We start from the raw sequence: 144,179 nt of genomic DNA, 5'->3' as shown, positions 1-144,179 counted from the left end.
ACATCAAGTAAAAGAAAAGATTTATCAGTGCCAAAGAGCCCCATATTTCCTTTATTTTTTTCCTTTAACAATTTATTGCCTACTATGTATGAGGTTCTTAAAATACTTCAATCATAAACATATAAAGTACCCTGCCCTCGTGGAACTTACATGGAAGTAGCCATTCCCACAAACACTGAATTTTCAATCTAAATGTAGCAGCAGTGATAAAGAGTAATAAATATAGCTATGTTGCTAATGCATTTTGTATTTCCATCTATCATGCATCAGAAATCATTAGACACCTATTCTGCAAAGGCTCTCTGCCAAATGCTGAGAGGGATAAAATGAGACACGGTTTGCACACAAATTGCTCATTATCCTGGAAGCCAGAGATGTTTCATGGTTTTTGGCTATCAGAGCCACTGCTGTCTTGGATACCTGGTTTTTGAAGACATACTGCTCATAAAGAAATAAGGCAAAGGTTGTTTCTCTCCCAGAGATTAAAAAACATGGATCTATAATACAACTCTTCCACATCTGTTCCCAATTGGGCAGGCTTATGTAGATCATTTCACATATGTGAAAACGTGTGTAGGATAAAATCCAGGAATTTTAATTGCTGGGTCAAAAGGCCCTTTGACTTTATAAATTTAAGAAATGTATTCAAATTTATATTCCAAATGGCAATACTTTTTCTTATAGCCTTAGCTACATAGTGTTATCAAATTTGTGATTTGATCATGTAGATTAAAAGAAAAAAAGATATTCATTAGAGCATATATTTCCTTACTTGAGGTTGAACATGTAATATTTTAAAAGTATATTTCCATTCCTTTGAATTCTTTATTCATTCTTTGTTTATTTTTCTACCGATTCATTAATCCTTTCTTTTTTAAATTTTTAAAATTAAAAAAAATTTTTTTTGTCTTTTTGCCTTTTCTAGGGCCACTCCCACAGCATATGGAGGTTCCCAGGCTAGGGGTTGAATCAGCGCTATAGCCACCGGCCTACACCAGAGCCACATCAACGCAGGATCCAAGCTGCGTCTGTGACCTACACCACAGCTCACAGCAACGCCGGATCCTTTACCCACTGATCAAGGCCAGGGATCAAACCTGCAATCTCATGGTTCCTCGTTGGATTCGTTAACCCCTGAGCCATGATGGGAACTCCCTGACTTTTTTAAAAATCATTTGTAATATATGTTTTTGTCACTTTTTTGGTATTTAGGTTATAAAAATATTGCAAATTTATCCTTTAATAGTCTTATAGCTTCCATATTTTAAATCATATTTTAAAAGATTTCAGGACCTAAGAAGTTATGAAATAATGTTTATGGAAATAAAGCTTTCATGCTTTCTTTCCTAATGTATTTCTGTGAATTATTTTTTTCATTTGAATATGTGATGCACTTGGAATTCATTGTAATATTCAGTATGAAGGAGAATAGATCTGCCTTCAGATTATTCCAAATGGCCCAGTGCTCCCAGTACCATTGACTGAGTGACCCACTCAATTAGCCACTGACTTGAGATGACTCATATCTATAAAAAATACAGTTGATACTTGAATAATGCAGGGCTTAAAGGCACTGACCCTCTCTGTGGTTGAAAACTTTTGCATAACTTACAGTCATCTGTCCTTAAGTGCAATTTGTATCCACGGTTCCACATCAACTGAACTAGAATTCAACCAGGTTTGGATTGTGTAATATAGTCAAGTTTACTATTGAAAAAAATATCTGCGTATACATTGAGTAATTAAAAAAAAAAAAAGGAATCTGTGTGTAAGTGGGCCCGTACACATTTTAAACCCATGTTTTTCAAGGGTCAACTGTATACTAAATTTCTGTATACATTTGGGTTTACCTTTGAACTTCTGTTGTACTTAGTGATCTGTTTAGCTAAGTAAAATTTTATTGCATTTTTATGTTGATAAAGCATAGTTATATTATTGGGCTTAAAGGTTTAATATCTATTAAGGCTGACTATTGCTTTTCTTTTTCTGAAAGGCATTATGTATTTGTATTCATTTGTAAGTTTTTCCAAGTGAATTAACAAATCACTTCATCAAGTCCTGCCCTAATTACAAAGATGTGAGGAAAACTATCGGCATTGTTATTTGGATCATACTGAATTTAGAACAAGTTAGAGTCAACAATTTTATGTTATTCAGTCTTTCTCTCTAAGAACTCCTATTCAAAGTCTTTGTGTCCTTTAAAAGTATTTTAAAGTATTCTTTATATAGACATTGCATATTTCTAGTTAGGTTTATTCTTAGCTATTTTATCTCTATAAAGTAATGTTATTTTTGGTAAGGTCCATTTAACAAAACTTCCTGGGTTTCGTCTTTTTTTCTGTCTGTGAAATACATTTCAGGTATGTCTCATACCTTCTTTGTCCCTTGCTATCCCAAGTACTTTTAAATTTCAAAGATTAATGTGTTTGCCCATTGTAATAATCAATTCTCTAAGCTTCAATTAATGTTTAACATTTATTATCTCCCATAGCTTAGATCTGTTCAGTCTTGGAATACTAAATTTTGGGATGGATGTGGTTATATGTGGTGACAATTATAATGTGACAGGGTTCTCTGCCCCCCCCACCAGCCCCACACAGGGTGGAAGCACACAGTTTCTGTTCTTTCTCTTCTGTGCTTTTATGTTGTTTTTTTTGTTTTTATTTGTTTGTGTGTTTTCAGAGAACATCTTGATTCTTTACCTTCTCTTCTCCGGCAAAGTGTTTAAGATTCTCCTCCCTCAGCCAGCCTCTGGGCTTACAACAATTAATCCTCCTTGTCTACTATTCTCTCTCAGTCTATATATTTTTTTCCTGACCATCTTCTTTGGTGGAATGATTTAGAAAGCCCAGATTGACCCTACCCCAATGATAATGCTGATCTTTGTGGTACTCCACTCTTTCCACACCTCCACCTGAGGACAGTTTCCTCTCAGTGCAATGGTTTTTCTTGATCGTGTCATTTATAGGCAGCTCCAGATAGATTTTCATCAGTAGATAGTCCTTGGTGAGAGTCAGACACTTATTATCACAACTATAGGAGGTGGTCAAGTCTCCAAGTTTTCTTAAATGGCAGTGAAATCTTCCCCCACCATTCTCCCAGGGAGAGCATGAGGAATTGAGGAGCTGAAGGAATGCATAGACATCCAATAACACAACTAAAGTGTTTCTGCGTATGGACTCTGACCCCTCACTGCTCCACAGGTGAGGTGAGTGATGCCTAAAACTGGCAAAAGCAGCTCCCATGGCCTCAGCTTTCCTACACATGTTGTCTGTCAGCTTTCTTCAGGATGTAGGTGTATCTCTTTTTCCCTCGAGTCTCAGCTAAACTGAGAAAGAATGAGTCCCATTTTAATCTCCAAAACACACACACACACAAATCCTGCACTGCAAAAATCTGAAGATGAAAACACATTGAGGTCGCTGATAAAGTACTTTGATTTCTGACTATGGTTCCCTTGTTTTCTAGAATGCACTGACATTTCTCAGAGGAATAAATTCCCTGGAAATCTTCATTCACTTAAGTTCATTCAAACTTGATCTAAAAATTAAAAATGTAGGTGAAGCAGATTTAACATGCTTATCTACAGGATAAAGTTCTGCCATCTTTTCTATGGCCAGATTTTTTTTTTTTCATAGTTTACCTTTTTTTTTTCTTTTTGTCTTTTAGACTTCTTGCCATTTCTTGGGCCCTTTCCATGGCATATGGATGTTCCCAGGCTAGGGGTCTAATTGGAGCTGTAGCCATGGCCTACATCAGAGCCACAGCAACGTGGGATATGAGCCACGTCTGCAACCTATAACACAGCTCACAGCAATGCCGGATCTTTAACCCACTGAGCAAGGCCAAGGACCAAACCCTCAACCTCGTGGTTCCTAGTCAGATTCGTTAACCACTGTACCATGACGGGAACTCCTGTAGAAACTTTTTATTGCCTTCCATCACCCATCTGTTTATGCTTACAAACAGAGCAAAGCTGAGAATGGCATTGTCAAAGGATAAAAAAAAATACCAAATTTGATTTTTACTTTTTTTTTAACTTTTTTTAAAAATTATTTCCCCAATACAACTTTTTTTTTTTTTTTTTTTTCCTGCTATACAGCATGATGACCCAGTTACACATACAGGTACACATTCTATCTTGTTACATTATCATGCTCCATCATAAGTGACTAGATAGTTCCTGGTGCTACACTGCAGGATCTCATTGGTAATCCATTCCAAAGGTAATAGTTTGCATCTATCAACCCCAAGCTCCCAATACACAGCACTCCCTCCCCCTCCCCCTTGACAACCACAAGTCTATTTTCCAAGTCCATGATTTTCTTTTCTGTGGAAAGGTTCATTTGTGCTGTATATTAGATTCCAGTTATAAGTGATATCATATAGTATTTGTCTTTTTCTTTCTGACTTACTTCACTCAGGATGAGAGTCTCTAGTTTCATCCATGTTGCTGCAAAAGGCATTATTTCATTCTTTTTTATGGCTGAGTAGTATTCCATTGTGTGTATATACCACATCTCCCTAATCCAATCATTTGTCGATGGACATTTGGGTTGTTTCCATGTCCTGGCTATTGTGAATAGTGCTGCAATGAACATATGGGTACGTGCATCTTTTTCAAGGAAAGTTTTGTCCGGATATATGCCTGAGTAGGATTACTGAGTCATACGGTAGTTCTATATATACATTTCTAAGGTATCTCCATACTGATCTCCATAGTTGTTGTATCAGCTTATATTCCCACCAACAGTGCAGGAGGGTTCCCTTTTCTCCACACCCCCTCCAGCATTTGTTATTTGTGGACTTTTTAATGATGGCCATTCTGACTGGTGTGAGGTGGTACTTCATGCTAGTTTTGATTTGCATTTCTCTAATAATTAGTGATGTTGAGCATTTTTTCATGTGCTGGTTGGCCATCTCTACACCTTCCTTGGAAAAATGTCTATTCAGGTCTTTTGCCCATTTTTCCATTGGTTGATTGGCTTTTTTTCCATTGAGTTGTGTAAGTTGCTTGTATGTTCTAGAGATTAGGCCCTTGTCCACTGCATCATTTGAAACTATTTTCTCCCATTCTGTAAGATATCTTTTTGTTTTCTTTTTGGTTTTCTTTGATGTGCAAAAGCTTGTCAGTTTGATGAGGTACCATTGGTTTATTTTTGCTTTTATTTCTGTTGCTTTAGGAGACTTACTGACCTGAGAAAATATACACAAAGTTGATATCAGAGAATGTTTTGCCTATGTTCTCTTCCAGGAGCTGGATGGCATCTTGTCTTATATTTAAGACTTTACACCACTTTGAATTTATTTTCATGCATGGTGTGGGGGTGTGTTCTAGTTTCATTGATTTGCATGCAGCTGTCCAGGTTTCCCAGTGATACTTGCTGAAAAGACTGTCTTTTTCCCCATTTTATGCTCTTGCCTACTTTGTCAAAGCTTAATTGTCCGTAGGTGTCTGGGATTATTTCTGGATTCTCTCTTCTATTCCATTGGTCTGTCTGTCTGTTTTGGTACCAGTACCATACTGTCTTGATAATGGTGGCTTTGTAATATTGCCTGAAGTCTGGACGAGTTATGCCTCCTGCTTGGTTTTTCTTTCTCAGGATTGCTTTGGCAATTCTGGGTCTTTTGTGGTTCCATATAATTTTTTGGATTTTTTGTTCTAGTTCTGTGAAAAATGTCATGGGTAATTTGATAGGGATTGCATTAAATCTGTAGATTGCTTTGGCTAGTATGGCCGTTTTTACAATACTAATTTTTCCAAGCCAGGAGCATGTATATCTTTCCATTTCTTTACATCTTCTTTAATTTCCTTGATTAATGTTTTATAGTTCCTTTACCTCCTTGGTCAGGTGTATTCTCAGGTATTTGATTTTTGGGGGTATAATTTTAAAAGGTATTGTATTTCTGTATTCCTTTTCTAATATTTCATTGTTAGTATACAGAAATGCAACTGATTTTTGAGTGTTAATCTTATATCCTGCTACTTTGCTGAATTTGTTGATCAGTTCAAGTAGTTTTTGGGTTGAATCCTTAGGTTTTTTCTATGTATAGCATGATGTCATCTGCATACAATGACAGTTTCATCTCTTCTCCTCCTATTTGGATGTCTTTTATTTCTTTTGTTTGTCTGATTGCTGTGGCTAGGACTTCCAGTACTATGTTGAATAACAGTGATGAGAGTGGGCATCCCTGTCTTGTTCCAGATTTTAGTGGGAAGGCTTTCAGCTTTTCTCCATTGAGTATTATATTTGCTGTGGGTTTGTCATAAATGGCTTTGATTATGTTAAGGAAAGTTCCCTCTATACCCACTTTCATAAGAGTTTTTATCATGAGTGATGTTGGACTTTGTCAAATGCTTTTTCTGCATCTATTGAGATGATCATATTGTTTTTGACTTTTCTTTTGTTAATGTGGTGTATGACGTCATTTGATTTGTGGATGTTGAACCACCCCTGTGCACCTAGGATGAATCCAACCAGGTCGTTTTGTACGATCTTTTTTTTATACGTTGTTGGATTTAAATGGCTAAAATTGTGTTGAGAATTTTTGCATCTCTATTCATCAAAGATATTGGCCTATAGTTTTCCTTTTTGGTGGTATCTTTGTCTGCTTTTGGAATTAGGGTGCTGGTGGCATCATAGAATGTCTTTGGGAATGTTCCTTCTTCTTCAACCTTTTGAAAGAGTTTAAGGAGGATGGGTATAAATTCCTCTTTGTATGTTTGGCAGAATTCACTTGTGAGGCCCTCTGGTCCTGGACTTTTATTTATAGGGTATGTTTTTACGACCTATTCAATTTCTTTTTAGTGATCAGTCTGTTCAGTTGATCTATTTTTTCTTGATTCAGTTTTGGCAGGCTGTAAGTCTCTAAAAAGTTGTCCATTACTTCTATGTTGTCAAATTTGTTGGCATGCAATTGTTCATGGTATTCTCTCATGGTTTTTGTATTTCTGTAGTATCCATTGTGACTTTTCCTTTTTCATTTTCTTTTTTGTTTATTTGGGTTTTTTCTTTCCTCTTCTTGGTGAGTGTAGCCAGAGATTTGTTGATTTTGTTTAACTTTTCAAAAAACTGGCTCTTGGTTTTATTGATTTCTTCAATTTTTTTTAATCTCTATTTTACTGATTTCCTCTTTGAAATTTATTATTTCCTTCCTTCTGCTAACTTTAGGTTTTGTTTGTTCTTCTTTTTCTAATTCATTTAGGTGGTGGGTTCAGTTGTTGATTTGAGATTTTTCTTCTTTTTTGAGGAAGGCCTGTATCACTATGAATTTCCCTATGAGCACTGCTTTTGCAGCATCTCATAGATTTGGAGTGGTTGTGCCTTCATTATCATTTGTCTCAAGTTATTTTTTAATTTCCTTCTTGATTTCCTCATTGATCCATTGGCTTTTTAGTAGCATGTTGTTTAGTCTCCATGTAGTAAGTTTTTTTCTCATTTCTTTTCCTGTGGTTGATTTCTAGTTTCATGCAATTGTGGTCAGAGAAAATACTTGAAATAATTTCTATACTCTTAAATTTGTTGAGGTTAGCTTTGTGTCCCATGATGTTATCAATTCTTGAGAATAGTCCATGTGCACTTGAGAAGAACGTATATTCTGATTCCTTTGAATGTAATGTCCTGGAAATATCGACTAGGTCTAACTTTTCTGTTGTGTCCTTTAGGATCTCTGTTGCCTTATTGAATTTCTGTCTAGAGCATCTGTCCATTGATATGAGTGGGATGTTAAAGTCTCCTACTATGATTGTATTCCCATCAATTTCTCCTTTTTTGTCTGTTAGTATTTGTTGAGGGTATCTGGGTGTTCCTGTATTTGGGGCATATATATTGATGATTGTGATATCCTCTTCTTGAATGGATCCTTTAACCATTAAATAGTGTCCTTCTTTGTCTTTTTTATGGACTTTGTTTTATTTTATTTTTTTCTTTTTTTATTACTTATTGAATTTATTATATTTATAGTTGTACAATGATCATCACAACCCAATTTTATGGCATTTCCATCCTACAACCCCAGCTAATCCCCTCACACCCCAAACTGTCTCCTTTGGAAGCCATAAATTTTTCAAAGTCTGTGAGTCAGTATCTGTTCTGCAAAGATGTTCATTCTGTCCTTTTTTCAGATTCCACATGTCATAAAAGCATTTGGTGTTGGTTTCTCATTTTATGGCTGACTTCACTTAGCATGATAATTTCTAGGTCCATCCTTGTTGCTAAAATGCCAGTATTTCTTTCCTTTTAATCACTGGGTAATATTTCATTGTGTATATGTACCACATCTTGATCCACTCGCTGTCAGTGGACATTTAGGTTGTCTCCATGTCTTGGCTATTGCAAATAGTGCTGCAATGAACATTGGAGGACATGTGTCTTTTTGAGTCATGGTTTTCTCTGGGTAGATGCCCAGGAGTGGGAATGCTGGGTCAAATGGTAGTTCTATGTTTAGCTTTCTGAGGAATCTCCATACTGTTTTCCACAGTTGTTTCACCAATTTACAATCCCACCAACAGTGTATTAGGGTTCCTTTTTCTCCACCCCCTCTCAAACATTTATTGTTTGTAGATTTTTGATGATGGCCCTTCTGGCTGGTGTAGGGTGGTACCTCAGAGTGGTTTTGATTTGCATTTCTCTAATAATGAGTGATGTTGAACATCTTTTTATGTGTTTTTTGGCCATCTGTGTGTCTTCTTTGGAGAATTGTCTGTTTAGATCTTCTGCCAATCTTGTAATTTTTTTTTTTTTTTTTTTTTTTTTTTTTGGTATTGAGCAGTAGCAGGTGTTTATAAATTTTGGAGATTAATCCCTTGTCAGTTGATTCATTTGGAAATATTTTCTCCCACTCTGTGGGTTGTCTTTTCATTTTGTTTAGGGTTTCCTTTGCTGTGCAGAAACTTTTAAGTTTGATTAGATCCCATTCATTTATTTTTGTTTTTACTTTCATTACTCTAAGAGGTGGATCTTAGATGTTTTTAAGTCTATTTTGTCTGATGTGAGTATTGCAACTCCTGATTTGCTGTCTTGTCCATTAGTATGAAATATCTTTTCCCTTCCCCTCACTTTCAATCTATATGTGTCCTTTGCTCTAAGGTGAGTTTCTTGTAGACAGCAGATTGAAAGTTTTTGCTTTTTTGTCCAATCTTTCACTCTGTGTCTTTTGATTGGAGCAAATTTTATTTTTTATGTTAATTAATTAATTAATTTTTATTTTTGTCTTTTTGCCATTTCTAGGGCTTCTCCCACAGCATATGGAGGTTCCCAGGCTAGGGTCTAATCAGAGCTGTAGCCACCGGCCTACACAAGAGCCACAGCAATGTGGGATCCGAGTCGTGTCTGCAACCTACATCACAGCTCACAGCAATGCCAGATCCTTAACCCACTGAGCAAGGCCAGGGATCGAACCCGCGACCTCATGGTTCCTAGTTGGATTTAGTAACCACTGAGCCACGACGGGAACTCTGATTGGAGCAGATTTTAAATTTGATAGTTTTCTCCATAATATCCATCACAGAATATAGAAAGTAATATAGAATACTTTATACAAATATTATTTATTCAGATTGAGCATGACATATATTTGATGTCCCTCATTTTTTAGGTTGAAAATATCAATATGCAAATGTCCATTTGTTCTTTTTATATTTTGTCTTAGTATGATTATATAAAACAACTATGGACCCTATACTTTACATGCATCTCAGAAAATTAGTTCCATCAAAACACAGGATTGAAGAAACTCTAAAGATTATTTAGGTGAAATTTCTGCATTTCTGAATCCAAGCATTCACTCCCATACATTACTATACAGTACAAACTTCGACAGCTTGTCACAGGTAACTGCTATAATAGTTTGGGTGAAGAGAGTAACTTTTTAAAGCAGAGCTCTTTGGTGTAGTTTTGATTTTATAAAATCTTTACTTATACAGAATCAATGCCTGTTACCCATTAATATGCCCACATTTTCTGAGGGAAAGCTAAAGCCTATATGCTCTTTAGCACTTAGGGACTGGGTGCTTATTTTGCTACAAGTATATGACCAGATACTAAGGGATAAACAAAAATAAATAAGATTGTGTTCATAACCTGTAGGAGGTTACACTCTTGTGACAGCTTCTTAGAACTCTGAGGATAATTATTAAGGTCAATAGCAGAATGCTCTCATATTAGGTAAAAATTTTCAGTATAAAAGTCTAAATACTTATTAGATGATAATTGTTACAGAAAATCTTCTACTGAGGGAGTTTTGGTGAACCATTTTTTAGTGTGTCAATGTAACTTTTAAAAAGTATATATTTTATGTAAATATGGCAGGGTTTGAACTCAAAATTTCTAAAAGTCATTCACTTGGAAGGCATATCAAAATAAATATACCAGATGTATCTTTAATAATTACGTGAAAATTATCTGGCAAATTCAATTCTACAGAGGCCAGATGTGAATTTCTCTCTATAACGTGATGCAATGGCTTCAAAACCAGCACAATCTTTAGATGTTATGAATAAATGTTTAAGGTATGAATCACAGAAAACAAGAGTTCTGTATTCTGTGCTTTTCAAATTATACTTCTTTTTCCTCATTCACTTCTGAAATCACATTATAAGGGGCTACTGAAAAGCTTGAAAACAATGAAAAATAACCAAGATGATGAGGAGTTAGAAAACATTTTTTTCAGAAAGAACCATTAAAGCAAATGAGAGTATGTGAAGGATGCATGTAACTGTCTTCACATTGTAGAGAGGCTGTCACCTAGAAGAGGAAATAGAGCTATTTTTTTTTTTTTGTAACTCTAAAGGGCAAAACTAAAACCACTGTCTGAATGTCACTGGATAACATGCTGCAATTTTCAAGAGTCTTCTTTATTGAATCTTCTGCAAAGTAGAAAAGACTGCCTCACTGAAAATAAAAGAGTTATGGTAAAGAATGACTGAATATTTGTTTGGTGTTTTTGGAAGAAATTCCTGTGTCATGTGTATGGTTTAAAAGAAGACAGAAAGGACAAAACCAGCAGAGATAATTAGGTTATGTTTAAATTCCAAATTTAAAGATTATATGCAGTGGTAGAAATTATGTCAGTCTTCTAATATATAATGATAAATAAAACAAAAACAAAAATTTCCCTAATTGTAATATATATAACTTAATGTGTGTGTATGTGTATGTATACACATATACATATATTATTAATAGGCTATATACTAGTACATAATATGCTAAGTTATTTTTTCCTTTGTTAAGAAAGCGAGTAATGTGTGTAAGAAATACCTTATAGAGAAATGGCTATTTTTTGTCAATAAAATCTGTTGTAGTGGATATTTTTCTTTCTTGAGGCCATCATAGACCAACAGAGATGAAATATACCCTCTTATATGAAGGAAATAAAAAATTATACAACATACACAAAACAATGGTTTTTAAAATGTTGGACATCAGTATATGAATTATAATGATCCCAGAAGGGTGGGAAACAAAGGAAGTGAGCTCTGCGATTCTCCAACTTACCCGCCTCAGAGTTCTTAGACCATGACATATTGATGGAGCACCCAGGTGGAGCTCGACAGTAACTTGATTTGATGAGTTCCTGAGAGCCCAGAAAGCCCAAGATGGCAAGAGTAAGCAGAGAAGTGTAACAGATAGGAGAGAGCTGTACACAGATATAACTCTGGAGATATGCATATGATGCCCCCTCCACCACCAGTTTTAGACTGATATTTACCAATATAGGCATGTTAAGAAACAAAGCAAAGGAGAAGAAAGAGACACCTGAAAGGATTACTCATGAGGACAAAAAGCTGTGAAAAGTTCCTAGTCTCATCAGCCATAATAGGAAATCTCATAATTCGCAGGGTATTGGGTCAAGTACTCAGAGGGATTCTGCCTCAGTATTGAGGAAAAAAATAGCCTTAGGCAATACATGGATCTGGTTCTACCTAATGAAGTTCAATAGTAAGACAAAAATCAAACATCTTCCCAGTAATTATATCATAAAATAAGACTCAAAAATATTTACAGAAAATCAAAAATATCCATAACCTAAGATAAAATTCATAGAATTGAATGTCTGATATTCTATCAAAAATTTTGAGACACATAAAAATCAAGAAAATACAAGCCATACAAGAGATAAATCAATCAAAATAGACCGAGAATGACATAGATGATAGAACCAGCAGATAAGAATATCAAATCAGTAATTATAACTATAATCTGTGTGTTCAAATAGTTAAAGAGAATATTAAGGAGACGTAATCTATAAAAAGATACAAATAAAAATTCTTGAGTAAATAAATGATTGAAATGAAATATACATAAATGGGGAATAACATTAAATTAAATATTACAAGAAAAGAGTTTAGTGAACTTAAAGATATAAGAGCAGAAAATAGCCAAATTAAAACACAGAGAAAAGACTGAGAAAAGTGAACACAACTTCAGGGAGCCAAAGAATATTTCTAGCAGATTGTAAATATGTAATCCATGAGGAAAGAGGGATATAAAAATATTTTAATATCTTGTTAATGAAAGTATAATTGATTTACAGCATTGTGTCATTTTCTGCTGTACAGCATATATATGCATGTGTGTGTGTACATACATTCTTTTTCTCTTACTATCTTCCATTGTATTCTGTCCCAAGAGACTAGATATACTTCCCTGTGCTACACAGTAGGAATCTCATGGCTTATCTATTCTAAATGGAATAGTTTGAATCTTCTAACCCCAAACTCCCCATCCGTCCCATCCTTCCCTCCTCCCCCTTGTTAATGCCTGTTCTCTATGTCTGTGAGTCTATTTCTATCAGAAAAATATTTTTAAAAAGTCTTTTTTTCCCCATTTGACGAAAGCAATAAACCCACAGATACAAAATCCTAATTAATCCAAAGTACAAGAAAAATGAAGGAATAACACCTTTCCACATCATAATTCACTCTTGAAGACATACCATCTTTAAAGTGATTTTTAAATTTGTACTGAAAATTGCATTTCTCAATACGAATTAAGTTCTGAGAAATAAAGATAAAGAGAATAGCTGCTTTCACAATTCAAGGCAGAAAACAATAGAGTACCATCTTTAAAGTAAAAAGGCAAATGAACTATGAACCTAAAATTCTATACCCAGCAAAAATATCTCTCATAAATGAAGAAAAAAATAAAGTTGCACTGGGATGAATAAAGCTGAAATAATTTATCAACAGCAGACCTAAACTAGAAGATATTAAAGGAAATCTCTGAGACAGAAGGAAAAGAAAAGGTAGAAATATGATTGTATAAAATGGAAAGCAGAGCACTGGAATTGGTAACTATGAGGATAAATGTAAATGCATTTTTATTATTTAAAATATTTTTAAGAAAAAAGTGGCAATTAAAAATAATAACAATGTCAGCGTTTACCGTCATGGCTCAGTGGTAAAAAACTAACTAGTATTCATGAGGATGTGGGTTCGATCCCTGGACTCACTCAGTGGCTTAAGGATACGTGGCATTGCCATGACCTGTGGTGTAAGTCATAGACGTGGCTTGGGTCCTGCATTGCTGTGGCTGTGGTGTAGGCTGGCAGCTGAAGCTCCGATTGGACCCCTAGCCTGGAAACTTCCATATGCCGAGGATGCAGCCCTAGAAAGCATAATAATAATAACAACAACAACAACAACAATGTGTTGTTGTGGCTATGGAGAGAGGTGCTAAGAAATGCTCCAACTACACTTATTTATCCCAATTGTATGGAACCCGGCAAGAGATGAACTAGCTGGCTTATCAATTTTGCTTTGTGTAGTAGAAAAAGATGTACAGCTAAAAGTTATTTATTCAACTTTTTCTAGATTGTGCCACAGTAACAATTAACCCCCAAATTCTCAATAGCTTACCACAGGAAAGATTTAGTTCTCATTCATGATACTTGTAAATTGCAGAATATCTATGACTCTGTTCTAGGCCAAGTAACATCCCTAACTAAGGGCATAGCTCTTCTTACTAAAAGGGAAAGGGAAGTATTGCGAACACTCCTGGCTCCTAAAGCTTCTATGCAGAAATAGCATACTTTATTTCTACTCGCATTTAACACTGCGAGCAGGTCATATGGCCAAGACTAATGGCACTGAGGTAGGGTGTTCAATCTTTTCTAAAAGTAAGGCAATGAAAAATGGAAAAAGTGGTAAAAAATTCTTACATATTCCAGCAACAATGACCCAGCAGAATGTGATCTAATTACATGTATAAGACTGATAATTTGCCTCCACTTCTCTTTGATCTAACAATGTGACACTTTATCTTAAAAATACTGTCTAAATTTACCTCGGTGTTTTTCTCTTCATCACTAACACTTTCAGAAGGCTTTTCTTATCCTCTACACCTTCACAAAAAGTCTAAATTAATAGATCAAATACAAGTAAAAGTATACAAAATTGGAGTTCCCTGGTGGTGCAGCAGGTCAAGGATCCAGTGTTGTCACTGCTGTTGCTCCAGTTTGATCCCTGACCTGGGAATGTTTGAATGCTGTGGGGATGGCCAAAAAGAAAAAGAAAAGTTGAAGAACTTTGTGAATTTTTCTCACTTAGAAAATGTTGAGTATATGGCTAAATGAACATGAAATGCAGATTAACCCAATATCTAATGCTGTATTTACTGTCTAATATTTCTCAATCTCTGCATTATATGCTTTACTTACATTATAACTTTTTTTTTCTTTGTAATAATCTTCTATGGCAGATGCTTTATCCTATTTTACAAGATGATATATAACTTGGCTAGAGATCAAAGGGACTATATAGAAATAGGAATCAAGTTAATACCCAGCCCCATCAATCACTATTTATCAACATGCTCAGTTCTGAAACAATACATGAGGACCCTTAACCCCATCATACACAGAGCACTTGTTTAGAGAAATCCATGTATTAAATCACTTAAATAAGTGCAATATTAGTTGTGATAATTACCTCTGTTTGCTGTAAGAGTGAAACCTTAAAGTCTGAGTTACTGAACACAATAAATGTTTACTTGTCATGCAGTGTCTAACCCAGGCCATGTGACGGTTGCCTATATTTAATTACTCCATTTGTTCACTTGGCCCTCATACTTTGCAGGGCAGGGAAAGCCAGGATAAAAGGCACATTGACTCATCAATGGATTCACAGTCCATTGATCAGTATTGGCCACGTAAGCCCAGCTGGCAGCATGGAAATAGGGACAAACACATGGAATATTCTTGGGTAGTAACTTCTTCTACCACATACTGTAACCACAAATAGGAATATTTAACCATAGAGAAACATGCATATATATTTATAGAAAATAAAAATCAAGAAATATAGAGTTCATGTTGTAGATCAGCAGGTTAAGAACCTGAATAGTATCCAAGAGGATGTGGGTTCTATCCTTGCTCAGGGGGTTAAGGATCCAGTATTGTTGCAAGCTGCAGTATAAGTTGCAGATGTGGCTTGTATCCTCCATTGATGTGGCTGTGACATAGGCTGGCAGCTTCAGCTCTAATTCGATCCCTGGCCTGGGAAATTCCTATGCTGCCTGCTGGTGCTCTGGCCCTAAATAGAAAAAATAAAATAAATAAATATAATTGAACATTGTTTCAAGTCCTTAAATAAATATCCCAATTTCCTTCAGAACCCAAAAATGAGGTCTTTTTTACAATGAATAAAAGCTCTGAGCACATATTAGTCACCCACAAATTTTAAACAAAATCCAGGAAAATATATATTTGTATATTCTATTATAAACTTAGATTATGAGCCAGAGGATATTCAATAGAATGGAAGCAAATACAGTTGCATTTGATACAGAAAATTGTAAAGGAAATTTTTGACTTCAAATGTGAAAACTCTGAAGTTCTTCACTAAAGATGTGACGTGCTCCCACCCTTGAAAAATAATTAGGCTGTAGTTTCTAGGATTATTTAAATGTAGATATTTCCTGACTTTTTAAACAATTTATTCTAAAGTTAAAAATTTTTGTTTGAATTTTAGTATTGAACCGTACTAATAATACTTAATTTTGTTATTCATGTCCAGAAGAGTGCCTTAAGCCCCAGTATCATCTTCTTGGTAAGCAAGACAGAAATAAATGAACCCATTTTCATCTTTACATTTTGGCTATTCATTTATTTTCTTCCAATAAAGTGCCCCCAAATATAACAATCTCATTGAAAATAAATTCAAAAATTGAGAACAAAATAGCTCTAGTTTAGAAGTTCTCTTGTGGTACAGTGGGTAAAGGATCTGGCATTCATTGTCACTACAGTGGCTTGGGTTAGTTTCCAGGTCCAGTCCCTGGCCTGGGAACTTCCATAAGCCATGGGTGTGGCCAAAACAACAACAAAAGCTCTGGTTTAACAGGGCCAATAGCACTCTTTATATTAATGCCAAATTCGAAACTGAGCTCAGTGATCCAAAACCAGATCAAATGAAAGAGTAAGTGATATAGGAACCATGGAAAATAGTATGAGGGCTCCTCCAAAAATTAAAAATAGAGCTACAATATGATCTACCAGTTCCACTTCAGGAATATGTCACAAGGAAATAAAAACCCTATATTGAAGAGTTGTTCACACCCTTATGTTTATGGCCGCATTTGTTTTTTACATTACCCAAGAAATGGATACAACCTATCCATTGAGAAATAAATGGGTTAAAGAATTTGTGATATTTTACATATATATATGTATATATATATGTTAATTGGAGTATGATTTAGCCATTAAACAATAAGGAAATTCTACCTTTTGCAACAACATACATGGACCTTGAAGGCATTATTTTAAGTGAAATAAATCAGTCAGAGAAAGACAAATACCATATAATCTTATTTATATGTGGAATCTAAAAAACAAAACAAAACAAAAACATGAAGCCAAACTCAAAGAAAAAAAGATCAAATTTGTAGTTGCCAGAAGTGGGAGGTGGAGAGAGTGGAAATTAGATTAAAGTAATCAAAGGGTATAAACATTCAGTTATAAGATAAATAAGTTCTAAATGTAAAACATGCTGACATAGTCATGGTGCTGTATGATAAATATGAAAATTGTTAAGAGTAATTCCTGTGAGTTCTCGCTGTGAGGAAAAAAAAACATTTTTTGGTATCTCTATGAGGTAATGGATGTTAAGGGAGTGAATTCTGTGTACTAAATTTTTAAGAAGCAGGAGATAAAGAGCTTGGCATCAAAGGAATAAATTGTTTAGAATAGGTTTTAAGTAAAATAGGATTAGGAGAACTAAAATATGTCATAAATTAAATATATTGATTAACACTAAGATTAATGTTACTGATCTGATTAACACTCAGAATTTAAGGAGATCCAGGATATAACAGATATGATCATATCCATAGCCAGACCAGCTGCAAGATACAAGAAAGGGTGAAGCTGAAATGTTCATATTCAAATGAGTTTTGGGAAAAACATACCTGATCAAAATAAAATTGAGCCTGGGATAGCATCTCGGAGTCCTGCAAATGAAGGTCATTTTACTATTTGTGACATTCAGGATTATATTACTCCTAGGAAACTGCCTTTTTTATAAAAAGTGGGGTTTTATTGTATGTGTTGATAAGAGCTGGAAAGTGAAGGAGGGCTGCTCTTGGAATTAAGATCTGGTTCCCTGGGTTCAGGAGATTACCTTATCATACTAAACTTAAAAATACTAAGTGTTCAATTATATCTCATGCTTTTGAGGCATTGTCAACACAAAAGGGCTTTGCTTCAAATGAAGGAAGATATAGTATCAAATAAAATAACAAAGATAGATCTAAAGGACTCTAAATTATAAACATAGACAACTGAAGAACTACCAACCATTCTGGACAGTAGATTCAAATATACCCATCAATTTCAGCATGTTAGCAAAAAGCAATTAATATTCCAAAGCCCTCAACCTTTGCCCAAATTAAATCTTGATGTGCTTAGAATTTTATCATCATTCTGACAGTTTAATTGCACAAACATGATCAGTAAAATTTAAATTGCATCCATGTACCATGGTATCCACTTTACTTAAATTAAAATCTACGATTTTGTTTCAGTTTAGTGGCAAAATAAGCAGAGAACATCTTGTTCATTTCCTGAATTTGTCAATTTTATGAAATGCAAGTGACACCATTTTTACTTATCACCTTTTTATTGTCTCTGACTCAAAGTAAATTGGGTCCCAATGTAACAGGGTTTATATTAAGGAAAATTCAACAGTCACACTTTAGCCCTATCTAATAGGTTTAGCTACTAATGGGTCTAATAACTTTATTGTGAGGCAATGTTTCACTTGTGTTATGAACGCAGAAATTGTCCCCAATTAATTTCTCCTATCTGTGCCGCTACTTTGCCTTAATCTGTCTCTCCAACAGAGCACCTATCATAATAAAGATTGTTATTTTTACAATCTCATTTTTTTCTATTAAATTGAGATATTTTTGACAACATGGCTGACATATAGCTTATTTTTGTATCCCCTTTACTTTGCACATTGCAGGGCACCTCATAATTGCTCAGTTTTATTTTCTTGAATTGAATTGATGGAATGTTAGTGACATCCCAGAATAAACCATCTGAATGGCCTCTATGCAGGGAGAAATAAATGTTCATTGGCACTTTGACCTTCAGGCCTTTTGCATCTATTTCACATTCAGAGGGCTAATGGCAAATCTATATCTACACTGATCAATATCACACTGTTCCTGAAACACTGCCGAAGTAGAGACAGACAACCTGATCGACAAACTGTTTGAGCAATTTTTCCTCCTTTTCACTTTCCAGTGGCTGCAGAGAGATGCCAATAAATAAAAGGCAGATGGTCTTAGGAAGTTCAAACATTTGATTGTGTTGTTAATAAACAGACTAGGGCCTTTAGAACTGTAACATTCAGTTGTTGATATTGTGCATTTGAAGTTAGGAGGGCTAGAGCCCCACAATGCTGAAACAATGGGCTGAGAAGGAGAAATATTAGCCTGCTTTGTGAATGAAACACCTCAAATTTAGTAGTTAAAATATATCTCAAATTATTGATTGACTTTTGGAAATCATTTGGTGATTTTTAAAATAATTTCTTCCCTCACTAAAAATAATAGCATTTATAGCCCATCTCTCCTCTTATTTTGATAAATTTCCCATTTTATTCATCTAGAAGGCAGATGGTCCCCATTTTTTATATTGTCTTATGTAGATTATTGTCTAAATTACACAGATATTTCAAGAACTTATACACTATCTGTAATATCAGTAATAAATTTGAAAAGTAATAACATTTTCTGCATTTAGACATAGAGAACTGAGGTGCAAAGATTTTAAGGAAGTAACTCAAGAACACACACCATTATTATACATCTGGGACACAAAGCCCAGTGAAATAAACCCAATTCTTTTTTCTTCTACACAATGATATTTCATGTGAGATTAAGTATATTATGCAGTTTTAGAAGTAACAATGAAGTTGACAAAGCAATTCACTACCAGTTTGGAACATATCCTTCTTTCTTAGTACTTAACGAAAAGAAAGTTCCAATTATGTTTGTCAGTATTTACTGAACACAAAACCATACTAAAGACATTACTTTTTCCAAGAAAATATACTACAGGCTCTTGTCAAGTTTACAACATAGATTTTTATGTGCAATTTATCTTATTTCCAAATATTGAAACAATGCCTAGGCCAGATAGCCATTGCTATGTTTCTGGCTAAAAGACTGTGGGATTGGGAAAGGGGGGAGTATAAGGCATTCATTTAACTAATTACAAATAATTCAATTAACCAGACTTCACCAAAAGTATTACTCTGAGACTTTCTCTCATGGCTCAGTAGGGTAAGGGCCTTGTATTATCACTGCAGTGGCTTGGGTTGCTGCTGTGATGTGGCGGCACAGGCTTGATGCATGGCCTGGTAACTCCGTATACCACAGACATGGCCCAAATGAATAAACATGTAAACAAACAAACAATTCTTCATTTGAAATGTCACTATGAAAAATTTCCCTTCAATCCCAAATTTGGACTTTGTCTTTAGGGTGGCATGCCAAAACAGAACGAGTCTCTATAAGATAATTTTGTAATTTTTCTCTTTATTGTTGAGAATTCTGATTTCCCCTTGCACTGAAAAATGTTGGGCATCTTTCTCTACAAATAAAAGGGTTATTATTATCACTTGAAAAGTATACATAGTTCAATAATCTTAAATATAAAATCATGTATATATATGACTGAGCTAAACAAAATAGTTAGATTATAAATGTTTGCTGGCATTAGTTCTTTCTTTTTTATGGCTAATATTCCTCTGTGTGTGTGTATGTTTGCGTGTGTCCGTGTGTCTGTGTGTGTGCACGCATGCCACATCTTCTTTATCCATTCCTCTGTCGATGGGCATTTAGGTTGCTTCCCTGTCTTGGATATTGTAAACAGTGCTGCGTGAACATTGGGGTGCATGTATCTTTTTGAACCATAGTGTTTCTTTTTATCTACATCAAAATGAGTAGACATTGTGCAAACCATTCTACCAATTAGGATTCTAATATTGGAATAAATGGCCATAAGTAGCTGGATGTGTGGTGTGTAACTACAGGTACTCACATTGGGTTAGGCCCCTGATTGAGAAAGTCTAAGGAACTTATGGGCATTTCAGCCTTTGCCCAGATTCCATAAATAGATCACTGCTTCAGATGTTGAAATCATTCCAAGAAGATGAGAGGAGCATCTGTGGTACATCTGTTTGGCTCTATATCTGATTAGCTTCAGGGCCATTACAGAGCTTCTCTAGATAGAAATAGCTCTATTGGAGATCAAGCTTCAGTGGTATGTAGACAACCAAGCCAGCTCTGAAACCATTGGGAGAAATCATAGGGTTATTCCCTTATCCCCATAAAAAAATAAAGGAAATCTCATCTAATTCAACTGATGGGAAAGGAGAAGAGTATTTGAGGCAGAGTCTACAGGGAAGGGATATGAGAGATGAGGGAGACCAAATAGGTTACTGGTACTCCCTATGTTTTTGGTTTGGGAGTCAGGATAGAATTTGGCTTCATCAATCAAGATAGGAAATACAAGGAAAGAAACAAGTCTAAATTGGGCTGCTAGAAATAGGATAGGTAGGGAGAGTGGATTCTGTTTGGCACATATGGCATTTGATATATCTAGTAGAACTTTGTTGGAATTATCTATAAAGCAGAGTATTACATGTCTGAAATCTTGTAACTAGTGATAGGACTGATAAAACACCCCTGTCAAAACAATCTATTAAGGAAAATAGTGTGTAATGAGAAATTGAAGCTAGATAGATTGAATAATCTTCCCAGTTCTCTATGGAAAAAAAAAAACCATTTCTTAACTGAGAAATACTTGAGAAGCAGTATCAAGTAGAAGTTCCTTAATTTATGTTTGTACTAAAAAAATTCACTATTAATAGTATATGAGTCTTTCACAGTTGTCCATACATTTTGCTGTGTTCAAATCCTGGATGAGCCAATTATTGTGTGGCCTCATGCAAGGAACTTAGCTTTTGAATTATAACTTCATCACTCATAAAAATAGGTATGTATATTGAAACTTTAAATGTGATTTCATTGTGATATGTGAAATAGCTACAGTAATGTCAGAAAAAACCTCCAGGTCTGCACTGACCATCACATAACAATATATCATTTTGGCTTTGCACATCATCCTGCCAGAACATAGCAAATCCAAATAGTCTAATTTTTTTTTTTTCATTTTTAATCACATATCAGCCACTCAGTCAATAGATTGATTCTAAAGGGTTCTCTGAGAGTAAACTTTAACATTGAGGTAGAAAAGATATTTGTTAGTACTTGCTAGGAATTTTGCTGTTTGGGCTGCTTCAGCAGCTATTGATTTTTGTAATTTTAAAAAGAGAAACAGAATATATTACTTGAAGCACATGTCTCCCTGGTCTGGAAATAAATATTTTAAAAGGCTTTTTAGTGATTTAAATATAAAGGGAAGATTATCTTCAGGAACTCATAAATTGAAAAATCAAAAACTAAACTTACATAATTGTACGTAAGTTTATTTTCACTGAGAGTGAGTTATATTCTCAGAAATTGAAGGGGAAATGGAGCTAAGTGAGAAAGGGAACCTAGCCTCAAAGAAGGCTGGCAAGTTTATGCTCTGGATGGGGAGAGTGCAATTAAGGATACTTCTACAGTCAGGGAAATAGGCAGAGTTCTGGAGAAGAGAAGCTTTTGGTATGAGTGACAAAATGATTGTCCACAGGCTAGCAGAGCCCCTGGAAACTAGGAATGACAGTATCAACTATATGAAAGCATTAACTAAAATACGGTAAAACTGGGAAGTGAAGTGTTGTTCCAGATCAAAATGGCAGAAAACACAAATGATGGCTATGATCAATTTATAGATCATTTGAGAGATGTCTGAGGGAAGAGAACGTAGTTCAACATTGAATTTGTTCAAGTTATAAGATAGTATGTGCTATTGCTATTTAGGAGAGCATTCAGGCATGGTTATAAGACTAATACAGAAATATTTCTAAGGCACTGGTGCTTTTTAGCATCTTTAACAATTGCTTAAATGATTTGTAAAAACTTAATCACATTAGTCCTCTATATCTCTTCAACTTCCAGATCTAACAAAGATAGATTATTTTCTATTAGTCTTCTCTATTTGAAGGTGCTTACACTGTATCAGTTCTGAGTTATAAAGGATGCCAATAATTTGCCAGAAGATACATATCAATAAAAGAGTATGTTTTTATAGTTCTTTGGTGTTTGGGGAGCAACATGATAGTAAACATAGTTAAATATCTGTTTTTACTTCTTCTCAGTATGAGACAAATGAGGGGGAAAAGTATCTGTGAACATTATGCAATGAAAAATTTTAATTTTCTATTAACTTGCTGGAAGAGTCTTCCTCTGAATGTGTGAAAATGTGTACACACCCATTTCAGTCACCTTCAGGGACGGCAAGCCTGAGGATGAATAAGTTGATATTAAATTTAATCATTTGGATTATTTGGAAGTCATTTTTCCTGGATAAAATTAATTAATAGGGATAATTAGTGTTACTACTTCAGGTCATAGAAAAGGCAAACAAGATAAATAAAAATTAAAGGGTTAAGTTTTTCAGTCTGACCGTTCCAGTATCTAAAAGACACGTATTCTCCCTGTACAAATGGTGCTCAGATCCATTGGCTAAAGGCCTTGATGAGATACTAATATAATAACCCAAATCCATAATTGTCTTTCCATAGATACAGCTTGATAAGGTATCTCTTCTCAAAATGTGTGTGTGTGTGTGCGGGTGTGTGTGTGTGTTGTTTAAACGAGGGCCATCCTTGGGTAATACATGCCACACAAATCCAAATGGGTGAATTGCAAGTTGAAGCCAGGAAAATAACTCTTGGTAGGGGAAACTCTGACTGAGTATAAGAATGGCAGAAGCCATATGCATTCTTAATATTTTTAAAAATATCTATCACAGCAGGAAATCAAAAGAGAAGGAGAAAGAGAATCGGCTATAACACACAGCAAGTAAAAGCAAAAAATCTCCAAAGGCTGTGCTGTGTACATTTAGATAAGTATTCTAACTTCATGTGGCTTCAATGAACAGAGAGATCCTACAAATCTTTAGAGAATAAAAATTCTTTTTTCTATAGTTCCATACCTGAAGGAGTACAAACACAATGTTTTAATATGTCAGAATGTTAATGTTATCTTTCTATTGCAGGAGAAAAAAATTCTACGTGACTAGGTATTGATTTCCTGACTGGGTGTCACTTACTATGTTACCTGGTGTTAGTAACTGATAAGCCTTGCACAGGATTTCATCATAGAAACTCTGTTTCTCAGCTTTGTGCAGACTCTGATGCCAGGCATTTTTATTGGTACATGTAATCTGATGGACTTCAAATTAAAAGCAAGGAAAATCACATTAGTCCATCTACTAGATGAGATGTTATTAAGAGTAATGGGATAATGTTATCGGAGCTTCATTTCTTAGTGTTTGGTTCTTACATTCCATGCTTTCCGACGAATAAAGACTGTTGTGAGTTATTACTCTTTGTCATACATGAATACTGATATATTTATCACTGTTTGCTAAAAGGATGTTATCTCTGAAATAATTTTTTTTTCCGTATGGGAGTTTAGAAAAGAGAAGGGAGGTTAGTAAAATTAAGAAATCAACACAGAAGCAAAATTAGTGTGACCACATCGAAGAAAAGTGTGTCATCCAAAGTCTGATGATAGTTTCAATATTAGTAGGTTGTCTACATAAATATGTTTAATCTTTTCTGATGAAATATAGTTATAGTATATTATTACACCATAATATATGCTGTGGCACAAGTAAGTCACAACAAAATCAGGTATTATAGGCAAGACTACAAAATTGCATCATATATTCAAGAGTAACATAGATTATGTATTCCAGCTGATAAGAGAAAGTATTATGTGAAATTATTGTTCCAAGGTCACATATTAGCAAAACCTAGGAAGGATTTAGGTCTCCTGATTTCTAATTTAGTGTTCTTTCTTCTACAACATGTTGGTTTTGTTTTTTTCTTAATATAATCCTCCCTTATTTGGAACCCTAGAGTATCTTCTTATTTCTTTAGTTTTAAATGATATTAATATGATATTCAATTATGTAATTACTTCATATGTGTTATCATTAAACCATGAACTACATATAAGTAATTTTCAGGGAGCTCACCAATAACCTATCACCCCTTCCTAAGTGCCTCCCTGTCTCTCAATTATATGTGTACAAGCCAAAAAATATTAAGGCACGAGGGCCAAAGATAGCGGTGGGAGGGTATGTTTCAAACTGCTTGAATCAGATTAAACATGGATACATACATAGCTCATAGCTTCTCCTTTATTGTTTAGTTTTTTTCCAGTCACAGTTTTTTCTTTCTCATTCAAATAAACCTGATCTCTATCTAGTGTATTTCATTAGCGAGGACCTTGGGGACCATTTGTACACTAGTAAGTCTAATTGCATAGGATTTCTTTGCAGGTTAATGGACTTTGTGTGCATGTGTATCTCTACGTGTGTGTAAAGAAATAAGCAAGCAGCATACATTTTGTTTTAGCCCATGAGTTACCTGGTAAAACCATAAATGTTACTATTTCCAACTGACCTTAATTTTAAGCCAAAAAGACAAAAGAGAAAAACCCTGGGACCACTGACATAGGATTCCCTATGAAAAAGTAGTACATTCTCAAATCAAGTCACTTTCTTTACTCCTCTTAAAATGAGCATCACCAAAATCATTTGTAGCCCTCTGTACTCATCTCAGAAGGGAATGTTCTTATAATGACATGTTTGTATGTACTCACTCACTGGCATATCCTGCACAAGGGCTTAGGATACATGCTTTACCTTTTCATCATTTCTAGAGATTTAAAATAGGTAAAAAAAATAACTTGCTGAAGGAGTTAATACTGAATGAGGGGATGAGACCTAAATAAAGGGAAGAAGAACAATCAACTGGGATTTGTGAAAGACAGATGATTGATAATACAGGAACTTAGGAAAGCATAATTAAAAAAACACAACACAACAAAACCGTATTATAGCATCAGCTAAGACATTTAGAGGCACAGAGTAAGGGAGACATTAACATGCAACAGTGGTATCCAACACAGATTGTTGGGTTATGTTTCAGTAGGTCTAGGGCAGGTCCAAGGATTTCAATTTAAAAACATTCCCATGTGATTCTGATTCTTTGGTCCATAGACCACACTTTGGGTATCATAGAGGCACACTCTTTGAAACCTCTTAGTTATGAAGGCTGGTACAAAGGGACAAGACAAAATAATCCTTGAAGGATGAGACACTGAAAAACCACAAAGAATGGCTATGAGGTAATTGATGTAAATTGTGCAGATGCAAGAGGTAAAAATGTTGTCTCCAAGAATCTGGACACATGATCATTATAAAAATTTTGTGGCATTAGGCCATGATGCATGAATATACATCTCTAATCTGACACCCGTATTTTCATCTGAGCACAGCACATAGCCAATCTTTGCACTTTTTCTGGGCTTGTGCTGTATGGAAATACCAAAGCAAAAGTTCTTGCCTTCCTTGTTCTGTGCCTGTAGGAGACCCCAGTTTATAGATGAACCAAATAAATAAAGATAGAAATGCAAATGTAAATAGTTATGTCACCAATATGTCCTACTTCTTCACAGTGTGTGGTTTTAAATCTCATGTTCTGGCCGAATCTTGTTGAAAAAAAGTTTTGTCTTTAATTTCTTCTCCCTTTGTTAAGTACAAGAACTCCAATGATTTAGTCAATATAATATTGATATGCAGAGTTTATGGCTGTTTAATCAGTCCAGTAGATTGTCCCCTTTCACCCGGCACAGGGGAGGGAAAGGAGCTACCTCTATTCCAAGAGTAATTTGGGCATGTGATGTCGCTGCTCCTCTGGCTGTCATTTCTAGGGGTAGAAGAAGATCATCTCTTAAGTGCTATCATTTATTCATGTGGCCACCAGTGTCATTATATCATCAATATCATAATCATTTAAATCCTTTAGAGATGCAGCACTTTGATGTCTCAAAATTCACACATACACTCAAGTCTAATAGTTGTAGCCAATTCTTTCCCCAGGATTTCTTATCTCATAAGAATTATTTTATCTTGTACCTTTGCACCAGCCTTCAAGACTGGGAGGGTCTCTGCTGCTCATGATATGGTCCATGGACCAGCAGCATCAGCATCATCTGGGAATTTGTTAGAAATGAAATACCTGACTTGACATAGTTTAAAATCATTTTTGGTAATTTTTTAGTAACCATTTTTGGTAACACATTTTTTAGTGTTAATTTTAAAACAAGGCTTTAAACAATACAGCTTCCGTTCTGGGTCTCATCTCCATCTTCTCTGCATTCTTTTGGCTTCCCCCTCAGTGGCCTCTTGATGTTTTGCTAGCATTCTGGACACACCTCTACTTGTGTTCTCTGCATTTCCTGTTTTCTTTGCCTGGACTGTAATTTGCCTAGAGAATCAACTGCAGGGATCACTCTCTCATTTTATTTAGGTCTTCATTCAAATTTCACTTTATCTATTAATATCACATCACTATGTAAAATTGAAATCAGCTATCTGAATTTCCAGCTTTACTTTTTTCCATTGAATTTATTGTTGACTGATAGCTTGCTCTCTCCTTTCTTTCTCTCTCTCTCTTTTTTTTTTTTTTTTTTTTTTTTTAGGGATGCACCTACAGCATATGGAAATTCCCAGGCTAGGGGTCAAATGGGAGCTACAGCCACTGGCCTATGCCATAGCCATAGCAATGTGGGATCCAAGCTGTGTCTGAAACCTACACCACAGCTCTCAGCAATGCCGGATCCCCAACCCACTAGGCAAGGCCAGGGATTGAACTTGCATGCCCATGGATCCTACTCAGGTTCTTTAACCGCTGAGCCATGAAGGGAACTGCCTATCTATCTTTCTATCTATCTATACCTCTAGCTATCCTTTCTTATTTTTTCCCATCAGGATATAATTCTTTGGCAACAGAAATTCTTTTTATCTGTTTTGTTAAATACCCTTCATGCCTAGAACTTTTCTTATCATATAACAGGCCCTCAATGAATAAATGAATGAATGAATTCATGAATAAAAAAGGTTATGTGCCTGCCAGACTTCCAAAGAAGGCCTTCTCCCAGAGTTTTCCTTTAAAATTCATCGGAACTTTATTGAATGGCAGCATGTGAAGAAATCAATAATTATAGCTGTTTTTCTCTGATGATTACATATATTCATCATGATTATAATGTACAATTTTTCCCTGTACAATTGATATTCCAGTGTCTTGCTGATTTTGATAGTGTTCTTACCTGGAAAATAATTAGTGAAATAAACACATCTTTTGATGTAGTTGATAAGAAGAATAATTTATCTCTTTACAGCCTTTCCCATTAGCAGGTTAGCACTACTCTTTTTCGTTAATACATCTAATTAATATTTCACCTCATTATCTACTGTGAAAACAGTTACTGAAAATTTGCAAATAATGCACAAATATTGCTCAAAAACCCGAAAGTCTGAATCATGGTACCCTGAAAAGTAACTAGAGATTAGTGTCTCTTTAGTGCTAATTCCATATTAAAGAAGATGGGAAAATATGAGGGAGCTCATCTTTATCAACTACTAGATTCAAATGGGAAATGAAGTTATATATAGTATATTTATGTTACATAAAAGGGAGAAATTTCAATGAAAATTCCTTTAAAAAACAGAATGACTTTACTCATAAGGATAGTTTTCGGAATTTCACCCTCCAAGTACACACACACACACACACACACACACACTTCCCTTCAAAATGCTGTCATCATTGAAGAAATGCTTAAATGATTACTCCTACTGCCATCTTTTGAAAAAATTGTCACATTATCAGTTTTTCTTGTTTGTTTCCCATAGAATCATATGTGGGTACATGAAAGGCTCTGGTCTCTGGGCCAAAGAGAACCATGCTGAAGTCACTTGCTGAGGACATCAAGTGGTGCAAACTGACTTTTCTGAATAATGTCAAGATAACAAACCACTTGAGTTATAATTTTCAGTTAATTGTGTAGGGTTATAACTATTAAGTCAATTTATCAGGCACTTAATAGATGCAGTAAATGTTTGTGTTGTGAGAAAACATGATGTTCATTTAAATGATGCATAATGGGAAAGGTAGAGCATGTAAAGTAAAGAGATTTAGATGAGGCCCTGGCTTCAGCCCTGATTTAATTTGGTGTTGATGGAGAAGTCACTTCATGATGCTTAAATCTTCAGTGGAAAGCTATAATAATTTCAGGTCTACCTCACTCAGAGAGGCATTTTAAGGCTAAAACTGGGAAATCCTGTTGTGACTCAACACTAACAAACCTGATTAGTATCCATGAGGATGCAGGTATGATTTCTGGCATCACTCAGTGGGTTAAAGGATCCAGCATTGCTGTGGTATGTTGCAGACACGACCCCTATCTGGTGCTGCTGTGGCTGTGGCATAAGTTTGCAGGTATAGCTCTGATTCAAACCCTAGCCTGGGAACTTCCACACGCTACACTGCCCGCCCTAAAAAGAAAGAAAAAAAAAAAAAGGACAAATTGGTTGCTCTTAATGAACATATTGATGTAAAATGCTGAATGAATTATATATAAGGCCCCCGAATTCCATGTAGATTGAGGATGAATATATAATTAATGACAAGTCTTTTGATTCTCAATCTAGAATGCTTTTCATATTCAGCTTTTCCTGACATAAGCACCAAAAAAATAAATACTGGCTTAGCTAAATCATATAAGACTAGTTCTCAAAGTATGGTCCCTAGACCAGTAACATAGGCATCTCAGGGATCCTGTTAGAAATGCACATTCTTGGGCCTCAGCTCCCAAAATTCAAAACTCTGTATCAGACCCAGAAAACTGAATTTCTTTTTTTTTAATCATATTGAAGTATAGTTGATTTACAATGTTGTGTTAGTTTCAGATGGACTGCAAAACTAATCAGTTATACATATATGTATTTCAACAAGTTCAGCAGAATGTTCTGATTCAACTTGAAATATGAGAACTTCTGGCATTTTTTATATTATATATATATACACATATACAGATATGTGTGTGTGTATATATATATGTGTATATATATATATATATATATATTTTTTTTTTTTTTTGGCTAAGCCCATGTCATGCAGAAGCTCCAGGGCCAGGAATCGAAACTACCCCACAGCAGTGACCTGAGCCACAACAGCAACAATGCTAGATCCTTAACCCACTGAGCCACCAGGGAATCCTGATACGGTTTTTATATATCATGGTCTTTACTCTTGGGAAGAGGTGGTAAATAGTTCACTTATATTACTTTGGCTTTACCCATAACAAAAGCCAAGTATCCCTAAAGAGTTTGACTATTTCTTACTTCCCAGCCTCATATGTCAAGATACCCCAGGCTCTTGGAGTTCTGTCTCGTCTTTTCTTCAGTCCCCTGAATGCTGCATGAACTCCCTTCCCTTAAGCTCCCTTCATTTAAGCTCTCCTTTCTCTTTCCTAAACATCCTTCAGCTCTCAACTCAAGGATTGTTTCCTCATGAAAATCTTTTCTAATCCCCAGATTAGATTATATCTCACTCTTATGACTCTCATGATTCTTTGTACTTGTCATTTGTAGTACATATCACAGGTGTAAAGACATCGTGTCATGGTTATCCGATGAATGTTTTTCTCACCTACAAGAATGTGTACTGCATATACACAAAGTTCATACTTGCTTTACTTACCATTAAATTCCCACTAGCAAGTTCAATCTCTGCACATGGAAGCTGACCAAAAAAATTGTTGAAAAAAATGAATAAAATGATGCTCTGCTATGCTCTTTCAACTTACTGAAATGTGGAAAATATCCAAAAAGAGGAAGACTATAATAATAAATTAGGACAATTGTATCTGACCTCATGAGGATCAAAACTATAATCTAACTCAGCACTAACCACTCAGTTAACATCAAACTCAATTTCCACAAATGACATATTTTTGAAGCATGAGTTGCTGAGCTAGGATATTTTATTATTTACTTGGTAGAAGGAAATTACTTCATTTAGGATCAATTAGGCTGTAGGTAAAACAACAAAACTGCAAATGGTGTATAAAAGAGGAACACATTACCTTACCCAACAAATATCAAGAGGCAGGGTGGCACTGTGTTTGGCTAAATAACCAATTCAAGGATATTATCAAGGACATTTTTTTCTTTTAAATTTTAAGTTTAAAAAAAATTACATGACATTCCTATTGTGAATTTGGTTTTCTTTAATACTCTCTCCTAAATCCTGTGCAAATTGTCATGGCTGTTTTTGTACTGCAACAGCAGAATAGAACAGTAGCAACAGAGACCTCACAATTAGCAAAGACTTAAATAACTACTATCTGCCCCTCTAGAGAAAGTTTGTCAATCCTGACAAGTGACTACACACCATCTATCTTCCAGTATTGGCACATTTGTAAACAAACACAGAGCTTATTTGTGTACTTTTACAGTTAAATTTCAAGTCCTGAGGCAGATTTGACTTATGTTTTGTTTCAAGTAGGCTCCATGGTAGTTCCCTCTAACTCTCCAGGTATGATCTGGAAACATTATCAGAAGGAAAGGAAGGAAGAACCAGAAGGAAATAGAACTTTTATCCCAATATATTTTGTGGCAAAACCCTCTCTTCTCTTATAATGTAGTGACATAATTTTATGTCCATGAACACAACATTTGCAATGATTCATGTCTAAGCTTCTCTCTTTAAAGACTGAATGCAGAGAACAAAAGAGAAAAGAATAGCACCAGAGATCTCTTAAGAAGTTAGAGCGTATGGATATATCTGACTATATGTCTACATTATGTGTTTATACTTCCTCTCAAATTTATTACCAGTGATTCAGACCTTAGTGAAAAAGAAATGCCTATCAATCAAACAGTGCTTTAAGACAGAATATTATGAAAAGGATAGAAACATGAATTTGCAAAGTGAGTTCTGTTTTCAATTTTTTTCCTTAATCCCAATTAACATTTTATTAGTGCATGTATTATTTAGTGGATATTTAATCATCAATGTGATTAAAATTTTGTTTATATGCAATAAAAAGACAACTAATACAAATATGTTATAATTATCATTTCATGTTATAAAAATTAGAGATTATAGGAGTTCCCGTTGTGGCTCAGTGGTTAATGAATCCGACTAGGAACCATGAGGTTGCGAGTTTGATCCCTGGCCTTGCTCAGTGGGTTAAGGATCCAGCCTTGCCATGAGCTGTGGTGTAGGCTGCAGATGCGGCTTGGATCCCGCGTTGCTGTGGCTGTGGCGTAGTCCTGCGGCTACAGCTCTGATTAGACCCTTAGCCTGGGAACCTCCATATGCCACGGGTGCAGCCCTAGAAAAAGGCAAAAAGACAAAAAAAAAAAAAATTAGAGATTATAATTTGTTTTATACTTGTAACTTTGGTTTCTAGGATAGCCCCTAAAACATAGAATGTTTAAGAAATTAAATAATAAGCTCTTTCTCCTAAAGAATATAAAATAAATTAATCACCTATAATGAGTAAAGAAAAAGAAGGTAATAAACAGTCTTCTTGCCCATAAAAATGTCAGAATCTATTTGAGAAGAAAAAGTCCATGGATTAAAGAGTACACAATGACTATAATGCAATTAAATAATAATTTTACATGGGCTATGTAAGGAATTACAGAATTGAGTTAGTGATAAAAAGTAGTAAACATTATAAAGTATATAAAATTAAAACTATTCACCCCGGAGTTCCCGTCGTGGCGCAGTGGTTAACAAATCTGACTAGGAAGCATGAGGTTGCGGGTTCAATCCCTGCCCTTGCTCAGTGGGGTAACGATCCCAGCGTTGCCGTGAGCTGTGGTGTAGGTCGCAGATGCAGCTCGGATCCTGCGTTGCTGTGTCTCTGGCGTAGGCTGGCAGCTAGAGCTCCAATTCGACCCCTAGCCTGGGAACCTCCATATGCCAAGGGAGCGGCCCAAGAAATGGCAAAAAGACAAAAAAAAAAAAAAAAAAAAACAAACAAAAAAAAAACTATTCACCCTAATTTGGTGGCCTCCTATAAACAACTTTAGTTTTACCTATGCCATGTCAAATGCTGAGAATTCACCACATTGTATTTCAAAGATAAATTAAAATCAAGGGACAGAATTAGGTAGATGACAGATAGAAGAAAACAACTCCATAATGCATCAGTAAGTAACATAGAAACTTACTGAAGAGTTATTGGGTTGACACAGAAAAAGTACAAACAACTAACCCAAATTTACCTTAAATATATATGTTTAATCTTTTTTTTTTTGGTCTTTTTAGGGCCAGACCCTTAGCAAATAGAAGTTCCCAGGCTAGGGTTCCAATTAGAACTATACCTGCTGGCCTATGTCGCAGCCACAGCAATGCGAGATCCAAGCCATGTCTGCAACCTACACCACAGCTCATGGCAATGCTGGATCCTTAACCCACTAAGCGAGACCAGGGGTCAAACCCTCATCATCATGAATACTAGTCATGTTTGTTTCTGCTGGACCATGATGAGAACTTCAGTGTTTACTCTGTTTTTTTATTTGGCCAAAATCCCTCTACATCAGTCTGTCCCCTCATTTCTTTCCATCATCTATCCCACTGCCTCTAATATTCCCTATATTGACTATAACTACCCAGATCTCTCTTGTGCAATGTATGTCACATTCAGCATTCCAAAAATCAGTTATTACAAAGCAACAAAGTGAGTAAAAATGGAGTAAATTTACCCCTCAGGGCTTCTCCTCTCCCCAAGGGAATATCAGTTTTAATCCTTTCAATCAAGTAGATACTTAGATAATTACATATCTTGCTATTTTGGTCAAACTGTGTGAATTAAGGAAAGAGCAGACAGTGGAAAAACTTGTCACTCCAAAATGTCTCTTTGACATACAGATTATTTTCAACTGAAAATAATCAAGGCCCAAAAAACTCAGGAAGAAACTTTGACTTATACCCTTCACCACCACCAATGGACTAAAGAGTGTAATGTTCCAGGAAGGGAGCTAGGTGAGGGGACAGGGAGGGACCTAGCAAAGACTGTTAGCTAAAATTTCCCTCTGTATTCCATTGTCTCTACCTGACCCAGCAAACATTTGTTTACCAAACTTTAGCTTTTCCATCTCCATGTCAATTGCTTTCCTCTGTTTAGAAATCCCATCACTAGAAACTGAGTCCCCCAAACCTGAGTTCCTCTGCTGAGTTTATGATTAACCTCGCTATCCAAAACTTTATTCCCTTTCATTTCCTGGACTTTCCCTCAAGATTAAGAAGCATCAAAGAAAAGTGGGGTTAAAACCGTGTTCCTGTGTCCCTGTTCTTTGAAGTGAAATGTTTTTGCTTTAATCTCCCAGACTTCCCATGAGTCTCAAAATGCTGACTGGAGACTTAATGATCAGGCCTGTGAAGAGGTAGAAACAAAGAACACCTGCTGAGCTGGGAAACTAGTAATGGTTTAAATCATGTAGCAGAATTACTAAACTCACAGTTCCCTCAAAGATACAGAGAAAGGACTGACATATATTCTAAGTTGTTTTAATTGGAAGCAGACCCCCACTAGATGAAAACTGATGAATGCAAGAATATAGACCCTAGGCTGGTTGATGCTTGAAACTTCACCTTGATGCCAACAAATCTGAGAATTTTGCATGAGCTGATTATGCACTCTGCAGCTCCCGCTCTCACACTGCCTTTAAAGCACCTTCCCTAAAAGGCATCAGGGATTTGGAGCCTTTTGAGCATGATATTGTCCATTCTCCTTGTATGGTGCCCTCTAAGAAATGTACTTTCCTGCACCACAACCCATTGTCAGTAGATTGGCTTTACTATGTGTGTGCAAGTAGACCCACTTTGGTTCAGCAACATTACCCTCCAAATTCTTTATCTTCAGCTGAAGACAATACTTAATGTGAAGGTTTCAGTCATTTTTGTGAGTGACTCAATTCTCCTGGGACTCTCCCATATCATTGAATTTCTGATTTTCTTCTGTTAATCTGTCTCATATACATTTAATCTTTGGACCAGCCAGAAGAACCTAGAAGGGTAGAGGAAAATTTCCTCCTCCTTGACAAGTAGAACAAATATAATTATAATATATTCTTGGGTGAATGACATACATCAATATCACTCCATTATCAATCTATAATCTTGAATGGAAAATCCAAATGGATAGAGAAGATCAATATTCTTCTGTGGTCCTTAGCTGTAATAATGGCCACTTTATTCATCTTGTACTCTCAATTCCCAAATATCATAGCACTATACACATGTGATGTACATGCAACATTTTCCTCTTATATTATCCATTTTAATTAATATGAAAACAGAAAAAACTTATCTCACATCCAAACTTTATTAGTACATATATAATTCTATAAATGATTCAGTTAAAAATTAGTAAAATAATTCACTTGGTTCCTGGAATTATTAATTTGTTCCAAAACATACAGTGCTTGATATTTTAGATATAGTGCAAAGTAGAAGCAATAGCTGGAATAAAGAGTGATTTTTTTTTTTTAAAAAGTGTTTCCTTGGGAACCTTCTGATTGCAATTATTCCCCTGTTTATACTTATTTATCTGTCACCACAACAGTCTGAAAATAAAGTTAAAATTTTTAAATATATTGTCCGCATATTTTGCATCCTAAAGGCAATATACATAAATCTAACTGAATTTTTTTCTGATTCCACTGAGATATTTGATACATAACGGCAGAGCATTTGTGTGTGGGTATTATCTTAGATGTCTATATAAAATCTCATGAGAAAAGTTTGATAAATTTTGTTGCAGAAAAAAATTATCCCCAGATTCTTATAATCATGATTTAAAAATACAAGACATTTTATAAGTTAAACTTTAAAATAATGTCTACTCCATTGACTACAATGCATTCAGTAAGTTTTTATATTTAGTTACATGATTTTTCTTCCCAAGTTACACATATTCTGATTTATTTTTAAACCAATTCTACCTAAGGAATGTGGTTATTATAGCTTTTACAATCAACATACTTTGTCTTATTGTCTTCCAAATGGCTGTGGTTATTGTTCTTCAGCCATTGTGAAACATGTGGCTATTTTATAGGTTTGTCTTGATACCATAAAAATCAGCATAAATGTGACTGGATGCCATTTCAATAAAGTGTGTTAGAGCTCTATGGATAAAATAAAAACTACCTCAATCATTCATAGCTTAACATTTTAAAGTTTTAAGCATGCTAAATTTTAAAGCTAACTTTTTAGAGACTTTTAGCCCAAGCTCAATAAATTAATCAAGTTTTGGTTCATGATCATTCATACAACATTCTGTTTATAGATGGTAAGACGGCCCCTCCCTCCATGAATCTATCTTATTGACAGCTGAAAATCTTTTTAATGTAGTCCCTCCTCTTCTTTCTCCTAAACCAAGCACCTTTATATTATATTTTTTGTTGAGTGCCAATATAGTGGATCCTCTTTGTCCTAGTCAACATTCTAAATTTCTCCCTACATTCCTACTCACTACAATTCCATGCTATTGTGCATGCCACACTTTCTGTAATATATTTCACTCTCCTCTTCTTCAAGTAAACATCTCTTTCAATGCTTAGTTAAAAACTCATTTTCCTTAAGACTTATGACTCTGATAGAGAGAAACTCGTTGTCATATCACCCTAAGAAATAGAGAAAAACAATTTCCCATTAGTTAAATATATATACATATGTGCACCTGCTTCCATGTTTGGCTACAGTGAGGCATCTAACACTAGTTAATAATGGCAAGCAGCCTGCAGTGGCTGTTATTTATATGGTTTCTGGCAACTGAAATTTGTCATTTTACTCAATTGTATTGATTTCTTCTTGAATTGTCTTTTTATGTACAGCATTGTAGGGGCGGTTCAAACTGTTTTTTAAAATATTATTTTCACTGGCATTTTATTTAAACAATAACATAATCAATTACCTTGCTCTCTTCCAAGAAACTGAATGCAATATAATCAAGTCTAGCTAGAACTATAAATATTGAACATGTTGGCCTATTCTGCATCTTTTTAAAGAACTTTATATACCAATTTTTGCTAACTTTTACTTTTTTCAGCAAAGAATAAGAATATAGACTTAGCAAATATAAAAAAGGATGACAGTCATGGATGAATGCTAGTGTTAAACACCACTTAAATTTTAAAATATGCAGTTAAAATTAATTAAAGAAGGTAATAAGACATTAAATATTATAAATATGGATATTCTCTTTAGACACCTTTGTCAAATGATACTTCTAGTCTCATTTCTTTTTTCCTAAAATTACTAAGATGAATCCCTACCACAAAGGAGCTTCTCATGTGTTTTACTTTATTTCCATTTATTTTTACTTATTTTGTCCTTAAAGTAGTAGTTGTCAGGGAGGGGGAAATTTCTCCTTCCATTCTTCTTTAGCCTTTGTGGCTGGACTATCAATAAAATTGACACTGACAGAGTAAAAGAGAAAAAGAAACAAATGTAAGTTGTACACAGAGAGGTCTCATAGAAATAGGACCTAAGAAGTGTCTAGAAAAGGCAGCTTTTCACTTTTTAGACAAATGGTCAATCTGATTAATTGGTAGGACAAAGAAATTTAGGTTTGAGGAGTTCCTGCTGTGGCTCAGTGGTAATGAACCCAACTAGTATCCATGAGGACTACATTCAATCCCTGGCCTTGCTCAGTGGGTTAAGGATGCAGCATTTCCATGAGCTGTGGTATAAGTCACACATTAGATGATAGTGTAACTCACCCTCAGATCTGGCATTGCTGTGGCTGTGGTCTAGGCTAGCAGCTGCAGCTCCAATTCAACCCCTATCCTGGGAACTTCCATATCACCATGGGTGTGGCCCTAAAAAAAGGAAAAGAAAAAAAAAAGAAGAAATTTAGGTTTGAGTGTGTAATTAGGTAATTAGTAAGTAATTTAAGCAAAGTTTGGGCTTGGGTGGTAAATTAGTAAAGAATTAACAGATTTTTTTGTTTGTTTTGTTTTTTTCATTATTTATTTATTACTCAAAAGAATTTATCACATCTGTAGTTGTATAATGATCATAACAATCTAATTTCACAGGATTTCCATCCCACAGCCCAAGCACATCCCCCCACCCCCCAAACTGTCTCCTCAGGAGACCATAAGTTTTTCAATGTCTGTGAGTCAGCATCTGTTCTGCAAAGAAGTTCCGTCTGTCCCTTTTTCAGATCCCACATGTCAGTGAAAGCCTTTGATGTTGGTGTCTCATTGTATGGCTGACTTCACTTAGCATGATAGTTTCTAGGTCCACCCATGTTGCTAAAAATGCTGGTATTTCGTTCTTTTTAAGAATTAACAAGATTTGTTGATACAGTCTCTTTGGCCTTGAATTTCCTATCTCTGGTAATAAGGATATTTTTCTACTTCTTAGTATAAGGAGGGCATTTTTTCACCTAAGAGATTTATTTCCTGCTTTCAGGGAGTCGGAAAGGATGGTCAATGTGTCCCTCTTGCATTGGCTGTTTCTTAAGTAGCCTTATTTCAAAATAATCAATATACCATTGAAGTATATTTTAGGGCAAGTTGCACTGGGCCTTAACAGTTTCCTCCCTGAAATTCCCTGGAAATTTCACATATTAAAAGTTGAACTGGTAGATTGTTCCATCTCATTGAACCAGAGACTCTTAGTCTAGACAATAGGTCATTTCAATTAAACTCATTTCAGGAGGTTGTGATGCAGGTGGGTTCCCAATATTAGGCCTATGGTGCAAGCAATCAGGGATTTAATAAGAGGCATTACTATGGAGACCAAAAAACAAACAAACAAGAAATTGTTAATAATTGGAGCAAATTATAAACCAGTGTTTGCATTCTGAGGGTAGCCAATTGAGAAGGTTTCTAGATGTCAGGGTTGAAGCATCTGTTGTAGTTTGAATGTCTCTGATATTGTCATCAGGTATTCAGGTAAACCTTCTGAGTGGCCCATATAGCAACAAGCATGAAGAATATTGACTAAACATAATCTATTGTGGTGATTTCTGTGAATTTTAAGTCAAGTCATCTAGTTTTAGTTTGCAGGGCTTCAGGGAAAAAGGCAGTTTTAGTTGTCAATGATTCCAAGTTTAAGTGTTACTGAATGCAAGTCCCTATGCTTGACACAAAGTGAGACCAAACTATACCTAAATGGAATTTGGAGCAGAAAAAAGTTTATTGCAGGGCCATGCACAGAGATGGGTGGTTCCTGCCCAAAACGTCCTCAAACTCCTTGAAGACTTTTAGTAAAATCCTTTTTCAAAAGGGAGGTAAGTGAGGGACATGGCTAGTTGCTGCAAATTTCTTGTTGTGGATTCTTTGTTCTTTAGCTGTCCAGATAGGTCAGATCACAGGATGTTCCTGTAAACCTTCAACAAAACAAATGTTATTCTTTGTTCAACTTTTATCTAAAAAGGTAAAACCCTTAAAGGTCATAGCCTTAAGAATAGGTTATCCTGTATATTTCAGGTTATCAGCAGCATCTTTTTGCAAAGGTGCAGTGCCAGGATGACTAAGCACAAGTGACAGAGGACAAAGGTTAAAGAAAGGTTAAAATAAAAGAAACACATGTGATATGGAGTCAGACTTGCGCTCCCTATTACACAAGTGTCACATGTCAACCCCTGGCCTTCAGTAGCTCATGGAAAGAATAAGATCTAGAGAGGCCATTGTGTTCCTAGGGAGCTCCAGGGCAGAAAGTACCTAGTATCATTTTTCCTCTATTGTTTCTTTTCAGGATACAGATAGCTCCAAGAAGATACATTATTAAGAGCCAGACCACAAGACTTGAGGCTGGGCAGACAATCCAAAGACTGTCCAAAAGTTAAATTCATTTCAATGCTGAAATCTCCTCCCCATTTGAAGCTTAAGCCCCATTAGCATAACATGTTATGTATGAAGAAGCATTTTCTCAAACTGTGCTCATGTGAGAATATGCCCATCTTTACCTGTAATAACAAAGGTTTCCTACTTGAATATCCATCCCTGCTCTAATAAAAGAACTAACCTTTCCCGGCTCTGGGAACCATGTCTTTGAAAAGTGATTCTGCATGGTCTCCTTATTTGCTGCAAATAAAAATTTCATTTTGTGTGATAGTAACACCTGGTGTTGTCTCTGATTAAAAGTTCATTGAGAAGAGAAGCACTTTTTATTAATAAGCATGAAATAAAATTGGAAATATTACTTTGGAGAGTTTAGCCAAATGTTGGAGGAAACCAGAAAAATTCAGGACCCAGTCTACTTTTCAGGCAAATAAAGATCTCAAAGACAAATGTTAGAACTAGAATCTAGTATCTATTAGTGTGTATTATAGTTTCCTCTGAAACATAATTTTTCTTTGTATAATTATACAGAATTTTATCAAAGATAGTCAGATTAAGACTAATTTGTTTCTAAAATAGGTCTAGAGTCAATAACTTGGCCTGGTTATATACATAGGACAGCAAGAATAGTGATTATTCATTCAGGCTCTTTTAAATCTTCTTTGCTGGAACTTTTTAGAAGAAGCCTCCAAACTGAACTTTGCACAGGATAGTTTATTTATTCAAGCAACAATTATATTAAATAGTAGCATATGAACAGAAATTATGGTAAGAAAATCTATCGAGAAAATAAAGAGGGAAGTAGTCAATAATTGTGTGCCTTTTATTTGTTAAGAATTTAAAAGATACTAAAGGTACAGAGAATCATAATATAAAATTCTATTATTAAAAATCTAAGCTCACTTTCATTCTTTCACTAACACTCCATCCACTGAAGCTCACTATGAGAGGATAAATATCTTAAGACCTGGTCTCTCAATCTCTCAGCCTCTCTCTCTCTCTCCTCATGCACATAATTGGTTAATGGTATTTACAAATACATATTTAAATACTATATATATTTACATAGTTACATACATATACATTAAATAATGAAACACATACATATACATATATGTATATATATATGCATATGGGTTAACCATGTACTCCATTAATCACAAACTCTCTTAACCTCTATCTAGCCATAATAATTCCCTTCTTGCTTTCTTTTTTTTGGGGGGGAGTTGTTTTTATAGTACAGAGAGTGGTTATTTCCTTATCTAGGGACAATATGACCACATCTCCATTTGATTGTGTTACTGTCTCCTCTCACCTCTTAGAATCAAAAGGTTTTAATGCCAATTATGATTTCTTTCTTCTTTATATTTAACATATTCTTCTTTTTAAAAAATCCTTACCAAAAACTTATATAAGCTTTATGACATTAAACATACAAACATTTTGAAAACCTTCAAACTTCCCTTGACCTCTTGATCTCCTATCCTAGAGTTCTCTCTCCCACACTTCACAGCCAAACTAATCGCAAAAATTATTTTCACCACTATCTCCACCTCCTCATTTCTAAGCTCCCTTTCCTCCCCTCCAGTTTGGCTTCTGCCCCATTCTAAACATCTCTCATTCAGAACTTTATTGTCATTGAAGTCAGTGATTATTTTTACCCCTAAAGTCTCTCTAGCCTGAATCTCTTTTCTCTTGAGATTCAGAAGCATAATCTCATTGCCGTATTTGACATTTGCTTTTGAATATCTTAAAGGCATCTCGTGTTCAGTATGTCCAAAAAAAACAAAAAACAAACAACCCCCCTCAAAAAAATCCTCATAATCTTCCAGCTGTAAATCTAATCCTCTGCTCCTGATCTTATCTTCAATAAAGGGACAATTCCCAAGGTTGTTTGGAGTCATTCTTGATAGCTTCCCTTATCTCACCCACAATATTCTAAGTTATCTTTATTATTTTCATTACTTTTCCTTGAATACTTGTACTCTTCATCACCACCATCTAAACCTATGATAGTTTTCTAGATTCTAGAGCCCACTTGCATCCCTTGGCGCATGACCCCATTCTTCATCTGAAAGCCACCAACATGATATCTTTTCATTTCCCTCCCTCTGATTCTAAGCTTTTGATTTTCCTCTTACAAAAACTCATATGATTACATTGGACCCACCCAAACTACACAGGATAATTTTCCCATTTCAAGATTATTATTAATCACATTTACAAAATTATTTTTCGCACATACAGTCACATATTTACAGGTTCTGGGGATTCAGATATGGATATCTTTGGGGCAGTGGGTCTTATTTAGTTTACCCAAGCCAGTCTAGCATAAACCAGTGTTATCTTCTACCTGTGCAATTGAAGCCGATCTCTTAATTTATATTCTTGCTTTTTTCATTTCCAACATCAATTCTTATCTCCCATACATCTATTCATCACATTTTAACCAGAATAATGTCCTTACAAAAGACAATTTTAATTGTATTCTAATCAATTGATGGCTCCTCATTGATTTGAGAATATTGATTACATGCCTGAATAAAGAAAACAGGTCTTATGTAGCCAGATCCCTTCCAGTATATTATCACAGCAAGTCCTTTACTCTTTGCTCTTTATTCCTAAAAGCATCAAGTTCCATGATGCCATGTACCATTACATTTTTTTTTGTTGTTTTTGTTTGTTTGTTTGTTTTTGCATGGGGGCGCTAGTGGAAATATTTCAGTTACACTCCCTAAGGACTTTTTAAAAACAAATCCTACTTCTACAATACAGCTTCCTGGACAAAACTCTTCCTCATCATTATTGTTTTGGAAGATACTATCATTCTAATGTTTTCCATCACTCTCAATCATAGCACCACCCATGCGTTGTACATCTCTCCACTCTATCACCAAATGGGTGATCAATTTGAATAAATATTCAAATTTTATTTTATAAATGCCAACTACTTTGACATGGAGAGATGAATTTTCTTTCTAATTATGTTTCCTGGGCTGCAGCCTGTTTAAAGTTAACTCTATCCGCCAAGATTTAGGGTATATTTTACAAAATTTACGTTAGGATTTCTAACATTTTCTGTGCTAAAAAAAAGAAAAGAAGAGAAGAGAAGGAAAAAAGAAAAGAAAAAAGAAAAGAAAAGAGGGGGTCAGCTGGTACATTTAGAAATTTCCTCTGTGGTTTTAACTTCTCTCCACTTGAAAAATAGAAAGTCAGATTTATCTTCAAGGTTCCTACTCTGTACACATTTTTGAAAGAAACAATAACATGAATCAGAGATAAATTTTTATTGGCGGGCATGATCTGGTTGGTCAAATATTTTTATTCTTATTTGAACAACTTGGTCTCCCTAATAAAAATAAAATAGTTAAGACAATTGGAATGACTTCTTCTAAGTGTTTCTTTTGGATAAGAAATCAGTGAAGGAAAATCTCCCCTTGTCTAACATGATACTTTTTGAGGACAAACATTAGGAAATCTCAGACATCACCATCTCAACCAGTTGAGCTGATGTGTTAAGGCAGGGCTAGAGCTGAGACCCAGTGTGACATGGGGCCTCTTCTGTTTACTTGTTTAAGTGACTTTGGATTCAACTTAGACCTTATCATCTTCCCCCACATGAATAAATGAAGCAACAAAAAATTGGAGATTAACTTTCAATCTAAGGAGCAAGGCAGGAGGTAGGGAAGCAATTATTTACATTAATCGTATCTTTAAAGAGCCATATCCATTCTGAGTTAAGATAACCAGATTGTGGATATATTTTCTTTTGCAACAGGTGTTGAATACTAGGGAACATTGAGTAGTTTTTTTTTTATTATTCAATTTAAATAAGCTTTATGTTTTTTAAGTTTTATTTTTATTACCTCAGATTAAAGAGAGCTTTTATTTATTAATTTGGCAAGAAACTTGAAATAGGTTTTCTATAATTTCACTTGGTTAGAACACAATGATTCACAGTGATTTATATGGACATTTTCACTGAAAAAAAAAGTAAAAATATAAAAAAACAAACAAAAATTCTGCAAATAGATTAACCCCCCTCCAAAAAAAATTAGGAAATCAAAAGTATTTGGCTTAACCAGCTGGTAGTGTAAATATGTACCTGCGGTATAGGGGAAGTTTCCAACCTCTCTATATATTTCAGTAGAGTATAAGTCATCTATATGAAAAATACATAATTGCAATATTTATAGACTAAAAGAAATTGCATATAAATACAGGAAATAAATATCTCAAAATATTTTATATACTTAGATTTCATTAATGCTCAATCATTTTAAATACATAAAGCTGCAATGTGATAGCTAGTGATTATCTTTTGACAATTGATTGAATGCCTTGAAAAGGAATAGTTCTATGTCAGATATTAAGGATAAAGAGATAAGAATGAATGAGTTTGAACCTTCAGGACATATACAGTTAATTTGTGGGAAAAACAAGAAAATAGGCATCAAATTACTAAGAAATTAATGTTGTTATACTTACCATCATGGTAGGAAATACGTACAATCTTCGAAAGAGAAAAAAAATGCAAAAAATACCAACAGGCCATAATGGCGCACCATTTTACACCCACTAGAGTGACAATGATTCAGACGTTTGACCATACCAATCACTAAGTGTAGTGAAAGTACTGAGGAGAACCTCTAAGCAGAAAACTTAATACTGTAATATTGTAATAGTGAGGATTTTTAGGACATATTGACATGATGAGATAGCTGTTAGGGGCTACATGAGGGCTCATTGTTAAAATGGCTCATTATGCTGACCCATGAGGCTGATCACCTTGCTCAAGTGACATCCTGTTTTCTCTGCCGGTGCCTAACTTTCCCAGGACTACAAGACCCCTGTGCTATGGAACATCACACATTTCTGGCTTTCTCAAGATTATGGAGACCACCCTACTGTGAGATACCTCCGACTTTCTCATGGCTACGTGACCACGAGAGTCCAACTTCAGGTGAAAGATAAACTAATCTCGCCTTGCTTCAGGGAATCCAATTTCCCATCCGCGGGATATAAGAAGGCCCCGTCAGAAGGGTTGGGGACTGGTTCTTTTCAAGGGTCAGGTCAGTCACCTTTTCCTTTTCCCTCTAATAAATTTTCTTATTTTTTCCTGAACACCTGGCTCATTCTCTTTTTCTCCACAATCACCTTACAGTAGCCTTCTAGCTGAATTTTGTGTAATACACATATATCCTGACATGACTAATAAAGGCATTAGGGGCAGGGGTGGGGCAGAGGGAAGATTATGTGTTGTCACAAGAGCACTAGTGGAACAGATGTGGAAGGAGTGTTCAGGAGGACTAAAATTGTGAAAGAGGCTGAAGAAAGAAAACCATAAAGAATGAGATGATTTCATGTCAATCTTGTAGAAGAAGTCAGGGAGGTATTTACTATTAGATACATTAGCAGTAGGTGTTAAGTATTTAATATGACTTTCCCATTACATTCTATACTGAGTTGAGAAAATAACATGAATGTATACAATTTCACTCCATCACACTTGAAACTCAGTTTACACTTTTTTTGTTTTCTTCTGTATCTTAGATGTGAATAAATCTAGATTCCCAGCTATTTTTTAAGTTAATAGCAGGATTCCTTTTCTATATTTTTACTGATTCAGATATGGAAATCATCAATGAAATTGCCAAAATTGGCCTAAAAAGAGTAAAACCTTAAAGAAATTTATACAGATAAACTTTACTTTCTATGTCATTCTATGTTAGGATTTTCTCACTACTTGCTAATTCATATACACTCTGCTTTTTTTTTTTCCCCCATCTTGTCCTTAAATATTCAAAGCCAGGGAATGAGAACAGTAAAGAGTAAGAATTAGTGAGTTCAAGGAATCGAGTTCTTTATTTTAATTCAGCTCCATTAATATTCTGGCAGCTAAAAGGTACAAAATTTAAAATTAATTTCCTCAGGGAAACATGACAAATCTGTTCTTTGATTCAGGCAAAAAGAGAACAACTTATTCACTCAGCACATCATAATTTCTTATTCTCCAAAAACATTCTACTTCTTTTCTTTTTTTCTTTCTTTTTTTTCTTGGAAGAAGCTACCAGTGATGAGTTTTGGGCTATAGGTAATGTTTAGTGTTAAAAACCATGCAAGGAGCTATTGCCATGGTGTATGGAGACTTGTGCTTGAAAATAACAGTTTGCTGAAGTCAGCAGCATTTTAAGATGATGACCCAATTTGCAAGGAATCATCATTTGGACATCTTAACTCACAATTACTACTAAAGTGTAATTTCCAAGGAAAGTAAATTAGTGTACCTTAACAATTTAAAAAACAAACAAAAAAAACATAGTCTGGGTCTGTGAAAAGGATGTCGGCAAAATCACATGAGCACTGTAATTCCTGAGCAGAAGGGATTACTGAGGTTTTCACAAAGGAACTAAGAGTAGGTTATCAGGAGTGGAATACATACATGCTTTCATGTGAGATATGCAAATTACTTGAGTTCTTTATGCCTTAATTTCCTTCTATACAATTCAGGGGATATTTCGGTTTTTTTGTTTGTTTTTTTAAGGCCACACTTGTAGCATATGGAAGTTTCCAGGCTAAGGGTTGAATCAGAGCTACAACTGCTGGCCTACACCACAGCCACAGCAACGTGAGATTCTAGCTGTGTCTGTGACCTACACCACAGCTCACCGTAACGCAGGATCCTTAACCCACTGAGCAAGGCCAGGGATTGAACCCGTGTCCTCAAGGATACTAGTTGGATTCATTAATCGCTGAGCAACAACAGGAACTCCAAGGGGTGGTGGGTATTTGTGAGGATTAAGTGAGTTAATTGCTCAGTCTTAACAATGATGATCACGATCAAAATAATATTTTATTATCATAGTTTGCCTATGTGTAGTATTTTAAATTATCAAAAAAATGCTTGGAAAGGGAGGAAATCCACAGGAATAAGGGAAATGGATAAGAAGAGATAGAAAATCTTTGTTTTAGTTCCACCCCTCTCAGCTTTATTCTGTCTCTTTATCCTTTCACATATGCATGCATCCATCCAACCATCTATCCATTTATCCATTCATTCTTACACGGCTATTTAGGGATCAGTTTAAATGCCATATTTATGAAGATAAGAATATTGAGAATCCTGTGTATTTCAGAGAATGTTTTTAATGATAAATGAAAGGAAGCATAGTAGAATTGTTAAAAAACTTGGGCTTGATTAATAGATAAATGGAAATAAGAATAGATGGATATATATATATATATAAAACACATGATAAATGAATAAACTATATATGATAAAGCTCTATAGTAGAAAGTTAATTGTAAAATTAGTTGGTGGTTATAGGCTGTACACTACACAATTTTTCAACTTTTCTTTAGGTAACACAATTTTATAAAATATTAAAATATTTAAAATATAACATTAAACTGCATTAAAATATTTGATTCTATTAATTCATGTTGAAACAAAAATAATAAAACTAATTGGCCTTATTTGGGAGAGACGGGAATTAAGTCCTTATTTAAAAACTAGTAAATAAAGGGAAAAGCAAACACTTATCCTGTCTTTTCCATGCAAATTGAACCCCTGCAGAACCAAAGAGTAGACGAATGGGTTTATCATTAAAAAGTATATGAATAAAAAATGAAGAGGACATAATATTAACGTATGGACATTTTGCAGGTTTTTTGAATTGATCTAAACAATTGATCTAAATTGATTAATAACTGCTACTTAAAAAGAGAGATTCAAAGAGACAGTACTACTACTTCTTCTTTTTTTTTTTAAATAATCTCTTTAAAAAAAATTTTGACCATGCTGGCAGCATGTAGAACTTTCCAGGCCAGGGATCAAGCCCATGCAACAACAGTGACCCTAGCCACTGCAGTGACAAAGCTGGATCCTTAACACTGCACCACAGGGGAACTCCCAGACAGTACTGCTTTCTGATGGGAGAAAAAAATAAAATAAAAATTAACTGTACATAAAGAAGTTCTGGAAAAAAACACTAATGCAGGTCTAATTACCAATTTTTGGTTAATCAGAGAAGAGAGTAACATGTCAAACTACACTGTACAATTGTTTTGTGGGACAATTACCAAAATCCAGTTTATGGGAAACTGTAGGATAGAAAAAAAAGAGAAGGTGTAGAAACCTCTAAATGAAAAATTTTAAAGTCCTATTGCTTATTTCAAACAGAGAAAATTACAAGTTTTCATTATGACATTTATAAGAAACTTGAAAATTTGAACACAGAGTGGATAATTGATTTTATTAATGCATTATTGTCAATTATTTAGTGTTACTTTGTGATTTTTTTACAGTCCTTATAGTTATAGTAAGAATGTGTTTCAAAATATTATAAGCTGAGGGGAAATAATGAGAGTAAAAATGAAACAAAGAAGGCCACAAACTGATAACTGTTGAAGCTGGATGATGGGCATACATGGGTTCATTACACTATAATGTCTTTTACCATATATTTTTGAGTTCACTATCCACAATAAAATATTAAAACGACTAGACTGACATAACTCAGGCTACACAGTCAGAAAAATACTGCTGAATCTCAGCTTTTTCATACCAGCCCTTCCAGAGTGTGGCTTTTTAATTTGTACTTTCCAAGTCTCTAAAGCATTCCTATCATTGAAGTTTAATTTTTAGAAGGCAGGTCAGGTATCACCATAACTGCCTGATCAGCTCTATACCAAGTACCTTCCTGTTTTGGCATCAATTACTTTGGAGAATGTGTTACAAAGTCCTGAGACTGGTCCTCAGAGTTGGAGATTCAGGAATCTAGCATTATTTTCACTTAAAAAAAAAAAATCTATCAGGAAAAACGTTATAAATTGGAACTTCTAAAATGGAGGACAGATCATTATTTCATTATTATTTTTTTAAACATTTGTAGCATACTCACTGTGTCAGAGACTGTTCAAGTACTTTGCCAATATCATCCACTTTTATCTTTAGAAAAACTCATATGCAGATGAAAAACAGCAGAACCAGAGATGTTATATTACTTCCCACAGTCATATACTCATAAGCAGCATAGCTTAGATTTGAATCCAGCCAATCTGGTTTTAAATCTATGCTTGTAACCATGCTACATTTGATAATCATCAAAAAAAGAACTAAAAGAGCCAACGTAATTATAAAAGAGTTCCTGAATTCTTGTTGAAAATGCACAAAAGCACACTACTCAAAACCAAATGGTTACAGATTCTATGCCTTTTGCAAATACTAGAGGGATACTGATGAAATAAGCCTCTTTGACTTGCATTTTTTCCATTTCCCTACATCTGCTCAATTCTTACTGATATGTGTATTATTATATAAAACCTTATTACATTTATTCCAAACTTTCCTGATATAAGGAATATAAGGAATGTTTTACTTTTGGGAGATAAGATTTTATATCTATGTATTTGTCTTTGTCTTCATTTTATAGGCCATTTCAAGTTTTTATAATTGCAACTTTAAAATAAAAAATACTAGGGATCCCTCCAATAAGTTAATTAATTTTTATAGAAAGTCTTAGCCCAAGATTCCCAACAGAGTGCAATGCATTTTATTACAATACTCCCAAATTAAATATCACATGAATGCCAAATTAAGGGGTGGAAGAGTTTTTAAAAACACTTCACCAGAGTTCCCGTTGTGGCGCAGTGGTTAACGAATCTGACTAGGCACCATGAGGTTACGGGTTCGATCCCTGGCCTTGCTCAGTGGGTTAAGGATCCGGCATTGCTGTGAGCTGTGGTGTAGGTTATAGGGGCAGCTGGGATCCCGCGTTGCTGTGGCTCTGGTGTAGGCTGGCGGTCTAATGCTCCAATTAGACCCCTAGCCTGGGAACCTCCATATGCTGTGGGAGCTGCCCTAGAAAAGGCAAAAAAGATAAAAAATATAAATAAATTAAAAATAAAAAAATAAAAAAAAACACTTCATCAACTTTTAATCTGTGATTGCCAAATATATCATTCTTTCTTGTCACCAATGTTGAAACAAGGGTCATTTCTGATTCTGTTTTGTTTATGTAAGTTAATGACTCATTGAATTTCATTTTAAAAAGTGGAACTTTTTAAAACTTCTAAAACTTCCTCTTTTTTTTCCCTGATGGCAAAGTACTTATTTTTGAAATTTTCAACCCATAACCAGGTATTATATTTCTACCCAGGTGGGGTGCCTTCTATTCTCTTCTATTTCAATTTCCATCAAGTCTATATATTTATTCAAAATTCAGGAGACTTTGAACCTAATATGAATTATGTATAGGGACAGATAAAAGATAAAAGAATTATTCTGAAGGGCATGAATCTAGTTATTCTATATTATAAAGAAATATTTTCCAACCAAATCTCACTGGAGTTTGTTTGCATTTTCTTTTGTATTTACAACAGTTTTGTTTTCAACTAATTCATAGTAAGGTAAAATGTTACAAAAGTTATTAATTATGTAATTCCTCACCCACATCAATGTGACAGAATATAAGTTGTTTGAATACTCAATATTTTCTTACACTAAATTCTAGCTTTATTAGTGGAATATTCTATTGTCCATGAAATTACAGTCACTTCAGGAGTCATACTTGTTATAGCAGTTTTTAAGGAAAAAAACATAACTAAAAAAAAAAAAGAAAAAAGAAAATAAAAGGCCACAAAGAGAGAGAACTGAATTCTACTTTGTTGTAAAGACTTTTGTCATCAATGAAAAAAGATTTAACTTTACTGGTAGTTAAATTGTGAGAAATGTACTCTTTCTTATTCTACACTGAGATTCTTTTTTTTTTCCCTCCCAATAATTATCCATTTCAGTAGATATAGATATATATAGATATGTATAATCTATATCTATATATATACCAAAAAACTGAGAGAAAAAGATGTCCTTTATTTTTAAATTATTTTGAAGTCAAGCTATTGTTGTAACCAGAAAATATATTCTAGTTTAATTTCTTGTAGTAAAATCTGTATAAGAACTGTTTTCTGCACTACTTTCAGGAGATGCATGCAAGAAATTTCTTTTTTTTGTTGATATTATAAAGCTTTTTAAGATATTCTTAATGTGATTTAGTTTATTTTATTAATATGATAGTTTTCTAAGTATAAATAATAAAAAGATAGAAACAAGTTAGATAAATATATAATACATAAAGACAGTAAAAGTTTTGTTATGCTATTAAAGACTAATAAAAATGACATTCTAAAAAATATTCTTCTAAAACTAGAATGAATGATAGAAAGCAGAAATAATTCAGATTGATACAAATAGCATAAAATACTTTTGAATCAATAGTAAATTGTTTTGTGTATTTAATGCCGTGGCATATCTTGTAAAATATTGCAGGAATGCATCGGTTTACTGGAATTTTGAGAGAAGGCTACTTAGTCACTTGAGTGACCTATTTCTTATATCTTTGCCCTCACCATCTGCTGTCTTATAAACTTTAAAATGAGCTGGAGTTCCCTTGTGGCTCAGTGCATTAAGGATCTAGTGTTGTCACTGCTATGGCTCTGGTTACAGCCGTAGCACTAGACTGATCAGCTGGCCTGGGAACTTCTTCATGCCTTGGGTGTGACAAAATAAATAAATAAAACAAGCATATTTCACAGGAATAAGAGAGAATGGAAAGATGCAATTTTTCATCATGCATAAAAATGTTCTTACACACCTGCATTCATGATGATTCCTCAGTAAATATCTTACCCTCAAAACTGTTTGGATTCATCACACATTCTGGCTTGATTTATTAGATTCCTACCCATTTGAAAGTCCACAATAACTATTGTCCTAGAGCTCATACCAATAAAAATAGATTATTTAACATATCTTAGTCATGTTCTTTGTCAGAAACAAAGAAAAAAAATCTTTCGTTTCAAATCTCAAAATTCAGTGTTATTATATTTCTAAGTGTATGTGTGTGTGTGTAGTGTGTGTGTGTGTGTGTGTGTGTGTGTGTGAAGAGAAAATGAATTCTACTTGAGAATAATTTCCATTTGTATTCACCTCTAAATTGTATTGGTGGATGTGGATTGACAGATGCTTCAGACATTTACTAAGACTATAAATGTCATTTTTAAAAATTTTATATTATTGAAGTATAGTTGATTTACAAAGTTGCATTAATTTCTGCTGTACAGCAAAGTGATGTAATTATACATATATACATTACTTTTCATATTCTTTTGCATTATGGTTTGTTACAGGATATTGACTATAGTTTCTTATGCTATACCTTGCTTTTTATCCATTCTGTATGTAAAAATGTAGGCTTCTGTAGTAATGTTGGCTCATTTGAGTAGGACTAAAATATGCTTAGTCAGTCATCCAATGGATGAAGTAAAATAATGTTAACTGTAGTGAATGATTCAGGTAAAAATAGGCAATTGTAAGAATCATTCAAATTGGATTCATTCATCCAGTCATTCTTCATTCAGAATGGAAGGAAGGAAAGTGAAAGAATAAAAAGAAACCATTAGAAGAATCATAAATTTTCTAAACTGAGAAATAGAAACACAAATATTTTGTATTTCATCTATACTTTCCTATTAGGCCATCAGGATTTACTTCCCTACATCATTTCATAGTTTTTGTGTGATACATGCTTTTCAGATACTATTGTCCATCTGTTGAAGCATCTGTGATACTAATGCCTAAATGCGTCTTGACACAATAGCTTTTTAAAGTAAATCTGTCATTTTGTAATGCCATTACTTAGGCAATCTAACATTGTTCATATTTATATATGTGTGTGTGTGTATGTGTGTCTGTGATATAAATATATAAATTTTATCAACTAGACTTTAATTAAAAAATAAATTTATATGTATATAATGTCATGTGTGTATATATATATATATTACAGTTTTTGTAAATTTGTGACTTTTCTTGGCCACACCCCATGGCATGCATAAGTTCCAAGGTCAGGAGGGACTGAACTGGTGCCGCAGCAGTGACAATGCCAGATCCTTAACCCTCTGAGCCACTAGGAAGCTCCTAAACTTTGTGTATCCTAGCCTTTGATTTAGCATCTATCTCCTAAGACACAATCCTTCCAAGCCTCTTTATGACAAGCATTTTCTCTGCAATCTTATCTTCTCCCAATCATGGTCCTGTCACGTATATGTTGTTACTCTCAGTTTGCAGATCAGAGAGGTTACCTAATTGTCTGAAATCACACACTGAATAAGTAGTATAAATGGGATGCAACACTTGATAGCATAAATAGGATGCAACACTGTGTCTGTCTGTTCTTAAAATGTTGGGCTTTACACACAGAAATGTAGGGATTTCAGGTAAATCCCTTATAGGGATTTCAGACTCCATAGCATTCATTCATTCATTCAAACATTCATAGTGTTTATAGTTTGAAGACTTCAAAGTCCTAAACCTGTCTGCAGCATTCTTATCATGCGGGTAAAGATGGGCACTGCCAAGTCATCTCCCTCTGCACTGGTTGAAGACAAAAATCACTGCAGAAATGTGCTTGAGACAAAGACACACATACACACATACTTGTATATATATATATATATGTATATATGTATGTGTATGTATATACACGTGTGTGTATGTATGTGTGTTTATATATATATATGTGTGTGTATATATATATATCACTCTCTGTTCTCGAGTCACTCTCTTTGTTTCCATACTAAAATAGAACACTATACTGTGTTGCTACACCGTTGGAATGTAGGATAGAAATTGCAGATATTTTATATTTTCTCTTCCTTTCCAGTTATTGCTCAAGAATCAGAGAAGACCAAGCTGAATTTCAAACTTTCTAGATCCAAGAAAAAATATGTATGTTTTCCCAGAAAATGTGTTTCTGAAAAATAATGGAATGTAAATACAAATCTGGAAACCTCATATGACAGGCATGACATGAAATCTTCATATAAAAAAATCTGGTAAATTATTTCCTAAACAGATTGACTGATTATTTCTATGCTTTGATTTATATTCAAAGACACTTTTATAACAAAAGATAGCACTGCTGTGTTTGGTTGCCTATAAACATTCTTCTGAGGGAGAGACAAGGAGGCCACAAAACTAAATGAGAACATGAGTCTTTCTTCTGCTTTATGGTATAATACTTCCTGCCTCTCTGCAGCATGTATTGTCCCCATTCTTGTAATCAAGTATAAGTTGCTTTGCAAGTAACATTTTGAGGCTAATTTTTAACAAAAATCAAATAACCCAGACCATATTTGTTGAATTCCTCTATATGAAAACTCATCCAGTAATTTTCCATTTCCATTGTGATAAAATCAATCCTTGTTGAAGGGTTTTATTTATCCAGGGGAGGTGAAATAATCAGATATTTATTTTGACATGCATCTTCAGCATTTTTACAAAGTATTGAAATCATCAAATTTTAATATTTGGATCTCACATTATGTGGTGTTCCCACATTTTTTTATTCATCTGTCAATGGACATTTAGGTTGATTCTATGTCTTGGCTATTGTAAATAGTGCTGCTAGGAACACTGGGTACATGTATCTTTTCAAATTATAGTGTTCTCCCGATATATGCTCAGGAGTAGGATCACTAGATCATATAGTAACTCTATTTTCAATATTTTAATGAACCTCCATACTGTTCTCAATAATAGCTGAAATATTGCACTTTTAAAATTGATATCTTAACATGTCTGTAAATGTGGAAAGAAATCCATTCCATAGTTAATGTTAGCCATTCTATGCAGTGTGATTATAAATTATGTCATAATAATAACTACCTGTATTTTTAAGGTATTATTACCTCAATAATTATCTGTATTTTGCATGTTTTCTAAATGTACATTATATCAATTATATCAGTATAATAATTATAACTGTTTTTAAAATGAATAGATCAAATATAAACATCCACATCAATTATTTCACCCTACACAGACAAAATTCAAATTAAAACTTGTTTTCCCTACTAACTTCTGCTTGTGTTATTTTTAAGATGCAATTTCTTTCCTTTGGCAAGTGCCGAATTTATGAATTAATATTTTAGAATCAAACTTTGTTTCTCCCCTTGAAAGCAAGAAAGTTGTAGTCTGTACCCTGTATTGATGACTTGATTATAGTTATTTCACATCAGCCACAACAGTCCATTCATATTGATGTATTTAGGACCTATTAGGTAATGATTTAGCTGGGCATAAAAGTGAGAAAGACATGGGCTTTTTTTTTTTTTTTTTCTGTAGATAAGTACTTAGAAGTCATGGTTTTAAAAGATACAGGATGAGTTCCCATTGTGACTCAGCAGGTTAAGGACCTGATGTTGTCTCTGTGAGGATGCAAGTTTTGATTCTTGGCCTCACTCAGTGGGTTAAGGATCCTGCAAAGCCACAAGCTGCAGCACAGGTCACAGATGCATCTCCACCCAGTGTTGCTGTAGCTGTGGTGTAGGCTAGCAGCTGCAGCTCAGATTTGATCCCTGGCTTGGGAACTTCCATATGCCTCAGGTACAGCTCTAAAAAGAAAATAAATATTACACAAGAGCAATTGCTAGCAGAGCCTAACATCTGACATGGTTTGAATCTGATTCAGAAATTGTCAGCTATTCTAGTGAGTACACAATGTGTGGGAATCAGTCTAATCACTTTTCAGAAGAGTTTAAAATTGAGCAAAGTCTTGGAAGAAGAGGAAGGGTTCATCAAGAATAAAATGAAAAGGGAATAGATTCCTGGCAAAAGGAACAGCCCATGCTGTGAAGTGGAAACATAAAATTGCCTGCTATCTTCTGGGAATAATAGCACAAAGGGCATGGCCAGCCATATGGCACCCCAGGGAAGCATTAGGGGACAATACTTCAGAAGGGAGTTGGGAGCCAGATAATGAAGCACACCTTATGTCTTGCTACAAAACTGGCTGGCTTGGTACATAGGGCATTTTACTACAGCAGCAAGTGGAATGCATTCTGAATATTGAAATTGTGCGTTTCTCTAGATTGTTGCCTCAAGAACATAATAGAATCATAAAGCTATAAGATGCATTATCACACCTTCTAGTCCACTATTCTCTCTGTGGACGAGTCAATAGTTTCAATGTACCAGTAAAAATTCACTAGTAAAAATGCTTTGGTGGTATTGATAGTGTGAACTAACATTTTCCACATCATTCCTTGGGGAATTTTAAAATTCCTCTTTTGCTAATAATTTTGTCTTCACATTAACACATGTTAAATAAACTGTTTTGCTCCTCAAAAAGCAAGTTTTTATGTTTATCAAATAACAATCTCTAATAAGAAACTTCAGTTATGATGGGCTAATATTTTACCATTTACTTTCAGTGTTGGAGATACTTTTGTATCAGACATACAGTGGCTGAAATTCACAGTGGTTTAAATTACCTACATGCTTATTGTCTGTGAAATGCCCATTATAGTGAATCTCTTTCAGTTTGTGTTTTGGTGAGTAAAATGAGAATACCTGCCTTCCAATATCTCTAACCACTTCAAGGGATATATCTATGATAAGTCACTAAACTTCAATCAGCCATTCCTTATGTCTTACCCAGAAAGAGCTGAAATGTAGTCTGTATCATTGAAAGTCAGAAGCCTATGGGTTCATCAGAAATTGACTATGACCTTGGTTGCAACTTGCATTCCATCAGTGTATGCTTGGAACATTTTTAAAAGAGAGAAAAAATGTTATTGCCCTAAATCATTTTTATCTTAATATTACTGTCTTTATAAATATGAACTCCACATTATAATCTTTATAACTATTACACAACTAGAAAATCCTGCCAATATAGCTGTAAACTTTTACATTTAAATAACAAAGACTTTCAGTATGACACATGCTACCCCTGCCTAGTAGGAGCTCAATTATAGACAATGAAAGGATATGCAGACACCAAGAATCTGACTGATGATACTCAGGTCATACTGTGTTTAACATTTCAGTACAATTGTTAGCCATCAGATTATAGTTCAAGGCTCCTACCGTTTTCTTTTGTTTGATCTATTGTTTCTTCATTTACAGTGTTAACAGATATTGTTCTCATGGAAAAGTTCTTGTCTCAGAAGAAATTCAGAAATGAGATGGAAATTGTGAAAGAGAAATTAAGGGGAAAATATGCTTCTAAATGGGAGGCAAGCAGACAGGTGAGCAGCTGCCCTACATTTGTTTGGCTAGCCAGTTATGCAAATGAATGAGCAGACTATTCACTGGGAAGGAGGCCTGGGGGGTCTTATTCTTTGATTTTCATTCCAGCTCCACTTTCCTGAAGAGAGGAGGGATTTTTGTCTTTATTTGCCTTGATGGGAACTTCTTATCTGCAAGGCTAACTTTATTGTATGTAATGAGGGTATAATGAGAAACTGGTTACAGTCACATGCTGAAGAATCCCACCTTTTTCCATCTTTCTTTGTCTGCCTCCAGGACATTTATCACCCCAAAATGCGTGGTTTCCTGTAAGCCTGGAAGTTCCACCTGCCCTTTATAAGATGCATAGTTTCCTGCCACTTGTCCCATGGCCCCCTTTCTCGGCTCATGCCTAGCTATATACCTGCTGTAACTATATTATTTGTTCTTCAATTAGCTTAAGTGGATTGTTTTACAGTAAATCTGCCTCTGTATGTTTTTATTAGTCTGTGATGAATTAATGCATTTATATATCAACAGAATCTGAAATATAAGTATAATGAGTGATACTGAAATTTCCTGAGAGTAATTATCAACATAGATGATAGCCTAATAATTATACCATGCTTTCATTAATATTCTATTTTATTTATTTATTCATTTATTTATTTTTAGGACCACATCTGTGGCATATGGAAGTTCCCAGGCTAGGGGATGAATCAGAGCTACAGTTGCTGGCCACTGCCACAACTACAGCAACACCAAATCTGAGCTGCATCTGCAACCTAAACTGCAGCTTGTGGCAACCCCAGATCCATAACCAACTGAGGGAGGCACAGGATCAAACCCGCTTTACATCCTCGTGGCTACTATTTGGATGCATAACTTGCTAGCCACAATGGGAAATCCTAATATTCTACTTAAGTATAATGTAACAGTATAAAACTTAAAACATAGAGATTTTATGGATACTAGAAAATACTTCTGTTAGCCATAAAGATTCTGGCAAAACATAATATAAAAACATAATTCTTTAGGAGTTCCCATCATTGCTCAGTGGTATCCATGAGGATGGGGTAAAAAGGACCTCGCTCATTGGGTTAAAAGGATCATTGCCATGAGCAGTGGTGTAGGTCACAGACACAGCTCCAATCCCTCATTGCTGTGGCTTGGTGTAGCCTGGCAGCTACGACTCTGATATGACCCCTAGTATGGAAACTTCCATATGCCATAGGTGCGGCCCTAAAAAGACAAAATACTAATACTAATACTAATAATAATGATTATTAGTATTATTTAATTAATTAAAGCAATATGATGCTTAGTAATAAAAGTTCTTTTTAAAACTTTGATCATTGGAAATATCATTATGCTCTTAATAGAAACTTCAAAAATTAAAAAAGTGTTATGAGAAAACTCTGAGATACCTTTTAAACAACATTTATAAAATATTTTGGATTTATTTTTCCAACAAGACTCAGTTTCATTTAAAGTACTATATTGAATCCTTATAATTATTTTATGTCACATCCCCTAGCCTCCAAAAAACAGTCTATGAAAAGAATTAGTTTTGAACCATGAGTCAGGACATATTTTTTGTCATCATAATATTTATTGAATGTAGAGCATTCTACTTGCTATTTTACAAAAGCAGTTTATCTGATTTTAATTCTCACAATAATCTGTGGTAAACATCATTATTCTTGTTTTTGCACATGTAGAAATTGAGGTTAAAAGAGTTTAAGTAATTTATTAAAGTTGCACAGTGAAGAATAAACATATTAAGAATCCAAAACTAGACCAATATGACTCCCTAATCTCTGTTCCTCCCATTGAATCAATGCATATCTAATTTTTCATGGTGATTTCAATATGTATTTTAATTAAAGTATATTTAAATAAAAAAACAGGAAAGTAAAAATTCAACTGAATAGTCATGCTCGCAAACCTAAAAAGGCAATTTTAGCACTTAACATGGATTCCCAAATCTCTTAATATTATAAAAGCATGCCAAGGTATCTCACAAAACTTAACTATCATTTCTTAAGGGCAGAAACAAAATGTGTATCCTTTGGTTATTTTTACATTGACATTTCTAAATATAGAAGCAGACTGCTGGAAACCTTAAGAAGAAGAAACTCCCCTGATTACCTCGCTTTGCTAAGATAAAATATATCACTGATATCTTGGTAGAACCAAATTTACAGACTGGAAATATTTGAATTTAGGATTATCTTCTGTTCTTTTCATATATGTAGATTTTTTTCCTAAATTAAGAACAAAAGCAGTAAATGATTTATCTGTCAGTAAAAATGTTACTAAAGAAGTATACATGAGCCAGAAATACAAGGGAACAGAAAGTCTCAGGTGTCATTCCTGATGTAAGTATCGCAACACCTAAGAGAAAAGTTATATTCCTTACGCTTCTTTTAGAAATGACTGGTTTAGGAGTTCCCATTGTGGCACAGCAGAAATGAATCTGACTAGGAACCATGAGGTTGCAGGTTCGATCCCTGGCCTCGCTCAGTGGGTTAAGGATCAGGCATTGCTGTGAGCTGTAGTGTAGGTCACAGATGCAGCTCAGATCTGGTATTGCTGTGGCTGTGGCTCAGGCTGGCAGCTGTAGCTCTTATTAGACCCCTAGCCTGGGAACCTCCATATGCTGAGGATGCAGCCCTGAAAAAGATAAAAGGCAAAAAAAAGAGAGAAATGACTAGTTTAAAATTGAATAGTTTAGAGCCATTCCTTGTACTCTCCATGGCTTAATTGCACCCTAAACACAATCACAGATTGAGCTACAGATCAGGTACCCTGACCACAACTACCAGTGTTTCAAAGATTCTAAGTCCATGGTGTTTTTTTTTATGGACTTTCCTAGGTTGCCCTAATCTTGGATCAATATGATCCTTTTGCAATTATTTTTATTTTAGGAAAAACTGAGTTATGATAACCTAGAAGACCACTAGGATCACCCTGAGATCTCATGACATCAACCTAGATGACTAAAGATTCCCCCCCCCCAAAAAAAGAGCATATTTGCCCTCAACTCTGATTCTTATCCAGAACCCTGTTTTCCTCCTTTCTTCGTTATAAAACTCCTCACAATTCCTCCCCAGTGGAGGAGGAAGGTAGTAGCCTGCTGTGGCCTTCTCCTCCTGGCAAAGGTATTTTTTTCCCCTCACCCAAAACTCTGTCTCCACATTTCTATTCAGCACCAGTGTACAGCAGCCACATTTTGGCAACATTCCTTCACAAAGTCACCAGCTTACAACCATATAAGGACAAAAACATGTTTATGAGATTTTCAGAAATCATATAAGAAGGTACAGTACCCCATGTGTGTGCCAAGCCAAGAAAGGACATGTTGAATCATGTCAAAAAAAGTCATTTCACTACAACCCTCAATCACACCACCCCTAGCTGGCTCAGGTCAATGCCACTGGGAGAGAAGCCTGCTCCTGGCCTCTCCCTTGGGAGCAGAAGAGAAGAATGGAGCATGTGTGCAATGCTCTAGCTTTTTGAAGAGCTGCCTCAGGGACTGATTTTTGTCTGCCTGACTTGGAGCACTGATGAAATCAGTATGGTTTGGAAGCCTGGAGGCCACTGAAAGCAAGGAAGGCTGGGGGCCCTCTGGTACCTCTGTGGTACCATAGGGCCTGCAGGGCTATAGATAGAGACATCAGCCTAGATGACTAAAGATTCCCCCAAAGAAAAAACAGAGCATATTTGCCCTCAACTCTGATTCTTATCCAGAACCCTGTTTTCCTCCTTTCTTGTTATAAAACTCCCCACAATTCCTCCCCAATGGAGGAGGAAGGTAGTAGCTTGCTGTGGCCTTCTCCTCCTGGCAAAGGAGGAGAGAGAATTCCAATTCATGCCTTCTCCTTGGGGAGGAAAGGAAAATGTTAGAGCATGATCTTGTATCCCAGTTTTTCAGAGGGCCACCCAAGGGACTTATTTTTGTCCCATTTGACTCAAAGTACTAATAAGGAATGGACATACTTTGGATGCCTGAGCGCTGAGAAAAAAAGAGCAGAAAGACTTGCTGCTGTGGCACCGCAGAATCTGCTGTATCACAGAGATACACCAGAGGGCGCAAGAGATTATGAACTCCTGACAAAGTCACCAGGAAACCTCTCTAATTGGGAAATTACATTCACAAACCTAGAGAATTGTCAATCTCCAAAAGATGTTTCAGAGGCTCCCTGAATCTCTAGCTATGTTGACCGGAGGGAGTATTGTCCTGTAGAAAAGCAGCTTGCAAACCCTGAGAACAGTGGTTATTTTTTCTAATGCATAAAACTCAGCAAAAAATCAAAAGACACGTAAAGAAACAGGGACATATGGCCAAATCAAAGGAATAAATAAATCTTTAGAAAACAACCACCAAAACCAGAGATATTTGAATTACATAACAAAAATTCAAAATAACTGTCTTAAAGTAGCTCAATGATCTACAAAAAAAAAAAAATGCAGATAGACAAACAAAATCAAACAGTGCACAAAAAAATGAGAATATTAACAGAGACAGAAACTATTAGAAAAAGAGACTGGAGCTGAAATATATGACAACTGAATTGAAAACTTCACTAGAGGGGTTCAACAGAAGACCTAATCAAATAGAAGAAAAAAATCAGACCTCAGAGGCATGTCCTTTTGAAAGTATTGAGTTAGAGTAGTAAAAAGAAAAAAGAATGAAGAAGAGTGATAAAAGACTTAGGAACTTACACAGTACCATGAAGTAGACCAATATATGTATTATAAGAGTCTCAGAAGGAGAAGACAGAAAGAAAGGAACAGAGAGCTTATGTGAAGAAATAATGGCCAAAAAACCATCTGAGGGAAGAAAATGGACATCCAAATTCGAAAAGGTCTAAGGACTCCAGCTAGGGTAAACCCAAAGAGAACCTGGAACAGTCCAAACAACCTTGGAAAAGAAGAACAAAGCTAGGGTCCTTACACTTTCAGATTTTAAAATATATTATAAAACTACATTCAGTAAGCAAAGCAGCATGGTAGTGGTATAAAGGTAGTTACAGGGATCAATGAAACTGAATAAAAGTCTGGAATAAACATTCATGTATATGGTTAAGTGAAATTCTGAAAATGTACCAAGACCGCACAAAGGTTAATGGTTAAGTGAAATTCTGCGAATGTACCAAGACCACACTAAGGGGAATGGATAAATAGTATTTGGAGTTCCTGTTGTGGTGCAGCCAAAAAGAACCCAACTAGTAACCGTGCAGTTGTGGATTCCATCCCTGGCCTCGCTCAGTGGATTGAGGACCCAGTGTTGCCCTGAGCTGTGGTGTAGGTCGCAGACATGGCTTGGATCCTGCGTTTCTGTGGCTATAGTGTAGGCCAGCAGCTGAGGCTCTGATTCAACCCCTAGCCTGGGAACATCCATATGCCGCAGGTGCAGCCCTTTAGGCAAAAGCAAATTAATAATTAACTAGTTAGTTAAAAATATAGAGTTTTCATAATGCAAGATGAAACAGTTCTAGACATCTGTTATCCAACGATGGGTACTGCACAATACATTTAAAAATTCTTAAGGGGTCAATTTGTGTTACATGTTTTCTTAATAGAATATTGTTTATCTAAGTATATTCATACTTATCCCCATAAATCTTATTATAAGGAAACCATTACAAAGTTTACTTTTATTTTTTCTTTTTTCTTTTTAAGCTATACCTTTGGCATATGAAAGTCCTGGGCCAGGGGTCAAGTCGGAGATGCAGCTGAGAGCTATGTCACTGTCACGGCAATACCAGATCCAAGCCACATCTGCAACCTTTGCCACAGCTTGCAGCACTGGATCCTTAACCCACTGAGCAATGCCAGAGTTTGAACCCACATCCTCACAGAGATAATGTCAGGTCTTTAACCTGAGCCACAATGGAAACTGCTACTTTTTACATATTTTAATTGGGAAAATTATATTTTCCTCTGTTTCTTTCCTCATTTAATTAAATTTATTCTCTCAAAGCTAAAAATGCTATAGGAGTATCAAGATCTTAAACTTGTGGGAAAAGATCACTCTGACTTCAGCCCCTTCACCCTTCTCCCCCGAAACAAGTCGTAAGAATGCTTAAATTTTAAAAATTTAGGCCATATTATTTATTTATCTTTTACTTTATATTTTTAAAGACCAAGGTAAGAATGAAGATACTTAACAACTATTAACTCAAATTCTTATCTTAATAAGAAAGACAGGTGAGATATCAAAATATCCTTATGATTTTGGCCTTTGATGGTTATGAAGTATTCCCAGTCTGTGAAACATATGGAATACCTACAATTTCAATCTTGGGTTTTGGTTCCAGTTCCTAGAGGAGGAAAACCATCTGCTCTGAAAACATTTTTTTATACCTGAGCTCAAACCAGCTTTGCACTTTTATCACAATTGAAAGTTTAGAAAAATCACAGAGAAAACTTTTGCAAATACCCTTCTTAGAAACCAGCTGGGCCCATGGCTGTTTTGGGATACTTTTTTTTTTTTTAATGTAGAAATTTATTTCATGGGTATTGGATTATTTAAATGCATACCACTTCTTCATTGGGTTTGGTAATATATCCCATCCCAGAAGCATCCAAAGGAGTTTTATTTCATATGTATTAACAAAGATTTGCACCTAACCTTGTAACCTTACACATTTTTTTTCTGTATCTTTTGTGTCCTTTCAAATTCCAAACAACACTTTTTTTATGTACTTTGTTTTTGTGTTGGTTTGTTTATTCATATTACACAGAAACATACACTGTCCTATTTATTTCGATTAGATGTTTCTGATGAGGTTAAAAACATGCTACCCAAAACTATGGCAGCATAGCACATTAAATATTTTAATCTGGAGGATTGTGGGAAAAGATCACTCTGACTTCAGCCCCTTCACCCTTCTCCCCCGAAACAAGTCGTAAAACTCCCACGTGAAAGGTACCCTCCCTCTACCATGAGGGATAACATCATGATCACCAGAGATGGAAAACTGGGGGATGAGAAATCTGTACAAACAAACCTCATTAAGCTAAGTCTTATCTCCCTACTTACTCCTTCACCACTTAAATGCCTACCTTCGATCATTTTGGTCAATTTTCCACGAATTGGTTGTTTCTCTGTCTGAAAAGAATATAAGCTTCCTACTTTGGTCTCTCCTTTGGGACTTTTTTCTCTTGCAAAGTGTTCCAACGTACATGCAAAAATTCAATAACATTTTTTATGCTTTTCTTCTCTTCATCTGTATCAGTTTAATTTTCAGGCCCAGCCAGGAATTCTAAGAGGAAAACTGTTTCTTTCCCTATATGTCTTTAAGCTTTTGCACATTAAGGCAATTTTATCTTTTATTTAGTGTTTCTTTCTAATTCATTAACATCTTACTTCTCTTTAGTTAACTTACCTCTCCTATTTTCCTTAATTTTCAAACAGTAAGTTGAATACTGCATTCTTCCCTATCTAATATTTTATAGTTTTGATTTTTTACTTCAAGTACAGTTTAGGCATGACCCTATGGTTTGCTATGTAATGCTGTGGGTTTTTTTTGTTTGTTTGTTTATTTGTTTCATGCGTTCTAAGAAAGATGAAGCAGATTTTTGGCCCATTTCAGCTTGGATAAATTTTCATAATTATCTTACTTTGACATTAATATTTGTTAAACTTTTTGCAGTTGTATTTGGATTGTATAATTTTGGTCTTTCCAAGTTTATTAAGAATTTTTTTATATCTTCATAATGCTGACAGGCAGAGAGGAATTTTTATATTTTCATCACTTGTACACCTTTTAAGAATTTCATCCACATTTCTTTCCCAGACCTTTTGTCAAAAGTAACTGCTCTCTAACATTTATGAATTTCTTAGTTTGTTTATCTTAAGTGAATTCAATGAGATGGAGATGATCCAGTAGTTGGGAAGGGTAAGAAGTATAGGAGCAAGGAATATTTAGGGTAATGAGTTCGCTGAGGAATTATGAAGGAATGTAAATCAGAGCCCAGTAAAAGGAATTAAGGAGGGTTTAGGATATTTCTCACTTTGAAAAATAAAATGGCACACAATGGCATTGGAAACAGTTATTTGTTTTTTGGTGGCATAAAATCGTGAGTGTTCCTTTGTAATGAGTGGCTCCTGGTTTTATAGAGAATAGGAATTAAACTCCAGAATTGAGGAATACATTTGAAGAATTTTGTTACAGTATCTGTTAAGTCCAAATTCCTTATGGTGGTTTGACTATTCTATAATTTTACTCATCCTTCCTATTCAGCCTGTCATTAACTAATCAAGTTACACATTCTCTGCTCCAGTTAGAGTATATATTTTATGTTTGGTGAATGCTGTGAGCACATATTTGAATATGTTCTTCCTTCTACCCAAAAACACTTCCTCATATCTCCATATGGTTAACTCTTATTCACTCTTCAAAACTCAACTCAATTATTGCCTGTTAAAGAAAATTTTTTTCTAATACTCATAGGAAATTTTTTTTAATCATATTTCTATACTTTTGTAACATGATGGATTTTCATGTATTGTGCCTTTTTAATGTTTTATTTGTTTATTTACTTTTCTGTTTATTCTATTAGGCACAAACTCTTCAAAGAGGTGGTCTATGAATTTGAACCCCTAGGGACTGAGCACATAGTCATGACTCCATTAATATTTCTTGAATAAGCAAATGGGTTAATCAGTTATTCTGTTTTGGGGACTGAATTAGCGTGTTGTTAACACACTTGAGTAAAGGTACACAGGAGCAAAATGGTGGAATAGAATTTACATGCAGATAGACTAAAAGTGTTATCTCCCTTAGATAATGACTATACAATTTAAATAGGATCAGCATGAAAGCTACAGTTTTATGAAATAGATATGAATGTGAACCTAAACTTGTTAATCAAATCTCAAGTCATTGAAATATCAATCTAATCACTACTTCCACCATACATAGACTTCAGAAGCATGAAGGAGACACTTTTAAGACAGATAAAATTGTGCATCAGTTTACAGAACTAATTATCCTAAGATTTTCACAAGGATGACATGGAAGCAGTTTTAATAAAACTCAGTAAAAAGTAAAGACTCTTCCATGGTGCTGTAAACAATACGGTAACAGTGATTGATAACTGTAATTTATAAGTGCAATCATAGGAGTTCCCGTCGTGGCGCAGTGGTTAACGAATCCGACTAGGAACCATGAGGTTGCGGGTTCGGTCCCTGCCCTTGCTCAGTGGGTTAACGATCCGGCGTTGCCGTGAGCTGTGGTGTAGGTTGCAGACGCGGCTCGGATCCTGCGTTGCTGTGGCTCTGGCGTAGGCTGGTGGCTGCAGCTCCGATTCGACCCCTGGCCTGGGAACCTCCATATGCCGCGGGAGCGGCCCAAGAAATAGCAACAACAACAACAACAAAAGACCAAAAGACAAAAAAAAAAAAAAAAAAAAAAATAAATAAATATAAGTGCAATCATAAAAACAGTGATCACAAGGCTAATTGTAAAGTTAACTATTTCAATAATTAAATACAATAGCAAAAAAAAAGAAGGTCACAAGAGGAAAGTATAGGATTTCCCATTGTGACTCAGTGGAATTGAACCCAACTAGTAGCCATGAGGCTATGGGTTCAGTCCCTGGCCTTACTCAGTGGGTTAAAGATCCTGTGTTGTAGTGAGCTGTGGTGTAGGTTGCAGATGTGGCTTGGATCTGGTGTTTTTGTAGCTGTGGCTGGGTGTAGGCTGGTAGCTGCACCTGCAATTCTCCTAGCCTAGGAATTTCTATATGCCACAGGTGCAGCCCTAAAAGAAAAAAAAAAGGAAGTGAACATAGTGAGTGTTTAGAAACCTTAATTGCTCAGGTATGAAGATATAACAGAGAAAATAAAAGGTGGGTTTTGGAATTCCATAATCTCACCCTTTTCTCCAGGTCTCAGTAATTGCAAAATTCTTCCAAGATGAAATGTTCTTTGCTTTGAAGGACTATTAATAATATAATAAATTGCATAAATTACTTCCTCTAATCAGATTACACTGAGTAAAGTTCTTATATATTTGGCTTGGATCTTTAGTCTACAAAACTCTTGGGGAGATTTCATCAAAATATCTGTGAAAATAAAGAGCCTACACTTCATTATCACCAGAGCTTGCTGCTCTGAATTATATAATTATAACCAAGCCTATGGATAAGGGATTTTGAACAATTGTGTTCACTGCTGTGTTTCCATGCTATTTATAACACCTAGCTCATATCAGCACTCAATATGAACTCAGAATTGTGATGTGAATGAGGAAATATCCAATAATTTAGTTTTATATGAGAGTAAATTATGTTGAGGTTGAGACTTTTGGTTAAGTAAGAGTTAATCAGCAATATTGGAAATAATAGTCAAGCAGAGAAATCATGTGCATAAAATTGTTTTTTTGGTTTTTTGGTTTTTATTTTTGTTTTTGCTTTATGGTCACACTTGCAGCATATGGAAGTTCCTAGGCTAGGGGTCAAATTGCAGTTGCAGCCGCCAGCCTACACCACAGCCACAGCAACACCAGATCCAAGCCACATCTGTGACCTACACTACAGCTCACTACAACACAGGATCCTTAACCCACTGAGTGAGGCCAAGGATCAAACCTGTATTTTCACAGGAATTATGTTGGGTTCTTAGCTCACTGAACTGCAGTGGGAACTCCTTTACCAAGATTTTGAGGCAAAAAAATGCTTAGCAGTTCATGTCATTAAATGAAAACATTTATAGCTGGACTAGAGACACCAAGACCGTCATGCAGGAGAAGTAAATCAGGATCATATCTTAGAGGGTCTTTTGAATCATAATAAGAATTTTGTGTTTTACTCGAAAAGTTTAGAAATTTTTCAAAATATTTTAAGCAAGAAATTCCATTACATCATGTTATAGGCAGAAAGTGCTCAAGGGATAATTTTGAAATTCAACAATTATATTCCAAAGTTAAAAATAATTTTGGCTTCCAAATGTTATGATTGTTAATGCATTAATTTCACTTAATGTGTAACTTTATTTACTGTAAAATAAATTGAAGACATCAAATCCATGTATACAGTCTTCTGGAATGTGAATCTCTGATACTTGTGAGTTGCATTTAGAATTCAAATTTAGAATCTCTCCTCTAGAATTTTAATAATTGCAAATTTTGTCATAAACTTAGTGACAATTTATATTAGTGTCAGCTAAATGAGTATGAAAAAAATCATTAATTAAATATTAGCTACTTTAGTCCTTTGTGGAGTGAGCACTAGAAATTGAAAAGTTTTGTTTTTCCCTTGTATTGTGGGTCTAGTCTTATGATTTTCATCTTCTATTTGAGATCTAGTTAAGAGGGTGTTTTTGTTCTTTTTAAGAGACAATAAAAGTACCTATTTTTAAACAGAATCACACCAAAATTAAACAAAGGAGGTTTCTTGTTATAATCATAGCTTTAGCAAATGATTACAAGTATTTAATCATTTCTTCTTGCTATAAAAAGATGTCAGATTTGCTAAGAAGAACATATTGAGTCGTGTATCTAATTTTGGTTTTGCATTGAAAGGTCTCGGTGGCTGCCAATCCCTCTTAATTCAAATCACATCATTTCATCACAGACCTCTTCATGACGCACAGTCGACAAGGGCACAGGCTTTAAAATCAAGCTGACCTGGATTTAAATCTTGGCACAATCATTTGTAATACCTGCGTAACTTCAAGGTAGTTAATTTCACTCGAGTATTAGGTTTCTCATCTGGAAAAAGAGTCAGAAATATTTTAATCACAGGCTTGCTGTGAGTCTTAATATGAAAACTTTTACATATTGCTCAATATAGAATTCACCTGTTATATACAGCACTAAGAAATAGTCACTATTATAAGAAATACTGAACTTCATATTTGTCTTTTCATATTTCTGGAAAATTCAGCTTATCTTCGTAGACACTGATTGTTCTTATCACATTTTCTTTTTGCTTATGTTTATACCTTCTGTGAGTTTAATTTCCATGAGTAAACCCCTTGCCTTCCTATTGAGATGAAGCATTGGTCAAGGAAAGGGTTTCTTTTCCTTAAAAAGATAGGAATAAAGTAAATTTAAAAAAACTTCCTAATGATAGGATCATTGTTTATAACATGCATCATATCTAAAAATATATGGAGTACAATGAAAAAGAAAAAAGAGGAAGTATAAAGTTAGATTATAAAATTCATCTCATATTTTATCTTAAATATAAATTAAACTGTAGTTGGAATTAGATTTTTTCAGAAATAACTTTTAGCAGTTTGATCACAGTTTCCAATAATGCAATTTTAAATATTTTATGCTCTCCTCTGCTCTTCAAAGTCAAGTTTTAAAGTATCGAGTATTTTCAACTCTATTTAAGGAAAAGGAACTAGAAATAAGTCAGTTTAAATAAATGGTCCATGTTCAAACAGCCGGTAATGAGTTTGGATCATATTTTTTAATCTACAAATCAAATGGACTCTCCAAATGCCACATTTCCTTATATGTCAGATTAATGTACTAATAATTTCTTATAAAGAAAATAAGTCTAAACTAGACACCAAAGCTAAAAAAGCTTCCACAAAAATACTTAGGGGAAGAAGTTTAAATCACTAAGGCATCAAATGATATGTTTCAGACCTGATCCAGGTTAAAAATGAGTAAGAAAGCATAACTATTTTTTTAATCTCCAACACATCTTGAAGTGTGAAAAATCTATCATCTTCCAGCTCACTGAGAGCACTATTAGGGTTTCTGGAGATGAGTGAGGCAGCATTGAGGTCCACAGACCTGGGACTATTTTTAAAAATAATTCTTAGAAGAAAAAAAGGAATACAACAAAAAACTAATGCTATGTGGAGACAACTTTTTGGAAGAGAGATGGGTTTAAAGTGGTTGGAGTTGGAGAAACCAGGATAGAAAAGATAATTGAATGAGATTTGACTAAAATATGTGGGATTGGGCATCTCAGTGAAAAATGAAAAGAAACAAATTCAGATCTGAAATAATAGCTTTGATTTCTAATTCACTGTGTGAAAACATGTGATGCTCATGGTAGCAGAATAATATTCCCTCAAAATGGCCATGTCATAATCCCCAGAACCTGTGAACTAATATGCTATCTACCTGGTAAAAGGACTTTGGAGACTAGGTGTCTGGACATGGAGAAGGGGAGATGATACTAGATTATCCAATTGGGCCAAAATTAATCACGTGAGTCCTTAAAAGCAGTAAGCTTTCCAGGGTGGATCTCAGAGGGAGATGTGACTGTTAAGAGGAGTTGGAGTGATGTAACTTTTCTGATTTTAAGAATGGAGGAAGGGGCCATGAGCAAAGACATATGAGTGGCCTTTAAGGTGAAAAGGACAAGGAAAGAGAGGCTCCAGCAAAACCTTGATAGTAGCCCAAAGTGAACCGTGTCACACTTACAGCATTTGAAACAGTAAGACATTAAATTTGTATTGTTTGTAACCACCAAATTTGTGGTGATTTGTGATGGCAGCAGTAGGAAATGAATATGCATTTGTCTGTCTTCATTCAGACTGCACTGTAGTCTTTAAACTCCAGCAGCAATGACCTTAACTACTGCCTTGGGAATACTTCCTGTTGCAGAAATTTTGGCTGCCTCTGTACACTGATGCCAAATAGAAAGGCAGAGACTGAGCTGGAGGAAACAGAAAAAGTAGCTTTAATCGCCAGGCAAAGAGGGAAGAGAAGAGGCTAGTGCCTCAAGTACTGTGTCCCCCTCCTGGAGCGGGTAGTGAGGAGTCTTAGAGTGTTCAAGGAGCAGGGTGTCATCACCTCATGGACATTTTTCTGACTGGTTGGTGGAGACATAATTAGGAGCATCATCAACCTTTTGGTTCCTACTGGTCTGGGGTCTATGTGCTTGTGGGCAGCATACAGTTGACTTCTTCCATGCAGTGGGGGCTTCAGCACCTGCAAAACAGCTCTAAGGACATGGGGCTCAGAATATTATCTATAGTCCTTGAGGAAGAACTAACTGTCCTTGACTTAGTTGAATGGTTAAACTATTTATTCTGTCTTACTTGACTGTTTTCCTTTTTCTCTGTATTTTCTCACCTCTCTGATTAAATTGAATCTTTGAAGTTTTTCTATAGACAAAAAAGCAGACAGAGAGGACATGAGTGGGGGACCACTTAGGGAAGGCCTGGGCAGCATCCTGTTAAGTTACATCCCCTGTGATAATATGAGGAAAGTTCTAGACTCAAAATAGAAGGCATTATTTTAGGGAGAATATGGTTGCCAGCAGAAGAATCCTGTCCTATGTTGGAGAAAGAAATGGGGAAGCTTTCCTGGAATTACTTAAATGAAGGTCAGAGAAGACATTGGTATAACTAAATAAAATATAAGTAAATAAATAAGAATATGGGTGGGCTAAAAGACATGTTTGTGGATTACTATATGGCTATAAAAAGACCATAGAAATAAACAAAGTTGTGTAATAAATTCCCTTACAAAGAGAAACATGACTTTTCTGAAAAGATAAAGTACTTTTGGCAATCTAATTCATTCATTCCAGCAAGACATCTTTATAATAAATTTAAAATTAATATATGGTAAACCTCTAAAATGTAAGTCAGCTTTCTGAGATACCAGCTCCCTGTAATATGTAGATTTCAATATACATGTGAATAGGCATTATGTGTTAAACATTTTTGATAGCATAAAACCACAAAGGAGCATAAATCAGTATCACATGTGTTTTATTTCTCCCAAAGTTCAGAATACATGAACTTCAATTGTTATTAGGTTCCATAATGTTGAATAACAATAACAAAAAAATTATATCCATTAATGGAAAAATTTTTATTGATATTTCAAATATCATTTACAATCTTTGTGAATTTGTACATTTTTACATTTATAATGCCTTGGCTTATTATATAGGGTTCTTTAAATAAAAAAACACAGGCATGTAAATATTTGTTTTTTAAATATAAATGGAAAATTTCCTCAAACTTTTTGATATCTATTAACACATACATCTTCAATAAATTAGGATTTATAGTATTATATTTAGAAGTCATTTCCCATGTCCTCACTTTCTGCAAATAAAAGGCTGGTCTTTGCTGAGTCATTCGTTTTCATATCCTAACATTAATTTAAATCTCTCCATGATAATGAAGTATGCTGAAGTAACAAGTGATTTCTCATGAGAATTCTGAAATCAATCAGGGAAGGGATAGGTATATATTAAACTTTTATTAATGAGTCAAATTACAATTAATATACTTGAATGTTATTTCAGGAAACGATACCTATAATTTATTTCATTTTACAAAACAGATTTTGAGTGTGCTTTAGGGACACTGTGGTAAAAATTGCTCATGCAAGTAACGTTTTGCTTAAGTTTAATATAAAAGTCACTGAACTTAGAAGAGTGGGAAAACCAACAATAAGATATCTTTGATGTGATAATATAATATTGCGACAAAAACATTTTTCTAGTTTGATTTTCAAAGATTAGAAGGTGAAGAAAGATTTAAGTTGTACATACTAATTTGGTTTAGAAATCCTGGAGGAAAAAATGTCCTTCATGTTTGAATCCTAATTTTAAATAAAAAAAAAAATGTTTCTTTTGAAGGTAAAAATGGTTGCAGAATTTCTCACTGTGCACTTGAAACTCAGACAGCATTTCTATTGTTCTTTGATGATGGATATTTTTTATGGTTTTCATTTGGTATAACATTACCAGGATTTGTGATTTTTGCTGTAATTATTCACTGGATGTGATATTTGGATGTAGAAAGATGTAAACACTTCTTATAGCAAAGTAAGTAACAAATAACACCTGGTGATTATTTATACTATTTACACTATAGATGATAGTATACTATTTACCTATAGTATTTATACTATTATTCTAATTTAAAGAAAACTATTACCTTAAATTTACAGATGTAATCTCATTTCTTTGACAAATTTTTTCTTGCTAACCTCATTCAGTAAGATTGTATTTGCATATGTTTTATGAGGATAGATACTTTTCTAAGTTTTTTTTTTTTTTTTTTTTTTTCTTTTTATGGCTGCACCTGCAGCATATGGAAGTTCCTAGGGTCAGATCTGGGCTGTAGCTGAGGCCTATGCCACAGCCAGGGCAACATAAAACTACTGCACAGCTTGTGACAATTCTGGATCCTTAACCCACTTAGCCAGGCCAGGGTTCAAACCTACATGCTCATAGAGACAACTTTGGGTTCTTAACCTGCTGAGACATGATGGGAACTCCCGAGTATTTTTAAGTATTTTTTTCCACTTCCCAAAATTTCTCTTGCAGTCTTTAACATAGTAAGCCTCAAATAAATAAATAATGACTAATGTATATAAACACAAATAACATAATAAAATTTATGCCTTTCCTTTTAAAATTCAGTCAATTCTGTCTAATTAAAGCACAGATATATTTGTTGCTAGCAAAGCTCATGGCTTTTTCTTTAAATGAGTAGATGACTTTGACATTTATATCACAAATTTTTTGTGAACTATGGTACCTGTAGAGATAATCCATGGTAGAAAAAATTATTCTACTTCAATAGCCATTTATCCACAGTTACATTTATGAATCTATGTATTCAATTTACCCACTTACCAAAGGACTGAAATAAAAACAATGGAAGGAATAATCAGTAGGGAATGTGTTGATTTTGAAACCAAGCATACATCTCAGATTGGGAATCAAACTCCCATACTGGGACTTGAATCCGGCAAGACTCAGACTGGGAATCAAACTCATGGTCCTTTAATTAGAATCACTCACTTGGTGTCAGGGTTTACTGAGGCTCGGGTTCCTTGTGTCTCAGCACAGAAGAAATTCAGTGAGAGGCAAAGTGTGATAGGCAAAAAGTAAATATAAATAAATATAGGATGTTTATGAAGGATACAAGTGGGCAGGCAAGAGAGCTCTGCCCAAGAATTAAATAGGCTATATTTTTATAGTCAAAGGAAAGATGGGAGGGGTGAAGACTACCTTCTTCCTTATTCTCTGAGTAGATGTCAGGTTTACATCACTAGTTCCTCCTTTGCATTGGGCAGGAGAGTATTTGGCCCTATAAGCTCAAACTAGGACTGTCATGTTGCTTATTCTGGTCAGCAGAAGGGTGGTAACATATGCTAAAATATGTTAAGTCATCTTAGGTTTTAGTATAATAAGGGTCTTTACTTTGGAATGTCACCCTTCCCTTATATCCCTGACCATGGTTCTAAGGATCATTATCTTGCTGGACTCAACCAGTAGGATACAGCCTTCATTCTTTCACTTAATGGCCTAGAGTATGTCTTGTGCTTTTATTGATGATTTATTTTATAGTTAAACCTGTTTCATTGCACAATGTTCTGATAGCTATATTGAGTAATAATTAACTTATAGTGGTCCCCCCAAATTCCCTCTCTATAATTCCCTATTGGTATTTCTAAAATTACCAATGTAGCTGTCCTATTCTATCCCTATCTGTTTAACTCAATGTCATGTATTCATTCAACAAACAACCCTAGCCCCCTAATACTGTCAACCTCAAGAACTGTGAAAAGAGAAAGTATTGGGCTAAGTCACTAGGTTTGGGGGCTCAAAAATGAGTTTACTATGCAGTAACAAATAAGGATATTAGACATTTTAATGTTTTGTGAGTAAGAATAAATAAGGAGTATTCTGATTTCAGGTCCATCATATAGTGAGATTGGAAGCTGCTGCTCCACCTTAACAAGTAAAAAGCTAAACAGACTGAAAGATTAATAATTCTTAGAGCCGTAAGAGAAGGGAGGGCACAGGGCAAACCACTGTCCCCAAAATTGGTGAGACAGGTGAACATGAGGAGTGGTAACTTATCAGAACAGAGACACATAGAAACTACACAGGATCCAGAGTTGGGGTAGGGAAACCAAAACTCTAATTAGTTAATTAGTGGAGGCCCGGTGTGGACAACTCTCATGGTAAAATGCTCCAGGTGTACACAATGATGGGGGCCTCAGAATATCGTGACTTACCTCTAGGAGATCTCATAGTAAGTATTGGAAAAAAAAAAATCCCCTCATGCTTCTAGCAGGAGGAAGGAGAATGCATGATTTTGAAATATACCCAAGAATTCCATCCTTCTTACCAAGGCCTGCTCTCAGAAGAATCTAGTTAACCAGAGCCTACCAGGGTATTATAAAAGTCTAACTGACCTGGAGGAGGGAAAACACCAAACTCCAGCCTACTCTAACCATTTTGTCCTTCCTAAGGTGGAAAAAAGTCTGAGAAACACTTGGGAATTTTACAGGCCAGAGGTGCATGTTCACCAAAGTATTGAAATTAAGTGAATTAAGTCAGAAAGAGAAAGACAAGCACCATCTGATATCACTTATATGTGGAATCTAAAATATGTCACAAATGAACCTATCTATAAAACAGAAACAGACTCAGGGGCATAGAGAACAGACCTGTGGTTGTCAAGGGGTAGTGGGGAGGAAGTGGGATGGACAGGGAGTTTGGGGTTAGTAGATGCAAACTATTACATTTAGAATAGATAAGCAATGGGGTCCTACTGCATACACACACACACACACACACACACACACACACACACACACCCCTGGGTCACTATGCTCTAAAGCAGAAACTGTCATAATACTGTAGATCAACTATACTCTAATTAAAAAAAGAAATACTGAGACATAATAGTAGGCTGTAGAATGCTTCCCACAAAATCTATGTGCACACCTCACCACATCACTAAAGGCTTATTTACAACAGTTCCTTCTGCTCAGGACAGAACAGAAAACCCAAGGACTGTGGAGCAATTACAAAATGCATAATACACACACAATGAGAATATCAGAACTGGGAATAATAATGACTGACAATTCCCTCAAATTAATGTCAGATATAAAACTACATATCCGGGAAATCCAGAGAACATTTTTTCTTTCTCTTATTCTTAATCAACATAACATTTCTTACTCTGACACTCCTCTGTGTAAAATTAGTATAGCTTTTTCATGATTAATGTTAACATGACATATTTTTCTCTATCCATTTATTTATAATATACATGTGCATTTATATTTAAAGTGGGTTTTTTTGTGGAAAACATGTAGTTAAGTGGTATTTTTTGATTAAATATGAGATCTCTGTATTTTAATTGGTGAATTTAGAATGTAGTTTCTTTAAATTTTTTTAAAGTTTTATTGAAATATAGTTGATTTACCATGTTGTGATAATTTCTGCCATACAACAAAGTGATTTAATTATACTTATACACACACCCAAACTTTTTCAGTTTCTTTTTGCAAATAGACCATAACAAACTATTGGGTATTTTTCCCTGTGCCCCAGCAAGTCCCCTTTATCCAATTATTCCACATACCACAGTATGCATATGCCAATCTCAAACCGAAGCCCATCCCTCCTGCCACCACCTACCCCCTTTGGAACCACTATTTTATTTCCAGAGTCTATGAGTCTGTTTCTGTTCTGCAATTAAGTTCATTTGTATCTTCTTTTTTTTTTTTTTTTTTTTAGATTCCACATATAAGTGATATCAAACGATATTTGTCTTTCACTGTTTGACTAATTTAAACCATTGATTTTCAAAGTGATTATTGATAGAGATGGATTGATATCTACTATATCTGTTACTGTCTGCTTGTTTTTTGCTCCTATTTTTGTTGTTGGTTCTTTTTCTCTCTTTTATGGTTCAACTGAGCATTTTTTATGATTTCATTTCCTCTCCTTTCATAGCATATTAGTTATAGTTCTTCTTTAATGGTTTCCTAGACTTTATGGTATACATTTAAACTAATACAAGTGTACTTTTAAATAACACTATAGCACTTCACGGATAGTGTGAGTACCATACAACCACAAAATACTTCTAATTCTTCCCTATGTTTTCTGTATATTTGCTGCCATTTATTTTACTTATATATAAACATACATAGGGCATATATAAGTGATATATGATACATGTGGTAAGATACATGTTATAAGCATAAGCATATGTAATCAAATACATTTTTGATATTATTATTTTGCATAAACACTCATCTGTTAGGTCAATTAAGAATAATAGAAATAAAACAACTTAAATTATCTTTGCTAATTCCTTCATTGAATTCTTCCAATTCTTTATGTAGATTCAGGTTTCTGAACTATATATTTTTTTTCTCTCTAAAGAATTTCTTTATCTGTTCCAAGACAAGTCTACAGGTAAAAAATTCCCTTAGTTTTTATTTTTCTGAGAAAATGTTGGACAACATAGTGTATTGAGGTTTATTTTATCTGGTTTATCCATGGTGTTGACTCCATCTGTGTCCTTACTAATTTTCTGTATTCTGGATCTGTCCATTTATGAAAAAGATGTGTCAAGACTCCAACTATGATAGTAAGTCATATATTTCTCCTTGGCATTCTAGCAGTTATGCATCATGTAGCTTGATGCTCTGTTTTTTGGTGCATGCATATAAGAACTGTCTCCTAGGAGAACTGACCCTAAGGAATACAGTATCCAAAAATAGCAGCAAAACACACATTTTTCTCAAACTCATATGGAACATTCACCAAGATTCTGAACCATAAAACATATCTTAACAAATTAACTAAAATGAAATAATACAATATCTGTTTTCATGTAATAATGAAATTAATTTAGAAGTCAAAAAATAGGAACATGACTGCAAAAATGTGGAAATTAAACAACATTTTAAAAAAGCAGAGGGGTCTCAAAAAATCACAAGAGAAATTTTTGAATGCTTTGAACTAAATGACAGTGAAAACTGTGTATAAAATTTATAAAAGGCAGTAAAAGCAATATTTAGAGGGAAATTTATAGTTTTAAAATCATATAAAACTGTATATCGGAATAAAGAATAATTTAAATAAATAATTTAAATATCTCCCTTAAGAAACTAGACAAGCAAGAGCAAATCAAATCAAAAGAAAGCTAACAAATATGAATTACAGCAGAAAGTAAATTTAAAAACAAGATGTTGATCAAAAAATCAATGAAACCAAAAGCTGTTTCTTCAAAAATATCAATAAATTGATCAGTCTCTTGGCAGACTTAAAAAAAAAAAAAGAGAGAGAGGGAGAGAGCACAAATTACTAACATCACAAATGAAAATTAGTGGAATCTAAAATACAACACATATGAACATATCTATCAAACAGAAACAGACATAGAGAACAGACTTGTGGTTTCCAAGGGAGTGGGAGTACGAAAAGAAATGATTGGGATTTTGGGATTAGAAGATGCAAGCTAGTATATATAGGATGGATAACAAGGTCCTACTATATTCAATATTTTGTGGCAGCAGTTCCCTGGTGGCCTAGTCAGGTTAAGGATCCAGCATTACCACTGCTGCAGCTCTGGTCACTGCTGTGGCATGGGTTCTATCCCTGTCCTGTGAACTTCCACAAGCCACGAACATGGTCAAAACACTGTGATAAACCATAATGGAAAAGAATATGAAAGAGAGAGAGAAAGAGACATGTCTGTGTATAACTGAGTCACTTTACTGTACAGCATAAATTAGTGCAATACTGTAAATCAACTATACTTAAAATTTTTAAAAAGAGGAGTTCCCGTCGTGGCGCAGTGGTTAACGAATCCGACTAGGAACCATGACGTTGTGGGTTTGGTCCCTGGCCTTGCTCAGTGGGTTAACGATCCGGCGTTGCCATGAGCTGTGGTGTAGGTTGCAGACACGGCTCTTATCCCGCGTTGCTGTGGCTCTGGCGTAGGCCGGTGGCTACAGCTCCGATTCAACCCCTAGCCTGGGAACCTCCATATGCCGCGGGAACGGCCCAAAGAAATAGCAAAAAGACAAAAAAAAAAAAAAAAAAAAAAAAAATTTTAAAAAGAGAAAAAAGAAAGATGATTGTGACTGAACCCATGTCAGTTAAAGGATAATAATATTATAAACAACTCTCTGCCCACAAACTGATCATCTAGATTAAATGGACCAATTCCCTAAAATACAAAATCTGTAAAAACTCACATGAAGGGAATGAACAGTCTGAATAAGTCTAAATCTAATTTAGTGAATTGAGTCTATAATGAATAACCTTTTAGATCAGAAAACACTAGGCCCAGATGGGTTTACTGGTAAACTTTACCAAATACTTAAGAAAGAAATTATACTAATTCTCTACAATGTCTTTTAGAAAATAGAAATGGAAGGAGTACTTCTTTACTCATTTTATAGGCCAACATTGTTCTAATACCAATATAAGACACACACACTATAAAAAAAAAGAAAAAAATACAGACCAATAACTCTTATGATTAAAAATGGAAAAATATGAACACAATATTAGCAAATTAACAATATTATACACAATGACCAAGTGGAATTTATCCCAGATGTGTAAGGCTGGTTTGACACTTGAAAATCAATTGATATAATCCATCATGTCAACAGGATAAATGCACATTTGAGGGGAAATTGGTGCTAAACTATTCGTGGGTAATGTGCTTTTAAAAAAAACTAAAAAAGAAAAAAATCACAAATTACATGATTATGTCAATAGACGCAGAAAAAGCATTTGACAATATCCAACACCAATTTGCACGAAAAAACTCTCAGTGAAGTAGGAATATTCTTGAATATTCTTAAACATGATAAAGTGTATATACAAAAAAATTCAGAGCTAACATCATACTTAAAATATTCTCATGTAGATCACATAAAAGGTAAGGGTGTCAACTCACATCATTCTTTTCAATATTATGCTGGAAGTCCTTGCTAATATACTAAGGTAAGAAAAGATGGAAAAGGTATACATATTGGGGAGAAAGAACCAAAACTGTTCAAAAATGACAAAATTGTCTATGTAGAAAATCTAAAAAAAATTAAAAAATTTTCAGGAACTAATAATCAAGTAAAGCAATGTTGCAGGATATGAGGTTAATACACAAAAATCAATGATTTCTTGTACACAATGGATGAGTGAAATAGCAATTAAAAACACAGTACTTTATCACTCCCCCAAATTAAATACTTATGTATAAATCTAATAAAACCTATGTAAGATCTATATGCAGAAAACTATAAAACCCTGATGAATAAAATCAAAGGAGAATAAATAAACAGGGATATATTCCATGTTGATGGATAGAAAGATTGTATACATCTATAGATCAAAGATCAAAGCAACCCCAATCAAAATTCAAGCAAGTTATTTTAAAGACATTGACAAATTAATTCTAAAGTTTACATTGAGAGGCAAAGACTCAAAATAGCCAATACAATATTAAAAAACAAAGTTGGAGCACAGATATTTCTCAACTTCAAGACTTACCATAACTACAGTACTCAAGACAGTGTGGCATTGGTAAAAGAAAATGCAAATATATCAATGGAACAGAAAGGAGAGCTCAGAAATACACTGCTGTAAATATAGTCAACTAATCTTTGACTAAGGAACAAATGTAATACAATGGTGTAAAGACAGCTTCTTCAACAAATGCTGTGGAACTGCCAGATATCCATGTGGGAAAAAAAATCTAAACACATAACTTACAACTTACACAAAAATTAGCTCAAAATGTATTATAGAACTAAATGTAAAATACAAATCTATAAAACCCCAATATAGAAGATGACATTGGCTATGATGATGGCTTTTTAGATATGATACCAAAGGCATAATCTATAAAAATAATTGATAAGCTGGACTTTATTAAAATTAGGAAACTTCTGCTCTGTGAAGGACAATGTCAACAGAGTGAGAAGTAACAGACAGGAGAAAATATTTTCAAAAGACATCTGATAAAGGACTATTATCCAAAATATACAAAGAACTCTTAAAACTCAACATAAAAAATAAGCAACCTGGTTTTAAAAATGGGCCAAATTTTAGCAGAGATCTCACCAGAAAAGATAAATACATGACTGTCCAAGACATGTTTCCTTGAAAACTCCATCTTGTCCTTCTTTACTTTATCCCATCTTCTTGTCTTACTTTATCCCATCTTCCTTCTTGGAAAAACAGTCACAGTGCTGGTAAATGACTTAAGCTTAAGAACAAAGACCTAAAGGCATAAGTGACTTAAGCTTAAGTACTGTTATGTACCTAGAGGTCAGAGTAAGAGCTTAACCCTTTACCACCTAAGTGGCTTTTTAAATAGTAAAAGTAATTCACACAGATTATATAATAGTAAACAAACCTTGTATCATCCACCCATAGCCACTCCTCACTTGATCTCATCTAAAGAGCACAATAAAAGCAGTGTGGATTCTTGAGGCAGGGCTCTTGGTCCCTGAGACCTTGACTCCCCTGGCTCCCACCTCTACTTAAGATAAATGTCTCTGTGCCTTGTTTTATGATAACTTTTTTTCCTTAAATCCCACAGCACTCATTCTTCAGCCCCATCCTGCTGAGCTGGCCCCAGCACATGACAAATCATCATATGAAAGATATTCCACATCATTTGTCATTATAAAAATGTAAATGAAAAGAAAAATGAGATACCACTATATTCTATTAGAAAGACCATAATCCAGAACACTGATAACTCTCAATGTTAATGAGGATATGGATCAACAGGAACACTTCTGATGGGAATGCAAAATCATATAGCCAGTTGGGAAGAAAATTGAATAACTTCTTTTTTTTTTTACCAGTTTATTTGTTTATTTTTATTTTTTTTACAGAATAAAATACATATATTTAAATGCAGTTACATTCACACAGATTATCATGGATCTTAGAAACAGATTAAGTAACGCCCTTTGGAGAAGTGGAATGGAAAATATGCTGAGACAAATAGGAAATTTATTCTATACTTTATCCCATTTTGTATGGCTTTCATCTTTACTATTTAGTATTATATATTACATTTCAATTTTTCTTTAAAATTAGCATTATATTAAAATTGTGTATATTATGCAACTAAAATTTATAAAGAAAGCCTTACATACCATTAAATATCTTATATAGCATAATAAAAAGAATAACAAATAATACACCCTCTGAAGATAAGTAAAATATAAAATGCATAAATTGGTTAAAAAACAGTGTAACTATATAAATATGTCCTCACAATTTGTTACATCTTATTGAGTCTTCAATATAGGCATTACACCATTCTAGGTGATGTGATAAACAAGACATTATAGACCTTACATTGTACCATGGAGAGAAATGGTTATTAATAATACAATTGTAGAACTATATTATTTAATTGTACATTTGTATTCTTTAATTATAATTATCATAAATTCCTTGATGGAGGGGAAATCAGAATCAGATCTAAGAAGACTTCAGCATTCTAGGAATGATGTCAAATGACCCCCTTCATGGTGGATTATGCACTTATTTACTATGAGATATATTTCTTCTCCAGAGATTGGTTGTTTGTGTATCAATTGTAGATTTTTGGTTTGCAGTTATTCTGAAGTTTTGATATAAGAGTCTATATATATATGAGATTGTTTTAAGTTGTTGGTCTCTTAATTGCAAGTTCATCTCCAGTGTCCTGCATTTGTACCCACCTCTTCTCATGATTTCTGATTTTGGTGGTATAATTGTGCATGGATGATTTCATACCTCTACTGGTGAGCCTTGTCATTTGTGGAATTTTTGTTCCCTGTTACAGCCTTTTCTTTCTGCCTAGAGAAGTTCCCTTGGTATTATTTGTTGTAAAGCTGGTTTATTGTTGCTGAATTCTCTCAGCTTTTGCTTAATCTGTGAAGGTTTTGATTTCTCCTTCAAATCTGAATTAGAGCCTTTCTGGGTAGAGTAATCTTGGTTGGAGGTTTTTTCCTTTCATCATGTTAAGTTTATCATGCCACTCCCTTCTGGCCTGCAGAGTTTCTGCTGAAAAATCTGCCAATAACCTTACTGGGGTTTCCTTGTATGTTACTTGTTTCCTTTCCCTAACTGCTTTCAAGATTTTCTCTTTGCCTTTAATTTTGGTCAGTTTGATTAATATGGGTCTCAATGTATTCTTCTTTGGGTTTATTTTATATGGTACTCTTTGTGCTTCCTGAATCTGAGTGAGTGATTCCTTTCCCATGTTAGCGAAGTTTTTGGCTATTATCTCTTGGAATATTTTTTCTGTCTCCTTCTCTCCCTCTTCTCCTTCTGGCACCCCTATAATACGGATGTTGGTGAGTTTAACATTGTCCCAGAGTTCTCTGAGACTCTCTTCATTTCTTTTCAATCTTTTTTCTCTTTTCTGTTCTGCATCCGTAATTTCCACTAATCTGCCCTCCACCTGGCTTATTTGTTCTTCTGCCTCCTGTATTCTGCTGTTAGCTGCTTCTAGTGAATGTTTTATTTCAGTTATTGTATTTTGCATGTCTTCTTGTTTAAGTGTTATCTCTTGTATCTCTTTGCTCAGTGTTTCCTGTAAGTTATCCATCTTTGCCTCTAGTTTATTTCCAATGTCTTGCATCATCTTTAGCATCAACACTCTAAAGTCTTTTTCCGGAGACTAAGAATCTCCTCATTGCTTAGCTGATTTTCTGGGGTTTTTCCTTTCTCCCTCACCTGAGTTATAGTTCTCTGTCTTTTCATTTTTATAGGTTTTTGGTGTGGTGACCTTTTTACAGGTAATAGAGTTGTAGCCTCTCTTACTTCTGGTGTCTGCCCCCCTTGTGGCTGAAGTCAGTGTGGGGGCTTGCTGTAAGCTTCCTGATGGGGGTGGGCTGATGCCTGCCCACTGGTAGGTGGAGCTGATTCTAATCCCTCTGGTGGGTGGGGCTTAGTCTCTGGATGGGATTAGAGATAGCTGTGTGCCTGAGGGTCTTTAGGTAGCCTGTTAACTGAGGGGTGGGGCTGTGATCCCAGCTGGATTGTTGTTTGCCCTGGGGCTTCTCAGCACTGACTGAAGGGTGGTGCCAGATTTTCCCAAAATGGCCACCTCCAGAGACAGGCAAGCTGCTGAATATTCCCGAGAGCTTTGCCTTCAATGTCCTTCCCTCACAACAAGCCACATTCACCCCTGTTTTCCCAGGATGTCCTCCAAGAACTGCAGTCAGGTTTGACCCAGATTCCTATGGATTCCTCACTCTGCCCTGGGACCCAGTGCACGTGAAATTCCATGTGTACCTTTTAAGAATGGGGTCTCCATTTCCCCCATTCCTGTGGAGCTCCTGCACACAAGCCCCACTGGCCTTCAATGCCAGATGTTCCAGGGGCTCTTTCTCCCAGTGCCAGGTCCCTGCATGTGAAGGTTTGATGTGGGGCTCAGAACTCTCACTCCTGTAGGTGAGTCTCTGTGAACCAATTAGTTTTCAGTCTGTGGAGCTTCCCACCCCAGAGGTATGGTGTTGTTTATATTGTGCAATCGCTCCTCCTACCTCTTGATGTGTCCTCCTCTTTTTCTTCTGGAGTAGGGTGTCTTTTTTAAGGTTTCCAGTCCATTTCAGTGGAGATTGCTCAGCCTTTAGTTGTGAATTTTGTTGTTTTTAGGAGAGAAGTTGAGCTCCACTCTTCTATTCTGCCATCTTTAATAAATTCTTAAAAAAAGAAACATATTCTTAACATATAACTCAGCAATCAAACTCTCTAGTATTTACCCAAAGGATTTGAAAACTTATGTCTACATAATATCTGAACAAGTATGTTTACACCATTTTTATTCATAATTGCCAAAACTTGGAAGTAATCATGATATCTGCATGTAAATGAATGAATAAACTACGAGAGAGCTAAATAATGGACTCTTATTCAGCACTAAAAAGAAATTAACTGTAAGGCCATGAAAAGACATGAAGTACCCTTAAATGCGTATTACTAAATGAAATAAACCTATCTGAAAATGTCACATAGTATAATTTTCCAACTAAATTATATCCCAGAAAAGCCAAAACTATGAAGACGTTGAAAAGGTCAGTGATTGACAGGGGTGAAGAGGGATGCAGAGTTGAATATGCAGAGAATAGAGGCTCTTTAGACAGTGAAAACACTCTGTATGCTGTTGTGAGAATGAATTCATGTCTTTATGTATTTGTTTAAACATAAAATGTATAAGAGTAACAATGAAGCATGAAGGTAAGTTATAGAGTTTGGGTGATAATTTTGCATTAATGTAGGTGTTGGTAAAAAGTGTACCATTCTAATACTGATACTGATATTGGAGGAGGTTATGGATGTGTGGAGGCAGGGGTATATGGGGAATTTCTGTACCTCCCTCTTAATTGTGTTGCAAACCTAAAACTGCTCTAAAAAAAGTCTTAAAAAATATAAATAAGATGGGTAAAGACCAGAAGTGAAGACATATGCCCTCCTATATCCCAAAGAGAATGAGGTAATTTATTTCTGGAATTAATCAGAGGTTATTTTATTTTTAAAAATAGATTACATATTTTGAGATAAGTATAGAGTCACAAGCTGTGGTTTAAAAAAAAATTCAGAGGGATCCTGTATATATTTTATCCAGTTTCTCTGGATGATGGCATCTCTCAACCTATTGTACAAGATCTCAGACATGAACAGAATATTTCCACCACAAGGATTTTTTTGTTTGTTTTTTCTCATGTTGCCCTTTTATGGCCACGCCAACATCAATCTCACCTGTACCCCATAATTAGCCCCAGACAACCACTAATTTGTTCTTCATTTCTATGATTTTGTCATCAATAATGTTATATAAATGGAATTGCTATGTATTATGTAATCTTTTGAGTTTGGCTCTTTTTCCACTCAGCATAATCCACTGGAGTTTCATCCATATTGTTGTATGTATCAGTGCTTAATCCCTTTTTTGCTTAGTAGTATTCTATAGTGTGAATCTATCAGTTCTTGAAACAATGCACCTGTTGAAGAACACCTGAGATGTTTCTAAAGCTTAGCTATTACAAATAAAACTCCTATAAACTTTGGTATACAGGTTCTCATATAGACACAAATCCTCATTTCTCTGGGATAAATGCCCAGTGGTACAATTGGTAATAGTTATAGTAATTGAAAATTTACACTTTTAAGGAAGTGCCAAAGTGTTTTACAGAATGACTAGAATGTTTTACATTCCTACCAACAGCATATGTGAGGCAATTTTTCTGTATCCTCACCAGAATTTAGTGTTGTCATTATTTTTAATCTTGGTGATTCTGATAGGTATGCAGTAATGTGGCAATGTGGTTTTAATTGGCATTTCACTAATGACTAATGATGTTGAACATATTTTCATGGGCTGATTTCCTCTCTATATATCTTCTTCTCTGAAATATCTCTTCATGTGTTTGGTCATGGGGGTTATTTCTTTATTACTGAGATACAGAGTTCATTATAAGTTCTAGTTACTAGTTCTTGTCAGACACCAGAACTTTAACTGTTTAATCATAATCTATAGTTTCTACTTTCATCCTCTTAACAATTGTCCCAGGAAGAGAAAAATATTTAGTTTAATGAAGTCTATTTTAACAAGTTTTTCCTTTTAAGAATCATGCTGTTGATAATAAACCTAAAAACTCTTTGCCTAACTGTAGTGCTGAAGATTTTTATCAAATCTTTTTGAAAATGTTTTATGGTTCTTTATTTTTTTCTTCCTTAGTGGAAAAGCCCATCTTTCCTAGACTGAGTATTTTTGCACCTTTGTCAAAAACCTTTAAACATGTTTGTGTGGATCTATCCAGTTCAATTGTATTGATCTTTTTGCAAAAATAGCCCTATTTCATTCATTTTATCTGTTATTTTCCTGTTTTCAATTTCATTCTTCCTCCTTATTTCTACTGTTTTCCACAAATTTTGACATATTTTTATGTTCCTTCACTCAAGCATTTATTTTAAGTCACTTTGAGTCTCCCTCTTTGGCCCATGAATTATTTTGCAGTGTGTCGTTCAGTTTCCAAATGTTTGGAGATTTTCCTATATTTCTGTTATTAATTTCTAATTTGATTCTTTTTAAGTCAAAGACTGCACACTATATAATTTAAATTCCTTTAAATTGGTTGAAATTTGTTTTGCAGCCCAGTATTTGGTCTATGTTGATATGTATTTTGGGGAATTGAAAATAAAGCCTGCATAATCACCAAAAATGCTGAACATTCGAGAGGTGTTCATTAGATCGCTTCGTTTGGTGGTGTTGTTAACTTTTTAAATAACTTGATTGTTTTTCTGCCAAGTAATTCCATCAGTTGCTGAGAGAAGGTGTTGAAGTCTTCAAATACCATGGTGAATTTGTCTACTTTCCTTTCAGTTTCATCAACTTTTACTCCACATATTATGCAACTCTTTTTTGTTGCATACTTTTAGGATTGCTATATACTATTGGTAGATTAGCTATTTTATTATCCTTATGAAATGTCCCACCTTCTCTCTGATATTTTCTTTCCATTCTTTTTTCTCTTTTATCTGGTATATAGGCACTTCTGCTTTTCTTTAATTGATTTTGGCATGACATTAAACAACTTGCAATAACTCACATAATAAATGTGCAAATGTACTCTAAATTGTTATTCTGATAACCAATCTGTGATCTTAATGTGAAAAACTCAGAAATCTCTGCTATTTAGAAACTGTAATCTCCAGATAATTATGCCCATAGTCCTCTTCACAAGTATGCAGACACACTTTTTCCTTGTACTTGAATACATATTGTCTTACTTTTCTTGGAAATTAAACTGCAGTAGTATTAGCCAATTAAGATGCCTATGTGATGAATCCTGGCAAATTGATTCATCATCTAAAATACTGCTGATATCCATGATCTCTACTTTCGAGCATGAATTTGCAGGCAGCATGTCAATGGCCTCTTACCTGAACATTTCTTTTATAATTCTATTTTCTCATGTTGTTCTTTTTGGAGCTGCACCTATGGGATATGGAAGTTTCCAGGCTAGGGGTCTAATCAGAACTACGCCACAGCTACGGCAACACCAGATCTGATACACATCTGCAACCTACATCATAGCTTGCAGCAATGCTGGATCCTTAACCCACTGAGTGAGACCAGGCATCAAATCAGCATCCTCATGTGTATTAATCAGGTACTTAGCCAGCTGAGCCACAACGGGCACTCCTATAATTCCATTTTGATGCATCTATAGTATTTGTGTTTTGCTAATGGTGGCTACAATCATTTGTTTTTTGGATAATTCTAATACCTCTGTAATCTCAATGTTGATGTTTTGAGTATCTTTTTAAACTCATTTTGAGATCTTTGTGATTTTGTAACTGAATAAATAATCTTCGACTGAAACCTGAACCTTTTGTGTAACATGCAACTCTGGATCTTCTGTTACAAAGATGTGAATCTTCCGTTTTAGCTGGCTTTCTCTGTCATCATTCTGACAGAGGAAGGGAGTATGCCATCTCATTACTGCCAAATGAGGGTATGAGTCCAGGTTCTCCACTTGAACTCTATTGTTACCAAGGTTGTGGTTCCTCTTTACTATTGGATGGATGTAAGAGTTTTGTCTCCAGGCAGGTCTCGTTTGATACCACCATGGCTGGGAGTGTGAGGGGATGCTTTGTTTCTGTTCCCATGTTGCTTTCACTAACACCATGGGGAAGCAGGAGATGACCTCATCCCTGGGGGATGATGTCAAATGTTCTGACCCTCACATTACGCTGGTGGAAAAGGGAAAGGAGCACCTTGTTATCGCCTGGTGGTGGGAATCCAGACTCCCCACGTGGTATCCACTGAAATAACAGGGTGGGTGACTTACCTGAGGGTGGAAATTTAGTCTTTTCAATTGGCCTTTGCTGGTGAGGTAGTGAGGGAACCACTGTTTTTGCTGTTGTTATTTTCATGGTGTTTGGATGGATTAAAGCCATTATTTGTAAATGCTTTCTGTCCTTGTAGGCTGTCCCTTTTTCTGGTTCTTTGACTAGAGAAAGCGGGTTTTTATTAATACATTTTTGGTCTATATCTATTTTCGTTTCTAGGTCGTTGTTTTCTTTAGTCCAAATCTGGGTCATATAAGGCAAAGAGCAAGCTCAGCAAACTCACCACCATTGTTGTTTTCACTTCAGGACCCCTGGTTTTACTGTTGTCATTGTTTTCCTTTCCATCTCTTAGAGTTTTCTTATGTCCCCAGTTTCTAGTTGTATTTTATTCTCTGGAAATATAAAAAAGACAAGTCTGTTCCATTCTTCTGGAAACAGAAGTCTATATCATTTATAATTAACTGTCTTAACATAGACAGTGTAATAGTCTGTACTTGTTAACTAGATCAAACAACATGCTCAGGATTATCAGTTGCTCTAATCAGTAACATGTACTACTCCAAAGGTAGTGTTTTAATGAAAAGATCTCACTCTGGGGGCAGCTGCTACAAGTGCTTTAACCATCATTATATCTGGCAAAGAAAATTTCTCAAGCAACTTATTTATAAGTAGGTATTAAATATTTATCCCAATATTACATCGAAGGAGAAAAGGCCCTCTGGAGGCTACCTAAAAGATTCATTCTTGTTAGGATATTTTTATAGGAGATATGATCATTATTAGACAGAAAGGGGAAGAAAAGAAAACCTAGTATAAGTCACTATGCCTTTCTTTTTCTTTCTTTTTCTTTTCTTTTTTTGGCTGCATCCACAGAATATGGAAGTTTGGGGCCAGGAATCTAATACAAGCAGCAGCTATGACTACATCACAGTTATGGCAATGCCAGGTCCATGTAACCCACTGCACTGGGCTGGGTATCAAACCCATGCCACCACAGAGACAACACTGGATCCTTAAACTGTTGCAACACCACGGGAACTTTAAAGTCACTACACTTTTAATTGACAGCTAGATGGGAATATAAAAAGTTTATTATTTTTTCAGAACTCAGTGAAATTCTTCAAAACTTACCTCTTTAATCAGAAATGGTCTTTTTTTTTTTTTTTTTTTTCAGAAGAAACTTGTAAGCCATGGCTACAAGTAGTTTCCAAACATGTTTGGGACACTGTTTCTTTTCTATTTCATACGGATACCAGAAGGTCTTCTAATTAAGGCCATGAATATTAGAAAAAGTTTTAATTGGAGAAGTATAAGACTTATTAAATAACTTAAAACACAGTTTGGCTCTCATCTGATGAAGTCAGTAACATTCAAGTTATGGTGAGTGTTTAAAAGAGTTTATAGACACTCTGAATGAATAGCACATGAGAAACTTATAGCCTCTTCAATACTGACTAGTTGGTTTGATCTGTAAGTGTTCTTTTGTTGAGCTACTCATTTGGAGCACTTCCTATGCCCCAGGCTGACTAATAGACACCCTAGTCCCACTGCTAGAACATCATCATTTTGTCAGGTCAAATTTACTTGCAGGGAGTTCCTATTGTGGCTCAGTGATTAACGAATCTGACTAGGAACCATGATGTTGCAGATTCGGTCCCTGGTCTTGCTCAGTGGTTTAAGGATCTGGTGTCGCCATGAGCTGTGGTATAGGTTGCAGATGTGACTCAGATTGCACGTTGCTGTGGCTGTGGCGTAGGCCGGTGGCTACAGTTCCAATTAGACCCCTAACCTGGGAACCTCCATATGCCGAGGGAGCAGCCCTAGAAAAGACAAAAAAAAAAAAAAAAAGAAAAGAAAAGAAAATTTACATGCAGAAGGTTATGGAGCTCCAAATAGTTTGAGACCAGAGATCGCTAAGGTAACACAAGTGATTGTAAGATTTGTTTTTTCCTGCTTTGTTAAAAAGTGTATGCATAGTAGAATTTAGTCTGAAGCTTGCTTTCATTATAGTCTATGAAAGAGGTAGTGGAGGAGAAAATGATGTTCACACACTGACAAATATTGGCTAGCACCTATATTTACCAAAAGTACACAATAATTGTGCATTCCAAATTGTCTCTCTTAGTTTGAAACTATATGTGTATCAAAGCGCATTTCTTGTTAATTAAACACTGTGATGTAATTTTGCCTGGGGAGCTTATCCAAAATATCAGATTTTCTTTTAATAGGTCTTGAGACCAAGGAAGTTATATCAACTAATAATATTCCATGACTCTAATTATGTGGGAGGAAACTCATTAAAAGTTTGGTTTCACATCACATCTGTCTAATGTTTCTAGTGTTTCATATGTTTCATAATGTTTTTAAAACATTTTGATCCTTTTGGGAAACAAAATACAATGCCAACTTTCTTACCTAACCTAATGGTTTATACTTCATGAGTCTGGAATTTCCTATACAGTGATCTGAAATATTTGCAACAATTCAACACATTTATTTTCAGATAATCACTCAGGATTGAGCACCTATACTTTATATATGCCTAAATAAAAAGAACAATATTAAAAACCATTAAACTTTTTAAAATTGAATCTTCCCAAACATGTTTTTTGAGATTTAGAATTCTCAAACCAACTATTCCTCAGTTCTTGGAGTGGATCATGCCTGTCATAATATGTTACATTGATTAAAGTCAATTCCACTTTAGGTCAATTCTATTAATTCATTTATATTTTCTGATTTACTTTTTTAGTTTTCATTGAGATATATTTGACATATTCCATATTAATTTCAGGTACACAACATAATAATTCAATATTATTATGAGATAATTCAATATATCTCTTCCTTTTAATTTATGTATTTAATAGGATATTATGAGTAAATTTCCTTCAAACTGCAGCATAACTCTAGCATCACTGGGCATTTCCAAAGTGATCTAGAATTTCAACAGTGATACAGAATTTGTTCACATGTGACTATTTTTAAATCCATTAAGATTCTAAGAGAATTGTTTAAAGATGTAAACTATTCACATAGCCAAGATTCATCAGAAACAAGAGCAGAGGAGTTCACATGGTGGCGCAGTGGTTAGCGAATCTGACTAGGAACCATGAGGTTGCGGGTTCGATCCCTGCCCTTGCTCAGTGGGTTAAGGATCCAGCGTTGCCGTGAGCTGTGGTGTAGGTTGCAGACCCGGCTCGGATCCCGAGTTGCTGCGGCTCTGGTGTAGGCCGGTGGCTACAGCTCCGATTCGACCCCTAGCCTGGGAACCTCCATATGCTGTGGGAGCAGCCCAAGAAATGGCAAAAGAAAAAAAAAAAAAGACAAAAAGACAAAACAAAACAAACAAACAAACAAAAAACCCAAACCCGGTCCGGGAACTTCCATATGCCACTGGTGAGACAGAAAAAGAAAAAGAAAGAAAGAAAAAAAATAATAATAATAAATAAATAAATTAAAAAAAAAAAGAAAGAAAGAAACAAGAGCTGAAAACTGTTCCTGGTTTCTTCTCATTGAGCACAACTGTTTGATGAAACTTTATGGAAGACATCTCAGTCCATAAACTCCATAAAGATTTGGGCAAGATGACAGACTGGTGGAAGAATGAACATACCCAAATTATAGTTTGAAAATATGAACACTTTTCATATAACCTATTTTACTATTACTTTATAGATCTTCATTTAGAATTAACATCAAAAAGAATGAATCCTACTTAATTCTGAAGGTACTGAGAAACAGCACCAGGTTGTAAGTTGCCAAAGAGCCAGGCCACTACTGATTCAAATATTTATCATTGGTGCCTAACAGAGTGAAGAATGTAAGTGATTTTAGTTGCAACCTAACAAAAAATGACCAATACAATGTTGAAAATGAATTTACTTAGCCAAAATTTGGGGATAAAGCAGCTTTAGAGTTAGTTTTTTGGCAAAGTGGGATTGTTAAAAATCCAGTTTTCCTCCAATGTTTTGTTCTGCCCTGCTCAGTATGTTGGATTTCTTCATGGGTAAAAATAGCTATTTTATTTATAGGTGTCACCTGTGGACATGAAAATATCAGGTGGAAAAATAATCCTTTTCCCAGATTTTCTTTTCTTTACAAGATAGTAAATCTTTCTTAAAAACTCCCTAACACATTTTTTCCCTTTTTTCTTGCTTTTCATAAGCTGTAACTAGATCACATGCCTATTCATAAAATAAATATTTTCAAAGAATTTCCATGACTGGTTTACACTTTTCTGAGAGTTAAATATCTCAACGCGGTTAATTTAAGGTTTAGGTAACAAGAGGTTGGGGAGAATTTACCACAGGTAACCATAAGTATCTACTACAGAATTAGTAAGTATTTGTTCTCTAATACAAATATTCATTCGGCTCTCCCACCCTGACCCCCAGGTACCAGGAATCCATAATAAACTAGGAACTCTATATGTGTTTATGTGAGGTTTTTTTTTTTTTTTTGTTTTTTTGTTTTTTTGTTTTGTTTTGTTTTTGTTTTTGGCTGCACCCCTGGCATGTGGATATTACTGAGCCAGGGATCAAACTTGCACCATGGCAGTGGCAATATCGGATCTTTAACCAGTAGGCCACTAGGAAATGCTCATGTGATTTTAAAATAAAGGAGGAAAAGAAAAAAATAATATCTATAACCAAGAACATCACAGGAAAACCTGGTGTTTTTGCATAGCTAAATTTTACAAGTATAGAGGAGAAAGGTTATATTCCATTGTGCTTATGATGTCCACATTCTCTATTTTCTCCTTGAGTGTCTTTGTCATATAAGTGTCTTACCAAGAGAATCTGTTACTATTAAAAAAATTAATTCTAAAAACTCGATGTAAAGGCTGGCAGACATGAATCCCTGAATACCTTTCAATTATAACCAGGTCCCTATAGTCCTGACAAATTAATTATATGCACTAATTGTTGGATATTTTCAACTTTTGAATGGTGTTTCATTCACATGTCTAGCCACAGAATACTCAACACTTCACATATTTACTAAAATCAGTAAAGGGGTATTAGTATGGAGTATGAATTCCAGTGCTAGGAAGTTGCTGTAGTTTACTCCTCTCATTTTCTCTATTATCACCTTCCCATTTTAAATATAATTATTTAGGTTTTTGTTATATAAAAAAAAGATTTTTAAAAAGGATAGGAAAATATGTAGCAGGTGATGACAAGAAGCAGGTAGGAAGCAAAGAATTGAGGGTAAGAAAAGAGAGGGGAACAAGTTAGCAAATGTTTTAGTCATCCTTCTTAGTCTTGCCTTCCAGTGTGATCTCCAGCTGCAGAGATCACAAATTGTTGTGTCACAGGTGAATTTTATCAAACATATAAAGAGGAATTGGTGCCCATCCTCCTTAAACTCTTTCAAAAGGTTGAAGAAGAAGGAATACTCCCAAAGACATTCTATGAGGCCACCATCACCCTCATTCCAAAACCAGACAGAGATACCACCAAAAAGGAAAACTATCGGCCAATATCATTGATGAATATAGATGCAAAAATTCTCAACAAAATCTTAGCCAACCGAATCCAACAACATATCAAAAAAATTATACACCATGACCAGGTTGGGTTCATCCCAGGTTCACAAGGATGGTTCAACATACGCAAATCAATCAGCATCATACACCACATTAACAAAAAAAAGGTCAAAAATCATATGATCATCTCAATAGACGCAGAAAAAGCATTTGACAAAGTTCAACATCCATTCATGATCAAGACCCTCGCCAAAGTGGGTATAGAGGGAACATTCCTGAATATAATCAAAGCCATTTATGAGAAACCCACAGCAAATATAATCCTCAATGGGGAAAAACTGAAAGCCTTCTCACTCCAATCTGGAACAAGACAGGGATGCCCACTCTCACCACTGCTCTTCAACATCGTTTTGGAAGTCTTAGCCACAGCAATTAGACAAACAAAAGAAATAAAAGGCATCCATATAGGAAGAGAAGAGATCAAACTGTCACTGTATGCAGATGATATGATACTATACCTAGAAAACCCTAAGGACTCAACCCCAAAACTCCTTGAACTGATTAATAAATTCAGCAAAGTGGCAGGATATAAGATTAACATTCAGAAGTCAGTTGCATTTCTGTATACCAGCAATGAAACATTAGAAAAGGAATACAAAAAAATGATACCTTTTAAAATTGTACCTCACAAAATCAAATACCTCGGAATACACCTGACCAAAGAGGTAAAGGACCTATATGCCGAGAACTATAAAACTTTAATCAAAGAAATCAAAGAAGATGTAAAGAAATGGAAAGATATTCCATGTTCCTGGATTGGAAAAATCAATATTGTGAAAATGGCCATCCTACCCAAAGCAATCTACAGATTCTATGCAATCCCTATCAAATTACCCATGACATTTTTCACAGAACTAGAACAAACAATCCAAACATTTATATGGAACCACAAAAGACCCAGAATCGCCAAAGCAATCCTGAGAAACAAAAACCAAGCAGGAGGCATCACTCTCCCAGACTTCAAGAAATACTACAAAGCCACAGTCATCAAAACAGTGTGGTACTGGTATCAAAACAGACAGACAGACCAATGGAACAGAATAGAGAATCCGGAAATAAACCCTGACACCTATGGTCAATTAATCTTTGACAAGGGAGGCAGGAACATCAAATGGGAAAAGGAAAGTCTATTCAGCAAGCATTGCTGGGAAACCTGGACAGCTGTATGCAAAGCAATGAAACTAGAACACACCCTCACACCATGCACAAAAATAAACTCAAAATGGCTGAAAGACTTAAATATACGACAGGACACCATTAAACTCCTAGAAGAAAACATAGGAAAAACACTCTCTGACATCAACATCATGAATATTTTCTCAGGTCAGTCTCCCAAAGCAATAGAAATTAGAGCAAAAATAAACCCATGGGACCTCATCAAACTGAAAAGCTTTTGCACAGCAAAGGAAACCAAAAAGAAAACAAAAAGACAACTTACAGAATGGGAGAAAATAGTTTCAAATGATGCAACTGACAAGGGCTTAATCTCTAGAATATACAAGCAGCTTATACAACTCAACAGCAAAAAAGCCAATCAATCAATGGAAAAATGGGCAAAAGACCTGAATAGACATTTCTCCAAGGAAGATATACAGATGGCCAACAAACACATGAAAAAATGCTCAACATCGCTGATTATAAGAGAAATGCAAATCAAAACTACCATGAGATACCACCTCACACCAGTCAGAATGGCCATCATTAATAAATCCACAAATAACAAGTGCTGGAGGGGCTGTGGAGAAAAGGGAACCCTCCTACACTGCTGGTGGGAATGTAAACTGGTACAGCCACTATGGAGAACAGTATGGAGATACCTTAGAAATCTATCCATAGAACTTCCATATGACCCCGCAATCCCACTCTTGGGCATCTATCCGGACAAAGCTCTACTTAAAAGAGACACATGCACCCGCATGTTCATTGCAGCCCTATTCACAATAGCCAGGACATGGAAACAATCCAAATTTCCATCGACAGAGGATTGGATTCGGAAGAAGTGGTATATATACACAATGGAATACTACTCAGCCATAAAAAAGGATGATATAATGCCATTTGCAGCAACATGGATGGAACTAGAGAATCTCATACTGAGTGAAATGAGCCAGAAAGACAAAGACAAATACCATATGATATCACTTATAACTGGAATCTAATATCCAGCACAAATGAACATCTCCTCAGAAAAGAAAATCATGGACTTGGAGAAGAGACTTGTGGTTGCCTGATGGGAGGGGGAGGGAGTGGGAGGGATCGGGAGCTTGGGCTTATCAGACACAACCTAGAATAGATTTATAAGGAGATCCTGCTGAATAGCATTGAGAACTATGTCTAGATACTCATGTCACAACAGAAGAAAGGGTGGGGGAAAAAACTGTAACTGCAATGTATACATCTAAGGATGACCTGACCCCCTTGCTGTACAGTGGGAAAGTAATAAAAAAAAAAAAAAGAAAAATTGTTGTGTCAACCAGGAAAAAATATAGAAACTGAGAGTGAGTCTTTAGAATCACACTGTGGCAACATCCAAATAATCTTCTTGTTATATAGCTGGTGTGGTTGGAATTTGTGCCAAATTACACATTCTATGAACAGCATGTGTTGGTCCTTGATGAATTGGCAATTTATAAATTAATAAGACAAAAACTCATCTTCCTCTAAAAAAACCTTGAGAAACCTTATTGTAGGAAAGTTAAGATAGAGGTCCTCTTTAGTCTGGGTAGGACTAGGTCTAACCACTAAAGCTTTTGTTTCAATAGCTTAAGAAGTAGGTCCTTTTTGTGTAATTAAAAGTGAACAGCAAGTAACACCAAAAAATACCTCCGTGTTTATACTCCTGGAGACCAAAACCTGAGACAGTGCAATGGATGGTTAGAAATATGTATAGATAGATAGAAAGATAGATAGATAGATAGATAGATCCACAATGCTATCTAATTCAAATTGTGAAAAAAGAATAATGACTTGAATTTCAAACAACTAGAGAAATGATTGAACAAAGATGGGAACATTTTGTACCACAAGATATTGAGCAACTACTGAAACATATACATATTGCTTTTTCTCTATGTCTTAAACTGGACAGATATTCTTGATGTATTGATCCAAGTTACAGAGTGCAATAATAAATTATTTGTGAAAACAGTAAAAGTCATATACACATGCCTTTGTGGAAACATCTAAGTATGTATTCAGATGGGCGTGCTGTAAGGGTGGAGGGGTACAACATTTTTGCTGATATTTATTAGCTCAGTAGAAAATTAGTTGGAGGGGACTGTGACAGAGAATTTAATAACATTATTTACATATTTTTGGAAGATGGCATTTATTACACAAAGAGCATATTACTATTTCCATTGGAGAGTTTTTGTTAATTTTTATCTTGAAATAATTTTAAACTTCTGTTAAATTTGAAGAAGAGCACAGATAACTCCTATTCACCAGGATTCATTAATTGTTAATATTTTGACAACTTGTATGCTGTCTCTGTCTATACACATAAAGCCTGTGACTGCATCTGTGACCTACTACACAAAAAACACACACATGCTTTTCATTGGAGGATATTTTGATATTGTGTAAACATATGGATCCTCATTAAATGTTCATTTACTAGTATTAATATCTATTGATGAGTCTTTGTTACGATAATATTTGCAAAATATTGACTTTTCAGCTCCATCATTTCTTCTACATTTTTTAATTCCCATTCCACTGTGATTTAAATTTTTTAACAATGTTTAAAAAGAAAATAACTACAAGTGACATAACATATATTGGAGACTGTTGAGGATTAACTAGCTTTAAAATCTGGGGAGTGCAAGGGGTCAGAAAACGCAAAACTTAGGCCAAACCCTGGCTCTAACAAGGTGATCGTCAATAAACCTCTTCTTTTTTCTGGACCTTACTTCCATCTTTTTTCTGCATGCTTAGTTCTTACCTAAAATAATACAAATGACTGCTAAATTACTCTTCAGTGTTATGATTCTATGAGATTATGAGATCTGCTAATAGATTCATTTCTAGGAATTATGTACCTGAAAAGGGTAGCTCAAATTTAAAATTCTGGATGAACAAAGATGGAAGCATTTACCTCCTTATTCTCCTTCAATGGCCCTGACTTCTCACATGGTCTTATGCTTAAAGGAGAGTGATTCTGGGTAACTAGGGTACACTATAATTTTTCTAACAAACGATCAAATTATACCTTTTGTACCAGAGCCAAAACAGTAATTTGGAGAGACAGGGGCGATCTGAACATTTAAATATTTGTTCTAAACTATGACCTCTCTCCCAGTTCCTTCATGCTTTAAAAAAAAAAAAAAAAGAATTGCATATAAAGGATAATAATGAAGTGACATCATACCTCAAAGTAGTATGTCATGTTAGCAATAAAGTTTAAATTATCCTACAAAAAGGAAAATTGATGTCCTATATAATTAAACAATTAGAAGGGATCTTAGGCAATGTGGGGTCCAACCTCTTTATTTCACAGATGGAGAACTGGGGTCAGTTATGATGAATGATTGTTGATGTTTATGGAGACAAGAATGCAAATTCTTTGTAATCTAGTTCGTGCTGATTCTAATGATCTGTACTTCCTTTTACAACTAAAGCTTAATCATTATAAGCATTCAGAGATAATATTTGGGATAGAAAAATGAAGCCCTTTCTAAGTAGATTGATATAAATTGTATAAAAGGTCTAAATATCTCCTAGATTGTCCCCCACCCAGATGACACATTGTTTTTGTAAAATCAATGTTAGAGTTTTGGTTTTTGAAAAATTTTATTTCTACTGCTCTCCTTGACAATTCTTACATTTTCAGTAAAATCTTCACTTCATTGAGAATTGGTCATTTATTTACAGGATATTGTATATTTCTTAACAATTTTTGAAAGTCTTCTTTATATCTCCTTTTTTTTTTTTTTAGGGCAGCAGCCATGGCATATGGAAGTTCCCAGGCTAGGGGTCAAATTGGAACTGTAGCCGCCAGCCTACACCACAACCACAGCAACACCAGATCAGAGCCACGCCTGTGACCTATACCACAGCTCACGGAAATGTCAGATCCTTAACCCACTGAGCGAGGCCAGGGATTGAACCTGTAACCTCATGGTTACTAGTCAGATTCGTTCCCACTGAGCCACCAAGAGAACTCTTCCTTTGTCATTTTTAATATTTTGTATTAGTTAGTTTTTTCTTGATTAGCCCACAAAGACTAATTCATTATTTTTAACTTTTCAAAACAATGTCTTTCAGGTGCAGTTATTAAATCTATGGTTCTCCTGTGTTTTAATTAACTATTTTTTAAAAATCTTTTTTGGGAGTTCCCGTCGTGGCGCAGTGGTTAACGAATCCGACTAGGAACCATGAGGTTCCGGTTTTGGTCCCTGCCCTTGCTCAGTGGGTTAACGATCCGGCGTTGCCATGAGCTGTGGTGTAGGTTGCAGATGCGGCTTGGATCCCAAGTTGCTGTGGCTCTGGCGTAGGCCAGTGGCTACAGCTCTGATTCGACCCCTAGCCTGGGAACCTCCATATGCCACGGGAGCAGCCCAAAGAAATAGCAAAAAGACAAAAAAAAAAATAAAAAACTTTTTTGTAGATTTCTCCCAACTTTTCACAGATTTAGAGTTCTATTTCTCCATATTGTTGAATATCTACTCCAGTAATTTTCATGCATTCTCAAATGATAATATACTTCATATTAAATTATGAATGTAGCTTTAGACACATTTCCTACATTTAGAGAGAGAGCAATATAATTGCCACACAGTTTGCAACTTAATATTGGTCAAGAATACATGTTCTGGTGTCAGACAGACCTAGGTTGAATCCCAGCTCAACTCTTACTTCCATTTTGTTCTTTAGAGAGTTACTTTAATTTTGAGCCTAGATTATGTCATTTGCAGTGTTGTGATACTGATGATGATAGACATGGTGAAACAAGCATGGACTCTATGGCTTCTTGGACTTTTGCCTAAGATCAAGTATAAAACTGTGAAATCTAAACCAGAAGGTGAGGGTTTGAATTTGAGACTTTTCAGTTATCAGTTCTGTGACCCAGGGAAATTTACATAACTGGTCTGGTCTACAGATTGCTTATGTGTAAAGCAGAGCTGACAGTAGTACACACTTCATGGGTATGTTTTAAGTTTTATATTTGTCAGTGCAAGTAAAACATTATAGCATGTTAATAGGTACACAATAAATATTTGATGATTAAATTACATAGCCCGGAAAACTTTAAATCACATTGTCTAGCATATAGCTGGCATTCAACAAATATGTTACAATTTTTACTACTAATAATCGTAGTTAATACATAGCAACTGGAGATATTTTTCTTTTTTTTTTTTTTTTTTTTTTTCAGCTGCATCATGTTATACAGCAGTTCCCCAGGCCAGGGATCAAACCTATGCCACAGCAGTGATCTGAGCCACTGCAGTGACAATGCTAGATCCTTACTGTTCCACTGTTTCACTGTTCCACAAAAGAACTTTGGAATTTTTCTCTTTCCTCTCTTCCTTCCTGCCTCCTTTTTTCCCCACCATCCCTCCCTTCTTTTCTTCCTGTCTTTCTTCTATTCTGTGTTTGATCAAGGAAGTAAAACTGGATTAATGCCATGGACAAGGGATTTATTATGGGAATTAGATATGAGATAACTATGGAACCTGGTGGAGACATTCATAGAAAGTTAGTGATGGTGAACTTGAATCAGCATAGGTCAACATAGGTAAACAGCCAAGAATTAAAGATGGAAATAAAGCATGGCAGTGAAGACAAAAGACAAACTGGAATCTCAGTACTAATCGTAACTTATATCCATTTCTTGTCAACTTCAGCCTCACAAGAACTAAGAGGTTCCCCAGGGCTGTTTTGTATTCCACACTTGCTGCCCACCACCCCCATTGTTTATTGACAATGTATAACTCTGCCATTGTGAGGTGGGATAACTCAAGCCAGGGCAATATCCCAATTTTGAAATTTGGTTCCCATAGACTGCAATTTCCATCTTGCTAAAAGACTCTTCCTCTCTTGCTGACTTGATTCATCAGCGGCCACACTGGAGAAGACTCCATGTTAGCCTCTGGCCAATAGCCAGTAAGGAATGGATGCCCTCAGTCTAGTAGTCCATGAAACACTGATTCCTACCAAGTACCACTGACTAAGCCTGAAACACATACTGCTTTATTTGAAACTTGAGGTATCTGTGACCTTAGCCAATATCTTGAGTACAGCTTTATGAGAAACTCTGAAACAGAGGACCCAAATAAGCCATAACTAGACGTCTAATCAAGAGGAAAAGTGAGGTCAGAAATGCCCATTGTTTTAAGTTGGAAAGTTTGAGAGTAATCTGTTATATAGCAGAGTAGAACACATGCACTCCTCTTACACTCAACCAGCCATGAAAAATACAGTAAGGGAAGTTTATAGCAAAAAGAAGCTTTTCAAAATGAGACTTTTTCAGTTTATAAAAGGCATCTTCAAAAATACCTAGGAATGTATTTTATTAATAAAATAAAACTTGGAGTTTAGGTCTTTTGAGCATGAGCTTCCCGTACTCCTCACTTGGTGCCTGCAATAAATGCTATACTTTCCTTCACCACAAAAATAAATAAGCACACGAAAATAGACGAAATAAAAGAAAGCTCATAAAACATACAACTATAAGAATCAGGGATCTGGCCTCAAGTGTATTCTCTCAGCATAACATTGAATAAGTATTTCTATCTGAGTGTCTCTTCTGTGAAATGAAATGTTTTAATGTCTGTCTCTGTATACCCTATAACTTAACCAAATCCATCCTTAGAAAATTTTAAAATCCAGGTTGAAAGAAACAATCTATTACATAAGAAAAATCATTATTCAGTTTGAAATCTGATAAATGGGTAGTTAATGATAACACACAAATATAAATATCACTTTTAAAAAATCATGAGAGACCCTAAAGAAATTACAGGAGGGAATACAACATACTTTGCTAACAAAACAGAACATTTGCATTTCTTTCAATTGTGGAGTCTCTCCGGAATTTTATTCCATTCCTATTGTTTTCCCTTTGTTTACAAATCTTCTTTATTTAAAAAACGTCAGAGGTAAATTCAAGAAGAATATTGGGGAAAATATATTTTCTTATGCTCTAGTACCCAAGAAAGAGTACAGGTTGTAGAAAGAAAAAAAGAAAGGAAGGAAGGGAGGAAGGGAAGGAGGGAGAGGGAAGGAAGGAAGGGAGTCAGGCAAAAAAATTTCAAAGCCTATTTCCTAGAACAACTAATCACTGTTTTGTAGATGGAAATAATTAGTGTGGAATTAGGAAAAAGAAGACAGAAGGATATATCCTTATGCAACTTGATAAAAGTTTAAGATTACTTTTTTGAGTTCCAGTAAAGAATGTTTTGCTGGTATACATGGACATATGACTAGTATCCAAAAGCTTTACAAGAGAAGCTTACAACTGAAATGCCGAAATGGCTGAAAGCATATTACATTTCTAATACTTAAAGAAAACATGCTTTCTTCTTATTATTATTTGTTTTGTTTTGTTTTGTTTTAAGGACCGCACTGTGACTTGTGGAGGTTCCCGGGCCAGGGGTTGAATTGGAGCTGTAGTTGCTAACCTACACCACAGGCACTAGCCTACACCACAGCCATGGCAACGATGGATCCTTAACCCACCTAGCGAGGCCAGGGATCAAACCTGAAACTCATGGTTACTAGTCGGATTAATTTCCACTGCGCCACAAGAAGAACTCCGTGCTGACTTCTTATTAAGGTTAAAATTGAGAAAGTACAATTTGGAAAATCTTTCAAAATGTTTAAATATTTGAAATTGATTATGTAGAGATTTATTATAATTCTTATTTGATCCTCAATAAGGTTCTTTTCTAGAGGCTATATACAAATTATTCAAAACCTCATCTGAAAAAGTAGGCACAGCTTATAGATGAAAAATAAAATTAGATGTCTGTTGTTTCCTACCACATAATAAAATATATTCTAAAGCAAAAAATAATAAATTCACAGATAATAAAGTAGAACATTGAACTGAAATAGATATGGAATCGAATGGAATTTACTTCCTGATAGGTCATAAATTTGAAAATGTTTAACTTCTCAGCTTGCTGCCAGGAGGTGGCATTGATGATCAATAATACATTGAGACTTGAAGGTTTCAAATAAATGGACTAATAGCCTCTAGAGACCTAAGTCATTCATAGGTAACAACTTCCCTGTTTATACAAAGCATTCATATATTAAAACAGATTTGGGGATTTCCAGTTGTGGCTCAGTGGAAATGAATCTAGTCTAGTATCCATGAGGATTCAGGTTCAATCCCTGGCTTTGCTCAGTGGGTCAGAGATCTGGTATTGCCATGAGCTGTGATGTAGGTCACAGATGTATCTTGGCCCTGACATTGCTGTGGCTGTTGTGTAGACTGGAAGCTGCAGCTCTGATTCAACACCTAGCCTGGGATGCAGGTGTTGATGTGGGTACAGCCCTTAAAAAAAAAAACAAACAAACAAAAAAAAACAAAAAAAAAAACAGATTTTGTAACAAATCCAGTGAAGAGATGAATTACCTAACAAGTGTGTTAATAGGTGTCTCAACACAGTGAACATGCAAAGACATGAAGAGAGAGAGAGATGACTTGTCATAAGTAAAAACTTTGTTCGTTTATGGTTTGTTGACTTGGTGGAATTGGTGATTCTAATGAGAAATGAGTCACTGAAATTGGCCTTCAGCGAAGTTGGCTATAGAAAAATCAATGTAAGAAAGGAAACATTTGGAAAACTTTGTTACTCAGACCCTTCTTAAATGGTTTCCTTTAAGCATTCATGGCTTTGAATATTCAGTAGAAACTGATTCAATTTTGAAAGAGATAATATTTAAGTAGAATTCAACTACTTGTTCCATAGATTCCAAAGGGGCTGAGGTATGCATTGCACCTGTCTGTGCTCACTTGTTTTGGTTTGTTTTTTTTAAATGAGAGTCTTTCAAATGTACCAATTCCTCTCTTTATTGTTTTGCAACTGGTTAGATTGTGCTTTTTTAAAATTCAACAGTCCCTCAAATATTTGATGTTCTCTTTTTGTACTTTCATTCATTGCTGGGATATTTTCCCTTCTCAGCAGACTTAGAAAAATCTGGTAGGGACACATTTGTCTGCCTGCAATTCTTTAACAGTTACCTTCCAGTCCTCTGACATTCTTCTGGTTGTACTGAATACCTGTGCGTCAAAGAGAGCTCATGACAAAAAAAGTATATAAAACAGAACTCAGAGTGAAATATTCTCTTTCCAAGACTGGGCCATCCTCACTATTTGCTGCTCATTAGTGTCACTGTACTCTTCTCCTGTTTCTACCTGTCTGGAATTCTAACATCCTCCTGCTCTAAGCTAACACCTTCCTGATCTAAGCTAACTTGACGGAACCCCGTCTTTTCCCTTTAAACCAAGGGAAATAATTAGAAATCAATGTAATCTTCAGCCCCTCCACTCCCAGAACACATGGTCTGGCTTCTGGACTTGTCTTGGTCTAATCCCATTGCCAACTATTGTTTAAAACAAACAAACAAAAAACTATTACATCTATTAAAGTCTCAGAAGCATATTTTGTACCAAGCATCATGCTTTCTCAACAATAGCTCATTTAGACCATATATTAACCTTGAAATATAGGTTGTATATATCTACATAGAAGAGAAATATATTACAGAGTTTCAATAACAAGCTTTTAGACATATGTAAATGATGGAACAAGAGTGTTGTCCATGTGTTCTGATTTCAATACTATTCTCAATTTGCCACATCTTTAGACTAGCATAACATAAAAACTCATCTGTTTGTTCATGGGCCAAAAGGGGATGGCACATCAACTAAATCTGTGTTGGCCTCAAATCACTAGGGTTCCAAACAAAATCAGTCAACAAATTAATGGTATGAGCAAATTTGATATGGAATTTATGGTTTTATGTTGAGCATTAAGCATTTCAACTAAGTGAACAAGAAATTAAAAACTAAAATGTATATACATGCACATATACATATAAACATATATATATGAAAGTATACAATTTAGAGCCAATATAGAAACACCTGTTTATTCATGGGCTTATAATTTATTGGTCTATCTCAACAGATAATTTAAGAACATCCTACACAATCTTATAAAGCAATGCAAGGAAATTAACCAATGACAAAAAAAAACTTGGAAGAAAAAAATATATAGTTTTCTATTCATTGAATTACCATTAATCATTCCAACATGAAAGTCATCTTTATAAAAACTTAGAATTAGTATGCATCTAATTAAAGAGGCTCTTTGGAAAAAGTAAATAATGTCATAAATATAAATGAAATTGCTTTTACCCCTCCAATGACAGATAATAGAAGTTGACCATTTTATGACATTTATCTGAGCCTATAAATTCTTACTGAATATCATTATGTTGGCAGAAATAATATCTGAGAGGGTATCCTTTTCCATTGATTTTGTGTCTCTTTTTATTTTTCATATTTTCCATCTTGGCCAAGCTGCGTTGTGTAATTGTTCCTGCCTTCCAATAACCTGAAAATTATTATTAATGATCTTGACATTCACAATATTTTTACCTACTACATCATTAGAGACAAAGATGGATATGTTAATATTGTCATCAATTTCTTAAGGAGATTCCATCTGGCTGTGGTAATTCAGACAATGTTAGAAAAGAGTTTGTGCTTTTGGAAATTACATGGAATTCAAGCACTTTCTTTCCCAATGCAAAACTACATGTATGGCCCTTAAGAAGTCTTCACTTGCTGCTATATTAAAATATATCTTGCTTCTTAGAACAATATCTGCTTGCTAAAAATTTGATCCTCTGTGCTAAAATTACAGTTTTTACTCATGTAAATTTTCCCCTATTTCATGTTCAGCTCTGTATTTGTAACTTTAATGCCATGTAGTCGTGATTGCCAAGTGATGGGTGATCATAAAATCTGCTCTGGCGTTATAAAACCTGGCAATACTATGCATGCTTTTTTTTATTTCAGAATTATTTACCGATGGAATAAAACTACTTGGTAATTTGTTTTCTGTTGCCGATTCTTTCAATGGACTCACCCAATATCAATCTCTCTCTTATCCTGAAAACTTCACTTAAGAAGAACTCCCAGATGGCCTAGCAGTTAAGAATTCTATCCCTGGCCTGGGAACTTCCACATGTCACAGGCACAGCCGAAAAACAAACAACAAAAAACCCCCAAGAGGCAAAAAACAAAAAACAAAACAAAAAAAAACCTTCACTTAAGGTTTTTGCCTCATTCTCAAATGTGCCTGCAAGAACTTTGAGACTGAGGTCAGATCCTGTCTTTTACAGTGTGGTCATGTTTATCTGATATTTCCCTAACCCCTCATTGAAGTTATGCTCTACAACTTGTGTAAATATAGTTTGTCACATAATAAACATTTAATAGATTCATGCTCAGTGAATAAATAAAAATAGATTGTTATTGTATTATGCAGTCGTCTCCCATAATAGTTTATATATTGTGTCAAAAATATGTGAAATTTATTTTTGTATCTCATGCATCTAATACAGTGCTTGGGATATGGTAAGGGATCCAAAATATTATTAAGTAAAGTGTACTTGCCTTTTCAGATCATGAACACAATGATGAACACGATGTAGAGTAAACCTTTCTCTTTCCATCTCCACTGCTACACGTTGTCAATATTTAGGTCTAGGCTTTTGGGATGATAAAAAATGATGGCCACTTAGAGCTGAGTTAAGAGGAAACAGAATCAAGAAGGATTTGGTCAGGGCTTAAGTAAGGACATCCAACTGGTGAGATGAGGAGAGCCTCAGGAAAATCCCTGAAATCTCGTAGGCATAAGGTCAACTCTCAGATCTAAGTCACATGTACTAATTCTACACAAATACATGTAATCGCTTGGAGTTTTCTTTTCTTCATTTGTTAAGAATATCACTTTTTTTCTGTAAAAATAGCAAACTACAAAGCACTAATAACATAACACAAAGGAATAAAAAAGAAAAAAAGAAATACATTTCCCATAACATCACTGAATATAAAGAGCTATAAATTCCAGACAGTATTTTTCTATGCATATATACAGATAGAATATTAAATTGAAACTTACTTGACTATCACCCAAGTAAAAAGAAAAGTAAAATAACAAGCAATGAAGTAAATGGCAGAACTCTTAACCATTGCCTCATAAAAGATACTATTTCCCTATAGCTTCCTCTAAAGGGAAAATATGAAAAACATTGAGTTTGAAATATTTTCCATTAATAACTTCAATTCTATACAGTAACTGTTGGCTCTCTGCTATAAAAGGTGAAGATATTAGCGTCCTGATTCTTTTTTCCCCACCTTCACTCCACGAACTGCTTTATTTTCATTACTTCAGTTGCTATTGTACATTATTACTTTTGTACTATCGAGGTTTACAGCACTTAAATTTCTCTGCTATAAAACTGTATAATATCAACAGGTCTCAACACTTGTTCTCTATTGCCTGAGTTTATTTATGTTAATAACATATACTCGGTCTTTTTTAAAGTAGGCAGAAATTTGTTCTTTCAGATTTTGAAATATATAACTCTTCTAATATTATCTTCTGATACTGAATATTTTTCTAGAAGTTTGAGACCAGCCTGCTTTTTTCCTTCTATATATGCCTGATTCATGTTTTTCTACCTCACATTATATTACTTTTTTAAATCATTAATTTAATTAAGCAGTGTTTCAGTGGTGATTGTTCAAATTTGCTAAAATGTGTTCTTTAAATGTGTAGATTCCATTCTTTACAGATAGTTTATCTCATAATGTCTTTTAACATGGTTTTCTGTTCCTTTTGTTTATTTCTTTACATTAGAAAGCAACTAACTATCTTTTAATTTTGATCTCCTTTCTAGTTGTATTAGTCACTTATATTCCTGAGAATTGCCTACAGTTTTTCTCTGTCAGTAATTTGATTTTTTAAGCACAAAAATTCTTTTAGTTTATACTTTAATTTTTCATTATGTTCAGTTTTAATTGTAATTTTTATGATTGTTTTTACTAGTGTTTCTCAGTTTCTTGTCTTGTGTCTAGTTTTATAATCTCATTTATTTTAAAAATTATCTTACCCTTGTAAACTTTTAAAATTAAATTGAAATTATTAGTTTGTTGTTCTATACCTCAAAACTACAAGGAATTTTTCTCTGTTTACTTGAGCTTTGTTTCCTTCCTGGTCAGAAAATAATCTAATGGAGAGGTTATATGTCTAGATTCTAGAACCAAACTGCTTTGACCCATACTCTGACAATGCCTTTTACTCACTGTTTGACTTTAGCTAAGTTATTTAATCTCCGATTTGGTTTGCTCCTTTATAAAAAGGGAATGATAGTAACTATACATACTTCAACACAGTGGTTGGAAAAATGAAATGAGTAACAAGTGTGTAGCTTAGTACCTGGAGAAAAGTAAAACCACCTTCCAGAATCTCATTCCCCAATACCCATTAAGGCAGATAAATAAAGTAACCCCTTTAAAAAGTTAACACTAGAAAATAAATGAAGAAAAACACAGTTTATTATAAGGCACAAAAGCCATGATCAAATATCAAAATGGAAGATTCTTTGTAGTGAATCACCAGGCAAGATTTTTATTCCTGTTTTTTCCCCTCGGAAATGCAACTGGTATCCTAAAATTCCAAATCCTGAGAACTTCCACTTATAGACCCAAATCTTTCTAGCAGGAAATATCCATTCCTTCCTACTACAGTAGAGAAGTGAAATGGGCTGAAAAGGAAAAATGGGTTAAACTAGTGTGGCAGGAAAAAAAATGTTTTCCTGTTCTTCCCACTAATAGGTCCTCTATGTTTCCCAGTTTCCCTGCATCCCAGCATCCCTTGCAGTTAGGTGTAGGCATGTGACTAAGTTCCACTGGAAGGAATGTGAGTGGCATCAATCAGGATCACTCTAGTCAGCCTCTTAGAAGCTTCCATTATTTCCCTCTCCAGCAGGATGGAGAGGAGACAGCCCCAAAGAATACCTCCAGAGACTACAAGTTCCAGTCAGGACAAGTTCCAGAAAGATTACATGGGATGAGTCCACCTCTATGACATTGTCTTTTAAGTAGAATTTTATTTTATTTTCAATTAAATTATATTTTATAAATTTTATTGGAATGTAGTTGGCTTATAATGTTAGTTTCAGGTATACAGCAAAATGAATCAGTTTTATATACAGATGTATATATAGATATAGATATTCATTCTTTTTAGATTCTTTCCCCATATAGGTTATCACAGAGTATTGAATAGATTTCTCTGTGCTATAAGCAGGTCCTTGCTTCAATACTGAAATATGAGGGAAAACCCACATCAAAAAAGAAAAACACAATTTATTGTATTTGAGCCATTTACAATTTTTACAATTTTCAAACTGTCATGTAAGACTACATTAACTACAATTCATATGATATGGAAAAGGAAAATGATTCAGTCTCTCTGAATGCAATGAAGTCTCCAGGGCCACATGACAAGGACCGGAAAGGATGTCAGGTAGCAGAGAATCATGAGCAAGCAGGAGAGTTGTGTCAAAATCAGAAATGATATTAGAAAAGTTGATGTGTGCTAATCATATATAGTCTTGAAGATTTTATTTAAATACCACTGTTGACTTTATTTTAGATTTTTGCAGAGAGCTATGGGAAATACTGAAGGAGTTCAGGAAGGGACAACAAAATAGGGTTTACATTAACAAAATATTGCATTTCAGGGGCAGCCAAAGTTATAAGTAGGAAAGTTAGCTAGGAAATCTTTACTCATGATAATAGAAACACCCACTTTTAGAAAATGGCCTTGAGTTTAATAACTATAGTAACTAGTAAAGGCTGAAACCAGTTTTAAACCTCTTTAACACATCAATAACATTCCACTTCAGTCAACATGCCTCTAAAATCAATTCAACTAGTCATGATCCCACACAGACTCACTCCAAAAAATACACGTGTAAGACTGACATCAACCTCCTTCTACCTCTACAAGCAACACAATTCCATGACTGAACTCATTAACAGTGTTCAGTGATAAAAGGAAGTGTTTGGAGAGGCCTGAATAATCAATCCATCAAGCAGCTATGATTTTTCAAACTGCTGATTTTTTTTTGTTGTCATTGTTGTACAACATACTTATTGTACCTCAGATTTTTTTAGCTAAAAACAATAAATCTCTTCTTGGGTAAATAATATTGGTTTGCAGTATCACTTTGTTACTTTTATATTAAAAAAGTTTGTAATGAGTAATACGTATGAAACAAGGGAGCTGAGAAAGAGGTAGATGGAAGTTAACATAAGCATAACTGGAACCTAATCCCTCAGAAGTGGTGGCATATTCACTACTTAGAAGTGAGGAATGTTTATCATGTATAATCTACAAAATAAGTAGGTCTAAAACAAACAAACAAAAGAGAAACTTTCATAATTAGTGAAACATATACCTAATGACAGAGTAAAATATATGCTTAGGGCAATTTCCACATCTCATCTTTGCTTACAAAATAAAGACATTATTCGTTAGCAAGACCTCTTCAGTTTTGTGCATGGCCTCCGTAGGTCTTAGCGACTTTATAACCTCTGTTTACAGCAGAGGGACTAACCATAATCGATAATCAGTAGGCATGCGTGTGTTGAATGAAAGAAGACTTGAATCTTGTCAATGTTCTAGAAAACACTCACAGACTTTCTGAATAGGAATCCTTAAGCTATGGGTCTGAATGTTTATATTTTCACAAGTTCAGGCAAACACTTTAATATATGTCCTTTGTGGATCATAACCATATTTTATCTCCTTATGTTTTCATCATCTCATTCAATAATTGTGCAGGACTCTATACATTAGATTTCATCTCTTTTTGGACTGAATGACTTAATAGTGTTAAAATGTCTATAACACCCAAAGCAATTCACAGAATTGATGCAATGCCTTTCAAAATCTCAATGGCCATTGGTATTACTTATATGTGGAATCTAAAAAAAAATGATACAAACTAATTTACAAAACAGAACAGATTCACAGATTCTGAAAACAAACTGATGTTTTCCAAAATGCAAAGGTGGGGGGAGCAAAAAATTAAAATTTGGGGATTAACATGTAGACAATACTATATATGAAATAGTCAACAAAGACCTGTTGTATAGCACAGGGAACCCTACCTAATGTTCCGTAATAACCTACATGGGAGAAAACCTGAAAAACAATAGGTATAATAACTGAATCACTGTGCTGTACACCTGAAACTAACACAACATTGTAAGTCAACTATACTCCAATAAAAAATAAAAAAATAAACTAAAAAATAAGAAAAAGAAAAAAAAAAGAAGTCCTCTGGTTGCTATAAATTAGATTAGATTAGGTTTAAGAATTCTGCAAATGTTAATTCTTTCAGTCATTACCAGCTTATGGTTGTTTCAGTAGAGAGACCTATTATTTAAACACCTTACTCTTCAGTTACCTGAGGCATCACTCCCTCTCTGATTATTCTTGGTCTAAGGACTGCACCTCTGATGCACAAGGGTTAGTTTCTGTAAAAAAAATAGATTGTATTTTGTTCAATTCATCATTACAACTAGATAAAGCAATTTGAGGTAATGGCCAATTCATAGATCAGCTGTAGCATTTCCATATACTAAGATAAATTAAGATATCACCTAAGAATATTATTCACATTTCTGCCCAGGGCAATTTCTTTGCCTTATTCTATTTGGTCTCATTTGCCAATTGTGGAGTGCCCTGGAAATGTCTTTTTGATAACCATTGTAGTTATATATTTATTATTCTACTTTAATTTCAATTTAATAGAAACCTTTAACTCATTAAGCATTGCATATTTTTGAGAGTCATAAAATGAATTAAAAAGGAGTTATGTTTTCCCAATACAGTGTTTATTAAGATACATCATGTCTAGATATATTTCATCCTTCTGAAAGCATTTTTTTGTCTCCATTTTTTTTTATTCGAGAGTTCTGCATATTGCTTTCCAAAGTGGAATTAAGAAAATCATTATAATCAAAAAGTTAAATTGCGATAAGAAATAAGAGGAGTGAAGGGTCTTTCAAAATGCATATTAAATGCAAAATGCAGTTTCATCTTTTCATCGTACTTGCTTTGAACAAACACATACAAGGTTCCATATCTACTTCAACATGGATATAGAAAAAAAGCCTCTGGGAAAGGAAGTTGTTATCCACATCCACCCTGAAAATTAAGGGGCGATGTATACCCAAATTCTAGAAACTTCCATCTCTCCCTTGGAAATGTCTGACTTTTATCTAAGTGAGAGCAGTGAATCAATTATTGTCCCAAATAATAAAATAACCCAAAAGAAAATACCTATTTATAGTTACATATGGCATATAAAACAAAAGTCATATAAAATATATATACATTTTAACAAAGAGTAATATGATTCTTTAAATATGCTCTGATGTCACAATTGAAAAATTCACTTCTTATGTGTTCATTTTGAAAATTACTAAAATAGTGAACATTTTGAAAATTTGAAAATAGCTAAGCAATGTTTCTTTTATTTTTTCCAGAATATAACTTTTAGTGGAAATAAAAGCTTCATACTCTCACCACAGATGGAGCACTTGACATGTTTGAAAAAGCTTCTTTTTCTTCTCCACTTCAGCAGAAAAAGGAGCTCCTCATACTGTTACCATATGTAGTTTTTTTTTTTAACAGAGACTTACACTGGCATTAAAGATTCTTCTCAAAACCCTGAAAGATTTGTCAACAAACATAAAAGTCATAGGCTTTATCATTTAAAAAAGATTTGTCAAGGAATGTGAACAGAATACAAAAGTACTTTGCTAGTGCACAAAAGTTTGCTGACTTTCAAGAAAACAAGTCTCATTCAAAGTTGTTCAGGTTCAAATCTTTCTGAATCACAGTCAAGTGAGTCTTTCCTTTTTTTCTTTTTATTTTCTTTTAAGAAAAAGGGAGAGCACTCTAGAAACTTTTAAAGAATTTTATCCATAGGTTAGATGACCCAATAGATATTTTTAGCAATGTCAATAAGATATATCTTTCAACACAAAGTTCTGGAATCACCAACTTTGATGCATTAAAAGTGCATTATGTATTTATTGACTTTCTTGTACATCTGGCCAATATGGAAGAAGAGTTGCTCCGAAAATCCTTGTAAACATTTAGATGCTGAAGAAGGTGCATTACCAGGATGGAGTTGAGATACAAATGACCTATCATTTTTTTGAAGAAGAAATCTACAAACACTTGGGTATCCTTAAGAACTTTTTTCAAAAATTAATTTCTATCTTTATGAATTACTTTTGGAGAATAATTTTACAATTATTTTCTCAATGATATAAACTATATGAAAGATATTGACTTAGGCAAAGAACTAATGAATGGATTTTAGGACAAAGGTTTATTAATTGAATCTTAACATAAAACTCATAATAAAACTAAAATTTATTATCAAATTTAAAATTCACACAACACAGCCTGAAGAATGCTAGAATTCCTTCGCAACCCTTACTGAATAGAACACACCATGGAAGATTTAAATCACTTGCCATCTTTGTGAACCTGGACTTCATTTCATTTTATAGAGAAATCCACACATTTTAGTCTAGCACCAGTATAGTGTAATTTTTATATTGAAGTTGATAATTCATTTGAAGATTTTTCTTACGTGTAATATGAATATTTGTGGGTAAATTATTAAATATTCTGACGGCTACTGTTTATGTATAGAGATGCACAGTAAAATGAAATCAGTTATGTATATAAATATATCCATTTGTTTTTCCATATGAATTATGAAAAACTATTGTGTAGATTTTCCTGTACTATATGGTAGGTTCCTGTTAATCATCTATTTTATATAGTAATGTGTATATTTTATCCCCACCCTCCCAGTTCCTCTCTCCTCCCAATTTTAGATATATTCCCTTTATGAAGGTAAGGATGCATCAATTCTATTTCTACATGAAATATATATTTGCACATTAATATTACCATGAATCAATATAGATTTTATTAAATGGCATTTCTGTAGCTACTTTCATGAGTGTGAGATTTCTCTTGAATCTGGTAATATGATGTATGAGTAGAATTTTCTAATATTGAAATGATATCCCTTATCTCTAGAATAAACTCAACTTGTTAAAAAATAGATTACTTTTGATACCCCTTGCTCAATTTTGTTTGTTAATATTTTTTTTGAATTTTCACATTTGTGCCACTAATGAGATTAACCATAATTTCTCATTTGCATACTGAACTTTTAGGAGTTTGGAATTAATATTATAATTGGCTAAAAACAACTCCATACATTTAGACATCCTAGAATTTGTTTCTTTTAAAGAATAAAATTGACCAACCTTTGGTGACAGTATTAAAGAAGCAAAAAACAAGACAAAGATAACCAAAATCAGGAATGAAAATGGGTACATCTTTACAAATGTTTCTAATAAGACAATAGTACATACGAAATTATACCAATGTACTTAAAAGTCAGAAAATGTGATTAATTCTTAGAAAAACAAATCTTACAGATGTTGGAAGTAAAAAAATTTGACTTGTGTAATATCCTTAAGGAAAATCAATCAGTGGTCACAAATCTTTTTATTCAGTAAACATCACATCCAGATGGCTCCATTGTGGAATTCTACTGAACATTTAACATGTTTTCTTTTAGACCAAAAACTTTCCCAGATAGTTGAAAATATAATCTACTCCCCAGCTCACTTTATGAGGCTCACAAAGCCTCAATATTGAAACTTGGTAAGGACAGTATAGAAAATATTTATTATAGGCTAAATTTTACTCTTAAAAATAGATGTGAATGTTAGCAAACCTTTTTTAAAAATATACAAAATATAATACATAAAGAATGAGGTAGATTTTTCCTGTGAATTTGAGGTTATTTTAACACTTACAAATTAATCAGTTATTCAACATATTAGCACATTTAAAAGGTACTTCATGGAGTTCCCATCATGGTTCAGCGGAAATGAATCTGACTAGCATCCATGAGGACACAGGTTTGATCCCTGGCCTTGCTCAGTGGGTTAAGAATCTGTCATTGCCATAAGCTGTGGTGTAGGTGATAGACACAGCTCAGATCCTGCATTGCTGTAGCTGAGGTGTAGGCCAGCAGCTGCAGCTCCGATTTGACACCTAGCCTGGAAACTACCATATGCCGTGGGTACAGCCCTAAAAAGACAAAAAAATAAAAATAATAAAAGGAATTTATATAACAATCTCATAGAGGTAAAATCATAAGGATATAAACTCCTAGAAAATTAGACCAAGAGGAATATTTTCTTAATCTGATCAAAAGTGTCTATGTATGTACATTTTTGTAGATATGTATATATGCACAGCAACATTTTAGTCATATATTAATTATATATATAGGTGTATCAGTATTTTAGCCTTTATATAAAATACAAAATTATAAACACTCATAGGTATGTGTGTGAAGGTATGTATACCTCTAATTGCATATGTGTATTTAATATATATTTCTATTTAGAAGCTTTTTAGTTTTAATTGGAAAGAAGTCAATAATATCCAATCCCACCACCTCTACTCAGTTTATTAGCAATGCTATCTTGAGGAGTAAGGCAAGAACAAGAAAAATGTTTGAGTTTATAGTGAAGAAAAGTTGACATTACATACATGGGTTATATGATTGTGTATGTAAAATAAATTACAAATATATAATAAATATTAATACCAGGATTTAATGGGTCTGCTGGATAATATATCAATAAATCTAAGTATAGACATCTGTAAGTTTAGGCAAATGTGTACATTTGTATAACTATTACCTCCAAAATTTCCTATGGGGAATTAGCATTGTGGCTCAATGAGTTAAGGAACCAACATTGTCTCTGTGACGATGCAGGTTCAGTCCCTGACCTTGCTCAGTCGGTTAAGGATCTGGCATGCCACAAGCTGTGGTATAGGTCAAATATGTGGATAGGAAAAAAAATGTAAAAAAATTTTAGAAAAAGTTGGCTAGGGTCTGGGGTCACCATCACTGCGGCATAGGCCTCAGCTGCAGCTCTGATGTGACCCTTAGCCCTGGAACTTCTGTATGCCACAGGTGCAGTAGTAAAAAAATATAATAATAATAAAATAAATAAATAATTTTAAAAATAGATAAGATTTCCCTTGGGCATCTTTGAAGTCAAACCCTCCTCTATTCTCAGGTAATCATAAGTCAATTTTCTTTCACTATATATTTTGTCATTTCTAGAATTTCACATAAATGAAATTACACAACATGTACTTTTATTTCAGGCCCTTTCATTCAGTATATTGTTTCTGAGATCTGTCCATGTTGTTTAATTTCTTGTTAGTTACCTTATTTTTATTGAAGATTAGAATTCTTTGGTATAATCTCACCAAGATTTACTTATCCATTCTCCTATGGATGGATATTTTGACTCTGTCCACTTTGATGCTATTATATTCTTACATTGTTGCATATGCTTTTTATTTCTTTTAGGTAAATTCCTAGGAGCTATATTGATTGGGTTCATAAGTATATATTTAACTTTAAAGGAAATTGCCAACGAATTTTTCAAGAAAATATGTAGCTTTACATTTCTACCCATACTGTTTAGATGTTCTAGTTGATCCACATACTTGCTTCTGGTATTAGGGTTTTCCAGAGAATAAGGACCAATAGGTTATACATAAGTATTGGAAAGAGATTTATTATGAGGGCTTGGCTCACATGATTATGGAATCTGAAAAGTCCCCTGATTTGCTGTTTGCAAGCTGGAGGACCAGGAAAGCATGGTGCAGTTCCAGTCCAAACTCAAAGCCCTAAGAACCAGGGAGACAATAGTGTAGGTCCTGGGCAGTGTCTAAAATCCTAAGAATGGGGAATCAATGATGTGGGTTCTTGTCCAAGACCAAATGCCTGAGAATCAGGAGTGTGGATATTGAAGGTCAGGGGTAGATGGATGTCCCAGCAAAAGCAGGGAGCAAATTGATTCCTTCCCCTGCCTTTTCATTGCATTAGGCCCTCTCTGGATTGGATGATGCAAAAGCATGTTGGTGAGGGTGACTTTCTACACAGTCTAATGATTCCAATGTTAATCTCTTCCAGAAATAGCCTAACAGGTGCCCCCAGAAATAATGTTTTACCAGGTATTTAGGCATCCCTGAGCCAAGTCAAACTGACACATAAAATTAACCATCACATGTACACTCAAATATGTCATTATTTTTTATGTTTTCTATTGTAATGGATTTGTAGTAGTAAATCACCATGGTTTTAATCTAAATATAGGCTAAAGAACAATGGTCCTGACCACTTGTTATTTCAGTGATTGCAGTAGAAACCAAAAGCAGGGCAGAATTTTAGAAATAAATTCTAAAGTCTCAGACTTTGACTGGAGAGTGGTGGTGAAGGCTGGAACTATGGTGGGTTGAGTAAATTACTGATGTTATTAAATGTAAAAGGCACTCACCATAGTCCCTATGCTGATGGTTCTCAAGCTTCAGCTACATTGCAGTCACCTGGAGGATTTGTTAAAACACACATTGCCAGGCCCCTCTTCAGAGTTTCTGGGTTGGTATACTTGAGGTGGGGCCAGAGAATTTTGTTTCCCACAAGTTGCCAGATGTGATGCTGCTGTTGAGGAATCTGATCTTGCAAAATCTTCTCTAGCATTTTATTCTAGCTTATGCTTTGACATGACTTTCTATGATCATTAGAACTAGCCACTTCACATCCTACATTCTTTTCTTGCATTCTCGTGGCCTAAATAGCATCATCAAAGCAAAAAACAAACAAAACTTTCCTCTTATCCCTGTCTTGTAATTAGGCAAAATATCATTTTAATCTTTCACCTACCTACATCAGGTTCACTCTATAGGCATTCTTTCTTCATGTAGCCAATATTTCAACACTACATTTTTTTTTTTTTTTTTGTCTTTTGTCTTTTTGTTGTTGTTGTTGTTGCTATTTCTTGGGCCGCTCCCGCGGCATATGGAGGTTTCCAGGCTAGGGGTCCAATCGGAGCTGTAGCCACCGGCCTACGCCAGAGCCTACACCACAGCTCACGGCAACGCCGGATCGTTAACCCACTGAGCAAGGGGCAGGGACCGAACCCGCAACCTCATGGTTCCTAGTCGGATTCGTTAACCACTGCACCACGACGGGAACTCCCTACATTTTTTTTTAATTTGACGTATCAAAATTCCCTTTATTTTCTTAAAATGTAAAACATTGTGCATCCCACAAACTTACAATTTATTGAGTCACAGCGCATAAGATTGCTTTTATAAAAAATGCTTTCAACTCTTTACCCATCCTGATCGAATTCGTTTTGTAATGAATCAATCAACAGGTGGACCACTGGTGCGTTTACCAAAATGCAACCAGGCAGTGGTATAGTTTTATCCATATTTTTTTATTTGCAACTGTTTCTTGGCTTAGCATATTAAAATTTATTAACCTTTTTTATTTTATTTTCCTGCATTCTATGTTAGTTTTGCTTAGTTTTATTTTTCACTTTCCATATTGATGTGATCATACAGAATATATGCAAACAAATAATTAGAAATAATAAGATATTGCTTAAATTAAAATGAACATGAATAAATCAATATTTCTTTTCTTCAATATCAAAATCCATTAAGAAGAAAATAAAAAATTATTCTTTTCACAGAAGCAATGAAAAATGTTACCCAGAGAGAATCTAGATAAATATAATTAGATTCTTTAAAGAAAAGACTATAAAATACTAATGAAAGAAGTAAGAAAAATGAGTAAATTATATACTGTGTTCATACTGGAAGGCTCAATATCATAAAACCTCTTCTTTCCCAAAATTAACTTATAAATTAATTATAATTATAATCAATATCCCAATAAAGATTTTTGAGATCCTTGGGTTAGTTGATTCTAAAATTTACAAGTAATCACTTGTGTTGTGGACTTAATTTTGTTTCCCCATATTCATAATATGTTGAAGCCCTAAACCGCAATGTGACTAACGTGACTATATACAGTTAGAGGGCATTAAAGGGGGTAATTAAATTTAAATAAGGTCATAAGAGTGCAGCCCTAATTCAACAGAACTAATGTACCTATGAGAAGAGGAAGAGGAATTCCTGTTGTGGCTCAGAGGTAATGAACCCAACTGGTATCCATGAGGAAGCAAGTTTGATCCCTGGCTTCACTAAGTGGGTTAAGGATCCAGCATTGCTGTGAGCTGTGGTGTAGGTCACAGACACGGCTCAGATCTGGCGTTGCTGTGGCTGTGGCATAGGCTGGCAGCTGCAGCTCTGAATCAACCACTAGCCTAGAACTTCCATATGCCATGGGTGTGGCCCTAAAAAGAAAAAAAAAAAAGGAAAAAAAACTAAAAAGAAAGAATAAAAAAGAAAAGAAAAAAGGAAGAGACACTAGAGTAGAGGTAGAGGTATCTCTCTCTTCCCCACTCCCAGCATGAACACAAAGGAAAAGCCAAGTGTGGACACAGCAAGATAGTTGTCATGTACAAAGCCAAATGAGAAGCCTCACCAGAAACCAACTCAAAATATCAATCTGCAGTATTTTGTTATGGCACCCCCAGAGTGGATTGACATAATGCTGGAACTCTAAGAAATGCCATGGCTTCTTGTACAGTATATTAAAACTGTACAATAAAGGATAGGATAAGGCATCAAGCATGTAAAAGTCAAAGATGATAGGTAGATGATAGGACCCCATAATATACTGCACATGTAAACCAATTGCAAGTTTGATTAATGATGCAAAGCTGAAAAGCACATCTTAAAGCCTTTAATGAATATTTGGGGTAGGGAATAATTTTTTTAACAATCAGAAAGTGTAAAATATAAAATTGAGCATTGATGATATTGTTTAAACTGAATTTAATTTCACATAAAGTAAGAAGATAAAATAAATATTCAAACTATTTTCATTATACATAACTGAAACAGTATTTAGGTGACTTGAACAAAACTATAAAAACTACAAAATTTAAAACTAGTGGTCAGGCCTAGGGCCCAGCTTGTGCCAGGACTGGGTCTGGCCTGCTCTTGCAGTCTGAGGGATCATGGTTTTCTTGCTTCTGGTGTCTGCCACCTGCTGAGTGAGGCCAGAGTATAGCCTTTTGTAGGATTCCTGGTAAGAGTGATTGGTGTCTGACCACTGATGGGTTGATCTGGATTTGGCCCTCTGGTGGGCAGCATTGTGTCTAGCAGTGTGTCCAGAGGAGGCTATGGGCTCTTTGGTCTTTAGGTAGTCTATCTGACGATGGGTGAGGCAATATTGCCTTCAGTTATTTATTTTGCCTGAGGCCTATCAACACAGGCTGTTTGGTAGGGCCAGGTCTTAGAACTAAGGAACCAAGATATGTCACCAACAGCTGTGCTCACATGGATAAATGCCCCCAGAATATGCAGTAACTAGTGTCCATGTCTCTAGAGTGAGCAGCAACCACTCCCTACCTCTCCAAGAGACTCTCCAAGATGAGAAGTTAGGTCTGGCCCTGGCTCCTATCAAAGTACTGCTTTTTCCCTAGGTCCTGGTGCATGTATGATTTTGTGTACCTTCTTTAAGAATAATATCTCTATTTCCTCCAGTCCTGTGGGACTCCTGCAATTAAGTCCTGTTGGCCTTCAAAGTCAAATGCTCTGGGGGCTCATCTTCCTAATGCCAGACCCCTGGGATGGGGCACCTGATGTGAGGCTCAGAACCTCCACCCCTGTGGGAGAGACTCCATAGTATAGTTATTCTCCAGTTTGTAAGTCACTCACCCAGGGGGTAAGGAATTTTTTTTTTATAGCACAATCCATCCTTCCTGCCCATCTTATTGTGGTTACTTCTTTATGTCTTTTATTTTAGAAGACCTTTTCTGGTAGGCTCCAGTCTTTTTCACTGATGATCGTTCAGCAGATAGTTGTGATTTTGGTGTGCTTGTGAGAAGAGGGGAGTTCAGAGTCTCTCCAGTGTATTATCTTAGCTGCTCTGCCCCTCACCCCAAAAATGAAAGCATGAAAGTACCTATCATAATTCCTAAGGAAAAATGACCTATTAGAATCTTCCCATGATTTTCAGAAAGCATTCATTTACATTGATTTAACATTACAAGGCTGTGCAGTACTTTTGACCTAATTAGATAGTGAATGTGAAAACTCTATTCCGATTTCTGACACTAAGCCATTCACTTGAATTTCTTTTCAACACCACACCTTTCTCATAACCTTCTCTTGAGCTACATGGATTTATTCCATTGAGTTTCCCTCCCAATATAGTCTCTCTAAACTCATCTGTCTGTGGGTTTTATTTGCATTGGAGTGAGATGGAGCCATGTATAGGTGACATTTGGTGGAAAGTGAGAAAATAAAGGCATTCATCCAGGTGGTATCAGAAAAGTGAAAGGCAAGCCTGACTCCTATTCACAGTGAGGCACTACCTTAAATTATGGGATTCCTACAATGGATAGCCTCTTACTTTGGAAGGAAGATTGAGGTCTCCAATATAACCTACAAGTCTCTATATATGAAGATAAAAACTTTAATTTACTAATACAAATTCAAAAGAAATATGTCTTGGAGAATATTCAGAAGTCATTGAAAGAAAAATTACTACCTTTCTTGTGAAGTGTAGATAACAAGAAACATTTCTGAATGTGTCTGTGAGTGTGTTTCAAAAATATTTTGGTATTGAGATCTTGTGTTGTGGATTACTTATCTTATGTTTTGCTTCTGGTTTTGGTTTTCTTGGTATCACAGCAGCTTTTATCATAAAATAATTTCACACCAATCACTTCGAAACTGAGGACTCTAATTCTAACTTGTCAAGAATGAACAGATGAAATGTGAGGAAACTACCTGAAGAGAGGCTGATTTGTGTGCACCAAGAAACAATATTCACTACTCCCACTGTGAATCAAATGTCTAAAATTACCACTGTCTCAGCAGTGATTGGCAGTTGCAGCATTTTTTTCCACAAAAGGATCTCAGATAAACATCTTTAATAACTTTCATGTCTTCTTGTTGGTGTATTTTGTATTATACCATGATGCTAAGATTCAATTTTATATGAACACATACATACCTAAATTTCAGTTTTTATAACTGTCTTCTCTTCTATTTCTATGTACTCTAATGCAACCATGTATACTGCCATGCAGCTATAATTTAAATACGAAGGCTTAGACTACTGTAGACTATTCATATAACCGCCCAGAGTTAGAGAACTGAAGGGAGCTCAACTAGAACTATGTGCTTGATAAACTTGTTTTGCCTTATATACTTTCTCAATAGGAGTTGATTTAATTTGTGAGAGGCATTAATGTAGTGCCTTTTAATTCTTCCTTTTGGTGTTTATGATGGCTAAGTTCATATGTCAACTTCACTGGGCCATAGGATGCCCGTATACTTGGTCATACATGATTGTGGTGTTTCTTTCTTTCTTTCTTTTTTTTTTTATTCCAGTTTAAGAACAGATGGAATTGGCTATGGATAATCCAAATGATTGCAGTCAACAAAGCTCATGTAATGGGCTCAGGTCTTCCCAGGCTAACATTTCTCAAAGTTCCGTGGATCATTAGTTCCTTGAAAAGTTCTTCTCCTTGTACAATTGCCAGTATAGAATATGTCTTTGTCTGACTTATTTCACTAAATTGTACACCTGAAATTAATATCATATTGTAAATTAACTATACTTCAGTAAAAATAAAGTTTAGATAGAACCCAAATCTGCCAAAATTTTAGCATTTATCTGTCGTGACTGTTAATTATAATAATTTTTAAATTTACCTCATAATCTTTATTCTTATAACTCTATCACTGTAAGCTTAGACTTTCTATGGATCTTTAAAGTTGATTTACAACAAAAATATATGGCTAAAATTTAAGAAATATTTATTTTCATTGAACATTGTACTATTCAAAGAAATCTCAGTTTCAGAGAAAAACTATGACATTGCTACTTTTTCAATATTTTTGACATCGCAAAAGGGCAGAAGTACAATAAGCATTTCATTTTCTATGAATTCTAGTTTACATGTATATCTAAAATTTCAATATATAGTCCAGTCAAATCTCAAAATCTACTTGATGAGAGGCTGCATCTGTGAAAATTCAGAATTAAAAATAATTTAAAAACTGTCAATAAACTAAACTAGGAGTTCCCATTGTGGTTCAGTGACTAGCGAACCCGACTAGCATCCATAAGGACTTGGGTTCAATACCTGGCCTTTCTCAGTGGCTTAAGGATCCAGCATTGCTGGGAGCTGTGGTGTATGTCACAGACACAGCTCAGATGCCACATTGCTGTGGCTCTGGCATAGTCTGGCAGCTACAGTTCAGATTGGACCCCTAGCCCAGGAACTTCCATATGCAATGGGTGTGGCCCTAAAAGGACAAAAAGACAAAAAAAAAATAAGTTTAATTACATTTAAACAATAGTAGAGATTAATGTGGTACATATATACAATGGAACATTACTCAGCTATAAGAAAGCATGAAATAATGCCACTTCCACCAACAGGGACACAGAAATTATCATACTAAGTGAAGTAAGTCAGAGAAAGACAATCATATTGGGTTCACTAATGTGTGGAACCTAATAGAATTAATACAATAGAACTTACAAAATAGAAACAGACTCAAAGATTTCAAAACTAAACTTACGTTTACCAAAGAGAAACATGGGGGGAGGAATAAATTATGAGGTTGGAATTGATATATATACTCTACTATATGTAGAACAGACAGACAATGGGGGACCTACTGCATAGCAAAGGGACCTACTGTATGTTACCTACTGTAGCACTCTTTGGCAACTTATATGGAAAAATAATCTGAAAAAGAATGGACACACACACACACACATATATATACACATGGGTGATTTTCTTTGCTATATGCCTGAAATTAACAAAACTTTGTAAGTCAACAACACTCTGAAAAAATTTAAAAAAATAAATATTCTTCAAGTACACACTGAACATGTAATAAAATAAACCATATTCTAGACCATCAAATTATCAATATTTTCAATGGATTCAAATCATACAGTGACTATTATGTGCATACACTGGAATTAAATTAGTAATTAATCACAAGAATATGTCTGAAAATCTCTTAACATGGGCAAACAAAACTAATCTGCCTTTAAATAACCTATGTATCAATGAAAAAAAATCAACAGTTCAGTTTCTATGCCTTAGCTAAAGCAGTGCTCAGAGGAAAAACTGTAGACTTGGACACATTTATTAATTGATAAGATCAATTAAAACTGATAAACTTCCAACCTTCCTGATCATAACATATGATAAAAACCATGAATTATCAATTTCAAGAAAAAGATAATATCACTGCAGAACCTATAAAGGGAACGGTATGAAGACCTACACGTTAAATGTATTCTAAAGCTTAGATGAATGGACAAATATCTTGAATAATACAAACTATCAACCTCATTCAAGAAGTAATATATAACAAATAATTGTCCACCTATAAAATAAATTCATATTGTAGACAAAACCTTCACATAAAGCCCGTTTCACTAGAGTATTTCACCTAACACTTAAGGGAGAATAAATCCTAATTTTATACCATTTTCCATAAATAAAGTAGCAGGAAAGACTTTCCAATATGAGACCAGTATTACTCTGATACACAAACCATAGAGAGATCTGACAAGAAAAATAATCTATAAAGCAAACCCCTCATCAACATAAATACAAAAGTCTGTAGCAAGGTTTTTAGCAAATCAAATTCAAAGATATATAAAAAGGTAATTCAGGAGTTCCTACTGTGGCTTAGTGGGTTAAGAACATAGTTTCTATGAGGATGTGGATTCGATCCTTGGCCTTGCTCAGTGGGTTAAGGATCCGGAGTTGCTGCAAGTTGTGACATAGTTTTCAGAAGTGGCTTGTATCGTCTGTTGCTGTGGCTATGGTATAGGCCTCAGCTGTAGCTCCAGTTGGACCCCTAGCCTGGGAAATTCCATATGCCTCAGGTGTGGCCATAAAAAAAATTTAAAAAATAAAGTAATTCACTATGACCGAGGGAGATTTATTCCAGGAATGCAAATCTTATTTAATATTTTTTAAAAAGGTTATCCTACCACCACATTAACAACAACAAAAAAATACATAGGATCAACTCAAGTATTTGAAAATTTTAGTAATATAAGCAAATTTTCTCAATTCTATGAAGAGCATGTGTAGGTAAAACACAGCTAATATCATATTTAATATTTTTAGGGAAAACCTGCATTTTTTTTATGAGGTCAAAAATGAAGAAGAAACATCTGTTCTTTCTGTTTCTATTAAACCTTGTATTGGAGGTTTATCTAATGAAGGAAGGTAGGAAAAATAAATAAAATCATAGACTGGAAAGGGAGAATTTAATTAATTTGTCTTTATTCACAGATGACATGATTAATTATATGGGAAATTCTAAGAATATATGGAAAACCTATAATTAATATTGTGTCTATCAAGGCTAGAAAGTATGAAGTCAAAGTATAAATACAAATTGTATTTCTCTATACTGTAATGAGTAACTAGAATTGCATAAAAATATAGAACATTTAGGAATACACTGAAGAAAAGATGTAAAAGGCCTCTAAATTGATAGAGATGAAATTAAGTAATATCTAAATAAATGTAGAGATATACCAAGCAGATGCACCAAGAGGCACATTATTGTATGAATCCAGAAAAAGAGAAACAATGGGATATATATATAATTTTGATATTGTGTACATAAAATATATGTATGAAATTTATTATAGAAATTGCTTTACATAATTGTGGAGACTGAGAAATCCTACAACCTGCCATTTGCAAACAGGAGAACCAGGAACACTTGTGTAATTTAATCTTATCCTAAGGACTGAGAGCTACAGGAGCAACTGGGGTCCCAGTTCAAGTCCAAAGGCCCAAGAATCAGGAGCAGAGATGTCTTAGGGCAAAAGAAAGTGAATGTCCCAACTCAATCAAAATGATCAAATTCCCCATTTCTCCACCTTTTCCTCTATTCAGGCCTCAACAGATTGGATGGTGCACACCAGCACTGGTAAGAGCTATCTCCTTATCCAGACTGTCAATTCAAATACTAATCTTTTCCAGAAAAACCCTCATAGAAACAACCAGAAATAACGTTTTACCTGTTACCTGAGCATCCTTTAATCTAATAATGTTGACACATAAATTTAATAAGCATAATTATGAAGATGCCAATTGTCCCTCCTATATCTATATATTCAATACAATTTCAATTAAAATTATTTTTACGATTTATTATTATTTTTTCTTTTTAGGCCTGTACCCACAGCATATGGAAGTTCCCAGGCTAGAGATCGAATCAGAGCTGCAGGTGCCACCCTAAACCACAGCCACAGCAATGCCAGATGCAAGCCACATCTGGAACATACACCTGCAGCTTGCGGCAGCAATGGATCATTAATGTATTGATAAGGCCAGCAATATAACCAGAGTCCTTATTTATATTAGTCTGGTTCTTAACCCCCTTGAGCTACAACTAGACCTAATCAAAATTCTCACAGGCTCTTTTACAGAAATTGTCAAGCTGATTCTAAAATTTATATGGGATTTGAAAAGGCCTAAGAAAGAAAAACTACTTTGGAAAAAAATTTTGATGAATGTATGATTTATTTTTTACATTGTCCTATGATACATTCCACAGTCTGGTTAAATCTCAAACTAACTCTGCTATATGAATGAAGCCAGACCCAAAAGAATATATGCTATCTATATAATGTTCTAGAAAATGCAAACTAAACTATTTAAGATAAAGTAAATCAGGGCTACCTAAGGAAGAGAGAGGGATGGACTGATTACAAAGAATCATAAACACACTTTGAGGGAGGATTGAGATGTTCTTTATCTTGATTTTGGAGGTTTTCATGAATATAGATAGTCCTCACCTCTTAATGATAAATTTTTACCAGAAACATAGAATAGAAACATGCATATCAGAACTGAGTCCTGTACTCCATAGTTCCAGGGTAAATTGTGTCCCAAAACTGTGTTAAGCAAGTACATTTTTCCAAGTAATTTTACATATGCAAATTTGATTTTATCCACTAATAATAAATTGTTAAAGCTGTATGTAAATGTGATAGAAAATACAGAATGTTAGTTGTAGCTCCAATGTGTTATAACTGTAAAAACTGGCATCATCTAGGAAATGGTTACACAGGAACAGGATAATCAAGACATCCTGTGAATCCACAAATTTGTACCTTGTCTGTGTTTGTTTTACATTTTCTCAATTCCTATATTTCAGAATTAATTGATCTTAGTTGATGCATTCTTATATTTAGTAATGCTTTTAATTGGACTGAATGATTTTTGGTTCCATGGATTGTAAAGTAATAGATGTTTATATTTAGTCAACTGACTCTGAGAAACTCAATTTTTATAGCATACTTTCCCATAATTTATGAGACTATTGATAATATGGATGAAAAGATTTAATTTTGAAACATGAGGTTAAAAAAAATTCAGACAAAATTTAAAACACTTGTATTAGTATTAAACACATATGAAGCAAAGATATTGAATATTAGCTTGATTCCCTGGAGAAAAGTAAACATTTGACTGGTACTGGTCAAGCTAATGCTAATTGGAATAATTATTTGGACATATATATTATACTCTTTGTTACAACAATAAGTAGAAGAATTGGAGTTCCCACTGTGATGCAGTGGGTTGATGATCTGGCTTGTCTCTGTGGAGGTACCAGTTTGATTCCCAGCCCAGGGGCAGTGGGTTAAGGATCCAGTGTGCTGCAGCTCAGGTTTGAGCCCTGGCTGGCAAATTTCATGTGCCATGGGTGTGGTCAAAAAAGAAAAAAAAAAACTAATTACCAGAATATATTAAATTGTCAAGGGAATCTTTCATATTTGAAATGAAAAAGTGTAATTGCCTGCAAAAGAAGGCAATATACATTGCAAAACTAAAAGTTTAAAATAAGATTTGTTAGAGCTAAATTAATTGATGATGAAAATATTTGGATTTCAATATTACTAAAAATTAAATAATAGAAGGTAGAATTCATTAATTCATCTAGATATCTCTCTCTCATACAGACAGACAGACAGAGACACACACAAAAACACACTACACTACACAAATGTGCTTTCAATCTCACCATCACAGACCCTTGTAGGTAATAGGATCCTTGAGAGTTGAAAAAGATAGAGCTTCTGCTAAAACAGTAAACTGGTATAAGAAAAAAACACTTAATGAGAACTGAAATCACTGTTACCTTCATAATTTTCCTTTATGGCATTTGTATGTCATCCCTTACCTTTCAAAGTGGCCAAAATATTTAGTTTGTGTGGTACAGACCTTCCAGGCTACAAAAGTGAAAAAGGAGAACAGTAGGTATTGGAGCTGCTGGATTATGAAAAACATTTTCCTGGAGTTCCCATCGTGGCTCAGTGGAAACAAATCTGACTAGTATCCCTGAGGACACAGGTTCAATCCCTGGCCTCACTCAATTGGTTAAGGATCCAGAATTGCTGTGAGCTGTGGTGTAGGTCACAGACCTGGCTCGGATCCTGCATAGGCTAGCATCTGTAGCTCTGATTCGACCCCTAGCCTGGGAAGCTCCATATGCTATGGGTGCCGCCCTAAAAAGAAAAGAAAAGAAACATATTTTCCTGGCAGAGTTAGAATTTGACGGTGAACTTGATAGGTGGGTAGAATTTGATTGCACTGAAAGGACTAGAGGACACTTAAGATTGTAATATAAGGATGAGTAAAAACTCAGTTTGTGTGGTAAATCTATGACATGGTGACAAGGCCAACCTACCCAAAGCAGAGCCTATGATGTGTGGAAATGAAGTCTACCAAAACGAGAACCAGAGTTCCCGTCGTGGCTCAGCGATTAACAAAACCAACTAGCATCCATGAGGATGTGGGTTCAATCCCTGGCCTTGCTCAGTGGGCTAAGGATCTGGTGTTGCTGTGATCTGTGGTGTAGGTCTCAGACATGGCTCAGATCTGGTGTTGCTATGACTCTGGCAGGGGCCGGTGGCTACAGCTCCCATTGGACCTTTAGCCTGGGAACTTCCATATGCTGAGGGTGTGACCCTATAAAGATGAAAAAAAAAAAAAATGAGAGAGAACCAACAAAGATTAATTATTCAGGGTTTTCTATAGCAAAAGAGCCAGCCCCTATCATTAATCTTTGGCAGAACTTCAAGTGCTATAAGGGAAATGGAAATTTATGTAGCACCAAAAAGTAAGGAGGCTTCAGGTATGTTCTGATTGGAAATTTTTTTTTCTTTTTTTTTGATTGAGGTATAGTTGACTTACAATATTATATAAGTTTTGAGTGTACGACCTAGTGATTCACATTCTTTATATTCCATTTAGCATTATTATAATAAAATACTGGTTATATTCCCTGTGCTGTAAAATATATACTGTGATTGGCGATTATTGACATATGGAAGCTGGAAATGGGCTAATGATTGGGTTATCTTTATGATCAATTGGGGGAGGATGATCTGCTTCCTCTGGTTGGATCCTGAATTAGAAACAAGTATAAAAATAGGAAAGTTAGCAGTCATTGACCAAGCCCTGATGATTCTGCTTTCTGTACACATTGCTGTTTGGCTTTCTAGCTTCTTATGTGGTTCTGAGTTCTAGTGGCCTATATGATCTGGCTATTGTCCACATGTATATCTAGTATCTTTATTGTGAATTATTGAAAAAGAAGTTTGAGTAGAAATAAAGGCCCTTAAGAATCAAGGGAAATTTAGTTAAATTTAATTTCTTACCTCTCACACTTACTACCCAACTAATCACAATGTCATCATATAAGCAAATGAACTTTGGAATTTAAAATAGCAAAAGAGGAGTTCCTGCTGTGGTGCAGTGGATTAAGAGTCAAACAGCAGCTGCTCCAGTCTCTGTGGAGGCATGGGATTAATCCCCAGCCTGGTGCAGTGGGTTAAAAGATCCAGTGTTGCCAAAGCTGTGGTGTAGGTAACAGCTGTGGCTTGGATTCAATCCTTAGCCAAGGAACTTCCATAAGCCATGGGTGTGGCCACTAAAGTAAAATAAAATGAAATAAAATAAAATAGCCAAAGAACTGGATAGTACTTTGTTTTTTTTTGTTTTGGTTTTTTTTTTTTGTCTTTTTTTGTCTTTTGTTGTTGTTGTTGCTATTTCTTGGGCCACTCCCGCGGCATATGGAGGTTCCCAGGCTAGGGGTCCAATCGGAGCTGTAGCCACCGGCCTATGCCAGAGCCACAGCAACTCGGGATCCGAGCCGCGTCTGCAACCTACACCACAGCTCACGGCAACGCCAGATCGTTAACCCACTGAGCAGGGGCAGGGACCGAACCCGCAACCTCACGGTTCCTAGTCGGATTCGTTAACCACTGCGCCACGACGGGAACTCCATGGATAGTACTTTGGATTGTGAAAACAAGATGAATAAAGATGAATATAACTTTAGAATTTAAATAATACAGGAAAATTCTCTCATTGGCATTTGCTTAACATAATGCATGGGAGTCTTATTTATTTCTCTCTGTTCTAACTATAGCGTCTAACACAGAATTAAAAATGAATTTTTTTCTGGGAGTTCCCACTGTGGTTCAGCAGAACCAAGCTCAACTAGTATCCATGAGGAAGCAGATTCTATCCCCGGTCTTGCTCAGTGGGTTAAGGATCTAGCCTTGCAGACATGGCTTGGATCCTGCGTTCTGTGGCTGTGGTTGTGGTGTAGGCCGGCAGCTATAGCTCTGATTCAACTCCTAGCCTGGGAACTTCCATATGCCACAGGTGCAGCCCTAAAAAGAAAAAAAAAAAAAAAGAATAATTTCTGTAGATTTAAATTTCTTCCCTTTATTTATCAGCAACTTTACTGTCATCTACACACTACCAGACTATGTATTCTCTCAATTTTCTCTTCTAAAGGGCTTGAATTATTACTGAATCAAGTACAGTTGATCAATTACACTAGGATTTTATTTTATCTTTGGATGATTCAAAGCAGTCATCTTGCTCCTTCTGTCTTCCTGTGGTTGACAGGCTTATGAAAATTTCTATTTTCTATGTCTCTGCAAGAGATAAACAGAAAATCCAAAAGCTTAAATGAAATGTGTGATAGAGGCTAAAATTTAAAGTTCTAGAGAAAATCCAGTATTTGGATTATCTGAAAATTTCATTTTTTCTAAGAAGGCCATGTTCTTTGCCAATGTAAATAATCATTTCCTTCCTATCCTCAAAAATAAGCTTCTCAAGGAATTCCTGTTGTGGCTCAGCAGAAACAAATCCAACCAGTATCCATGAGGATGTGGGTTTGATCCCTGGCCTCGCTCAGTGGGTTAAGGATCCGGCCTTGCCATGAGCTATGATGTAGGTCACAGATGCGGCTTGGATCTGGTGTTGCTGCAACTGTGGTATGGGCCAACGGCTACAGCTCCGATTTTACCCCTAGTCTGGGAACATCCATATGCCTTGGATGTGGCCCTAAAATAGCAAAAAAAAAAAAAAAAAAAAAAAAGAAAAGAAAAAAAGAAAGGAAAGCTTCTCAAAAAAGCAAATATAAAGTAATACCTTAAAGCAATACATATTTTTCTGGCACATTAGAAATGATCATGATAAAATTCTCTATTATTCTGATTTGTTCCTTGAGAAATATAAAAACCTAAATAAAAATATCTTTAGACAACTCACAGGATGTAGTCTACAAATAGAGATTTCACTTCATTATTATTCTTCATAGCTTTATATTTGCCGAGAAAATAATGTCTACCTTTATATTTCTGTCTTAGTTACAAATAACTGTATTCTATTCAATACTGAGAAGAACTAGATATGAGGTTGGCTAGAAGCAGAGTCTGGAGAAATTGATTCAACTACAGAAAGTCTAAATACAGAACTCAGCTACAAAACTAAGTTACATTTACACCAGCAGAGTGTACTCGTGGTAGAGGAAAGAACACTAATCTTGTAGACAAAACACAGTTCGTGATGTTTCAGAATTGAGCATATTCTAATTTAAACAAGAATATTGTTAAGGAATCTGATTAACCAAAGCAAAATTCAAGGTAGTGTTGTGAATGCGGATAAAGTAGAGGTCATGAACAGAAAGGCTGATATAATGTGTAGATTTGGAGGAGGGGGGTTGTTTGGTTTTGTTTTTAAAAATAGTCACTTTAAATCTATTGGAAATCAACCTGGAATGGCATATACTACTTAGGACACTTCAGCGCCAGCCCAGAAAACTAGGGTTAAGAGTGATCTTTGTGAATGAAAAATATTGCCTGCCATCTCAGTAAACAGAGGACATTGAAGCCAAACCATCATATTAAGCTGCCTGATGGTGTGTCCTGAAGGAAGTCATGATAAACCCACCATCAGATAATCAACGGCTGCAGCCACCCTCAACAATGTACCTTGAGGAGATTCAGAATAAGAAAGCACAGGATGGTTGGGGTGCTTGGTGTTAATAGATGCAGACTATTGCCTTTGGAATGGATTAGCAATGAGATCCTGCTGTATAGCACTGGGAACTATGTCTGGTCATTTATGATGGAGCATGATAATGTGAGAAAAAAGAATGTATACATGTATGTGTAACTGGGTCACTATGCTGTACAGCAAAAAATTGACAGAACACTGTAAACCAGCTTAAAATATTTTAGTGGAATAAAATGAAAATCATTATATATATGTATATAAAGAAAGCACAGGACACTGGTACCAGGTGGCTGAGGTACCTATCAAAGGAATGATTTCAGTGAGCCCAGGCTTTTGCATCTTCCCATATAAAGAAAAGTCCTAAATTCCTTATCTTAAGATATCTGGTTTTAATTATCAGCAATCTTTTTATGTTCTGACTACCTAGTCTTTGCTGCAAAAACTCCTATGTATCTTGGCTTCCCCACTTGCCTCTCTGAGCAGTGCCTCAGAATGATCTGAGTCCTGTTTCCCAGGTTTGAAGTCTTTGGAATGTCTGACAAATAAAACAGTTACCTTTAGTTTTTTGAAGAACCTCCATACTGTTTTCCATAGTGGTTGCATCAATTTATATTCCTACCAACAAGGTAAGAGGGTTCGCTTTTCTCCACATCCTCTCTGACACTTATTGTTAGCAGCTTTTTTGATGATGGCCATTCTGGCTGGTGTAAGGTACCACCTCATAGTAGTTTTGATTTGCATTTCTTGAATTAGTGGTATTGAGCATTTTTTCATGTGTTTTGGGGCCATCTGTATGTCTTTGGGACAATGTTTATTTAGATCTACCATTTTTTAATCAGTTGTTTGTTTGTTTTTATTGATATTGAGCTGCAGGGAAGTTTTGTGTATTTAGGAGATTAATCCCTTGTCTGTCCCTTCATTTGCAAATATTTTCTCCCATTCTATGGGATTTTTTTTTTTTTTTACAGTTGTACCTGTGGAATATGGAAATTCCAAGCTAAGGGTCAAATCAGAGCTGCAGCTTCCAACCTATGCCATAGCTATAGCAATGCTGGATCTGAGCCACAACTGTGACCTGAACCTTGTGGCAATGCCAAATCCTTAATCCACTGAACAAAGCCAGGGGTTGAACCTGCATCCTCATGTACACTATTTCATTTTGTTTATGGTCTCCTTTTGTGTACAAAAACTATTAAGTTTAATTGGGTGCCATTTTTTAATTTTTATTTTCATTACTCTAGGAGGTGGATCTGAGAAGATATTGCTGTGGTTTTTGTCAGGGAGTGTTCAGCCTATGTTTTCGGGTTTTATAGTATCCAGTCTTCTATTTAGGTCTTTAATCCATTTTGAGTTTATTTTTTTGTAAAGTGTTAAAGTGTTCTAATTTCATTCTTTTATATGTATCTGTCCAGGTTTTGCCCAGCACCACTTATTGAAGAGATTGTCTTTTCTCCATTGAATATTCTTGCCTCCTTTGTCATAGATTAGTTGACCATAGGTGCATGGGTTTATTTCTGGGCTTTCCATCCTGTTCCATTGATCTATATATCTGTGTGTGCCAGTACCATACTGTTTTGATGACTGGAGCTTTGTGATATAGTCTAGGCCAGGAAGCTGAATTCCTCTGGCTCCATTTTCTTTCTCAGGATTGCTCTGGCTATTTGGGGTCTTTTGCATTTCCATACAAAATTAAAAAAAAAATTTGTTCTAGTTCTGCGAAAAATGTCATTGGTAATTTACATCAGTAATTTGCATTGAATCTGTAGATTTCCTTTTGTAATATACTTATTTTGACAATATTGATTCTTCTAATCCAAGAGCATGATATATCTTTCTACCTGTTTGTGTCATCTTTGATTTTTTTCATCAGTGTCTTATAGTTTTAAGAGTACCATATGATCCATCAATCCAACTCCTGGGCATATATCCAGAGAAAACCATAATTCAAAAAGATACATGCACCCCAATATCCATTGCAGCACTGTTTATAATAGCTAAGACGTGTAAGCAACCTAAATGTCTATCAACAGAGGAATGTATAAAGGAGGTGCAGTGAATATATACAATGGAATATTACTCATCCATATAAAAGAAATAATGCCATTTGCAGAAACATGAATGGACATAGAAATTATTGTATTAAGTTGTTAGTCAGACAGTAAAAGTCAAACATCATATGATATCACTTATATGTGGAATCTGAAAAAAAGGATACAAATGAACTTATTTGTAGAACAGAAACAGACTCATAGACTTTAAAAAATGTATGGTTACCAAAGGAGACAGGACGGGGGTTGGGGATGGATTGGGGGTGTGTGATTGGCATATGTACACTGAGGTATACAGAATTATTGGCCAATGGGGACCTGCTGTATAGCCCAGAGAACTCTACCTAATATTCTGTGATAATCCATGTGGGAAAAGAATCTGAAAGAGAATGGGTGGGTGTTTATGTATAACTGAATCACTTTGTTGCACAGCAGAAATTATCACAACATCATACATCAACTATACTTAATACAACTTTTAAAAATTCAAAAAGTCATAATTATAATTGTGCATTTTTTTCAGTCAACTACTTACAATGTAGTGGCAACCTTGAGTACTGAATAGAGAACTTAAATTTGAACCTAGTCCTTCAAAGGTTTTATTGTTAGGAATGAGAACTATTTGGTATAGAGGGTCTTCATAACAAGAGCAGGATCAGGGAGATGTCTGCTCTGAGTACAGACAATAAACCTTTTTACTGTCAGTAGAGAATATGAAATGAATAACAAAATGAACTAAAAACCAGTCTGACTTTATTATCACCATACACTGGCAATTCCAGTGAGACAGTACTTCTTGCCGGGCTGAGCACTCTTACTGCCAACTCTCCCTACCTACCAACTTTGTATGTTTCTTGATCTATGCGTGCCTAGAATTCATCTCTGATCAACATTAGATCTTGGACCTATATTCAGAAAAAAATGTATTCTATATCCTTTGGAATGAGAGAGCTAAGGCACCTCATAGATTTTCTCATTTGACATGCTTTGCTTTGTATGTAGAAGGAATATGGTTTTCAATGATTTGAGCAATGAGAAGTTAAAAATAGAAAGATGATGGATTTTTTTAAAAGTTAAATGGAAACCAAGAATAAAATACTGCCTTGTGAAATTTTTTTAAGTAAATTATCAATAAATATTTATTGTATCAAGAAGCTGAAATTTGGGGATTATTAGGGCAGCTAATGATTCAATTTAGACTAACACATTCTTCATTATTGTCTTGAATCTGTTGACTAAAAAAATCACACAACCTGAAAGTTGAGAGTTAAGTTTTATTTGGGGTGAAATTAGGACATAAGCCTGGGAGACAGCATCTCAGGTAGCCCTGAGAAACTGTTCCTAGGCGGTGAAGGATAAATTAGGATATATAGGGGTTTTTGTAACAAAGGACATGTAGCAGGAACAGAAGAGGCCTGGGCTCACTCAAATCATTACTTTGATATGCACCTCCTCTATCTGGGGCAGTATCCAGAGTTTTCACACACTGAAGCACTCACCAGCTCTCACCCTTGGAGGTGACTGCATTTACAGATGATGATGACATTCTTTATCCTTAACTGCAGACCGGGTGAAATACTACCCAAGGAGGAAAAGGGGGAATATGGTAAAGGTGAGGGGGAGGTTCATACAGCATACGCACATTTTACAAAATTTGTGGCTGATCTCCTGAAGGTTACTACCAATCACAAGGAGCAGACATCACCATGAAGGATTTTAGTGTTTTTTAGATATGAGGAGATGCAAGAATTTGGCATATAAAATCTTCTCCTAAGAATGTCTGACTAGAGAGTTCCTGTCATGGTGCAGTGGAAACAAACCATGAGGTTTCGGGTTCAATCCCTGGCTTCACTCAGTGTGTTAAGGATCCAACATTGCCGTGAGCTGTGGTATAGGTCACAGATGAGGCTCAGATCTGACATTGATGTGTCTGTGGTGTAGGCTGATGGCTACAGCTCCAAGTAGACCCCTAGCCTGGGAACCTCCATATGCCATGGTACAGCCCTAAATAGACAAAAAGACAAAAAAAAAAAAAAAAATCTGACTCTGAAGGCCTGTGCTTCCAGTTTTCATAGCACACGGAGTGCCTCACACCTGGTCTCCACCCTGAGTTCCACTCCAGTGCTGTGGGTTTGTAGCTTTCGTGGCTCATGTTTTACTCCATGTAGGGCCGGATAGCAAGTGCCAAACTTCAGTTCACAAATCAAACTTCTTTTTAAAAAAATTTACTTTATTAAAGTATAGTTGATTTACAATGTTATTTCTGCTATATAGCAAAGTGATTCAGTTATAGATGTGTGTGAGTGTGTGTGTGTGTATTCTTTTTCATATTATTTTCTATTGTGATTTATCATAGGATATTGACCATGGTTCCCTGTGCTATACAGTAGGACCTTACTGTTTCTCCATTCTACGTATAATACTTTGCATCTGTTAATCCTGAACTCCCAATCCATCCCTCCTGCAAATCCTCCCCCTTGGCAACCACAAGAAGGTTCTCTATTTGTTTACAAGTCTGTTTCTGTTTTGTAGATAAGTTCATTTGTGTCGTATTTTAGATTCCACACAAAAGTGACAGCATATGGTATTTTTCGTTCTCTTTCTGATTTGCTTTGCCTAGATTATAATCTCAAGGTCCATCCATGTTCCTGTGTGAATAACCTTTTTTGTTTACTTTGTGTGCGAATGAGTAAGTACTAGGTGCTGGGTACTGGGTGCCCTGTGACTTTTTGAACCAAAAGGAAAAACTCATTATCAAAATCCATCAACAATTCAAAATGCACTCAGGAGTTACTCCCCTACTTCCTTTTTTTGATGGAGATGGGAGAGAGATTGACTCAGTTTTCAACATAAAGCACAGAATAATTGCTGAGAGTACAGATTCTGAAAACTGCCTACCTTCAGTTGAAGCCTGGCAGGCTAGTGTGCAAAACAAGAGTTACCTAACTCAAGAGTCTCCTTTCAAATATAAAATTCTAATCAGTAGCATTGCAGGAGTGCTCAACTGTTAAGTAAATACATCTTTTTCAGTACAGGGACAATGAGATAAACCAATTACACATAGCAATATCTTCTGAAAGAACGAAACTTTTTTATGTTGCTCAGGTTCATTGAGTATTACAAATGAAATCAGTTGAAATATGATGATGTATAGCTGTAGGACTGCTACAAACACTTTCAACTTCACCACTTACTGTTAAAATTCATCTAATTTTCATCTCAAAGCTCTTGCAAATGCATAACTGACTGAATCAGTCAGTTGCTGAGTCTCACTGTGGAATTCAACAGTACATTTGCAATTATATCAATGCGAATTTCCTGAAAAAAGTAGTACAGACTATTCTTGTGGTTTCTTAATATTTACATAAACATGTGCGTGTTCATATATGCCTTGATATCTCCACTGAAAATTTAAATCAAGCTTCACTTTACACTTTTTAAAATTGTCATTTTTATATTAATGAAAATACAATGAAATAATTATTTTACTCTTCAGTTCTAAACTACTTGACAGGAAGCAACTGAAATAGGGAAAGATTAATACAGTTTGCATTTTTCTAAAATATTTTATATTTTTCTATATTATCCAAAGTTTGTCAATGTCAGCAAATAAATTAGGAAGTAGCTAACAGCCATAAAGTTTCATAGTTTGTTCAAACAATCTAGTTGGGCTAGCTTCTTTAATTCCTTTTAATCAGAATTTTGACAACACATTATGATTGTTATCATTATTATAATATCAAATCAATCAGTAGCACCTCAATGCTCTATTAGAGCATTTGAGTACTGAGAGTAGATCAGAGTATTAAGTATAGGAATTCCCATAATTGCTCCGCAGGTTAAGAAATCAACACAGTGTCCATGAGGATGCAGATTCCATCCCTGGCCTCTCTCAGTGGGTTAAGGATCCAGCATTGCCACAAGCTGTGCCACAGGCTGCAAATGAAGTTTTTATCTGGCTTTGTTGTGGCCGTGTCATAAACCTGAAGCTGCACCCCTAGCCAGAGAACTTACATATGCTACAAATGAGGCCATAAAAAGGAAAAAAAAAAAAAGAATTTATGTATAAAATTTAACTCCTTTGCCCCTTCTCAAAGGAAGTTTCTGTTTGTTTTTCAACCAAAATCTTAAATGAGAGGTGAATTTTGCTGTACCTTTTGCATGTTACTTAAATTCCAAGCACAGAATTCGTGTTAACCTCTCTCTGCCTTCCCTAGCTTAACAACCTCAAAATCTTTTAAAGATTATCACTTAAAAAAAGTAGGTAACCAATAAAACAAGATTAAGTATTTCTACTCATTATTCAAAATTCAGTGTTCAACCAACCATCTGAGCAGAAGGGTGAAGAGTGGAAACAAAATTTAAAACAAGTGATTGTTGGAATTCCCATCGTGGTGCAGCAGAAATGAATCTGACTAGCATCCATGAGGAAACAGGTACGATCCCTGGACCTGCTCAGTGGGTTAAGGATCCAGCATTGCCGCGAGCTGTGGTGTAGTTTGAAGACATGGCTTGGATCTGACATTGCTGTCTCTATGGCGTAGGCCAGTGGCTATAGCTCCAATTCGACCCCTAGCCTGGGAACCTTCATATGCCCCAGCCCTAAAAAGACAAAAAAATAAAAAATAAAAAAAATAAATAAAAGAAGTGATTATTAATCCGACACACTGATTCATCCATTAGGGTCTGGAGGCACAGTGCCCATGGCAATTTGGGGGACCCATAGAAGTGACTTGATTTTAATTTATTTTAAAATGAGGGAGTTCCCGACGTGGCGCAGTGGTTAACGAATCCGACTAGGAACCATGAGGTTGCGGGTTCAGTCCCTGGCCTTGCTCAGTGGGTTAACAATCCGGTGTTGCCGTGAGCTGTGGTGTAGGTTGCAGACGCGGCTCGGATCCCGCGTTGCTGTGGCTCTGGTGTAGGCCAGTGGCTACAGCTCCGATTGGACCCCTAGCCTGGGAATCTCCATATGCCGCAGGAGCGGCCCAAGAAATAGCAAAAAAAAAATAAATAAATAAAATAAAATAAAATAAAATGAGAAGAAAGATAAATAGTATAATAATAATAATGAAAATGTAATAGTAAGTTGAGCTTGGATTATATTCACTGTTATACCGATGCAATTATAAAACAAAATTTTAATAATTTTTAATTTTTTGCAGGCAAAAATGCCTAGTTTCATTATAGTCATAACTTAGACTTGCTACTAGTTATAAATATTAAGCAATTATTTGAAGAAATAATTAATTAAAGTTAAATAAATTTTGAGCTGTCATTACTGGGTTGCCAATATTGGACTATAAAAATTTAACTCTCTTAAGATTTAATTTATACTAGTCAGCTCTATGTAAATTAATCTTTATAATTATATTAAAGAAACCAAAATTCCCTTAAAATGGTATTATAGTGTTCAGAAATGGTCTTTGATAGTCCTGAAATCACATTCTTAGGCAGCATATTTTATCACTGGAAAAGGCAGAAGCAAATAAACAAAATAGTGCTAAAGAAAACATTGTTTTCTAATGTATGCCTCATAAACACTGATGTTTGTGTGAGGGCATTTATTGGAACATAATGCTGAAATGTTGCAGTCTATCTCAAGGAAATTTTTAGTGTAATATCAACAAATAAATATTAAATTGCAAGTATGGATTAATGACAAGGAGTGATCATAAATAAAAGTGTGGTAGTAGTAGGTAAGCTATAACTCAGGCAGATTTAAACAGCCTTCCTAAAAAGAACTTTTTTGTGTGCAGCCTAGAGAAAAATCTTTCAAAACCAGACATTCATATAGCTATCATTTATTAAATAGCATATATCAATTTGCTAGCATTCCAACTAAAGAATAAAAATGCTGCTCTAATAAGAGATGTCTCATTTATCTTGGAAGAGGCTAGCCCACTTTTTACAGTTTACTTAGAAAAAGTGTAATCAAATTGTCAATTTTGGTATATTAGCTCTACAAATCCCAAAGATAGTTTTAATTTATAAATATTTAAAATAATAAGGAAATCACTACAGTCGGTAACCAAAATCTCCCTTTCCACATAATAAACTCATCAATTTTACATTTTAAATATAACGGGTCTATTGGTACAAAGATCTAATATGTGTTTAATAAATGAAATGATTATGTTTTTGCTTCTGGGAATGATCTTTTGCCACTGTGAATCAATTCAAGTTCAAAAATGTTATGATTTTGATGAGAGAGAGTTGTTTTCTGACATTTCAATTACTTTGTGTGCATGTCTATTTTGTTTTCACCAACAAAGCTGAAGATTCAATGGGGAAGTAAGAAAAAACGTTAGTATAATTAAGTGTAATTCAAATAAATTGCCTGGGCATTTACTACTCACTAGTACCTCAAGCAGAGACATGACATAAGTTTATGCTGATGTCATGACTGTATTTCAAAACAATTATCTTAAAGAGTTCATGTGGAGAACATTTTGGGTCAAATAAATACTGGGATCTTAAAGAGTATATTGGTAGCAGTAATAAAGAATAAAATAACTAGATAGAGATTTCGTATGTGTAGCTTTAAAAATCACTGACTGAATGATTATATTTGGAGGCGAGGATAAAAGGCAACCTCAACATAGACTAGCAATTTCTTTTACTTCTACCTGAAACTAATACAATATTGTAAGTCAACTTACTCCAACAAAATATATAGAGATTCTCGTGGAAAGTAAGTCAGAAAGACAAAAGCCATATGATATGTGGAATCTAAAATATGGCATGGATGATCCTATCTATACAACAGAAATAGATCACAGACATGGAAAGCAGACTTATGGTTGCCAGGGAGAAAGGGGGAAGAAGTGGGATGTACAGGAAGTTTGGAGTTGGTGGATGCAAACTGTTAGATTTGTAATGGAGAGGCAATGGGGTCCTACTGTACAGTATAGGGAACAGTGTGTGATTAGATCACCTTGCTGTACAACAGAAATTGCAGAAACATTGTAAATCAACTATACCTTAATTTTTAAAAAGCAAACAAATAAAATAAAATTGAAAGTAAAATACAAGAGTCGATTGCTGCTAACATAGTAATTACAAAAAGCAGATAAATTTTTAGTGGAAAGACATTTCTCAGTTCATATTTTGAATTTGACACATAGGAAGTAAGCAGTTGGCTCTATCAGTCTAGAAATAATTCAGGGAGAGAAACAGTGATTTCAAAAAGACACACAGAGAGGTCTTGCAACTACAGGTGTAAATGAAATCATATAGGGAGATAAGAATCGGGGGAATACCAAAATGTGGAGCAAAGAAATAAAAGGAACCAATACATGAGATTATAAATGTGCTACTGGGGAGTTGGATTCAATGCCAACTATCCCAGAAAGGGATTTTTCAGAAGAATGAAATTATCAAAGGATGAAATTATCAAAATAAAAGGTATTCATATGATTTCATAAGAACCTGAGCAAGGATGACCTTCACCATAGCAGTTTTGTGAAGTTTTACAGCAAAAACCATACTGCAGTGGGTTGAGAAATTTATGGGAAAAGAGAAAGTAGGAATTCAAAAGGTCAAAAAAGTTTTAATGAAGATCATTTTTGATAACTTTTTTTCTTCCCTTCATATAACCTTTTAAAGGAAAGAAATGATATCACAGAATCAAAGGCTTATGGTTAGAGAAAGGGATAGGAGAGGTCAAAATATGTTTAAATGCTGATGGGAAATACCATTAGAGAAGAAAAGCTTAAAATAGAGTGAAAAATTGATCAATGGGTGTGCACTTAGATCTATGAGTGTGCATAACACAAGAAGAGATGTCAGTTTAGACAGGAGTTTGTTCTATATTTTCCTTTTTGACAGTTGGGAGAGACAAAGAGGATTGTGTAGATGGAGGTAGAGGAATAAAATATTGAGGAACTTGGGGAGGGATAAATTAGGAGTTTGGGATTAGCATATACACACTACTATATATAAAACAGATAACCAACAAGGACCTACTCACAGCACAGGGCACAATATTCAATATTTTATAATCTATATGGGGAAAGAATCTGAAAGGGAATGTATGTGTAACTGAATCTTTTTGCTGTACACTTGAAACTAAAACAACATTGTAAATCAACTATACTTCAATTAAAAAAAATGTTGAGGGACTTTCACCTGCTGATGAGTACAGTGAAAATAAACACATTAAATATGTATGGTACTTATTGTATACCCTACAAGGTTCTGAGTGTTATAATATATATTACTACGTATATAAATGTATATTATGTATATATTTATTATGGATAAATGAGATTTTTCTCTTCAGAATTATGTTTTTATACATAGGAGTATAATGGGGTAGAAGCAAAATATGGGATAAGACTAGAAAAGATAAAAGATAATCTAACATTGTCACTATAGAAAATACCCAGACAGTATTGAGTGCCAAGGGGACTTGGCAGCAGGAATCTATATAGGCATAAAGTTAAATGGTCAGAAGATTTTCCTCAGTCTTGCTCGGGAACTCCTATAAGAAAGGGGAGGAGGAAGAATTGAGGACTATTTCATGTTGGAGTGTTCCAGGTGGATGGAACGGAAGTAATTGGGAAAAAAAAGGAGGAGGAGTCAGAGTGGGCTGGCAGATAGAAGAAAGAACAGATCTCAAGGAAGTCAAAGAAAAAGTGAATTGGGGGAATGAGGCTGCAGTGAAGATATTTTCATTTAAGATTTCATCTTTGGAGGAGTTCGTGGTGAGAAGGGCAAAGATGCAGCTAGTGGAGCGGATGATAAAGTGGAGTTGAGGTGTGGGTCATTGGAGCCAAGGAGCTCAGGAATGTTAGATAAGTCATGCTCCAAGATGCTCCAAGATGTTCCAAGATGAAATCACTCTAGATTATGAAAGACCCTGCAGTCAAGAGGACTACAAGTCAGAGGCTCTGAACTGGTTTATAAAGTAAGGGGAGAGATGGGGTATAGCTCTGAGTGTGAGGGGAAAAGGAAGAAAATTAATGATTACCCAATTTGGCAATGAATCTACTGCTTTTTGAGTTCAGGGGAAAAAAAAATTAAAAAGTCTGCTTCACACAGAGAAAAATAATTTAATACTTCTTGTCCCTTTTAATTGTCCAAATTACTCAATGAAGAGGCCTTTCCTTACGATCTTTTCCTTCTCTAGCAAAAGTCAGTTCCACACAGAATAAAAATATAATAAAAATAGAAAATACAAATGATTTACTATCTTTCAGGCATCCTTTAGTTCTGCCCATAGGCCAGAAATAAAACCCAGGACACAGTGATGACCAGAGCCATAGCAATGATGATACTGGATCCTTAAACTGCTGAGTGACCAGGAAATACCTCAGGCATCCTTTTAAAGTTATATATTGGGTATATATATATATATATGTGTGTGTGTGTGTGTGTGTGTGTGTGTGTGTGTGTGTGTGTATTACCCAATTTAGGTTCGCAATAGCCTTATGATATGAATACCATTACTATTTCCAGTTTGCAGATTAAAAAAAAAAATGGAAGAGTTCACATCACGGCTCAGCAGAAACAAATCCAACTAGGAACCATGAGGTTTCAAGTTCGATCCCTGGCCTTGCTTAGTGGGTTAAGGATCTGGTGTTGCCATGAGCTGTGATATAGGTCACAGATGCAACTCCGATATGGTGTTGCTGTGGCTGTGTCATAGGCTGGCAGCTGTAGCTCTAATTGGACCCCTAGCCTGGGAACCTCCATATGTCATGGTGGCCCCCCAATAAATAAATAAAATAAAATAAAAAATGGAGACACAGAGAAGCTAGGTAAATTGTCCATAACTGCACAACTAAAAGTAAAAGATATCTCATTTGAATAAGCACACAAATTTCATCTGAGATCTTCAATCAATCCTAGTTAGGTGAGCCTAACGAGAGGGTAAGTTTTCCCAGACCTCTGCCTCAGTAATTAGTAGATTGAATCTTGCCATCCAGGGTTATCACAAAAAACCTATTCTTTTCTTTGTATTGTATTCCCAGTCATTAAGATTCAACCACAGTTTCCCAATATTTCACTTCCACTTTTCAGCAAGATGAGCCTGTGCCCAAAAAATGGCCATGA

Source organism: Sus scrofa, chromosome 15 (genome assembly GCF_054392235.1).
Source record: "Sus scrofa isolate SSC_HxYL_T2T_F1_AM1 chromosome 15, Sscrofa_HxYL_maternal_Yorkshire_Landrace_v2.0, whole genome shotgun sequence".
NCBI classification, from domain to species: domain Eukaryota; kingdom Metazoa; phylum Chordata; class Mammalia; order Artiodactyla; family Suidae; genus Sus; species Sus scrofa.
This window is presented reverse-complemented; position numbering follows the sequence as displayed.